A 144,179-nucleotide genomic window follows, 5' to 3' on the forward strand; every position below is an offset into this window, starting at 1 on the left:
TTCATATGGAACCAAGAAAGAGCCCGCATCGCCAAGTCAATCCTAAACCAAAAGAACAAAGCTGGAGGCATCATGCTACCTACTTCAAACTATACTACAAGGCTGCAGTAACCAAAACAGCATGGTACTGGTACCAAAACAGAGATATAGACCAATGGAACAGAACAGAGCCCTCAGAAATAATGCCACATATCTACAACTATCTGATCTTTGACACACCTGACAAAAGCAAGAAATGGGGAAAGGATTTCCTATTTAACAAATGGTGCTGGGAAACTGGCTAGCCATATGTAGAAAGCTGAAAGTGGATCCCTTCCTTACACCTTATACAAAAATTAATTCAAGATGGATTAAAGACTTAAATGTTAGACCTAAAACCATAAAAACCCTAGAAGAAAACCTAGGCAATACCATTCAGGACATAGGCCTAGACAAGGACTTCATGACTCAAACACCAAAAGCAATGGCAGCAAAAGCCAAAATTGACAAATGGGATCTAATTAAACTAAAGGGCTTCTGCACAGCAAAAGAAACTACCATCAGAGTGATCAGGCAACCTACAGAATGGGAAATATTTTTGCAATCTACTTATCTGGCAAAGGGCTAATATCCAGAATCTATAAAGAACTCAAACAAATTTACAAGAAAAAAACCCCATCAACAAGTGGGTGCAGGATATGAACAGACACTTCTCAAAAGAAGACATTTATGCAGCTAACAGACACAGGAAAAAATGTTCATCATCACTGCCCATCAGAGAAATGCAAATCAAACCACAATGAGATACTATCTCATCGCAGTTAGAATGGCCGTCATTAAAAAGTCAGGAAACAACAGGTGCTGGAGAAGATGTGGAGAAATAGGAATACTTGTACACTGTTGGTGGGACTGTAAACTAGTTCAACCATTGTGGAAGACAGTGTGGTGGTTCCTTAAGGATCTAGAACTAGAAATACCATTTGACCCAGCCATCCCATTACTGGGTATATACCCAAAGGATTATAAATCATGCTGCTATAAAGACACATGCACACGTATGTTTATTGCAGCACTACTTACAATAGCAAAGGCTTGGAACCAACCCAAATGTCCAACAATGATAGCCTGGATTAAGAAAATGTGGCACATATACACCGTGGAGTTCTATGCAGCCATAAAAAATGATGAATTCATGTCCTTTGTAGGGACACGGATGAAGCTGGAAACCATCATTCACAGCAAACTATTGCAAGGGCATAAAACCAAATACCACATGTTCTCACTCATAGGTGGGAATCGAACAGTGAGAACACTTGGACACAGGGTGGGGAACATCACACACCAGGGCCTGTTGTGGGGTGGGGGATGGGGGAGGGATAGCATTAGGAGATATACCTAATGTAAATGACAAGTTAATGGGTGCAGCACAGCAGCATGGCTCATGTATACATATGTAACAAACCTGCGTGTTGTGCACATGTACCCTAGAACTTAAAGTATAATAAAAAATACTTATATATATAAATCAAATCCGCTGCAAATAATCAAATCCATTATTCGATTAGAAATTAAATCCATTGCAAAATGAAAAAAACAAAAAAAATTACTGCATAGTGACTATAGTTGACAATACTTGTACCCTCATAGCAAATTTTTATGTTAAGTGCTCTTATTACAAAGTCAGGAGGGTAAAAAGAAGCTTTTGGAGGTGATACATATGTTTATGGCATTGATTATGGTGATGACTTTATGAGTGCATTTGCAAACTAATGTTGTATACATTAAACATGTACAGTTTTTTGTCAATCATAACTCAAGTGGTTTTTAAAAAAATTGTGATACAAGAAGGCAGTGTCAATAAAATGATACAAGTATTTTGAACTTCTGTTTTCTTCCTGTTTGCTTAGAGTACCAACCAGAAGAGACTGGGTACTGTGCCATGACAAAGTAATCTGTAAATCTTAGTCACTCAGTACCACAGTTACTTCTCTGTCATGTCCAATGCAAGTTGACTTGGGCTTTGCTCTAGGACCTAGACTGAAAGAGACTCCACTATTTGAGATGTCACCAATCCTCAGAGAAACAGAAGAAAGCAAGGGGTCACAAAACAGTTTTCAAATACTGGGAAGTACTGTCTTTCCTGTGATTAACAAGTATAGGAGAACTTGGTATTGATGAATACTAGTATATCTTTTATGAGCAAATTGAATGTAAAGCAGAGACCTCAATGTCTATTGTTTCTTTCATCTTATTTTCCAGTAACAAATTGTCATGGCTTTAATCTGAAATCTTTATAAAACTCTAAAACCCAGGACCTTGGAGAACAAATGATACACACTGACACATTGTAGGGGTTCAAATATTATATCCCTCGTTAACATGGGTAGATTATGTGCTATCATTCCAATATTCTCAGAATCTATCAGTAGGTCAAAAAGATTCAGCACTTACTTTGTACCTGAAATCTCTATCAGCAAAGGGAAATAACAGTCATGGATTCTGCCCTTAAGGCACAATAATCCAGAAGGTAATGGGTATAGAGTAGAGAATAACAATTATAGATGCAGTTGAAAGCTTAATTGTCATAGACACTATAAAATGGGGTCAAAAATGACTGTCATGCAATAGCAGCAGGGCTAATAGTAATATTTACAGTAGCTAAGGCTAATGTTGTGCCTAATACATGTCAAGTAATGTTCTCCTTTATAAATACTACTTCATTGAAAGCCTTATCAACCTTGTGAGCTCATTGCCATAAATGATGGCTACATAATGGAGAAGCAATGACTTGATTTCTTTCTCTGAAACATGGTGACATTGAACAGGAAGGAGGGGATGGAAGCAGCTGATGGGGAAGGGAGTTGCATGCATTAAGTTATAGAGGCCTGAACAAAGAATGTGGTCAGGCAGGAAGGAGGCTGCTTTAAATCAAGGTCTAGGAGGCAAAGAAGTTGGGTAAAGATGGCATGATCAGACAACAGGGACCTTGGGAGCTGTAGAAGGACTCAGTTTTCAAACTTTTTCTTTGCTTTTGTATAAATGATAGAGGCCCAGTTGATATGGAATATATAATTTTAATGTTGTAAAGCATGTCTGTGACAAAGGATGGAAGGGCAGATGCGTATTAATAAAACATTGATATGAACAATCTCTAACCTTGCCTGACTTTTTATTAAAAATGGCTGGCAGAACATTAGCAAACTCAGACTGTGCCCTGTATGAGAAGTTTGGGCCAACTACAAAGCTTACAGGATGCAGCCCCCTGGACTGCCCTTACTTCAGAAACCAAATACAAGTTTGAGGGGTTCTCAGCAATCATTCCCCAATTTGATAATTCACTAGAAAGACTCACAGAAAGCTGTTATAATCATGGTTATGGTTTACCACAGAAAAAAGGATACAGATTAAAATCAGTCCACTGAAGAGATACATAGAGCAGAGTCTGGGAGAGTACCAAATGAGTTCCTGTTACCTTCTACTGATGGTACATCACCTTCCAGCATCCATGTGCGATAATACATATGGGTGTTGCCAACTAGGGAAGCTCACTGAACCTCAGTGTTCAGACTTTGTATTGGGACTCCATTGCATAGGCATGATTGATTGTCCATGTAGTTGACTTCAGTCTCCAGGTTACCTGATACAGTATATAGAAAGCAACCACCCTGTTGTATTGTTGGTCTTTCTGGTGTGACCAGGCCCCACTCTAAGACCTCATGGGTGTAGCCAGCCCTCACCCTAAGTCATACAGTTGGATTATCTAGGATGACTCAATGTTCCCAGGCAAACAAAGACACTCCTATGAGGCGTAACATTCCAAGGGCTCAGAAATTACCTCCCGGAAGTCCAGGACAAAGTCCATATCTCTTCTTTGGTCAGGGTCGTTCTTTACTACATACTCTGATACCAAAATATTTTTAGTTAATATCTACTGTCTCCCAAACAACTATGCAATGCAAAACAAAAACTAAAAACCCCAAAGCCAACTCTTTATTTAATTTTTTTGGTGATTGGCAATAAGTTGCCTTCTTTATGTATATTTTACAAAAAAAATGCCATTGAACAACTTTTAAGGAATTTTCCGCTCAAATTTATTTGGAATTTCTTTGTAACAGCTCAGTAAAAAGTTCTGTATAGTATTCTCTATGTTTCTAGAGTTTCACGCTGTAGATTCTGTGGCCAAAGTGGGAGACAGATAGGTCTATCTCCCTAGTTGACATTTTTGTGATTCTAGTGGGTCCAGGCAATGGGAGATGGAGAATAGCACTGGCTGAGCTTCTGAGGTATGAGTGTGGCCAGAGTGAGTTTCCAGGGCAGGGCTGCAACTAAAGCTTTGATTAGAGCCAGGAGTTACAGTGAGGCTGCTTAAAATATGGGTATAAGTGGTAGTTGTAGAGTGGGCTTAGATCAGGAGCAGTTATAGAGCAGGCTGGCACCTGGTGAGTCATCAATAGTCAGGGCCAGAGCAGTAGAGGCAGAATCTCACACTAAGCTGGAGAGAGCGTTGGTGGTGGCTCCAATAGTGTACAGTGGAATATTGCTTAGCTGTGCTGCTGAAAACCCGGTTGGGTCTTTCTGTGAGTCTGTTCAGATAACCACTGAAAGTATACATTCTGGTATCAGACTACTGGGATTTAAGTCATAGTGCTGCCCGTTGCTAATAATGCAGTCTGGGCAATTTACTTCTCTCTGCCTGAGTTTCCACATTTGTTAAAGATAATATCTGTTTTCTGTATTTTCTCCTATTTTTGTTTCATCTTTCTTCTTTGGGTTTTAATTTGCTATTTTCTAGCTTTTTAAAATGAAAACTCAGATTTTGATTTTCCATCTTTTATGGGAATTTAAAGCTATAAATTTCCCCATAACCAGATCCTTAATTACATCCCACTTTGACATGTCATATCTTTATTAGGTTCCATTCAACATATTTTTAAACTTGCATTATGATTTCTTATTTGAGGCATGGATTTTTTGGAAGTGCGTTTTATTTCTAGTTAGCCTTCTGTATGTTTTTCCTAGTTGCAGTCCATGATAGAGAACAGAACTTAGTATTATTTCAGTCCTTTGAAATTTGTTGAGACTTGCTCTATGGATTAGCATATGGATTATTTTGATAAATGTTTTGTAAGAACTCTAAGCTGTCTTTCATAGTTATCAACTAGGTCAATTTGGTTTACACACGTTGTTTAAATCTTCAATATCCTTGCTTTTTTTTTTTTTTTTTTTGGTCTGTGTGTTCTTTCAGTTACTGAGCAAGGTGTGTTAAATTCTCCAACTATGATCAGTGCTTTGTCTATTTCTCCTTTAAGTTCTTTAGAAGTTTAGAGTTTCTTTAAGACCTTTAGATACATTTTTGCTGTATATATTTTGTGGCTATTTTATTATACATTTAGGATTGTTATGTTTTCCTGTTGAAATTACTCTTTATCTACATAGTTATATTTTAGCCTTGAAGTCTATTGTGTCTTCTGATACTAATGTCACTATACTAGCTATCTGTTGTTTTTTGTCTGCCTGGTAAATCTTTCTCAATCCTTTCTTACAATTAAAATGTGTGTCTTTTACTCAGTTACATATTTTTCAATGTAGCCTGAAAATCATTGTCTTTTTTTTTTTTTTTTTTTTTTTTTTTTTTTTTTTTTTTTTAAACAGGGTCTGCCTTTGTCGCCCAGGCTGGAGTGTGGTGGTATGATCACAGCTCACTGCAGCCTGGACTTCCAGGGCTCAGATGATCCTCCCACCTCAGCCTCCCGGGTAGCTGGGACTACAGGCATGTACCACCAGGCTGGTTTCTTTTCATTGAAGTATTTAGCCTACTATTGTTGCTTAGGCATATGTCTACCATTTTACCAGTTGTTTTCGCTTTAATCCTGTCTTTATGTATTCTTTCTTTCCTGCCTTTTCTTGTCCTAATCATGTCTTCTAATTCCATTTTACCTTCTCTTTTAATTTTTTGAGTCATAGACTTTTTTTTTTTCCTTTAGAATAGGGATCTGCAAACTTTTTCTGAAAATATTTTGTTGTTGGGAGCTGTGTGATCTCTGTGAAACTACTCAACCCTGCAATTGTAATGTGAAAGCTAACACAGATAACAGGTAAACAAATAGCTGTGGTTGTGTGCCAATAGAACTTTATAAAACTAAGTTGCTAGCCAGATTTGTTCAGAGGCTGTGATTTGCAGACAACTGCTTTAGAGATTAAAGTATATTTGATTAATTAGGGTCTACCTTATTAGTATTTTTTTACCATTTCCTTTCCAAAATGCAAGAACCTTGAACAGTTTAAATATGGTTACCCCTTTCTATCCTTTGCATATTATTGTTATGTATTTTACTTCTACCTATGTTAAAACTCCACAAGACACTCTAAATATTGCTGATTTAAAGAGCATTATTTTATATTTACCCAAATATTTATTTTTTAGTGTTCTTAATAATGCTTTTATCTGGGTTCATTTTACCTCTGGGGAATTTGTTGATATATTATACTGTTAGTCTGCTGAATATGACTTCTTTACTTTTTTTTGGGGGGGGGTGGAGTCTGTCTGAAAATATATCTACATTTGAGGAATATTTTCACTGGAGTTAGAATTCTAAGGTGGTAGATTTTTTCCGCCTAGAACCTTAAAGGTATCATTTTATTGTCTTGTTTCCTTGATTTTGTTTAAAAAAAAAAGTTGCAAAATTATTTTTATATCTGAGTGTGTTGCATCTAGTTTTCTTATTGTCTGCAATTATATGAGGATGTGCCTAGAATGTGATTCCTTTATATTTATACTACTTGGGGTTACCAACACATCTGAAATCTGTTGATTTGATATTTATTTTTATCAGTTTTGGGAAATTTTTAGCCATCATCTCTACAAATATTATTTCAGCTTGATTTTCTTTTTTCTCTCCTGGGACTTCAATTACATGAATGTCTGACCATTTCACTATGTCTTGCCTGTCTCTTAGTCTCTGTTCTATTATACATTTTTGGTCTGTGTTTCAATTACATATATTTTTATTGACCTATCTTTGAGTTTGTTTTCTGCTTTGCCAAACCTGCTAATGTGTCTAATAAATTTTTAATTTTATTGATTGTATTTCTTAGTTCTGGAATGTTTATTTGTATTTTTTATTGATTCCAATTATTTGTTGAAATTGTCTTTTCCTTCATTTTTATCTCTTGTTTTAACATTCATATTATTTAAAGTCTTAACTCAGTGTATCACCTGTGGATCTGCTTGTAGTGTGTTTTTTCTCTTGACTATTTGTCATATTTCTTATCTTTTCACATGTCTAATATATATGTATTTACTATGCACAGGATTTGTGTATAAAATAATAAATGTTGAAGTTGATTTTATTTTTCTCCAGAGAGTAATGGGTAAATAAGTTTAATTAGGCCTGTGTTAAGGCTGTCTTGAGCTTATACTTCATTTTCTTTTGGTTCCAAATGTCTCAAAGATGAAACTTGTTGAATGTTTGTTGTAGGTTCCTCCCCAAAGCCAGACTTTGTTTCTTAAGCACCAGAAATTGTGGGTGACTTTAGGTTGCGTTTTCTTCTTAGCCGTCTAGCCTCTCATCCTACTCCTGGACTCAGTAAATTTCTTATTCAGAAAACTGGGATATGACCTTGGTGATCCTCTAGATTCCAATTCACATTCTAGCCCTTATGGAATTATCAAAAACTCCACTTGTTTCTCTTTTCCCAAAAGATATTTTCTCCTATAGCAAGTTCAATTTTAAATCGATACTCACCAGATGCCTCCAAGGTAGAAAAGAAGCATTCATATAAGCTCACCTAAGACTTTATCCTCTGTTGTATTAAATTAACTTAGTCATCTTTGCTTTAATAGATATTCAATGCCATTAACAATATGACTATTACGGTGGTGTTGATTACTTACTTTGATTTTTTTTTCCATAATTGTTGTGTGAGCTTTTTTCTACCTACTACATCCTACCCAGATCCAGAAGGTGGAAAAATAAAGCAGGATACATAGAGTAATTTTTTATCTTGCTAGATTGCTTTGGATTATATTCTCAGACTCTGAGGATTCATCTACCTCTGACTTCAGTGATTTTTGTCATAAAATTTTGAGAATAATTGCCTCATTTAATTATTCAGCTGCAGTTTTTTATACGCAGTTTGGGTATAATTAGGCCTGTCTTGGTGTATTGTGTTGTAGGCATTTCAAAACCAGGAAACAGAAACATAAGAAATGGTGAGAAATTATAATAGGTTAGTGAAAGCCCTTTGTAAATTATAAAGCATCATAAAAATGTTAAGTGGTATAATTATCTTTGAAGCTATAAATAGTATCCTACAATTTCTTTTCTTTTTAAACTATTACTACAAACGTAATTTGCTGGGTGAAGACTGAGATCAGATATATTTGGATTAAAGATTATAGAAGCTTAGGAAAATCTTCAGAGTCCCAAATATATATCAAATATATCTTACAGCCTTCCAAAAACCTATATATTTTATAAATAATCAAAGTGAAATGTATTTTAATGTTACATCTTAGGCAACAATGTAACTTTGCATTACTAAGTGATGAAACTCTAACTCTGCTAGAACATTGACTGCTTGGGGAGAGCAAATTGAATCCGACAAAATTTTGATTGCAATACAAATACACAACATTTATTGAGAACCTGTTATGATTTCATCACTGTTCTGGGCCTCTTAGGTGCCCAGACACTTTCAGTCAACCCTGAACAATCATTTTAGCCTCTTTCTGCTTTGCCAACTGTTACCCTTCCAATTATTCTTTTAAAGTGTCTCTTAGACTATATCTTTGCCTGCATCAAGTTTGGCTGCTCCATTTATTTAGTCAAACAACTTTTGTGTTTCAGATCGACTTGAGTGAGTTGAACAATAACTTTTCTACAATGTCCACTTTTAGGTTTCTTGATGTCATCTCCTAATTTTTGATTCCACTCAGTCATTTCTGTGTATTTTCTACTTTGCGTACTTCTTCTATACACTGTGTGTATCCATGTGTGTACATATGTATGTGTTCCTGTGTGTGTTGAGTAGAGGGGCTAATAAAATCCCAATAGCACAGCTGAATAAGTAATAACATTCTTTGTCCTTCAGGTTGAGTGTTAAGAGTCCCCAGCTGTTTCACATTATTTCCTCATTCTATCCTCACAACAGTTCCTTGTACAAAATTGGTTAGGAATAGACACACTTTTAGATAGCAATTATTTGCTCATTGAAGATTAAAATAAAAAAAAATCTCAAAGTGTTTTTTTCATATTCATTGTCCAAGCTAACATAGTTGAGACCCTAAGAATATTGTCTTCTATAGATTCTAAAAGGTGAGAACCTATGATAGACTATTTGACTTTTTGTGCTCAATTCAACAAATGATGGTAGCTGGTAAAAATGATAATGTCCATTACTCAATTTTTTTCCATGAATGCAAATGGAGGTAGAGAAAACATCATTTGTAAGATAACTATGGTTTAGCACACCATCTCATACTAAGATATTTCCATCAATGTGCCCATTGCCCTACCATTCCCAAGACATTTACATTCTAAGTTACACAGTGTAGTACTATGCAAACATCAGCATTAAAATAAATGCTCTAGTGCGCTATTTCAATTAGTTGTGGTCTCTAAGCTACTGCTGTTTAGATATTCTTGATTCTTTATTGCATTGATAACTAATGTCTGGATGGTGCTTATTTTTATTTTGTGTTTCAGTTCATACAGGGACACAGGGTGAGGGAGGCCAGAAGCACCAGTATATTTGGAAGCACTTGGCTGGGATGACAGGGAACCCTGAGGGAATGGAATGGGGATGCTTCAGACAAAGCTGGCCATCCTTGAATTTCGTGATTTTCTTGGGTAGTCTGTCTCTTTTTCTGACTCTCCTGTCCATGATCAGACACCTGTTCCTCAGAGATGGCTGTTGGCCGCAGGTTGTGAACTCATCACTGCTCTTCGCTCAAGGTAGGAGGAAGTCCTATAGTGCTAGAAATGTTCATTTCTGAGCTCTACTGGGCCTAGAGCTTCTCCTTGACCTGACTTCCCTTCCATGCATGCATTCTGTACCCATGCCTCAGTTACTTCTCTAAGATTAGACCAGCAAGTGTCATGCTTTCCTGTGTTTTAATGTCTCGACTGTGAGTGAAGATGGCTCCATTTTTAGGCAGTGTTGGAATCTGTGGAAGGATGACTCTGACTTGGATTTTAACAAATCTTTCCAGTTCTTTTTTTTCCTTCTAGTAGGAAGCCACTAAATACATACCTTACCCTCTTTCTTAATTTACCTTTTGGAGAACTCTTTTCCTTTGATGAAAACTGTCATCTTGCTCATAAGGGTTTCTGCTAATTAGAGTCCTGATATCTAAGGCTTCAGGCCCAAAATATCCAGGAAAAGAAAATAGTCCAACTGAAGAGGGAGACAGGGCCTTAGGAGACCAGAGGATGGAGAACACTGAGCAGAAGATGTGAGGGGAGGGCATCCCACCCTAGAGGAAAGTGCCAACCTGCCATGGATAGAGAATTAACAGAAACCCTTGTGAATGAGATGGTCCGTTTATTCTTTTAGTTCTGAGACCTTTTTTACGTTACATATTTTGGGGCTATGCTATTAGATGTAAGTTTTGAATTGTTATGCCTTCCTGTTGAAATGACTTTCTCAAGTAATACTCTTGTCTTGAAGTCTGCGATATCAGATACTGTATCTGATTCCGAATCTATGCAATTTACCTTAAACCTTGGCTCTCCATAGGCTATTGGTGTGGTCTGGACCTCCTCTGTGAAGCAGAAAAAATCGACTTTGATAATTTATGGGTGAGCCATTTGCAGAAACTTATAAATTCCAGGTCAAATTTAATTTGACTTCTAGCACACCACTAGCTGGCTTTCCACACGAGCCAATTGAGAAGAATAAAAACTCATTCTGAAAAGCCAAATTATAATTAGAAAGTTAATTTGCTCACCCTCAAAATCACATAATGAATACTAAAGCCAAATATAAATTACTTTTGTATTATCCTTAATTTTGAACTCTTATCCCCTTGATTCCTCTATTAATGTGGATAATTAAGAGGTGAGTACATAAGAATGCCAAAGTAATCTTAATCTTCACCTTGTCAAGATAGAGCCATTTGTTAGAACCCATCTTTGAGGCAGCATTCATATATTTGGAACCAGACTTCTCTGTGGTGAATACAGTGACGAATGTACTGAACATTTGCAATAGGTGGGATTGGACCACCTTTGAGGATCAAAATCATTTGTGAAGATGGAAGAAGTGGCTTGTGATGAGTACTATCTTGTTGCTAAGAGTTTACACTCTGTCTCCATTGCTACTAATTCTCATTACACAGGTTTTCTGGGCTGGGTGTTCCCAACCTGCCTAAAGGTCAAACTACTACACAAACAGTTAACAAAGAAACTTAGCTTATGGAATCTCCAAATAGCAGGTCAGTGGGAGTTAACATTTTATTTGGCATAATTTCAAGCCAATTGTACTAGTCAAGCCATCAGTGACCAGAGAGGATGACAGAAAAAATGACAGTATCTTTCCTTGCCCTGATGTGTTCAAATACTAAAGCCTTACGTTTATCTTTACTCAGATTTCATTTTCTGTGTTTTTTCTCCAGACATAAATCATGAAGTCCTCTACCTTAAAAATCTTAAGGCCATAGGGAAAATAGCTCCTATTAACATAAATGTTAGGGAACTCCAGCCTAGATGATGATGGGGGAAACGCTACAAGAGAGATCACCTCTCAGTTGATATTGGGCGAAATTTACCCCCGATATTTCACGTAGGTTCTTTTCTATTTTCGCTAAGTGTCGGCTAGTCTGAGAAATAAAGGGACAGAGTACAAAAGAGAGAAATTTTAAATCTAGGTGTCCAGGGGAGACATCACATGTTGGCAGGTTCCGTGATGCCCCCTAAGCCGCAAAACCAAGTTTTTATTAGTGATTTTCAAAAGGGGAGGGAGTGTACGAATAGGGTGTGAGTCACAGAGATCACATGCTTCACAAGGTAATAAGATATCACAAGGTAAATGGAGGCAGGGCGAGATCACAGGACCACAGGACCAGGGTGAAATTAAAATTGCTAATGAAGTTTCGGGCATGCATTGTCATTGATAACTTCTTATCAGGAGACAGGGTTTGAGAGCGGACAACCAGCCCGACCAAAATTTATTAGGTGGGAATTTCCTCATCCTAATAAGCCCTGGAGCGCTACAGGAGGCTGGGGCTTATTTCATCCCTACAGCTGTGACCATAAAAGACGGCTGCCCCCAAAGTGGCCATTTCAGAGGCCTACCCTCAAGGATGCATCCTCTTTCTCAGGGATGTTCCTTGCTGAGAAAAAGAATTCAGTGATATTTCTCCCATTTGCTTTTGAAAGAAGAGAAATATGGCTCTTTTCCACCCAGCTCACCGGCAGTCAGAGTTTAAGGTTAACTCTTTTGTTCCCTGAACATTGCTGTTATCCTGTTCTTTTTTCAAGGTGCCCAGATTTCATATTGTTCAAACACACATGCTCTACAAATAATTTGTGCAGTTAACACAATCATCACAGGGTCTTGAGGCGGCATACATCCTCCTCAGCTTATGAAGGTGATGGGATTAAGAGATTAAAGCAAAGACAGGCATAGGAAATCACAAGGGTATTGATTGGGGAAGTGATAAGTGTCCATGAAATCTTTACAATTTATGTTCAGAGATTGCAGTAAAGACAGGTGTAAGAAATCATAAAAGTATTAATTTGGGAAACTAATAAATGTCCATGAAATCTTCATAATTTATGTTTGTCTGCCATGGCTTCAGCCGATCCCTCTGTTCGGGGTCCCTGACTTCCTGCAACAAGTTAAAAGGTTCATTGAATGCTGTTTCCCTGATTCCACTATTTTTGTTTTCACTTCTGAAAAATTCAGAGACTTTTGAGTACTTAGCCTTATTGATGAGCCTGTCTTTAAACCAATAATCCTCATTAACGGCAACTTTGGATGGAAAGTACTACTGGGAGAATGAAGCCTCCATGTAACGCATCCACTTTCTTAAAAAAAAAAAAAAGGTTTCAAAATATACAGCAAGTGTGATTATTGAATTAACTTTCCATTTAAGAGCAAATCAAAGGTAATAAAGACCAAGATTTTTTCAATGCATTAACGAATCTAGAAGTAAGACTGAATCTCCCTTATGTATGCATTAATTTGCACTTTTATTAATGGAACAGAATCTTATGAACATTTTTAGTACATGATTAGGTTGGAAAACATAGAGCTTGTCCTGTTTCCGTCATACATACGCTGTTGTGCATGCAGTGATATCAAAGTGAATTATTTGAGTGTATAAGGGGACAATTTCCATAGAGATTTATTAAAAATCTGAGGTTAGACTCCAGTGGTCATGGCTGTGACAGAGACAAGAAACTGCAGTCTTATTCCCACACCAATGGTTAGTTTTCTAAAATTTCCACACAGCAACCTGCTTTTATGGACTTTAAAACAGAGGCACTTTCTAAGCTGTATGATTGTGGGACTGCTGAGAGGTACACAAGCCTGGTTATGAAAGTTATGTTTGTATTCCACCACATCTTCCTCCAAAATCGTTGTTTTGTCATGTTCCATGGAAATTACACAATCACAGAATGTTAACATTAAACAAAAGTGAAAAGCACTCTCCTTGTTCTATCAGGCTTTCTGCTCCTTGTAATTCACTACCTTGTTTTCACTTTATAGAAATTGTGGAAGTCGAACCAGATCCTTAAGCACCCTCTCCCCCAGTTCAGGGTCAAAGCAACTCAAATTCTCCTCTCACACATTACTGTTTTTATTAACCTGTTTCTACCTCTGCAGCTTTTGTACATCACATTCTTTCAGCAATTTTACTTATATAAAATTCTTTGACAATTTATGTTTAGCCATTATTTGTCACACGGTTCATTATTCATTCAACAAATGTTTGTTGAACACCGACGATGTGGCAGGCATTGTTCTCTATATTGGCAGATGGTGAAAAACGCAATATTTTACAGCATCCTGTTGATTATCCCAACTGAATATTACTTGAATATTACATGTTCATCTCTTTTTTCACCACCCTCTTCTAGTTATTTATCTTACTAAACCATGGCAATGACCTTTAAGCTGGTCTCCATCATCCATTATGGTCCTCTGCAAATCTATTTTTCATGTTGCATGCATGATGAACTTGTCAGAATTCAAATCTGATTATGTTGCACACCTCCCAGATTAAAATTGTTTACTGACTTCCCATTGCTCCAAAGTAAAAGAAAAAAGATATTTTACAACATAGCTGTAAGACCTGCCTGAGTTTTCCTTGCCTATCCCTCCAGCCTCCAGAATGAGCTTGCTTCCTCATTCTCACTGTCTGTGTTTGGGCACTCTTTCGTGTATACCATGTTCCCTCTCCCTCAAAGACTTTGAACTTGATGTCCTTATTCCCTCAAGTGTTCTTTCCATCTCTCTACCTACTAACTCTGACCTCAGCTCTGTTGTCATAACCTCAGAGAAGTCTTCAAAAACCTTCCTGATCAGGCCAGATGCTCATTTGTTGGCTCTCTCAGCACTCTGTCCTCCTTTTTGTACTTCTTAAACGATTCCTATTCTCCATTTGTTGGTATGATTAATTTAATATCTGTTTCTTCCATGAGATAATGAGGCCTATGAGGACAGAGACCAGGTCTAACCATTCTCTATTGTACTCCCAGGGTCTAGCACAATCTTTGGCACATAGTAGACACTTCATACATACTTACCAATTAATGAGTATTTATACCTTAAGAGTTGGAATCTGACCTTACCGTAAGGTCAGATTCCACATAATAATAAAAACACATAATGTTGAGTGCGGGGATTCAAGGAGGGCGGGTTGATATGGTCATCAGTAGGTATACAAGTCTTCTGAATGTGTATGTAACCTTTTTTGTAATTATATATTTTGAAGGAAGGAGTCCATAGCTTTCATCAGATTCTAAAAGGAGAAAGTGATTTTAAATGTTAATAAGCACTTGAGGGAGAATTTGAGTTTTTTTGTTTGTTTGTTTTATCACCCTTCAAGATCGAGATACTCTAAAACCTTTATTTTGTCAGTAACATAGCATGATATTTATGGAGGCCCAGAAGCACTGTGATTAGTGTGATACATTAAGCAAATTCAGAAACACCAGAAGTTGCTATGAATTTGAATGAGAATTCAACTCGAGTTATTTGCCTTAATTTTTTTCTTTAAAGAGCAGAGACCTGGCCACAAACAAGTGAAGATTAAATTTTAGAGACAGGATGATGGATATAGCCTTATTGCTTAGGTTCAGTGGTCCAGTGGGAATTTGTGGCTGTTGGAAGTTAATGCAGAGTGCCAGATTCATGCTTCAAGTGGATTTTTTTTTTCTTTCTCACACAAACAAGTCTCTAATTAAAGCATTTTATGTTTATATAGTTGTTACATCCCATAATTTAAAATTATCCTAATTTAAAACAGCATTTAAGAAACTCTAATTAGACTGTTAATATTATGAATCTTCAAGTACTTATGTTCTCTTTCTCTGATTAAAGTACGAAGAAAAAATTTCTCCACATCACCCTGCTGGCGCCTGATCCTAGAGGTGAGAGTTAACTTGAGGTGAGCAAATGGTATAAACGTTCTGTAGATGGGGGAAAACCCTACATTCCTTAATTTCTCTTTCAAGTCAGGGAGCAATTTATTTCCTCAAGTAGTAGTTTTGCTTGTATTATAAAATATGAGAAGGGTTCATTTGAAGAGATTGACAAATGTTGGTAGTGTCCCAAGAGTTACTCATTTTAAAATCTGTCCTCTTCAAAAGAAAAGCAGGGGGAAACTATAAGTACAACATTGAATATATCAGAATAAATTTGTGTCAATATTCTGCTTAAAATGAAAATGGGAATAGATTTCATTTCTGTGTGGATTGAGAAGAAGTTCGCATCTTTTTTCTTGATTACAGCATAGAAAAGAAATGCAGATAGTTAGCAGTCAGTTTAATTTCTATCACTTTGTCCGCAAAAGTGGTGCCAATTAAAGATGCCTGGAGCTCTCCAAGCTCAGAGTGATTCCACTAGTACTTTTTCTTCAATTATTCTGAAGCACTAAATGTGAAAACAAACGTCTTCGATTACCCCAGGGCTGGAAAAATTAGTGCTGGTAGAAAGAGCAGCAACAAACCATGATAGACAAAGCATAGGACTATCACCTTCATGGGATAGACATAAGGCTTGTGTTTTGGCAGGAAAGGTTTTTCAGATGGAAAGTGAATGGGAGGCATCACTGTCTTGTATCTCCTATCACTCAGCGGTTTCCTCCTGCAACGCATACAAGAGAAACTCATGCTTGCACAACCGGAGACATATACAAGATGGTTTATAACAGTTCTGACCAGTACAACCCTAGGAACAATGCAAATGCCCATCAGAGACTGGATGAATAAGTGGAAAAAAATCACACAATGACATATTCAGTAGGCAGAAAAAATAAGCTACACAGTGACCCAAAAATATGGATGAATCTTGGTGATGTGCTGCTATGTGAAAAAAAAATAAGTCCCAACATATTATGCCATATCTTTTGTATTAATTTGTAAACAAGCAAAATGAATGCAAGTGAACAGTCTAAAAAGGAAAGCAAGGAAATAATGGATATGGAATTTAGGAGGATGGTTACTTTGAGCAGGTAGAGGAGGAGGCAGGAATTTGATATAAGGAGAGATGCATGATTATTTGTAGATTATTTGCAAGGTCTTGGCTATTGTTTTGGGTTATGAGTTTGCAGGTCCTGAGTTATAAAAATAACTAAGAAATGTGGGCCATGCATGAGCCAATGATGAGTGTGTGTCTTGAAGTAAGAGAACCAGTTCAGGAGGGAAAACCCCAAATAGGATACTTTATGTGCATCCTGCTGCCGAAGCTGTGGATGAGTTGGGAAAAGGACTGGAAATATGCTGTCAAGTTGCTATTGATTTTCCTTCATGAGAAAACAAATTGGTTCACTGAAATAAAAAAAACAAAACTTTCCCAAATTCAGAGACTTATGAATGAGACAAGTTAAAAACATAAGATTATGTTTTTTCCCTAGTAGAATAATAGACAATGGAAACTGGAGGATTTTTATCTAATTATTTGGGGCTCAGTGTCACTTTTATGCAGTCTGACCAGCTTTTAACTCTTAATTATGAAGAACTTTAAACATACACAAAAGTAGAACAGTATAATAAAGCCCTTTATGTACATATCTCTGGGATTCAACAGTTACCAACTTATGAGCATATTATAACTTTCCCATTACTCTGTGCCCCTTCCCTGGATTTTTGGAGCAAATTCCAGATATCATTATTTTTACAGGCAAATATTTTAGGATGTATCTCTAAAAGATAAGGACTCTTCTTAAATATAACCACAATGTCAGCATTACACAATTCAAAAAAACCCCACGATTTCTTAATAGCATTGAATAACTAGTCAATACTTAACTCTTCGAGGTTTGTTTGAATCAGGATCCAAATAAAGTCTTTTAAGTCTTTTTTTTTTAAATCTGTTTTTTTCTCTTTTTTCTTTTTATTGATATTTTGTTGAAGAAGCTAAGTCCTTCGTTATGTAGAGTTTTCCAACAATGTGTCTATTGCGTCGATGTTGTGTAGTGTAACAGGTTCGTTTGTCCTCTTTACTTCCTGAAAATTGGTAGTTCAACCTAGTGGGCTAATCAGATTCAAGTTTGATGTCTTTTGGCAAGACTGCTTCATAAATGGTACCTTTTATCAGGCGGAACATAATGTTTAGTTTTATCTCCTTTTGTAATATTAGTAACCATTGATGATCATTAGTTTATTAAGTAATGTAAAATCTAATTTGGTCATCTTTTGCTTTTTAATTAGAATGAATTCTATAATGAGAAAATTTTCCTCATCAATTATGGTTACCTTGAGGTACATTTTGTATAACAAAATGGGGTACCTGCTTAATTTTCCCCACTCTGCTTTTATTACCTGTTATCAATATTTTGGGTTGGTTTCTGAACATTCACTAAATACAATTAATGAGGTGTTTAGTAGTAGCATGAATTCATAGATTGAAACATTACTGATGTGTTTCAATCCATCAGAATTACTACTCATATTGTCATTTAAATTGTCCCATCTTTGGCCAGTAGGAGCTGTAAGAATAAGTAATTCAAAATCAAACCTGTTGCAACTTTAATTTATTTTGGGACTTAAAGGTGATTATGGGATCCCAGTCACATGACAGGCAGCTGTAACCTTTGTTTCTCTGATTATAGATTAGCCTCTTCCTTACCTATATTGTTTTGTAAAATGTTGTAAAAGACTAAAAGGCATCAGAGAAGAACCCCTCCCCTCTTCACTGTTTATCTCCATTATAGATGACCTTTCCTCTTCTTTTACACAAAGACCTCATGACTGTCACATTATCTGGGATAGAAACTGCTGATTCCTAAAGATTAGCCATAATTAAACATTCTACTTTAAATTTTTTAATTTTTTGCTAATATAAACAATGCTGCCATGTGCATATTTGTACAGGTATCATTGCACAGGTGTCAAGTATTTGTCAGATTCCTAATAGAATTGTTGTCGGAAACATGCACTTTTAACATTTTGATAAACATTAAAATTTTTTCTAGCATATGAATTTAAATCTATAAATTTACCTTTGAGTGTTGTATTGGCCACATCCCATTGGTTGTGAAAAGCAGTGATTTTACTGTTCATTTTAAGCAAAGTGAAACTTCATTAAAATTAAGTTCCATGAAGGCCGACATTTTTTGGCCACTGTTCATGGAGAATTCCCAGCATCTAGAAGGGAGACAAGCACTTAATGGGAGTTCAGTAAATATTTATAGAGTGAATTTCAGTTCATGGTTCATTTCCTTTTTAATCGAGAAGTTATTTACAAGAGCATGTTTACATTTATAGGACAATAGTTTTTTTTTTTTTTAAAGTCTTATTTTTTTAAAAATACTTCAATAGTTTTTAGGATACAGGTGGTTTTTGGTTACATGCCTAAGTTCTTTAATGGCGGTTTCTGAGATTTTAGTGTACCTGTCACCTAAGCAGTATACACTGTACCCAGTATGTAGTCCTTTATCCCTTATCCCCTAGCAACCTTGCCCCTCAAGTCCATTATTTTTCTTATGACTGCATCCTCATAGGTTAGCTCCCACTTATAAGTGAGAACATAGGATATTTAAATATTTTCCATTCCTGAGTTACTTAGAATAATGATCTCCAGCTCCATCTAACTTGCTGCAAAAGACATTATTTCATTCCCTTTTATGGCTGAGTAATATTACATGCTCTCTATATACCCCATTTTCTTTATCCACTTGTTAGCTAACGGGCCCTTCGGTTCCGTATCTTTATAATTACAAATTTTGCTGCTATAAACATGCATGTGCATGTGATTTTTTCATATAATGACTTCTTTTCCTCAGGATAGATACCCAGTAGTGGGACTGTTGGATTGCATTGTCGTTCTACTTCTAGTTCTTTAAGGAACCTCCATACTGTTTTCCATAGTGATTGTACTAATTTACATTCCCGCCAGCAGTGTTAAGTGTTCTCCTTTCACTGAATCCATACCAACATCTATTGTTTTTTGACTTCTTACTTATGGCCATTCTGGTAGGAGTGAGGCGGTATCTCATTGTGGTTTTAATTTGCATTTCCCTGATTGGTGACGTTTTTTTCTTTTTTCTTTCGGCCTTTTCTTGATTTTTTTCTAGCTGATTTGAGTTCCTTGTAGAACTCAAGCAAATTCCTTTCTGGATATGAATCCTTTGTTGGATGCATAGTTCGTGAATATTTTCTCCCACTCTTTGGGTTGTCCGTTTACTCCGCTGATTATTTCTTTTGCTGTCTGTAAGCTTTTTAGTTAAGTCCCATTTATTTATTTTTTTATATTTGCTTTTAGTGTCTTAGTTATGAATTCTTTCCTTAAGCTAATGTCCAGAGGAGTTTTTCCAAAGCTATCTTCTAGAATTTTTATAGTTTCAGGTCTTAAAGTCTTTAATCCATCTTGAATTGACCTTTATATAAGGCAAGAGATGGAGATCCAGCTTCATTCTTCTACATATGGCTTGCCAGTTTTCTCAGCACCATTTATTGAATAGGGTGTCCTTTCCACAATTTGTTATTTTTTTAATGTTTTGTTGAAGATCAGTTGGCTGTAAGTATATGGCTTTATTCCTGCGTTCTCTATTCTGTTCCATTGGCTTACATGCCTGTTTTTATACAAGTATCATGCTGTTTTAATAACGCTAACCTTGTAGTATAATTTGAAGTCAGGTAATGTGATTCCTATATGTTTGTTCTTTTTACTTAGTATTGCTTTGGCTATGTGGGCTCTTTTTGGCTCTATATGAATTTTAGGATTTTTTTCTAGTTCTGTGAATGATGATGGTATTTCGATGGGAATTGCATTGAATCTGTAGGTTACTTTGGGCAGTATGCTCATTTTCACAATATTGATTCTGCCCATCCATGAGCGTGGGCAGTGTTTCCATTTCTTTGTGTCATTTATGATTTCTGTCAGCAGTGTGTTACAGTTTTCCTTATAAAGATCTTTCACCTCCTTGGTTAAGTATATTCCTGTTTTTTTTTTTTTTTTTTTTTTTTTTTTTTTTTTTTTTTTTTTTTTTTTTTGCAATTGTTATAAAAAGGATTGAGCTCTTGATTTGATTCTCAGTGTGGTTGCTGTTGGTCTATAGCAGTGCTACTGATTTGTGTACATTGATTTTGTATCCTGAGATTTTATTGAATTTATCAGAACTAGGAGCTTTTTGGAGAGGTCTTTAGGATTTTCTAGGTATATGATATCATTGGCAAACAGTTTGACTTCCTCTTTTCCAATTTGGATGTTCTTTATTTCTTTCTTATCTGATTGCTTGGGATAGGATGTCTAGTACTATGCTGAAGTGATGAAAGTAGGCATCTTTGTCTTGTTCCAGTTCTCAAGGGGGAATGCTTTCAACTTTTTGCCATTCAGTATGATGTTGGCTGTGGGTTTGTCACAGATGGCTTTTATTACTTTGAGGTAAGTCCCTTCTCTGCCTATTTTGTTGAGAGTTTTTATCATAAAGGGATGCTGGATTTTATCAAATGCTTTTTCTGCATCTATTGAGATGTTCATGTGGTTTTCTGTTTTTAATTCTGTTTATGTAGTTTATCACATTTACTGACTTGTGTATGTTAAACTATCCCTGTACCCCTGGGATGAAACCTACTTGATCATGGTGTACATGATCTTTTTGATGTGCTTATTGGATTTGGTTAGCTAGTATTCTGTTGAGGATTTTTGCACCTATGTTCATCAGGGATATTGGTCTGTAATATTTTTTTTGTTACGTTGTTTCCTGGTTTTGGTATTAGGGTGATACTGGCTTCATAGAATGATATAGGGAGGATTCTTTCTTTATCTTTTGGGATAGTTTTAGTAGGATTGGTACTAATTCTTCTTTGAATATCTGGTAGAATTCAGCTGTGACTCCACCTGGTCCTGGACTTTTTTTTTGTTGGCTATTTTTTTTTTTAATTACTGATTCAACCTTAGTGCTTGTTATTGGTCTGTTAAGGATTTCTATTTCTTCCTGATTTAATCTAGGAAGGTTGGATATTTCTAGGAATTTACCCATTTCCTCTAGATTTTTAGCTTGTGTGCATAAAGCTGTTTATAGTAGCCTTGAATAATCTTTTGTGTTTCTTTGGTATTGGTTGTAATATCTCCAGTTTCACTTCTAATTGAGTTCATTTGAAGCCTCTCTCTTTTCTTGGTTAATGTCACTAATGGTGTATCAATTTAGTTTCTTTTCAAAGAACTAGCTTTTTGTTTCATTTATTTCTTGCAATTTTTTCTTTCAGTTTCATCTAGTTCTGCTCTGCTTTTTGTTACTTCTTTTCTTCTGCTGGGTTTGGGTTAGTCTATTCTTGTTTCTCTAGTTCCTTGAGATGTGACTTTACATTGGGCTCTTTCAGACTTTTTGATGTAGGCATAATAATAGTCTTCTGTTACTTTTTTTTTCTTTCTTGTTCTCCCCTGCCCCCAATTTGGTTGGAGAATGTTGCTATATATGTTTTTTTTTTCATTTTGGACTAATCTATGGACTACTTTTTATTTATCACCCACTATGTATGGCCTTCCATCTATGGCTTCAGTAATTATAAAGAAAGAGTTCGGTGACCAAAGAAGCAAAGTCTCATTCCAAGTGGCATTTACTTAGGGAAGCCACATTCCTCAGACTATGGTAGTATCCTTTCTTACCTAATCATTACCCCGCTACCTATAGGATTTTGTTTCCCTCCACAACTTGCTATCCTCCATTCTGTCCTCAGTAACTACTATGTTAATCTGTAGTCTTCCAAATTCTTATAACGAAGTGTCAAATATATCTATTTGTGTACCCATTAATTGTCTCCCACTGAAATGTAAGCATAATGAGACAGGGAATTTCGCCTATCTTGTACTCCGTTGTATTCCCTATGCCCAGATTAATGCTTGGCAGTTAGAGCCCTTGATAAATGAATATAGGGCTAGTGGGAGGATCTGGAGGCCCAGCACCAGCTGTTCCCTGAGAGACCCTCATATAAAATATGCATAGGTGATGGTGGCGTGGATTTGGGAGGTATCTATTACCTGTCAGTGTTCTTGTGGGTAAGTGGAAGCTATCCTAAGGCACTTACTTTAAGGAGGAAGAATGACACCTGCGGTCAGCCACGGACCCTTGAAAAGTGTCCTGCCTGCTATCATGATCTGTCTTTTCATTCACTGTGCTATGCTTTCTGTGTATTAAAGTGGGGCTTACTACTGCAGGAATGGGTTTTATATATATCAGTGGCATGGTGATGACAGGGAACATTCCATACCTGTCTTTGATTACTTGGGTTAGCTTAACCTCAGTTAAGGAAATGGAGCATTCACCTGATGAATTCAAGGTGGGCAGATGGAGCTCACATAGCTGTCTGGGATGCCAGGTGGAGGGAGGAAATTTAGACTCAAGTGAGAGCAACATCATTTTGGTTAGCAAATGTGCCATCTGCTGCTCTATGACTGTTTAAAGGAGGCATCTTAACCCTTTCAGGGAATGGCTTTAGAAGACAGCCATACATATTTGAGGAATGTGAAAGAGTATGAACAGATTTACAGGGAGCAGTTTACTCCCTACCCACAGACAAGAGCAGGAAAAGAACATAGAGTGGCACATGCGTATGGGACATAGCAAGGCTAACTTGACACCTGTGATGAGGCCAGCAAGAGTTGTCCCATTTTCAGATGGGAAGCTCCAGCAGCCAAGCCAAAGACTTAGTGTATGTGAATTAAAGCCGAATGCTGTGGAGGGAGGGAAGAAAAATCACCAGGTGGTGGCCGGGCGCGGTGGCTCATGCCTGTAATCCTGGCACTTTGGGAGGCCGAGGTGGGCGGATCGTGAGGTCAGGAGATGGAGCCCATCCTAGCTAACACAGTGAAACTCCATCTCTACTAAAAATACAAAAAGAAAATTAGCCAGGCATGGTGGCAGGCACCTGTAGTCCCAGCTACTTGGGAGGCTGAGGCAGGAGAATGGCGTGAACCCGGGAGGCAGAGCTTGCAGTGAGCTGAGATAGTGCCACTGTAGTCCGGCCTGGGTAAAAGAGCGAGACTCCCTCTCAAAAAAAAAAGAAAAATCACCAGGTGGTTTCAGTTAACTCTGGAGACTCTTAATACACAAATAAATGGTAGTCCAATTTTCATTTTTCTCTGTTGCTATGTGTTGCTGCTCAGCCATTTAGAGTGGAATTTCCTACCTCAGCCAATAGATCAGCACATGTTTATTCAGTTAATCTATTTTGCTTTGTTGTATCATCTGCTATTCTATTCAGCATACCGTTTGAGTATCTGAACAAAACTTTGTGCTAGGTACTATTAAGAACACAAAGACAAATAAGATAAAGTTTCTGTTTATCACATATTTAGTGAAGGAATAAGACACATGCATAAATAATTCTAACACACAGTCGGATTGTGGTAAATCCTATGAGAGGCCGTTCTCTTTGCATGCTTTGGGATTGTCTGAATCTAAGGTGAAGAGTGAGGTGCAAACTCCATCTTTTTGTGATTTGACTTTATTCCTGGCACCCCATGTTAAATTCTTTACCAAACCTCAACTTATCAAAGTCTTAATTTCCCTGATTTTAGATGAGGAATCTAAACAATGAATTCATCAGCTCTCCACTGTTGTAGGTTAGGGTAGGAGGGCTGATCTTTGTGATTCATGTCTAAAGTTCTAAAAGCAAATTAGTCTCTTTCAATGTGTAGTCTCAGGCCTGCTCTGATGCCTATTACAGGTAAGAACTGAGCAACCTGGTTCACTAGAGGGAGCTGCTGGATATTGGTATCTAAGGGACTTTAAAAATACAGTCTCTTTGACCTCCTGATCAGAATAGATTTAATTCTGCTTTGACGTTTGTTTTGAAAATGTGAATTTGTTCCGATGAAATTGGAACATAATTGGAGCATAATGCAAATTTCATGTTTGCACGGACTATTTTTGTCCATGGGAAATAGGAGGAAAATGTAGGAATCTATACCTAGCCAACTAAGCCTTGTAGGTAGATGACAACACATGCACACACACACACACACACACACACACACACACACACACCCCTCAATCAGGTACCAGCTACCTCCATTCACTGAATGTGTTATGAGCTGCTCTCATTCCTGCTTGGTCTTGCAACTTTTTGTGCAATTCCAGATAACCCGCCTTCTACCACTTCACTATAATTCATAAGCTGCAACCCTTTGGATGAAAGCAAAGTTCAGGTCTTCTTCAAGGTTAATTGCTATATTTATTAGAGTATTTATGTGTTTCTTGACCATATAACAAGTAAAAAGCTGCACTACTGGCTTTTATTAAGGTCTTACTTTATTTTTATGTGTTACTGGTTTTTATCTGCCCTTCACCTTGTTTCTCCATAAGCCTCATAGTTTCTGATGCATAATTTAGCACAGCATGGTGGATTTAGGAATGTGTATGTCACATTATAGCAGAACTGACTGTATCTTTAATGAATTCTGGGAAACTCCCCAGCTGATATCAGTATACTGGGTCAAAGTGTTTAGGAACCACTGAAGTCCACACTACTTCCCTAGTCACTTTCTTTTTGCTAGAAACTCTAGATTTATACTTCTTGCTCCTTCTACACCAAGAAACATCAATTTAACCATCTGGTCATTCTGGGATTTTCTGTTACAGCAATTAGATGTATTGTTGGCTACTCAGTACCACAGGTATACTGCCCTCATGATCTTTCCTTGAACATGACTTTTCTGCTTCATGCATACCTGAAAGTCCATCTTCTTACTCATATAGAATATATAAGCCCCTCGTGTTTGCTCATCTAGAATGTGTGGTTTGTGAAGAAACACATCTTTCAGCCAAATGACTTCAGTAAAATAACTGAGGGCATTTAAGCACATAGAAGCTCAAGGAGAGGATTGGGCAGGAATAGTCCGTGGTAACAGGTGTGGAGGGTGCGTAAAAGCATCTCCTGCTAGCACTAGACACAGGGAGCACTATCTATCTTTCCAAATGACCATTGGTACCTATTGGAAGTAGGCTATTTTCGTATGGGTTTTGCTCTTGTGATTGACCATAGCACTTTGTCAGTTGCTTTCTGAGGTCCAGGCTGACTCATGCACTCTCCCATGGTTCTAATACTCCTGGAAGGCACTTACCCACCACATCAGTCTCCAGTAGTCCCAGTCTCAATGTACCTAAATGCTTCCTTCATTTCCTTGCCATCTGTTTTTATTTTAAAAAGCTGTAATTTAGACTATAAAATTCACCAAAGTATATACTTCAATAGAATTTATTGTATTTACAGAGCTCAGCAATGATCACAGAATCTAATTTTAGAACATTTCATCAACCCCCAAAGAAGCCTCATTCATTAGCACTCACTCCCCATTTCCCTACTTTTCCAACCTAGGCAACCACAGACTTACTTTCTGACTATAGAGTTGCTTATTCTGGACAACAATTTATATAAATCAAATTATGTTAATATGTGGTATTTTGTGATTGGCATAATATCTTTAAGATTCAAGTATAATCCATGTTGCATCAATTTTCCCTCGCTACATGTTTCATATAACAGAGGACTTTTAACAAATTAGTAGACCAAGAAATCTAAGCATATATAATAAGCTCATGATTTTACCAAGAGCTTTTCCCACCAGAAAACAAATTTGGTTTTGTCTTTGATGAACACATAGAAAGAAACTGATCTCAGTTGTAACTAAGACCTGAAGTTCCACATGTAATATGAAGTCTACCCAGACAGAAAGACAGTGATTAGTTGGGAAGAACACTAAGTCTGTGTACTCTAAAATCCAGATTCATGACTGCAATTATCAGTGGTTTAGTTACTACCTGCTTAGATACAAGTCTTTAATAGCCCTTGAAGATAATATTTTTTACTTTAATTTTATGAAGGAACTAACAAATGCTTAATGGAAAAATACTGAATCCTCAGTATTGGAAGAACTTTGTGTGGAGATTGCGATAAAATTAGTTACAAGCGGCCGGGCACGGTGGCTCACGCTTGTAATCCCAGCACTTTGGGAGGCTGAGGCGGGCGGATCACGAGGTCAGGAGATCGAGACCATGGTGAAACCCCGTCTCTACTAAAAATACAAAATATTAGCCGGGCGTGGTGGCGGGTGCCTGTAGTCCCAGCTACTCGGAGAGGCTGAGGCAGGAGAATGGCGTGAACCCGGGAGGCGGAGCTTGCAGTGAGCCGAGATCGCGCCACTGCACTCCAGCCTGGGTGACAGAGCGAGACTCCGTCTCCAAAAAAAAAAAAAAAAAAAAAAAATTAGTTACAAACTTACAAACTATAAACTAGTAACTGATGGTTGTAGAAATAATGTCCAGTTCCTTCTCAACAACAAACTGGTGAAAAGCAATAGGAAGTATAATCAAAGAAAAGCTATATTATTTTCTCTTCTACAGTATTCAGGCTCTGATCTTTTTTCCTGTTTATCCCATTCTGGGTCTGAACTGGAATATCTTTTCTATGGATTAGATTTATTATTATGTTTTTGTTTCAATATGGAGTTTCACTGTTGTCACCCTTGCTGGAGTGCTATGGCGCGATCTCGGCTCACTGCAACCTCTGCCTCCCGGGTTCAAGCAATTCTCCTGCCTCAGCCTCCCAAGTAGCTGGGATTACAGGTGCCCACCACCACACCCAGCTAATTTTTGTATTTTTGGTAGAGATGGGGTTTTGCCACATTGGCCAGGCTGGTCTTGAACTCCTGACCTCTAGTGATCTGCCTCAGCCTCCAAAAGTGCTGGGATTATAGGCATGAGCCACTGCGCCCAGCCTATTATTCCTTTTTTGGAAAATTAATTGTAAGCGTCTCATCCTTGTTTATGGTACTACTTACAATTTGTTATGCAACACATGGCCTTGTAAGGATTCTGTTCGTGCTCCCTGACATAAGAGGAGGAAGCTCAATTTCCCTCTGTTTTTAACCCTCAAGCTTGTTAGAGATTGTAGCTATTATACAAAGCTTCCAGCCACTCTAATGGCTACAACAGAAAATAGGTAAGCTCTGGGGGAAAGGAATATAGGTGGCTTTATTGGTGGGGAAAGGAGGACAACCTTGGGAAGGGGAACATGGAAAACTGCTCATATAGAAAGACTGATTAATATACAGTAAGGAAAGAGAACTTACAGCTATGTAGTCCCCACGCTGATTCTGGGAAACAAAGGGGGTCACACTGTGAGAGAGACACACAGGGTGAGCCACAGGCATGTGGCCCAGAGGATATGGAATCACAGGGAGGAGGAGTGGGATACTGATCAGCTCTCTGACTTGGGACTGGGACCTGGCTAATGAATAGCTCTGTCTACTGGCAAAGTATTCAAAGTAGTGTGGCACTGACCTATATATGCATTCCAGCCTGATGAGTGTTCTTTAGAAATTTTGGAATGCTTTGGCAAGCTGATGAAAGGGTGTGGGTGAGGAGGGTCCTGTTCCCTGGGGACCAGTACCTGTGGAAAGTTGAGGAACACAGTATACCATGAAGATCTCCACTGCCAGCCTTCATCCCTGGGAATAATTTTCTGTTCTGTTTGCACAGGCTTTGGTTCTCTTTGTTTACCTTTCTGTTTCCATGTCAGTTATTACCTGTTCTTTGGTCATGGAGGTAGTTCTTAAAAACTTCTTACTGTTGTCAGACTGAGGTCTGAGCTAAAAATGAATCTCCTTTTAGGCAGAAATATGGATGCCGTGTTTTCTTTTTATGTAACACTTTTAAATCATCCTCCGGTCCACAACAGATCCAGAGTTCATTATTTGTCCTATTTTCTTCCCATTTACGTCTGAGCTACATTTTAAAAGTCAAAATTTTCATAGATACAGGAGAAAGGCTTAGACTCACTTTTCCCAATTGTTATTCCTATGCCTTGTCCTCAGTGTTCTGATATGGAAAGCTCTGGAGAGCAATGACAACATGGACACATGTGTCTGGTTAAGCTGTAACATACAAGAGTGTATGAGCATCTCAGGGCTACGTTTCTTGAAACATAACACCTTGTCACCAGGATGTGGCTGATTGATTGCTCTGAACTGCACGTCTGACCAAAGCTGAGGAAATAGGACTCTTTCTCTTAGAAACCAGAGTTCATAAACTAAGAGAGAATGATTATTAATAGATGAGTAATTCTTACAGTTCTTGGGAAAAGTGAGGAACTCCTGCTCCTGAGGTTGCATAGTGGAAAGCTGAGTGAGCAGATGGATGATGGGGAATGGAGAAGAAGACAAGAGAAAAGGCAAAGGGGAAAGACATTTCAGCTTCTGTTCTATTTTTTCCCTCTTTTTTTCTCGCCTTTCTTGCCCTTTTTATGCAGTCTCCTTTCCCCTCCCACCTCTTCCCTTCTGGATGACTTCATCATCTTTCATTGTATCCAGTCATGAACTGCATAATGCCATTTTGGCCAATGGTGGACCACATGTATGATGGTGGCCCCATAAGATTATGTTGGAACTGATAAATTCCTAACTGCCTAGTGATGTCATAGCTATAATAACACCACAGCACAACACAATAATTATATGATTGTGGTGATACTGGTATAAACAAACTTACTGTGTTGACAGTTGTATAAAAGTATAGCACAATTACATACAGTATATAGTACTTGATAAATTACTATGTTACTGGTTTATGTATTTACCATACTTTTAAATTATTATTTTAGTGTATAATCCTACTTATATAAGAAGTTAACTGTAAGCAGCCTCAGGCAGGTCCTTCAGGGGGATTCCAGAAGAAGGCATTATTACCATAGGAGATGACAGCTCCATAACTGTTACTGCCCCTGAAGACTTTTCAGTGGGAGAAAAGGTAGAGGTGGAAGACAGTGAGTGATATTAATGATCCTGACCCTGTTTAGGCCTAGGATAATGTGTGTGTTTGTGTCTTAGGTTTTAGCAAAAACATAAAGTAAAAAATTTAAAAAATGAATAGAAAAAAACTTACAGAATAAGAATATTAAAAAGTATTTTTGTTCAGCTATACAATGTGTTTTAAGCTGTTATTACAGGAGTCAAAAAGTTTAAAAATTTATGAAGTAAAAAAGTTTCAATAAGCTAATTAATTTATTATTGAAGAAAGAAAAATATACTTTTAAATTTCGGTGTAGCCTAAGTGTACAGTGTTTGTAAAGTCTACAGTAGTGAAAGTAATGTCATAGACTTCATATTCACTTGCTATTCACTCACTGAAACACTCAGAACAACTTCCAATCCTGCAAGCTCCGTTCATGGTAAGATCCCCAGACAAGTGAGCATTTAAAAAACCTTCTATATGGTATTTTTATTGTTGCTTTTCTATGTTTAGCTATGTTTAGATACACAAATACCATTGTTACAATTGCCTGCAGTATTCAGTACAGTAACATGGTATACAGGTTAGTAGCCTAGGAGCAGCATAAGTGCTGCCATACTACATAGCCTAAGTGTGTAGTAAGCTATTCCATCAAAGCTTGTGTAAGACACTGTGATGTTGACATAGAGATAAAATCATTTCAGTGATGCATTTCTCAAAGTATCCTCTTCCTTAAGCAAAATATGATCGTACACAAATCTGGTCTCCCTTGGCTTTTCCAGTTCTCCACTTCTACCCATTATCACCAGTCAGTCCAATTGACGTAGATTGTTATCTCAGTGGGCGTTCCTAGTCTTCTTTGTCTGGTTATTTTGTGGAGGGTTGGGGAGCTATCAATTATTGAAACTTACCTATCCAATGGGCTGATCAATCAGAGCAATCCATTCTTCTGGCCAGAGTGATTGGCTTTAGGGATGGATGTGTGACCATTTAGTCCAAGTACAGTGTAAGGGAGATGGCTGCACTTTAGTCAGGAGTAGGCCAACGTGGCTTTCCAGTGCAGTGTGACTCAGTGGGTTTGGAGCGCAGGTGCACAACTCCACATGTTATGGAACCATGCCATGTGAGGCACATTATATAACCACGCCACGTGAGGTGCATTAGGTGATCACCCATGTGAGTTCGTGCTTGGCTTGGAGCCACTATTGTCCATAAAAGGTATAACCACCCTGCTGATGCTGTACATGGGGCTTGTGCTCGGGTCAGCATGCACCTAGGCTCAGGTCCATGGCTTGTGCCCATGGCTCATGCCCAGAGAGAAACTAAAAGCCATGTCAAAACTGTCTAGGATTCCTCAAGTATTTTTTCTAGCTACCTGCCACTGGTCCACCCACTACCCTTGGTCCTCAGCTTGGGCTGGAACCTGACACTTGGCATAACAATTGGCATCACGAGCAGGATCCTAAGCTGTGCTACTCGGATGGGCTCTGGTGGAGACCTGGGTGGTAGTAGATGGGTCCTCTAAGAGCATGGAGAAGGCGTTGAAGCAGCTGGGAGCACAGAACACTGAGGAGTGAGCTTTTGCCGGCAGAGTTAAATGGGTATTTTTGACTGTGCTATGAGAAGTACACACCCAGTCCCTGAGGGATGCAGCACAGGTAAGAGCCCTCTAGATGCAGGTAGGGTGCCTGGATGCCTGGTTACACAGCTCAGCAAAAGAATTAGAGACTGCCGTGAATGGGGACCTCCAGGTGCAGGTGGGGCACCTAGAACTTGGAAAAAGAATCAGAGGCTGCTGTGAATGAAGGCCTGGTTCCATTGTCTCAGCTGGAGAACCCCACTCAGTCTGATACCAAGGAGGCCATTGGCAGGATCCGGGTGTTCACGAAGTAAAGAAGGGGAAGATGATACCCCACCCACAGGGCCCCCCTCCATGGGAGAAAAAGGGGCCCCAATGAGTGACACACTCACAGAGGTGCATAGATTTGATTTTGGCTGGGGTTGACCAAGAGAGAATTGATAAGCAGCCCAATGAAGTATTCTTAACTTTGTGGAGACAGTTGTCTCCAGAGAAGCAATTCCAGAAAATGCCCAAAGGGGAGAAGGACATCGCTGAGTGACCTGGTCCTCCCTGGGCATTTCAGTTCAAAGACTAGGTGCTGCAGCCAGGCAGGAGGTGTAAAGCCTTTCCTGTTTGATGAGGGAACTGGCCAAGGTTCCCAACTTGGGAGGACACGGGATGACTGGAGGCCACATGTGGACTTGGCAATCCACTGGTCCCTGCACCCAGATAAGTTTCCAGGCAAGGCTGCATAGATGGTTATGAAGACCAGTCAGTGAAAGTGAAACATGTATCTCTGTACTTCAGCGTCAGCTCCTTGGCTCCCCACTTGTACACTGTGTATGTCTCTCCCATACCTGAATACATTCTGGGGTAGGTGTTTTATACCGCTTGGCAGCTATTCCATCTATCACAGATTTGATGGACTGCTTGATGACAGAATTGGACAGTACCACCACATGGTGAACTTGGCTAATGCATTCTTTTCCAGAGAGTCAGGAACAGTTTGCCTTTGTGGGAGGGCTACAGTGGACTTCCACAGGGTTGCTGAAGGGCTATGTGTATAGCCCCACCATATGTCATGGTCTTGTTAATGATATTATGTTAACCTCTGATTCTCTTGCAGATTTGGAAGTGGCAGTGCTCCCCTTGCCTAGAATTAAGATGATGAGGTTGAGACAGACTTTCTAGCAGCCAAGCGGGCTATTCAGAAGGCACAAGCCCTATGGGTAATTAACCAGGGGCACCATTTAAACTTGATGTGCATGTGACCACAGGTAGTTTTGGACCAGCACATGGACCACTTGAGAATGCCAGTAGGCTTCTGGTCCCAACTATGCAAGGGAGCTGAGCTCCAGTATTCATTGATAGGGAAGCAGTTAGTAACTGCGTATGCTGCCCTTCAGGCTTATGAAAGTGTGGCAGGACGGGCTACAGTCGTCATATGGACAATGTACCTTATAGTGGGATGGGTGTGTTCATGGGTAATAGGCCCCCACACTGGGACAGTGCAGACATCCACTTTGGCAAAGTGGGGAACCTATTTGGAGCAGTGGAGAATGCTGAGTACAAGTCTCTTAGCAGCAGAGTTGCAGGAGGTCTTGGGGCCCTAATGCAGGATAAGGCCATGGGGCCTAATGCCATGGGGCCTGAGTCATTCCTAGACCCTGAGCCTTCACCATTTAAGGAAGGGCATACCTCCATTCCTGAAAGGCCACGGTACACAGATGGGTCTAGCCGAGGTGCTACTGTTGCCTGACCACTGTTACAGTCCAATGTAGTACTGACACCATATGTTTTGAAACTGGGTGTGGACAAAGTAGCCAATGGGTTGACCTCAGAGCAGTATGGATGGTGATCACCAAGGAGGTGACACCTATGATAATGTGTACTAATAGCTGGGCAGTCTATCAAGGCTTAACCTTGTGGTTAACTACCTAGAAGTTACAGAAGTGACCAGTTGGTCACTGTCCCATGTGGGGCCAAGCCATATGGCACAACCTATGGGAGGAAGGATGACCTCCTCTGACCAGGTATGGGGATGAATGGTAACCTGTTATTACTTGCCCCAATACCCCTGAAGGCAGGGGAGTGGAAAACCTGGCTTAATGTATAAAGCAACATTTGGATAACATCACCATGGGGTGGTTGCCTGCCATAACCTGGAGCTTTTGCTGTCTGTATTGTTGTGGGTTATTAATTCAGGGCTCCGCCCTGTGGGCATGTGTCCCTGTCCGGAGGACACCCTCAGCCTAGGGGGTGGAGTGTAAGGGAGATGGCTTCACTTAGGAGTAGGCCAAGGCGGCTTTCTGGCACAGCATGACTCAGCAGGTTTGGAGTGAGGGCACACAACTCTGCCCATTATGTAACCACGCCACTTGAGACACATTAGGTGATCATCCACGTGAGCTCGTGCTCGCTCCCCTCGGTCCTCAGCTTGAGCTGGAACCTGACACTAGGCATAAAACAGAGCAATCGCATTCCTCTCTGGGAGTGACTTTAAAGAGAGAAGTTTTTGTTCTTTTTCTTTTGAGGTTGCCAAACTTGGATAGGTGAGAGCCTGCGGTCCCCATCTTGTCTGCCACATAAAGAATTGCTCTGGAATGTAAAACCGAGAATTAAAAACAGAGCTATGAGATGCAAAAAGGAAACACAGCCCCAATACCCTGATACCGTCTCCTGAATTCCTGGATCTCTAGTCAGGTCTAAAGCCTGCTCTACACCTGAATTTCTTACATATAGGAGCCAAGAAATTGCCTTTTTGTTTAAACTAATCTGAGTTGGTTTTCTGTTATGAACTGATTAACACAAGAAAAACCAAATGGCCAACAGTAAAGAGAACTTTCTCTAGACATTCCCTCTGGTTAACCAGAGTTGATTTTTGTCAGTTGCCACCAATACTCTGGGAAAGCAATCAATATATTTGAAGGCAACCACCTCAACTGCCATAGCAGGCTTCACTTGGGCACGTGTCCAAGATGTCAACACAGCCCCAAGAGTAGTTTTATAAAGAAGGTTTAACTAGCTTCGTGTCCACTGTGGTCTTTTTCATTTATATAACTCATTTTGAGTCAGATTTTTGTCTGTTAATAAACACTGTTCCTACTCTTCTTTTTTTTCTATTGTACTTTGGGAGCTAGAAACACCGAAATTAAATTTTTCAAATTCCTAATCAGCCAGGTTTCAGTTACTTTGTGCAAATGAGAGTCACTTTGGTAAAGTCTGGAAGGTGTATGGGAGGGACAAGCCATTCTTCTCCAGCTGTGGAAAGGTATGTGGGCATTGATAGATGGCAGATGTAGAGTTTTGTGAGTGGTTTCTGGGGTCTTCCTGTACTGTGGGCAACTGATATCATCATGGCAGCTTCAGCTGCTTCTATGCATCTGAGGATCCACAACTGGGGCTGCAAGGAGCTGAAATTATTAGTGAGACTACCCTCTGATTCCCAATTTCCTGAAATCCAGCAGCACTCCTGACCATGGCTCCTGCAGCCCTCCCATGATTTGTGTAAGCCTCCAATTTCCTGTTGTAATCTCCTAATCAGGATACCTAGAGTGGCTTGTTTTTCTGAGCAACCCTGACTGAATCATATTATCTAGTATTATGGTATAGAGACTCAGGTACTTAGAAAAAGACTGTGGAAGATCATGCAGGAATGGCCAAAATTATCATCCTTCAACTCTTGATTGTGAAGCCGCCGCTGTTTCTTTTGCTGCCAGAGTGGAAATATTTATCAAATCCAATTCACTCAGAGGGCTTGAGGACAAATGACCTGTTCCATGATGCACTTAGAAGACTAAGTCTTTTTAGGAGGGAATACTCTGAGTGTTACTTATCTGAACTGGAAGAACCCACCATACATGTCTATTGAATTTCAGTTGTAAGAGAAGGGGCAAAAAGAGTCCACTGGCCAAAATTGCAAATTAAAAAGACAATCCTCTGGCTCTGAGAATTTGATTCAACTGCTTAGAACAGTAGAATCTTTTGGCTTCTCCTTGTCTTTGATGAATTTTTCCCTTGAATGTCACAAACATGCTGTGACATCCCTTGGTTATTTCTGTGTTTTAGTAAGAGTACGTTAGGCTAATGTTGTGGTAACAACTCCAAAATCTCAGAAACTTAACACAAGGTTTGTTTTTTACACCTGTTCCTGGTCTACTCCTGCATGGGTGGCTCTCCTGGGTTGTGTTCCTTAGGCAGTGATACAAGGATCTAGGCTTCTTCTATGGTGTGATAATCCCACTCTCAAACCTGGAGTTTCCACTGTCATGAGGGATGGGAAAAGAGGGTCACAAAATCACATGGAGATGTGCTTTTCAGGCCTAGGTGGGGTAAATATCACAGGCAAGTGACATCATGTTGGCTAGAATCCAGTCATCAGCTCTCCTCTAACCACAGGGGAGGCTTGGAAGTGTGGTCTCCTGTGTTATGAGTATGCATCTAGCTAGTGTCAGCTGGATTTTGCCAGAGAATCTTTTTATGTTCTATTTTGCTGTCCACCTCAAAACCTGACCATACTTTAGCATTTTCTGCTGCCCAAAAAATTCTTTCACCCATGTTATTTTATCTAGAACAATTGCACCCTCATTTTTCTTATGTAAATGATGTCAGCATGAGTACAGACCAAGTTTGTTTAATCATTCTGATTATAACAATCTGCACTTTAGGTCCTTTCATCATCATAATTGTGTTGTGGGAGTAAGTAGCCTGACTCTGAACAAGCAGCTTCATTAAGTACCTCCTTAATGAAGCATTTTCTGGTCATTCTGGCCTCAGTAATTTCCTTTGCTGCTCCAGAACAACTAGCTTCTATAGGCTATGCCGGTGGTTATCAAACTGTAGTGCACATCAGATTCACCTGAAGGATTTATTAAAACAGTGATGCTTGGTTCCACCCCAGAGTTTCAGATTCAATTTGGTCTGAGGTAGAGGGAGGGGTTTCATCCGGCAGTGCTCATGCTGTTGGTCTGATTACCCTGTGATAATTGCCAGTGTCTACCAAATAGTTTAGCATGAAATTTTGTATAATCTTGAATTATTGCTATTATGTCACATTCAAATCAGTGTATTTTGAGTACCTACTCCGTGTAAGGCCTGTGCTACCCGACATTAGAGATCATTAGCTGTATTTTAAGGACATACTTCTTATTTTTTATATCCTTTATCATGTTAGTAGATAATCAGTTCATACTTATTAACTAGTGTTAATCAGTACAACTGACTTCTGTTTTGTCTTCCCTTAAAACAATGAAGGATTGTTAGAATTAACATAGATCATATGCAAACATGGGGATTTAGGCTGATTATGAAAATCTGTGATGGAGTCTTTTGACCTCTTTGATTGTCTTGTGGGAATAGACAATCTTACTCTGAAGTGATTTAATAAACATGGCATGTGAATTGTTCAGTTTCATGTCCTTGGATACCCTCTGTCAAAGATATTGCAAAAGCATTAGAGGTGATTAGACTTGGCTCTTAATTAAAAGACTTTTTGACTTTCCATATATATTAATGGAAATGAACTGAAAATCCTCTAGACTACATTTAAATAACTAGATAAAGAGGCTCTGAGATTTTAATTTGCTTTGATGCTTTCTGGCCAAAGGTGAATTTTATGCAAGTGTATTGATCCTATATTATTTTATTGTTCAGTATGTTTGCCATGTACTATTTCGGCTCCACAAAGGGCCAATGAGTTGGAAGTCATGTAATGTTCTGTGATAATATTAGCTACCTAGAAGTGATTTTTATTAACATTTATGGTTTAGATTTAGCTTCATGAAATATTTTATAACTAATTTTCTCTTATCTGAAATTTGGGCTAATTTCATTTTGGTATCATAAATCAAATTTTATTTGCACTGCAAATAGAAATTGTACATACTCTGAATTTTGTTGGTCTAAAAACTTAAGTTTCTTTGAAAACATTTTTAAAGATGAAGCACAACACTTCATATTTACAAAATATTCTACTCCTTTTTTCCCCCACCAAATTCTTTTTTCATATTTAACATGTTTAAACATATTTCTGGCCCAAATTCCAAGAGACTATCCAAAGTTGTTGGAAATACCCCATGAGAGAAAGTTTTCTATTTAATTTTATTCCATTTTAGTTCAAGCTCTGTGGAAGAACAGCCTCTGGCTCTTTCTTTAGCACTGTTATTTTTCCTCTCAAATTGGGACAGCTTTTTGATCTTCTAGAGTTGTACAAGGGAATAAATATGCATGTAGATAAAAGGGAACATAAGAATAAAATATATTTAGACTTTCTAAAACCTTTGACAATATTTGCATAAAAAGTATTAAAAGTCACTGTAGCATTGCCTGTATTTTATCAAGGGTGGCAACTAGTTTAAAGCATAGAAAAAGTAATAGGGAGATATTTTTCTGAGAGAAAAAATAATTTATAGGAATTCTAGGATAAATTAGAGGTAATCTCTAAAGTCAGTGGGTAAGCTTTGAAGAAAATACCTTGCTCTTCCAAATTCCAAGTTGGTTTGGTATTTTGAGGCTACATGAATGCTCAGAAAATTAGCAGAATATGTGTGCGTACTTACATGGGAATATATTTTGGAATGAATTTCCATATCTCAATTTGAGGAAATCCTTGGTTGAACAAAATTAAACTGGGGTATACATTGTGGACCATTGTGAATATGTGAGAAAAGGATAGAGTATATAGTGTTTCTCAAATTTATTTGATCATGGAACCCTCTTGCCTCTGAGTACTTTCAACAGTTCATGAAACACTAGCATTTTTGGAGTCACAGTTTTAAAATGCTGATCTAAGTTATTAGAGGGGCTATCATAATTTTTAAGTGTCACTACAGTATGTTAACTAAAATTATAGTCCTGAACATTGTATGACAAACTAGTGTTAAGAAATACCAGAAAAAAATTAAAAGCAAAAAATTGTTATCCATTGTTTATAACTAAAAAATCATGGTCTTTCCCTCCCTATAATATAAAGTGAGAGTTCTAATACCAATTCTCTCTAGATTTAATCTGTTTTTTCCCTAAGAACTTTGGTCTTTCAGTTTTTTCTTTCCTTTGTTATCTTGTGCTCACAGGAAGATCATTTTTATCATCGTATACTTCGAACATACCGAAAAAGTCCTTCCTTGACACTGGAGCATCTTCTAGCTCTCTCTTTTTTGTTTTCTTTCATAGTTAAGACTTGTCTGCACAAGCTGATGCAGCTTTCTTGCTTCCTGTTTACATCCTACTTTGACTTCCACCACAACCACTCTGTTGAAACTACTCTTTTCAAAGTCACCAGTGACCAAGGGGATCATGTGGTTTATTGCCAATGAACTGTTGAGAATGAAAATAATCACTACTAATGATCCTGCATGGAAAGCAGATATTACCTGCACTACTCCAAGCATAACCAGGTTAAGTATGGTACCCTACCAATGACTTCCATGGTTCTAGAGCCCATAGACAATTTTCAGCCCTCATTTAACTTTATCATGCATCAGCATGAAATGTGGTTGACATTTATTTTATTGGCGTGACTTTCTACACTTAATTCTGTGACAAGATGCTCTTCTTGATTTCCACCTATCTCTGGCCACTCTTGCTTATCTGCTGTGCCTACTTCTCCTCCTCCATCTGATCTAAATGCTGGTGTACCTCAGGTCTTTATCCTACATTCTCTTTTCTTCTCTTCCTTTCTTTAGAAGAGTTCATTGAATCCCATGGTCACACATTTTCTAGATGATTAAACTCCAGTTACATCTCAAGTCCAGCTGTTACCTTTGAGACCCAGACTTGTATGTCCAGCAGCCTTTCTGACATCTCCATTTAGCCTTTCTGTATCTTGTACTAGGTATGCCCTGAACTCTGAATTTTTATGCCAAAAACATTCATCACTAAGTTTTCACCTCTTAAAAGAGATTATATTTGCTATTTCTTGAGCTAGAAATCACTCTTGATTTTTCCCTTTCCTTAAATCCCCTGCCTTCATATCCTATAATTTCTTATGCATTTGGATGTTCTAATATAGAAACAAACCTATAACTCCAAATATATATTGCTAGAATTCATCTGCTTCTCTTCATCTCTATTATCACCTTCACCCAAGTCCCTACTCTGGAGTCCTCTCCTGATTTGGCTTCTGATTCTATTTTGTCACTTTCCTTCCTATTGTCCATATAGTAGTCAGAATGACTATTAAAAAATGAATTCAACTGTGTTCTCTCTTGCCTCGCTCAGGGATGTCCCACTCCACTTTAATTAAATCCCTTAGCATGGATATGAGGCCCAGAGTAATCTGAATTTTGGCATCATCTTCAGTTTCGTGTTTAGCCATTTTTTCTTTGGCTAACCAAATTCTTCTTTCTGGAAAAACAGAAAAAAGCCTGAAGGAATGAGTCACCATATAGGGCTAGAGCGAAACTCTAAGAATGACAATGTTGGATGAAGCAGACTCATCAGAGAAACTTCAAAGACTGGGAAATCACCCTATTTTAGGTTGGGTTTTTCAAAGTAGATTCTACAGACAAGATTGTCAGTGCTAGTAGATTACTTGTAAAATGACACCAAGAAGCATTAGAAAAGGAGTAGAGAAGGAAGAAGAGACACAGAAGGAAGGAAGACAATGAATACATTATCAACCAGTGTTGCTGTGGAAAACTGGGCCTATATCCCAAAAAGAGCCTTTGAAAGCCAGTGTAGAATACATCATTATCCCAACTAAGAGGCAAGGGAGATGAGTTTACCCACGCATGCCCATCAATCGTTGGTTGAGGGCTACATTCAGGGCTGTTTATTCCCATAAACATCTGGTCTGCCTTGCAAAAAGCCCACGTGCCTGTGGAAGCCTACGTTAGGTATACACAGGGCAGTGAGGGCAGAGGGAGAATGAATCGGCAACATCTGCTATAGCCAGACATCAGGGTAATCAGCCAGGCATCTGGATAATTTTCTGGTATGAATGATTTTGAACGTCTTGTTTTAGTCAACTGGTCTGCTCAGAAATCAAGCTATTAATACATCTATGTCTGAACATGATCTGACCAAGGAGGCTTAGTGAATACATCTAAAAAAGGATTTGAAAAATCCTAAAATTCTTAAACTTGTGTGGAGGTCATCGAATGAGGCACCTGACCACAGTGTGGTAAACCCTGGCAGTGAGAGAAGTTTATGTGAGGTTTGAGATACAATGGTGACAACAGTACTGGAATCTGACTGGTTGGTTATAATGAGAGATTTAATGCATAGGTTGGCAGCAGTGCCAAAGGACTGGAAAACTGCAGCTGTTGTTAGCTCCTGCTCAGCAAGCTGGATATGCTTCAGTCCAGAATCACCAACTGTCCTTTGCTACAAGTTATTTTGCAAATGGCTGCTCAAAGGGCCCTGAAACTTGTGAGATCAGTCATGCCACTTTGGCTTCCTAGCTCAGTATGCTATTTTCTACCTCTTCCAGTTTTCCAGCCTTGACCTATCTAGTATTCCAAATTGCTAATATGGCCTGCTGTAAGAAGAAACACTTTGGATGTTTAGCCTTGATCTTCTCTTTCCTGTCTAGACACACAGAGAGACATCATGTCTGTACTGCGTTTTACCCAGAGGTATCTTGTCGACCATGCCATTGTCAGAGGCTGCTGCCTAATATGTTGCAGTCTTAGGAGGAGAGGAATGACTGTTAGGGAGGTGTAGTGGAAAAAAGCCTGAACTTTAGGGTTAGAGAGAGTGGGTTTAAATCCGTTCTACTTTATCACCTTCCCAGTCAGGATAACTTCACTCTCTGCATCTCAAATTTGTATACGTACTGCAGACATACTAAGATGCACCTCACAGGAATGTATTAATAACAAAAGTAATCAGTAAGAGTGACACATTTTACCTAATGAGTGCTTTGTGCCTTCAGTTCTGTCTTTCTAGGTCACCAAACCAGAGAGAGAAGAAAGACTCCTGTTTGTTTTTTTTTTTTTGAGACAAAAAACTAAAAGTTTCTCTGAGGTCGGGAGAAATAAGGATGACCAATCCAGAACTATCTCCACTACATTTTTCTTTAGATAAGGGGATTCATCCTTCTATTGTAGCTTAATATACTTACAAAGAAGGATTATATAGGCTTTAATTTTTCCTGTTAAACTATAATTCCCTTCCAAAAGTTGCTGTGAATAAAAAAGCAAACAAGTGAAATTTCCTTCTCATTATGGATTTCTTATGTTTGAAAACTTACAGTCTTGTAATTATTTAATTTAACTGCCTGGTAGATAGGGCTTGTTTGCCAGATGGCCCAATATGATGTCTGGTGATTGAATTTTGCATATAGTATGCCAAACAAAACTTTAGAATTTAGTCTATCAAAGGAATTGGGAGCTAAATTAAGTCAAGGTGGTTTCCATCCTGGAAGCATCTTATCAGTGCTGTTAGGCTTCTAAAACTTGCTGTGTGGTTTTACTTTTAACTTATCCTCTCTAGACTTCAGTTTCCGAGGAAATTTGGTAATGTTGATTTTCTTTTCCAGCTCCGACATTTTAAGTTTATGAAACTTGTAGTAAGGTGAAACAGAATTCACAATTATTTAACTACTATGATAATTCCTCTTATGTGTCAACTTGACTGGATTAGAGGATGCCCAGATATCTGGTTCAACATTATCTCTAGGTTTCTGAGTATACCTGTGAAGATGTTTCTTTGAGATTAGCATTTGAGTCTGTGGACTCAGTAAAGTAAATCACTCTCCTCAATGTAGGTGGGCATCATCCAGTGTATTGAGGGCCTAAATAGAACAGACCGCAGAGGAAGAAGGAGTTTACCCTCTTTTCTTCCTACCTGCCTGTTTGAGCTGCAACATTGGTCTCCTCCTGCCCTTGGAGTGGGATTTATAACATTGGCTCCTTGGTTCTCAGGCATTCAGAATCAGACTGAATTAAACCATCAGCTTTCCTGGGTTTCTGGCTTGCAGAAGACAGGTCATAGGACTTCTCAGCCTTCATAATCTTAATAATAAATCTCCATGTATGTGTAGATATATCTATTCTATTAGTTTGGTTTCTCTGGAGACCCTGAGTAATACAGGTACTAAATGGGACTGTTACCAGACCAATTTCTCCAGAGAACTTTCGATTTTTGGAGATCCCACTGGCATCTCTTGGTTGATCAGCTGCCAGCTGTGTCATCCTGGATGTCATTGTGCCATTCTATGCTAGAATTCATTTCCTCAACAGTATTGATTGTCCACAGTCATGCCTGACTAAGCCCTGATAGCTGGGAATGAGGTTACCCCAAAACATGAAAAGTGAATCTGATTGAGTAGCAATAAAGTATATTTAATGCGATGCATACGATTGTGAAATCAGCTTTTTTCATCACTTAATATTCTCATATCTTTTGTCTTACCTTCCAAAGAAAAACCCCCCAGTTGAAGTGTAGATGGATATTTTCCTTCTCTGCATGATACAAGATATACTTTCAGGTGCTTTTAAAGCACAGAGCTCTCAGGAACACTTTCTCAAGGTTCTAGTCAGAAGTTACAAAAATCCACTATGGATTTTTTTAAGCAGCAAGGGGTTCAGTAAAGTAAAACTGGGGAGCTGAAATAATTGTTGGGTTAGCTACAGAATCAGACTCAGGGCTATATGCCTGAGACAGTGGCCCCACATTGCTGGTCTAGTGAAGACCCCCTTAATGTCACTGCTGAGCACTGGTTCCTGCAGCTTGCCCTGCTGATGGCATGCTCTGAGGTACTGGATGTAGCCACTGCAGGCCCTGATACCTGGATGTGGTTGCCACCATTGCCTCTTCCTATTTTCAGAAAAGATTCTGCATGGTCACTTGTTTCTAATTAATGACCTGGAGCAAGTCTCTGCCTGGGGGAGCCTAGGTCATCTGCTCATGTCCTAACTGCAAAGGTGTCTGGAAAAGTGACATCTTGTCACTTCAGCTTCTGAAAGGGGAGGTGGGCTTTGTCTTCTATCAAGACTCATTAGGTACAAAATTTTCCAAACCTAGGAAGGCACCAAGATGCTATAAAAATGATAGAATGTTCTGAACGCCCAGAAAAATGTTCAGAAAGAATGACACATACACACCTCAGTCAGTTTTGAGGGTGCCTCCCATTCCATATCACGCCAGCAGCCACTTTCAATGAAGCAGGGGGCCTTCATTGTACCATCACATTTTATCCCCTTGCAACACAGTCATTGGAATGTCAGAAGTATGTTTTGAGAAGAAAATAATTTTCTATTTTGTCTATTTAAAAAATGTTAGGTAAGTCAAAATAAGAACATACATTTTACTTATAAAACTGGAATCCAAAGTGAACTAAGATGTATTCTTTGCATCATGACCTCAAATATTGTATTCATTAAGGGGAAATTTTGAATGATTAAGCAATTATATCCCTTAAAACTTGACAAGGAAAATTATTTTTTGTGCTTATGTGATTTGGGATCCGTGAGAAAATATTATCACCAACACTATGCTTTGGCAAAATTGTGGAGCAGGGACAGTTTTAGGGCCATCATTTTCCATTTCCTCCATTGCTATGATAATTATTCTCAGGAAATGATTTCATAAAACCTAATTTATACTAGGCAGTCATTTATATAAATGACTGTTAAAGCCTAATGAGTACCTCTCTGTCTTTTATTTCTGATTCTGTCCTTAAAGGACCACCTGATGTTATGAGGACCCATTCTTGGATCTTGCCAGTTACGGCTGTGGGAAGTAGATTGTGCTGAGTAGGAAAAGAGAGGTAACATTATTTGTAGATGCTTAAGGAAGTGAGCTCAGTGTCAGTCAAAAATCACCTGTGATTTAAAAAAAATCCTTATTTCAGCTGTATTTCACAGTAATTTAATCTACATCTTAAAAAACTTTTAGGTACAGGGGTACATGTGCAGGTGTGTTAATACAGGCAAACTCATGACACGGGAGTTTGGTGTACAGACCATTTTATCACCCAGGTAGTAAGCCTCATACCCAACACTTATTTTTCCTGATCCTCTCCTTCCTCACACCCTCCTCTTTCAAGTAGTCCCCAGGGTCTGTTGTTCCCCTCTTTGTGCCCATTTGTTCTCATTATTTAGCTCCTACTTTTAGGTGAGAACTTGCAGTATTTGGCTTTCTGGTTCCAGTGTGAGTTTGCTAAGGATATTGGCCTCCAGCTCCATCCATGTTCCTTCAAAGGACATGATCTTGTTTGTTTATGGCTGCATCATATTCCACGGTGTATATGTACTACATTTCTTCATCCAGTCTACCACTGACGGGAGGATGAGTCCATGTGTTTGCTATGGTTTAATCTCCATTTTACAGATGAAGAAATCAAGTGTCAGTGAGATTGAAAATCTTGTTCAAGGCCACTGTGCTAGATTGAATAATGAACTCTCAAAGATGTCCATGTCTAATTCCTAGAATCTATGAATATGTTACATTCCATGGCAAAGGGGGAATTAAGGTTGCAGATGGAAGGGAGGTCACTAATCAGCCGACCTTAAAAGGAGATTATCTTGGGTTATCTGATTGGGTCCAATATGGTCGCAAGGGTCTCTTAATGAGGAAGAGGGAGGCAGAAGAGGTCAGAGACAGGGAGATTTAAAGATGCTATATGGCTGACTTTAAAGATAGAGGAAGCAGCCATGGCCTCTGCACCAGAGAATGCAGGCAGCCTCTAGGATCTGGAAAAGGCAAGGAAATCAATTCATCCCTAGAACCTCCAGAAGGAGCTAAGCCTGCCAATAACTTCATTCTAGTCCAGTGAGATCCACTTTGGACTTCTGACCTCCAGAACTGAAAGATAGTAAACATGTGTTGTCTGAAGCCTCTAAATGTATGGTAATTTTTAGGTACAGGGCCTAAAATTTATAGAGGCCATAGGAAACTAATACAACCATCCAGCAAATGGTAGAGTCAAAATTCAAAGTCTAAATCCTGAAATTTTTCAGTGTGGTTCAAAGGCAAATAACTAAAGATACGGTAAGAAGAGGCTCTCCTGTAGCTAAGAAGTCAGCACAAGAGGCCAAGAACAAAGCAGAAGGGATCTTAAGAGATAGAGAGTGAAAATCATAATGAGATTTTTAGGACATTATTAGAAGGTGGTATGAAAGATATCATTTGGCTCAGAAACCCTGGAGTAACTGAACCCTGCTTTTGGCCTCTTCCCAGACAGGGAACCAAGGCAAAACAAGTAGACATGTACCATAATCACAATGTAAGCTCCATGAGGGCAGGACTTCTGCTTTGTTCACCACTGTATCCCCCTCACCAACAATGTGTCTTGCAACAAAATGTGTATTGATGAATAAACGAGATGTGTTTTGGCCTCAAGCCTTAGGATCCAGTGAGTTCATCTGGATGACCTGGAGGATTCCTGGTTTTTTTTTTTCCAATGCTAGGAAAGCCCTAAGCCTCTTTACATCCTATTAGACCGGAAGGGCTGCTCTGCTTTCATCTTAAAGACAAAGCCTGAATTTCACATCTCATAACAGTGTTGATAGCTAACACTTAAATAGCGTTTGATACATATTGCCTCAGGTTTAAGTGATTCACATATTTTATTTCATATTACACATTTACATATTCACAGCAATCATATGATTTAAGTTCTACATTATGCCCATTCTACAGATGAGGAAAGTTTAGGCACAGAAAGTTTAGGAGTGCCACCCATACTCACACAGCTTGTTCATCGTGGAGCTGGCTTTGAACCAAGGTAGTCTGGCTCCAGATTTCACACTCTTACCTATTATCAGTAATGAAACAAAAGAGAGCTTGCTGGCCATTGGGCTTAGATAGGTAAGAGTTCAGCTCTCATATGTCTCCTGGTATATTTTACCTGGCTGTGTGGAGGACAGAAATCAAGAATGTGGAGTGTGTGCAAGTGGCACCACTTAGAATTGTGCAAGGGATGTTCTCCCACCATTTTTTTAAAACAGGATCTTGCTCTGTCACCGAGGCTGAAGTGCAGTTGTATGATCATGGTTTCCGGTAACCTCAACCTTCTGGGCTCATGCAATCCTCCTATCTCAGCCTCTTGTGGTCATGGGACCACGGATGGGACGATGCCCAGCTAATTTTTAAATTTTTATTTTTATTTTTTGTAGATATGGGGTCTCTCTATGTTGCCCAGGGTACTCTCAGACTGCTGGCCTCAAGTAAGCCACTGTGCCTGGCCTGGCTTCTACCACTTGGTCACTAGGTATACAGAGCAGGAGTGGGGTAAGAATAGAAGTGGGCTGCGGGTCACATCTTCTCTTGCCTATTTGTGTGTGTGTGTGTGTGTGTGTGTGTGTGTGTGTGTGTGTGTGTGTCAGGAGAGTAGTAATAGAATTACCTACAAAGGAGCTGAGGAAAAGGACAGAACGCTGGCTGTGGGAGGCTGGCTGGTGAGCAAGCTTTCCATGCCTAGGGCAGAATCTGCCTGCCTTTTAAATATTCTTGGCCCAGGAAAGAAAGAGAGAAGCAAAAGACCAAAACCTTAGGATCTTGACCTTTGGACATACCATGAATGCTCCAGTCATCCCATAAAAGTGTCTCCAAACTTGGCACTTGTTGGGGAATCAGATAAAATGTGTGAGGAAAGAGAGGGATCCACAGTTACCCTTCTCCTATGGGCAAACCATAGAAACCAGGCAGACCTTTATTTAAAGCTCTGGGGAAAGGGTACAAATGAAGACCCCTCTCCTTTTCTTTTTTTTTTTTTTGTACCTTCTAGCCCCATCCTGCACTACACATGGACTCCTGCTTATGCCATGGACTGTGCAGCTCCCGAGTCCTCCCTCTACTCCGACTTTTCTCAAAAAGTTACCCACTAGTCATTTGTCTGGTGGTCTTCTTAGCCTCAGAAGGATGAGCTGAGGAAGAGGTCTGTGCTGGCCCTAGAAGTAGTCTCCTTTGGTCACAGATTTCCTTTGTCTCAGGAATGGGAGTAGTTTCTGGGAGCTTGACTTAGAAGGGGGACACAGGCACTAGGTGGGTGCTTCCCCTTACCTGTGTGGACCTGTCATTTTGTGGGGAGAGGCATGGCCACAGTAGGGCCAGAGCCTCCTAAAGTGATGCTTCCCAAATTTGCATACGCATACACATCACCTGGAGTTTGTCTAAAAAAAGAAAAAAAGATTCCTGGGCTTAACTCTAGACATTCTGATTCAGAATATATGACAAGTGCCCAGGTGCTGCTGATGTTGTTGGTGAACCACACTTACAGTCTAGGAACAAAGCTACAACAGGAACCCTGGATGCCCATATCTAGTGGCTATACCACACAGAAATACACTGCACAGAAATTACACTAAAATATAGTCACAGAGTGCTCCTTCATCTAATGTCAGGATTCCAGCTATAATTTTAGCAAAGAATCTGGGGAAGCTGATGGATTGTTAGAAAAGAGCCTTGGGGTAGAAACCCATCTGTAAGTACTGGGCAAAAGGCCTGTTGGAACCAGCAACCCAGAAAACCTGATGCTGAATTTCAAAGTAAAGGGAACATGGTGAGGAAACAGAATATGCTCCTGGTCACTGCTTGTGTTGGAGAAGAAAATGAGGCAAGGCAGAGACTAAAGTTGACCTGACCTCAGTTTTGTGTAGGAGAAATGGAGACATCAAGAATAACACTAGGCCTGATATTTAGAGCTACTTCTATATTGTAATGAAGAGAGATATGTTTAACAAAAGAAAACAGAATAAAGCATTAAATGTTAACTTTGAGGCTTTATCAAGATAAAAAGAGAAAGGTTTAGGAAAAGTTGAGATTAGGTGCAGTCCTAGATGATTGTCTTCCGTTTCCATGTGGTTGGATCTAGTTATTCTGAACACTTTATGATGTTGTCAAAAAGATTTCCTTGTTTGCCTAACAAGTGACATATAACTAAAACTGCCACATGGAAGGACTTGTATTGGCAGTTACATACTTTATTCTCTTTAGAAAATATTAAAAATAAGCAACTTCTTCTTCCCAAAGGACTCTCCACTTAAATTTTGGATGAAATAGGTTTCCTAGGAAACAGATCTCATGGATAATTCTAGAGTTTAGTCACTATGTCCTGAAAATCAATCAGTGGAGCTTTTCATAATATCAACTCTTCCATCCATTTCAAGCATTTGAAAGAAACACTTATTACTTGACTGCAACTTAGAAAGTCTTTGATTTTTAGGGATCTAGTCATAATTGTGAGGCTAGGATAACTATTTTTCAAGCTTTTTTTTTTTTTTTTTTTTTTTTGACCAAATTTCCCTCTGTTGCCCAAGCGGGAGTGCAGTGCTGCAATCTTGGCTCACTGCAACCTTCGCCTCCTGGGTTCAAGCAATTCTCCTGCCTCAGCCTCCCAAGCAGCTGGGATTATAGGAATGTGCCACCATGCATGGCTAATTTTTTTTTTTTTTTTGTATTTTTAGTAGAGATGGGTTTTTGCCACGTTGGCCAGGCTGGTCTTGAACCCCTAACCTCAGGTGATCCACCTGCCTTGGCCCCCAAAGTGCTAGGATTATAGGCATGAGCCACCACACTGGGCCTTTTCATGCTTTTTTGGTAATACCAGATAGCACTTTGTAAAGCCTATTGATTCACTTTTGGGGAAATTGAAACTATGATATCGCTGGATCTCTTAAACTTTTAAAATTGTATTGTGATACGTCTCTATAAAAAGATACATTTAAAACGAATTTTGCTCTGAGATTACTTGGAGGATTTTGGATATCTCTTGATGGAGAGAGAGTTCTCCTTCCTACCTGTGTCATCTTTTTAATTTTTAAAATGCACAAACCGTAAATGTACACATTGAATTGTAAAATGAACATCTATGTTCCTGCCACAAGTCAACAGCATAACCAGAACCACAGAGCCCTGTATTCACCACCAGCAGTAGCCATTATGCTGACTCTTATGGTCTTCGTTCCTTTTTTGTTTTTGGTCAGCATTATTAAGGTATTATTGAGATGCAATAATATTGGCCCATTTTAAGTATGCAATTCAGTGAGTTTTGACAAGTATACACATTTGAGCAACCACATCACACTCATGAGATAGAACATACTCTCCATTGCAAAATGTTCCCTTTTCCTGAAGGATGTTTTCACTACATACAGAATTCTGGCTTGACATCTTTCCAGTTCTTGAAAAATATTGGGCCACTTTCTTCTGTCATCATGGTTTCTAATCAGAAATCCACTGTCATTTGAATTGCTTTTCCTCTGTCAGTAAGGTTTCACTTCTACCTGGCTGCCTTCAAGATGGTTTTTTCTTATGATGGATCTTAAGAGATATTTCTTTGAATTTATCCTCTTTGGGGTTCACTTAGCCAGCTGATTCTGTAGGTTCATGTCTTCTGCCAAATTCAGAAAGTTTTCAGCTATTATTTCTTTGATAGTGTTTTCAATCCTGCTCTTTTTCTTCTTTACTTTTGAACTTGGTGACACAAATGTTAGATTTTGTTAGGAAAGGTGCTTGGGGTTATGTTCATTTATTTTCTAGTCTATTTCTCTCTTTTTCAGATTGGATAAATATCTATGGTTCTATTTTCAAGTTCACTTACTCCTTCCTCTGTGCCTTCAGTTCTGCTGTTGAGCTTATCTATTGGGTTTTTTTTTGTTACTGTATTTTTCAGCTCTAAAATTTCCAATTGGTTCTTCTTTACGTATTGTATCGCTTGCTAAGATGATCTGTTTTTTTCATTTGTTTCAAATGTGTTTGAAATTGCTCATTGAAGCATTTTTATGATGGCTAATTGAAGACTTTTGTCAGATAATTCTAAGATAGCTGTTATCTTGGTGCTGGCGTCTTCCCTTTTTTTTTTTTTGGATGAGATTTTTCTGGCTCTGGCATAACAAGTGATTTTCATTGAAAATCTGGACATGTGGAATACTATATTTTGAGACCCTGGATCTTATTTAAACCTTTTGTTTTACTTAGTTTCTTCTGACATTGCTCTGGAGGGGGGAAACTCCCTTATCAATTGCCAAAAGAAGGGTATTAAAATCTCCAGTTATAATTTTGGATTTATTTCTCCCTTTGTTTTTAATACATTTTTACTTTGTATACCTTAAAGTTCTATTAAGTGCATACATGTTAAAGATTGTTATGTCCTCTTAAGATAGACTCCTTTATCCTTGCACAACAATCTTAAGTGTCTCTGGCAATACTCCTTGTTCTGAAGTCTACTGTGTCTGTTACTACTAATGCCACCCCAGCTTTCTTCGATTAAGGTTTGTGTGCTATATCTGTTTCCTATTATTTAATTTTAACCTATCTGTGCCTTCATATTTAAAGGGTGTTTCTTGGAGGAAGCATGTGTTTAGGTCTTACCTTTTATCCAGCGATAAGCTCTGCCATCAAATTAGAGGAGCTTAGAAGGCTCATTCTTTCACTTCATTGCTATTGTTTTTGTATATTATACACATATTTAATATAAAAATGTGTCATTTAAACATGATATACTACTATTATTTTATTCATCCAAAATACATTTGATTTATCCATATATTTACTATACTCATTGCTTTCAATTCTTCTAGAATCTTGGAGGCTGCATCTGTTTTCTTGTTTTTGTTCTTTTCTTTCAGCCTGGAGTAGAAATTAATCCAAGAATGGTCATTAACTGATCATTGGTTTTAGATATGTCTGCAAGTGGCAAATTAGCTCAGATATTGTTTGTCTGACAGTGTCTTCATTTTGTCTCCATTATGGATTAAATTTTTCATAGAAAATTGGTAGTTTTCCTTCAGTATCTCATAGGTATTTCTCACTGCTTTCCAGTTTTCATTATTGCTGTTAAGAATTCAACTATTTGTAATTCTTTTTTTAATTGCTAAAAATTTTTTATTTTTCAAAAGTTTTAAGTTCAGAGGTACATGTGCAGGTTTTTACATAGGTAAATCTGTGTCATGGGTCTTTGTGCAGATTATTTCATCACCCAGGTATTAAGCCTAGTACTCATTAGTTATTTTTCCTGATTCTCTCTCCACTGCCACCCTCCACATTCCAACAGGCCCCAGTGTGTGTGGTTTCCCTCTATGTGTCCATGTGTTCTCATCATTTAGCTCCCACTGTCTCTGATTCTTGTTCCAATGAGGGTACTTTTTTATTCTGATTGCCTTAATATTTTTTGTCTTTAATTTTTCTGTAGTTTCACTGTATAGGATAAGGGATTGCTGGACTTCTTGAATCACTGGATTGATGTAGTTTATCAGTTTAGAGAAATTCTCAGTCACCATTTCTTCAAATATTGCCCCCTTCTTGCCTCTTATTCTGCAACCTCAATTAAACTATGGGTATATCTTTTCATTACATCCCCTATATCTTCACCATCTCTTAGAATTTTACTTTTTTTTTAGTCTTTATGGCTTTTATCACGGATAGTTTCCTTTGACCTATCTTAAAGTTCACTAGTATTCTTTTTTGTATGTCTGATCTGATGTTAATCCCATCTAGTGAGTTGTTTATTTTGGCTATTGATCCTTTCCATTCTGAAAATTCAAACAGATTCTTTCACAACTCTGCAATGTTACTTATATAGCTTCCCAGTTTTTGACATTTTTAGGTTTGTACTTTTATATCCTTGAGCCTAACAAGCACAGCAGTGTTTAGAGTTTGAATCAGATGATTCCAATCTTTAGATTTTCAGCAGATGATTTATTTTGTCTCTTGTTTCTGTTGATGCTGGTTCATCTGGTTTTGTCCAGAGGAGAGGAATCCTATGATTGTTTCCTTGACATATATTTGAGAAATTATTAATGTAAACTTAATACCTAGAGTGTTGACTTTCTTCAGAGAGAAATTTTCATTGCCTCTGCCAGGGATCTGAGGTTTATGGTCCAGGAACAAGGTAGTCTTTCTGTGGGTCGCTTAGGCAATCCTCTGAATCTTCTAAATCCGTAATTCCCTATCAGACTGGAGACTCTGAGGGAACTAATCCCACACAAAAGATTTTGTATTAGGATTTCCTCCTTGGCAGGAGTTGAACATTTGTTCTTCCCTAGAGTCAGTCAACTGGCTTACCTTTCAGCTGCCTTCCAAAGCTTCAAGGCACAAGCAAGAGATCCTTAAGTTAGGAAAAGAGGCTCCAGCAGTGATACACATGAGAATATTAGGACTTCAGCACTGTCTCCTTTACCTCTCACCATTTGACAAATATCATTCCATGTATTAGCTTCTCTTTCTGCATGGGCATGTGTCCTGGGCCAGAAATGGTTCAGGCTTTCCTCTTTGAGCATTAATCTTCTCCTGTTTTAAATTAGTCATTTCATCTCTACCTATCTGATATTTTTCAGCATAGCCTTTTGAATTTTACCTAGTTTTAAAAAAAGCTTCATTTTTTAATTGTAATAAAATACACATGAAATTTACTATCCTAGCAACTTTTAAGTGTACCGTGTAGTAGTGTTAAATACATTTACATTGTTATGCAATCAATCTCCAGAACTCTTTTTAGTCTTTTTTTTTTTGGAGACGGAGTCTCATTCTGTCGCCCAGGCTGGAGTGCAGTGGCGCGACCTCGGCTCACTGCAAGCTCCGCCTCCGGGGTTCACGTCATTCTCCTGCCTCAGCCTCCGGAGTAGCTGGGACTACAGGCGCCTGCCACTGCGCCTGGCTAATTTTTTGTATTTTTAGTAGAGACGGGGTTTCACCGTGTTTTTTTTTTTTTTTTTTTTTTTTTTTTTTTTTTAAGAGATGGGAGCTCGCTATGTTACCAAGGCCAGATTCAAACTGCTGGGCTCAAGCGATGCTTCTGCTTCAGCCTCCCGAGGACCTGGGTCTATAAGATCATGCCACTGCACCTTTTAGTCTTACAAAACTGAACTTCTACACCTACTAAAGAACAAGTTTTCTCTTTCCATTCTCCCTAGCCCCTGGCAACGATTCAGCTCTGTCTCTGTGATTGACCACGCTAGGTACCTCATCTATGTGGAATCATGCAGTATTTGTCTTTTTGCAATTGGTTTATTTCACTTAGCATAATGTCCCGAAGGTTCATCCATGCTGGAGCATGTGTCAGAAATTCTCTCCTCATGGCTGAATAATATTCCATTGCATATATATATCATCTTTTGTTTATCCATTTACCCATCAGTGGGGACTTGAGTTGCTTCTGTGTTTTGGCTATGATGAGTAATGCTGCCATAAACACGGGTTTACAAATATCTGTGGAGACCTTCCTTTCAATCATTTCAGGTATACAACCAGAAGTGAAATAGGGTAATTTTTTATATTTTTGAAAAACTGCCACAGAAGCTGTACTAACAGTGTACAAGGACCCTTATTTTTTTTTAGTAGGATGGTTGAATTTAGTCGCCCAGTCAGCTGTCACTAGAAACCATTATAGAATTGATATTTTTCCAAATGACACACAAAAGTTACTAATGTAAGAATGATGTTGGTTCAGTTGACTTATGAAACAACAAGGGCACTTTTGAATTTTTTCAGATGTTTTCTAAAGACATAGAATCTTATACTCAAAGGACAAAAAGGACTCCAGGCTTCATTTATTTTAACTTCTCCATTTTAAAGATGAGAAAACAAATGTCATGAAGAAAGTGATGAGAAAAAGAAGCTTTATGAAGGAGATTAGACTTTAAGTGGTTACCAATTCACTCTATTACAAGTAATGCAAGTGAAGTTGGCTTAAGGTTTTCATTTGCTGGCTCTATTTGTTAGTCTTAGCAAGTCCAAGGGAACATAACCCATAATCAAAACATTCTGACTGCTAATGTGATAAAAAGTTATTGAAGTTCATGGACAAGACCAAGCCTGAGATGAAATATTTCCACCTCCAAAACAAAAGCTCTAAAACAAAGTCTCTATCCTTTAAAACGTTTTGATACACTTTTGTATATCAAATTTTGTATATACTTATGTAGATAAAATCTTTAAAAGAGACTAACAATTCTACCTTGATGTTCCTTTCTAGTGGATACTTTAGTCAACTTTCTAACATGTTTAGACATGTTAAGTGTCTTTATTTAACATGAATCTTAAAATCAGGAAGACATTATTCCTGTCTATTCTAGATGGGATCCAAGTCGCATTTAATTCACACATCTAATATTACAGATAAACGAATTAAGATCCTGTGAGGCCTGAAAGCATTACAGTGGAGTTATGCTTTGAATGATCTGGCTTTGAATTATCTATATTTTATAATCCTTATTTTATTCTTAAATTTTCTGGAGCTTAGTGTGTGTTTGCTACCTGGAGCTTTTCAGTATGTTCTCCCCATGGGTAAAAGCAGCAACGATAACATTTGGAAAGCTCTCCTTCTACTCCATTTTTCCCCCTAAACAGAATGCTTCCTTTTCTTCACTTTTTCAAAACAGCACTAACTATTATTAAAGAACATATTTTTGATCACATTCTCATGTCATTTACAAATGGAAAAGATCCCATTACTTTCTAGTGTAGTTTCTCACAGACTGTGTGAATAAAAGTCATTTTATAGAACTGCCAAGTTCTGATGTTGCTGCACGTGTGTGCGCACACACACTGACACGCACACACAAGCGTGCACTGACATGCCCCCATGCACACACACATGCACCCACATACACACACCCCCACACCCACGCACATACACATACATGCACGCATAAACGCACATGCATACACATACATACATGCCCCACACCCACACATACACGCACACACATACGCACACGCACCACCCACATACCGACATGCATACACAAACGCACGTGCATACACGCACACATGTGCACACACATATACATGCGCACACGTGCACCCACACCCCTGCACGCACCTGCGCATGCCCCCCACGCACACGCACCCCCACACGCCCACTGCCCATGCACACACACACATACATGCACACACACATCCCAGCCCCCCACACCCACATGCATACACGCACACACATGCACACACATACAGGTGCACACACATACACATATAATCACACATGTGCACCCACACCCCTGCACACACCCGCCCCCCAGGCACACACACACACACATACACACATACACACATACATGCACGCACACATACACATACATACATACACATACCCAGCCCCCCACACCACACCCACACACATACACGCACACACGTGCACACACACTCACATACACACATGTGCACACCCAGAGGCACACTCACACCGATGCACACACACGCACACACACACGTACACACACCCATATGCACACACGTGCACACACACGTGTTTACATATGTGATTAAAAGAACCCAAAACTTGAGGAAAGCTTAACATTTGTATCTTTCTATGAGAAACGAGAGATAGATTACTCTAATAACTTCAACCTGATAAAGCTTCCATATGTATTTACAAAGCTGTAATATGAAGGGGGAATTTCTACACAACATGAAAGCAGCACGGTGCATTTATATGCAGTGTAATGTGGTGCCATATTTGCTCTGAGGCTGAGGGGAGAGCTACAGGCAGCTACTACCTGTTCAGGGCACTTAGCCAGAGCACTGGAGTTTCACACAGGTCCTAGGAAGTCAACTTTCGACTGAGACATCAAAGTGTATCACCTGCTTTTTATAGGGGTCAGTGCATATACTGCCCAGCTGGCTCCCAGCAGAACCTAACAACTACATGCCATTTTAAGAGCCAGACAGAGAAGGCATTTGCTGGAATAAATAGAAATGCTCCACAGTCTGAACAAAATGATCCATGATTAATTTCAGTTCCATTCCCACACAAAAATTCAAACCTTAAGGAAGGAGCATAAATAGTTCAGTATGAAAGTATTCAGTTTCTTTAGGTCATGGTTGGGGAATCTGCACAGGCTCTCTAATGGTGTGTTAAAAGAAAAATGCCAGAGTTTGTTTCCCAGGATATTTTCTTTAGAGTAAAAGAAAATAGAATTGAAAATATATCATGGGTCTATAATAATGTACGCTATCCTTATGGGAAATAGAAAAGTGCAGTGCTTCCCAATTCCCTTTTGCATCTTGACTCACATGGAAGTTTAAAATTATTTTAATGACACACCTGGTTGCATTTGGCCAGAGGTGATTGGCCTGGTTCCCTGCTGGTCACCTCAAAAGCTAAGAGATCAATATTTCAGGTATTACTGCACCTCCTTCCCAGTCTACCAGAGTTCCACGGCTCTGGTATGGTCTATTGAATAGGTCCTATCAGAGTTAAAATTGTGTGCCAAGTGTTCTCCTAGGAGCTTTATGTATATTAACTCATTTAATTTTCACAAAATCTGCGACAGACAAGATTATCATTCCTATTTTATATAATATGTTAACAGAGATAGAAACATTAAACAACTTGCTCAAATTGCTTGTAAGTGGGATAGTTGGAATTTGAACTAAAACAGAGTTCATATCCCAGCTACACCAGTGCTTGTGTTCTTAGCCACCATTCTGGATCCAGAAGTACAAGCAATTGAAAAAGACCACACTAAATCTAATTCGGGTCTCATCAGTCACAAGGGGCCTTATACTTGTGAAGCCCAATAGTACTTGGGTATTTGTGTGCCTCGTGGTAAACTACACATCTGAACTCATTGTTCAGAGTAGATGTCAGGTCTCTGGAAAAAGAATGCCTCAGGGGAGATATCCAACAAGATAGGAATGCTAAAGTAAGGATTGGAAAGAGAAAAGAAAGATTAACCAATTTAGGAAAAGTTTACCATAAAATTTGTTGCCACTGAAATAGGTTTAAAAATTTAAAACATAGTTTCTAGAAATTGGACACTTTCTACCAGGTAGGATGCTGATATTTGTGATAGCTGCTCACTTGAGTCTGCCCAGCACAGGACAGCTTCTTCTGTTCCACCATCCTGGCTTAAATCATTCAGAGCTGAGACTGAAAATAACAAAACATACTTCTTGCTTCTACTCTGGCAGGTAAGAAGCTTAGAAATTGCCACTCCATCCTAACAATAAGTGAAAAGCTGAACAAGTGGAAAAATCAGCAGCCCTTCTTAGATCTGTCAGAGAAAGGAGGTCCCAGGACAAACTGCTGTCTTCAACATTGGATAGACAGGAAGATACAGGGAATCACAATTCAACAGAGCAAATAACATGACAGGAACCCGTGACAGGGTAGGGAAATCACAACTGTATATGAATTGCTGGGTGCTCAAAGCGAACAATTCAGGGTTAAAAACTCCATGGGGACCCTGTCATAGGGGGAGCCCCACACTTTTATGAGTTTTACCCCTAGAGGTACCAGGTTCTCACAGCAGATATTAGAGAAAAATCTCCTCCTCTTTCTGACAAGAGGAGAGAAAAAAGGAATCATTTTGAAAAATACTAGAACATTCGATTCTTCTTAGCAAAGCCTTTTCTCAGGAGAAGCTATTTTACATGAACCTAACCTACCTGAAGAAGAAATACCTCCAGCTCTCTCTAACTGTTCTGTCCTACCTAAGAAGGACAAAAAAACTAAGAATCTCTAGTGAAGTTCACAGACTCACTAAAAGACTGAAAACTATTATAGAACTGTGGAATGCTTCTTTCTTTCTCATACCTTACCACTACATTACCATGTTACCATGGGCCTGTTTACTGCAGTTCTTTCTACCTAGTTCATAATGTTCATTTTTTTTTAAAATTATTATACTTTAGGTTTTAGGGTACATGTGCACAATGTGCAGGTTTGTTAAATATGTATCCATGTGCCATGTTGTTTTGCTGCACCCATTAACTCGTCTTTTAACAAAAATCATAAGGCATACTAAGGGCAAAAACACAGTTTGAAGAGCCTCAGAAAGAATCAACTAGGGTCAGATATAGAAGGAATGTTGGAATTATCAGGCCAGGAGTTTTAAAAAGAACCTAAGTGCCTTCTTGAGAAGTAGAAAACATGCAAGAACAGATGGACAATGTAAGCAGAGAAACAAAAATTCTAAGAATGGAAAAGAAATACTAGAAATCAATGGCACTGTAACAGAAATGAGGAATGCTTTTGACTGGCTTATTAGACTGGACACAGCTGAGGAAGGAATCACTGAGCTCAGGGATATGACAATAAACTTCAAACACTAAAAAGCAAAGTAAGAAAAGACTAACAAAACCCAGAACAGAATGTCGAAGAACTGTGGGACAACTAGAAATGGTGTAACACATGTAATGAAGAGAAACAATATTTGAAGCAGTGACAACTGAGGATTTCCCCAAATTAACATCGAACACTAAACTTCACATCCAGGAGATGCAGAGAACACCAAGTAGGATGAATGCCAGAACAAAACATGTAGGCATTTTATCTTTGAACTATAGAGAATAGAAGATCAAAAACCTTGAAAGAAGCCAGAGGAAAAAACCCCTGCCCTTAAAGGAGGAAAAATAAGAATTACATCTGATTTCTACTCAGAAACCATTTGTATTAGTCTGTTCTTATACTGCTAATAAAGACATACCTGAGACTGGGTAATTTATAAAGGAAAGGAATTTTAATGGACTCACAGTTCCACATGGTTGGGGAGGCCTCACAACCATGGTGGAAGGCAAAGGAAGATCAAAGTCACATCATATTTGGAGGCAGGCAAGAGAATGTGTGTAGGGGAACTCCCCTTTATAAAACCATTTTATAAATGAGAGTTACTCACTATCACAAGAACAGCATGGAAAAGACCCAGACCCATGATTCAGTTACCTCCCACTGGGTCTCTCCCATGACATGGGAATTATGAGAGCTATGATTCAAGAAGATTTTGGTGGGAACACAGCCAAACCATATCACCATTCAAGCAAGAAGAGGGTGGCATGAAGTACTTAAAGTGTTGAGGGAAGGCCAGGCATGGTGGCTCAGGTCTGTAACCCTAGCACTTTGGAAAGCCAAGGCAGGCGGATTGCTTGAGCTCAGAATTTCGAGACCAGCCTGGACAACAGGACGAAACCACATCGCTACTAAAAAAAAAAAAAAAAAAAAAAAATTAGCTATGTGTGGCTGCATGTGTCTGTAAGTCTCCAGCTACTTGAGGGGCTGAGGCAAGAGGACTGCTTGAACCTAGAAGGTCAAGGCTGCGGTGAGCTGAGATGGTGCCACTGCACTCCAGCCTGGCTGACAAAGTGAGACTCTGTCTCAAAAAAAAAAAAAAAAAAAAAAAAAAAATATTGAGAGAAAAGAATCCCACCAATGAGAATTCCGTACCCTGCAAAGTTAGGCTTCAAAAGTAAAGTAAAAATATTTTCTAAAACACAAATCAAAGGAAATTTGTTGGCAGTAGATATGCCTTGTAAAAAATGCTAACAGAGGCTGGGCGTGGTGGCTCACACCTGTAATCCCAGCACTTTTAGGGGGCTGAGGTGGGAGGATCACGAGGTCAGGAGATCGAGACCATCCTGGCTAACACGGTGAAACCCCGTCTCTACTAAAAATACAAAAAATTAGCCAGGCGAGGTGGCGGGCGCCTGTAGTCCCAGCTACTCGGGAGGCTGAGGCAGGAGAATGGCGAGAACCCCAGGGAGAGGAGCCTGCAGTGAGCTGAGATCGTGCCGCTGCACTCCAGCCTGGGTGACAGCAAGACTGCGTCTCAAAAAAAAAAAAAAAAAAAAATACTGACAGAAATTCCTCAGACAGAAGGAAAATGATAAAGGTCAGACACATAGCTCTACATAAAGTAAGGAAGAGCATCAGTGGATCTTAAACTATTAAGAACAATTATACACTGACAAATTGGATAACTTAGAAGCAATGTATTCTCTGGCATACTTTAAGATTGAATCATGAAGAAATAGACAATCTGAATAGACCAATAATAAGTAAGAAGATTGAATCAGTAACAAAAATCTCCCATCAAAGAAAAGCCCAGGACCTGATGATTTTACTGTGGAATTCTACCAAACATTTAAATAACTGATAACAATTCTACTCGAACAATTCTAGTTGAACTATTCTGAACTTCCAAACTCTGCTTACTAGGACAGCATCATCTTGATACCAAAGACAGAGAAGGACACGACAAAACAAAAAAGACTACAGGCCAATATCCCTGATGAACATAAATACAAAAGTCTTCAACAAAATACTAGCAAACCAAATTTAATGGCATATTAAAAAGCTCATTTGCTGTGATCAAGTGGGATTTATCTCAGGGATGCAAAGATTGTTCAGCAAAATCAATAACAGAATGATGCACAAGAAGCTTATGATCATTTCAATTGTTGCAGAAAAACAGTGAGACAAAATTCAATATCCTTTCATGATAAACTCTTAACAAGTTGGGTATGTATAGAAGAAATGGTCCTCAACATAATAAAAGCCACATGTGATAAGCCTATAGCTAACATACCACTTCTATTCAACATAGTATTGGAAGCCCTAGCCAGTGTAATTAGTTAAGAGAAACAAATAAAATATATCCATCTTGGAAAGGAAGAAGTTATATTTTCCTTGTTTATAGAGGACAAGATCTTATATACAAAAAAACCCCAAAGACTCCACCAAAAACTGTTAGAACCTAAATAAATTCAATAAACTTGCAGGATACAAAATCAACATATAAAAGTCAGTAGGGTTTTTATACATTAACAGCGAGCTATCTATCTAAAAAAGAAATCAAGAAAATAATCAAATTTACAATAGATACAAAAATACTTAGAAATCCATTTAACCAAAGAGGTGAAAGATTTGTACACTGAAAAGTATAAAACACTGATAAAAGAAATTGAAGACACAAATAAATGGAAAGATCTCCCGTGTTAATGATAATGGAAGAATTAATGTTGCAAAAATGTCCATACTACCCAAAGTGATCTATAGATTGAATGCAATCCTTATCAAGATACCAGTGACATTCATTATAGAAATAGGAAAAACAATGCTAAAATTTGTATGGAACCACAAAAGACCCTGAATAGCCAAAGCAATTTTAAATGATAAGAACAAAGCTGGAGGCATCACAGTATCTGATTTCATAATATACTATAAAGCTATCAGAACAAAAACAACATGGCACCAGCATAGAAATAGACATACAGATCAATGGAACAGAATAGAGAGCCCAGAAATTAATCCACATGCTTATACCCAACTGATTTTTTGACAAAGATGCCAAGAACACACAATGGAGAAAAGACAGCCTCTTTGATATATGATGTTAGGAAAACTGGATATTCACATGAAAAAGATTGAAATTAGATTCTTATCACATGCAAACATCAACTCTAAATGGATTAAAGACTTAAGTGTAAGACCTGAAACTATGCAACTACTAAAAGAAAATATGGGGAAAAACCTTTATGACATTGGTCTAGGCAATGATTTTTTGAATATGCCCCCAAAAACACAGACTACAAAAGCTAAAATAGACAAGTGGGATTATATCAAACTACAAATCTGCACAGCAAAAGCTCAACACCACTAATCATCAGGGAAATGCAAATTAAAACCACAATGAGATTTCACCTGATACCTATTGGGATATCTGTAATCCAAAACAACAACAAAACAAAAAAACCCCAAAAGACAAGTGTTGGTGAGGATGTTGAAAAAAGGAACCCACACACACTTTTGGTGAGAATGTAAATTAGTATAGCCATTATGGAAAACAGTATGATGGTTCCCTCTAAAACTAAAACTAGAATTTTCATATGACACAGCAATCCTACTAGTGAATACATATCGGAAGAAAACAAAATCAGTATTTTATTTTTTTGAGACAGGGTCTCTCTCTGTTACCCAGGCTGGAGTGCAGTGGCATGATCAGGGCTCACTGCAGACTCGACTTCCTGGGCTCAAGTGATTCTCCTACCTCAGTACCCCAAGTAGCTGGGACTATAGGTGTGTGCCACCATGCCTGGCTAATTTTTTTGAATTTCAGTAGAGGCAAGCTCTTTCTATGTTGCCCAAGCTGGTCTTGAGCTCCTGAGCTCAAACAATCCTCCCACCTCAGCCTCCCAAAGTGCTGGGATCACAGGTATGAGCCACTATGCCTGACCGAAGTCAGTATTTTGTAGAGATAACTGCACTTCCCATGTTTATTGCAGAATTATTCATAACAGCCAAGACATGAAATCAATATAAGTGTCCATCAATGGATGAATGGGTAAAGATGTGGTATATATACACAATGGGATATTAGTCAGCCATAAAAACAGATCCTATCCATGACAACGTAGGTGAACCTAGACAACATTTTGTTAAAGTGACATAAGCCAGGGACAGAAAGGCAAATACTGCGTGATATCACTCGTATGTGCAAGCTGAAATAATTGATCTCATAGAAGTAGACAGTAGCATGATGTTTACCAGAGGCTAGGAGGTGATTGGAGGGGGGATGCCAGGGGGTGAAACTGGGGAGATGTTGGTCAAGGGATGCAAAATTTCAGTTAGAAATAAGTTCAAGGGATCTGCTGGTGATACAACACAGTTAACAATATATTGTATTCTTGGAAAAACGCTGAGGGTGAATGTACATTGTTCTCACTACAAAGAAAAAAACTGAGGTCATGCAGATGTTAATTAGCTAGATGTACTCATTCCACAATGTGTATATACTTCCAAACGTCATGTTGTACATGAGAAATATATACAATTTGATCTTTCAATTAACAAAATTAAAAACTAAAAAACTGAAGAGCATTGAGAATAAGTGAAAGCAAAATAAAAACTTTAACAGGTAACTGTTCAAAATAGCAACAATGTATTCAATTATGAATGCTTGTGTACACATAGGCTTATGTATGAGTGAAGCAAATGACAGTAATACAGGGGACAGGAACAAGGAATTAGAAATATTTGTTATTATAAGGTACTTGCAGTATCTATGAAGCAGCATTGTGTTACTGAAAGCAGACTTAGATTAGTTGTAAGTGTAAAGATGCTCCTTGACTTATGATGGGGTCATCTCCCAGTAAACCCATCATAAATGGAAAATTTCATAAGTCAAAAATCCATTTAATACATTTAACCTACTGAACATCATAGCTTAGCCTGGTCTATCTTAAATATCCTCAGAACGCTTACATTAGCTTATAGTTGGGCAAAATTAACACAAAGCCTAATTTATAATAAAATGCTGAATAGCTCATGTAATTAATGAAGTTATACAAATTCAATACATACTGAATGTATATATTTACTATTGTAAAGTTGAAAAACTAAGTCAAATGCATATCATCTGTATATTACAAACTTTAGGGCAACCACTAGAAGAGTAAAAAGTATTGATATGCCAAGAAAGGACAGAAAATTAAAACACAAAATACTCGAAACCACAGAAGGCAGAAAAAGTATAGAAGACAAAAGTAGAAATGAAGAACAAGGAATAGAATACCGTAACAAATATGGTAGATATTATTCCAACTATATCAATAATCATTTTCAATGTCAATAATCTAAATACACAACTAAAAGAGGTTGTCAGTGGATCAAAAAAACAAGACCCAACTATATGTTCTCTACAAGAAATCCACTTTATATTTAAAAACACATATAGATTAAAAGTAAAGGGATAGGGAAAGATATACCAAGCTAATACTAATCACAGAAAGCAGGAGAGTACTATATTAATTTCAGATAGAGCAGACTTCAGAGCAAAAAATGTTATCAGAAAGGAAAAAGGGCATTACATAATGACAGAAGGGTCCATACTAAGAGAAAGACGCAACAGTCCTTAATGTGTGTGTACCTGACAACAGAGTGTCAAAATACATTGGGCAAAAACTGATAGAATTGTAAGAAGAAAGAAAATGAATCCACTATTACACTTGGCTAATACTCCTCTATCAGAAATAGACTGAGGCACTATTCGTAGCCACTCTTGAGTCTGGACTAGAGTATGTCTTGCCAATCTAAACTCCTTTGTGCTGTGCCAGTGGCTCCAGAGTTTAGGGTAACACGTAAAATATTTCTTTCTGGCCGGGCGCGGTGGCTGACGCCTGTAATCCCAGCACTTTAGGAGGCTGAGGCGGGCGGATCACGAGGTCAGCAGATCAAGACCATCCTGGCTAACATGGTGAAATCCCGTCTCTACTAAAAAATACAAAAAAATAGCTGGGCATGGTGCGGGTGCCTGTAGTCCCAGCTACTCGGGAGGCTGAGGCAGGAGAATGGCGTGAACCCGGGAGGTGGAGCTTGCAGTGAGCCGAGATCACAACCCTGCACTCCAGCCTGGGCGAGAGAGCGAGACTCCGTCTCAAAAAAAAAAAAAAAAAAACATGTATATATATATTTATATTTTATAAATATATATATAAATAATGTATATAAAAATATATATTCTATTTGCCATATTAGAAAAAATGCATCTATATTGCTTCACAGTTTGAATTATATTTCCAAAAATCTCGACTTTCACATTTCAACCTGATTTCTAAATAGCACCTTTTATCGTAGCCTTATCCTTTTATTTAAGTTAGAATAAAGGTTATGGGAAAATCCACACTGGATACATTCCTTCTAGACCTCCTCGTAATATTAAGCCCATGATTGTGTTTTCCAATCAGGGTTTCATCAGCCGGCTTTCTCTTGACTCTACTGCTTAGCAAACTATCTCTAAATCTCAGTGTCTTACAAACAAAGGTTTATCTCCAGCTTGCCTTGTGAGTGGGTGAGCTCTGGCCTGCTATGCAGGCCTGCTCACTCTGGCACTTGTGCTGAAGGAGCCATTCTTCCTCCTACAGGGAGAGCAACAGAAAAATGATAGAGCAAAACCTGCCTCCCTCATTGACTGTGTTGTTAGTCCTTAGCCCTGTTCTCCCCTTTGTGCTCATTTCCATGAAAACTATTTAGAACCTAAAACAATTTAACTGATTCGTCTTTGAACTTTAGCAGGTTTTCTCAAACCTAGATTCATAAATGTCTCTGTTCCTTTCCTTTTTCTAAACTATATATGTGTATATATAATTTTGCTGTTATCCTGATTTTATTACCAGTTTTTCTCTTGACTGTTGTCCCTCCCAAAGGGGGAGGAAACAAATGCTGCTGTGCCTTTGATGTAGTAAAGAGTAAAAGTGTTGAACAGCCTTCTTACAGATGGTGCAGAACATTTTATCTTGTTTCTAGGGTGCTAAATTTTGGTTTCATTAAGTTCCTTTTTTTATATCTGTACCATCTTTAGTAACTCAGAAATCCATTATAGAAATGCTCTATAGAAATAAATTAATATAAATATAGTAGATAACGTCCATTTTCAGCCATAATCTTAGCAATTGGCTTTGCTTTAAATGCTCATTTAAAAATATATTATTACTTTTTATTCAACCACAGACACTTAGAACAAGATTTTGATTGTAGGTTCTTTACCCAAACCACCTGAGCTTCACAATCCCCTCAGGATAAAAGCAGGAGAATTTCAAGTTGTGACAAGCCTGCTACAGCCCTTCTGTGTGGCACATCATAGGAGAGTATCAGTGAAGAATGTGCAAGGCATCTGTGATACGTATAAGTACATAGAAATGTTCTTCAAGGGTCTTGTCTAGGGTGTTTGCAGAGTCTTAGTAGGGTTACACACTTTCTGCCTTTGTATTATCTTCACCTTTCATTGAATATCTTTTAAAAAGTTCTCCTGAATTCACTCTTAGCCTAATAAACAGCTTGGCTGCCAGTGTGTGCACAGTTGCTCTCTGATGGGTTTTTCTGGGAAAGCAACAATTTTCAATGCTCTGCAGGATCAAAACAAACACAAAACTTTAGGATATGAAACATTTTAATTATATAATTTAGACAGTAAATTTATATATAGCCTATGCATTTTATATTTATAGATGCATGTATATGTATATAAAAATACAAATGTATATATAATATCTATTTTAAGTTTTGTGACTCAAATAGATTCATAGACTGTAATTCAGGGTGATCTGTTCCAATGCATTTCTCTCAATCTAAACCAGGACATGAAAGTAATGCTGAGTTATAATAGATTTTTGGATAACAAGTATAGAGTTTACCCTATTCTGTTTTAACCAAGGTTCTATTCTGATGGTCTATTTTAAAGTCAGTATATTACCATAAATAATTATTTGTGAAACTTTGTTTTGTAAATTACATCGTGTGTGATTTCAAACGCATTTTGGCTGGACAAAAAGCTGATATTCTGATTGGTAGGAATATGTAAGTGGCCAATACTGCCACCTAGGGGTCATCTATCTTATCTGGGTGGATCAACTACCTACCTCAGATCTTATTCTGGGAACCCCGGGGGGGAATTGAAACAAGTCCCCAGTAACATCCTCTGATTTGAAGAGATGCAGGACGCTAGTTGGGATCACTACTAAGATTTGGTTCTAAGATACTACTAACACTACTAAGATTGGTTCTTATCTATTAAGATAAGGTTCAAGATTTGGAACGTCCAAATCTTGATTCCTTATCCTCTGACTGCACAGAATGCCCTGTTTTTACCTGGTACATTGTTCTTAACTGTTCAAAATGAAGAGCAGAAGCACCACAGGGTATTGAAATCTTTTAAATGCTGACAAATAACATAGCCATGGTTCTGTAACAATTGGAAGCCCATATTCAGAATTTTAAGGAAATTAGGCATTTTGTTACTTAAACATCATTTTTCCCTCTTCTTTCCAGATAATGGATGGAGAAAAAAATAGTTGTATCAACATATATCAACATCACAACTGTAATGTATCTGATGGTTGTGACAAATTATAGAATAAGAATGCAAATAATTTATATGCAATGGTAAATTTAATGTGTCAACTTGATGGGCCACGGGGTGCCCAGACATTTTGTCAAACATTATTCTAGGTATGTATATGGGGCTGTTTCTGGATGAGATTAACATCTGAATCAGTAGACTGGGCAAAGCAGATTGCCCTCCCTCATGTGGATGGGCCTCATCCAATCAACTGGATACCTCAATAAGGTTAAGTGGGAACTCCGCCTGCCTGACTACCTTAAGCTGAGATATTGGTGATTTCCTGTCTTTGGACTCAAACTGAAAAATTGGCTCTTTCTTTGTCTCAAGCCTGTTAGCTTTCAGACTGGAAATTACACTATCAGCTCTTCTGGTTCTCAGGCTTTCATACTCAGACTGGAACTGTACCATTGGCTCTTCTGGGTGTCCAGCTTGCTGATTGCAGATCTTGGATCATTTCAGCCTCCATAATTGTATGAGCTAATTTCTTATGGTAAATCTCTCTCCATATTTATACATCCTGTTGGTTCTATTTCTCTGGGAGACCCTTGCTAATATATCATACTACTCAGAATCTCTTTTCTCTATTTATCTGTGTCTCTGTCTCTATCTCTTCTATGTCTTTGACATATATAAACCGTTCTCCACTATACTGCCTCTCAGCTGCTTGTTCTTTTGTCTGGCTAATACTATACATTAATTCAGATTTCAGCTTTGATATCACTCCTTGATAACTGTCTCAGGCAACTCATCTTGGATAGGAATGGGTGCCCCTTCTAGTGGTTCCCATGGTCTCTTCTGTCTTGGTGCTTATTCCACTTCATTGTAATTCTCAGTTTATTTATATGTATTCTTTCATTAGACTATTAGCTCCTTCAGACCAGACAACAACTTGCTTACTGTTTTATCTCACAAATCCAGCATAGTGCTTGACATATACTCGCTGCTTAACACATATTTATTCAATGAATGAATGAACAAATGAATGAAGAATCTGGTTTCTATGAGGACCAACATAATTTCTTTTATCCTATTATCAAATTAATGGTGCAGATGGCATAGTTTACTTTAGGAATGCAAGCTAACTAATTTATAATCAGTTGATTTTATCCAAGTAGATTTTGAGATGATTGAAAATTTTATCTGTTATTTTTGCCTATTGATATGAATGTGTGTCATTTTCATGAAAACCTGAAAGACAATGTACTAATATTTGCAATTACTACTCCTATCTGTTCTCAAAACCATATGCCTTGATATCACAGTTATGGTCTCTCCCATCTGTTCAGCAGGCAAGGCTATTTCTGATGAAGGGAGAACAAAATCATTTCTGGGGGCTGAGCCTGCCCTGAACCTAAATTAGGTGGACTAGAATGCCCTGTTCAGGGACAAGCACCTGACAATGTTGATGATGGAATTGTGGCAGCTGTGAGTCACCTTCCCATACCATGTCATATTTATTCCTATAATCCAGCTTGTTTCTCAAAGACTAGGTTCATGTTTAATTTGAAAAGTATTTTATTCATTTAGCTACAACTGCTTCCTCAAGAGAAAAAGAAGTTTGATGAAACTACACATTGTTTTTTGCTTTTTAATGAGCAAATTGGTAAATGTGAGAAAATATTGTTCCATCAGTGTGATTCCCCAAGATGTGACCCAAAACATTTGTCCACAAATGTGGACAGAGGTAATGATCAGGAATGTTGAATCACTTAAGCAGTAACAGTAAGTCACTTTGCTCCAATGATTCAATGATACTAAAGGCTTGAGGGAGTTAGGACAATAAAAATGCTACCTGGGACAAGAAGTATTTAATAAAAGAGGAGGATGTGGTTGGTCATACAGCTTGGCTGAGTGTAGCTTATTAACAGCGAGGTTTTGTTGTCCCATATAGTGCCCTCCTGCAATGGAACGTTGAATGTGTAGGTTTGGATTGAGTGGAGAAGGTGCAGTGAAGGAGGCTAATAGTTCCTGGGGTTCTGAGATGTGGGTGCTTAGAAAGGGTATGAAGGTTAGAGACTGCCATTAAAGGCAGATGTGGGAACCAGGGTGTTAAATAGACAATGAATGAGGAACTCCTGTTCATGCCACTATGCCTTGGGATTGGATAGGCCAACTCATGTGCTTAAGATAATATCCTACAGCCCAATATGATGAAGTTTTAGTCTCTTGGCAACAAGCACAAAGATCCCTGTAAGCATTTCTATTATTTTAAACCATCTCTGGGCATCATCATTAAAATGGAAAAAAAGAAAACACTGACCTTTTGCATTGCACCCTATATAAGCTTGAAGCAAAAATAATGTTTTGGATTTTCTTTTTCTGATTAGATCCCAGTTTTGTGAAAATGCTTTCCAGTTTTTTGTATAGGGTTGCCTTTTCTGAAGCATGTAGGCTGGAATTAAAGTTAGTGATATCTCACAGCCTACTTCTCCATAGTTAAAAAAGTGTGACCACACAGAATAGATGTGCAGACATTCTGAAGTGCACAGATTCTATCCTGTCAAAGTTCCAACTTTCCCAAGGCTCCTGCCAAGAAAATGCATTTAAGCAGGCAGGATGGACCCACATGCCAGCTATGTGCTGTCACTAGTCCAGTTTAATCAGACAGCTCCCTACTAATTTACATTTGGAGATTTTTTTTAACTCATTAACAAATTTGAATAAAAACCTGGCTTGCCAGTTCTTCCATTCTGTGTTTCTGCGTAACTCCTTGAAGTAAAACATAGCTTTGGAAACAAAGACTATTTAAGTTTGATTATTACAAGTGTGTATGTACGTGTTTTTAATGGATTATTTTAGTTAACTTGGTTTCCTGTCATTTCTATTCTCCCGAGCCAGGGCTGTGGGTATGTTTGGGGTGTGTGTGTGGTAGGTGCTAGTTGTGTGTGTTCAAGTGATGATATCAGGATATGAAATGGGCCAGGAAAATGAGCTTTCTAAGAGACTGCTTGGAGAAATTTGTGTCCATTGGCCCTGGGTGAAGTGGTGGGCTCATGTCTGATCTACACTTGAATTTCTAAAAGGGTTGACGGCTATGGCAGGAGCACAAGGAGAGCTCACTGCCTTGGGAGTGGACCTCCTGCTCATGGGCTTTGCTGGGCTAGATGTGGTCCCTAGTGTACAGAGCCTCCTGTTGGGGTGAGCAGACCACAGCAGAACAGATTTGGAAGGTCTGGGTAGAGTCAGGAATGAGCTGGAATACAGCTGCAACCCCCGTCCCCAAGGGAACATTGGGTATTAGAACCCCAGCAGTGGGGGTGTGAGAAGTGCCTCTGAAGATTCCCCATGAGGCCGCTACCGCTGTAGGGCCAACAGGTTTAGCAAATAAAAATCAAGGATACCCAGTTAAATTTGAGTTTCAGATTAGTAACAAATACTTTTTATTTATATGAAAATGTTATTTGATGTTTTTCTGAAGTTCAAACTTAACTGGTTGTTTTGCATTTTATATGGCAACTCTACCAATCAGAGAAGGTTGGATTTCAACATTGGCCAGGCCAGTGGATCACAATGCTAGCTCAAGATGGTATTTTTTCTGAGGAAGAAATTTGCTGCCGTGTTCCTGCCCTTTTCGATCTGGAAGGGTCAGAAACTGAATTAGAAAGAACAGTGAGGCAGAAGTACAAAGAAAAATGGAAGCAGCCAATCCCCAATCCCTTCCCCCTCCAACCCATCCTAAAGCAGCACATTTGAGCTGGGAGAGGGGAGGCAACTCTGAGTAGTTGTGACTGCTTCCCTGTGATAGCTTGATTAATGACAGCCTTGAGGATCTTCTATTTCTGAAGAAAAACGGAAATGTCATGAAACTGCTTGAATTTTTACCACAGGGCCAGGGCGAGCCAGGGACCCCACAGGACACTTTTAATGGGACCATAGGAGAAAAAAACGTTTTGTGATTATTATCTCATGAGTCCTTCATGCTGATGACAGTGGTTACATCATTATTGTAATTTTTGATGCCCATGGAACAGGATGTTAAATGTACCATTTTTACACTTGTAGGGCTTCTGAGCACTGGAGCCCCAAAAGTAAGAATGATAATAACACGTTTTACCACATTCTGAAAAGAGGGGCAGCATATGGGAGGTGGCCACAAACCATCACCCACCTCCAGGACATATCGAATACCAAGGAGCGATTCAGAGGCAGAGTGAGGATTCCTCTGAAAAGCATCGTGACAGTGCTGTTTCTGCTTCCCCGGACTCAGAGCAAGAGAGAGGTCTTCCAGAGAACCATCCACAGGGTGTTTTTGTGTGGGGAAAGGGGAGACTAACATCTCCCTGACTAGCTTCCTTTTGGACTGGATGTTGCTGAGCTGCGGAAACCCGGGGGTCTAGTGCCACCACGGGTCTAGAGCAAGGTGTGCTGAGTCCTTCAGGAAAATGTAAGAGGCATCTTCTGGAGTTTTGGGGATAAGGGTGGGGTATGAGGATCAGTGTCTGACCCTCATATTTAAAAGACGTCATGGTGAAGGGCTGGCCAGATCTGTTCCTTCTGACAATATAAGAGGGTACTCCGGGAGAGTAGTCTGTTTCCAGAGTTTGGCAGAACAAGAGTATTGAGCTCCCCTCTGGGCCAGAATAGATTAGATTTAGAAGGACATTAACAACCTGCCCAAGAGGTGTGCCTTCCTCCGGGGGACTTGGTAACCCCAGCAGAAAAGGCTGTGAATGCTGTACCATTGGACACGAGGGCTGAGGGGACGCCACAGGGAAGCAGCTTAAGAGGACATCATTTGGCTCGGGAAGAGGGACCACAGGGGTCTCTCATGGAAAGGGACTCTGAGAGCCCATAAGCCAAGGAATTTACATCTGGGCACCAGTCACAATGAGGTCATCAAGACAAGATTATAGTCAAGATAGTTCTTGCCGCCTTCTTTCCCAACTCTAGAGGAATGTGGAAGCATGGGCCAGACATCTGAGAGAGAAGCCTCTAGTTGATCCCAGCCCCCAATCTTTAGAATCATCCAATTTGGGGTTGCCCTGGATGGTTCCACATAGAAGAAATTAATAAGCAAAATAAGTGACTGTTATGATAAACATTTAAATTTGGAGTGATTTGTTACATAGCAATCTCCAGAGTAGGAAGCCAGAAGCAGCAGAGAGTGAGGCTGAACAGGGAGAGAAAGGAACCAGCCCCTGTACTGCTGCAGGCTTCTCAGCTCTGAGCTGTGTGTAATGGGAGGCTGTTAAGATGTGAGATGAATGTTTTGATTGAAATCCCACTGTTCTTTTTAAAACCTGAAAGGATACTGCTCCAAATCCCAAAAGTGACAGGAGAAGCCACTGCATTGACTTGACAGACCTTCTTCAGTGGTTGAGAAAGATCTGGTGTACTTACTTGAAAAACAGTGGTAAAAAAAGAAGAGTGATTTTTTTTGTGCCCTACTAAAACCATCTGCTCAATAAACTGGACACATGAGACTGGGTGCAGTGGCTCATGTCTATAATCCCAGCACTTGGGGAGGCTGAGACAGGAGGATCACTTGAGCCCAGAAGTTTAAGACCAGCCTGGGCAATAAAGTGAGACCCCATCTCTACAAAATATAAAAAGATTACCCAGGGCTGGTGGCCATGCACCTGTAGTCCCAGCTACCCAGGAGGCTGAGGCAGAAGGATGGTTTGTGCTCAGGAGTTCAAGGCTGTAGTGAGCTATGATCACTCCACTGCACTCTAGGCTGGGTGACGGAGGAATAATTTGTCTCAACAAACAGGACACATGTTTATCTTAAACAATCTAGCTGTCTTAAGCAAAGGCAAAAGAAAGAAAAAGATTGGGGAACTTTTTTGGGGGACTTTCTATTCAAATGTATAACTAAGAACTAAGGCAATCATATTTTCTAGGTTTAAAAAAGAAGTGATTCATCAAAGACCAATACCATGTATTCTGAGGGTAAAATGTTACTGTGGGATAAACATGAGAAAGATTCTGATCGTTTTCTCTTTCAAAGTGATTAAAAAGGCGGCTCCTTGGCTAAGGTCTTATTAGAAGTGACTGACAAAACTCTGTAGAAGTTGAGATTATTTAGCATGAGCAGGGTGACTTTCTGCTTTCTACTAAATATTTATAATAACTAGCTGTAATATGAGAATAAATGATATTATTTTTCTCAATGCAGTAGCATATTTATGGGAATCAGACATAATTGATGTTACATTTTAACTGAGTCTTAATTCTGCATTATATTTGAAGAGTGCAGGGTGAAATTTCTTTCACTATATTTTCTCAATTCTTCACAGCAAGCTTACAAGACAGGCAGAGCAGAAATCATGATACTTACTTGAAAGACGCAGAAATTGAGGATCAGGGTGAGTTAAGTGATTTGTACAATTTCATACAGCTGAGAAATAGTGGGATTTGGACAAGATCATTTGCCTTTTGATCAGGTTAATGTTCTTTCTATCATGTCATATGGTTACAGAATATCTCTAAATAGAAGATTATATGATAAACTGGGGAAGTTATCTGAATATTTAAAGAACAAACCATCAAGTTTTTACTACCTATTTCTAACACCTAAATTATCTCCTTGATATTATAGTTTGGGCTTTGAGAACAATAAGGGACTTTAAAGGTTATAAAAGACAATTCCATTATTTAATGAATGAATTAGTAAATGACATTTAAAGAGCACTGTTATATGACAGGTTGTGGTACAAAGAATAACAAGCCAAGGTCACTACCCTTTGAAAGCTGGTGGAGCACAGAGGAGGAGCTCTTAATATGGTTGGGGCCAAGGTGACTTCTTGGCAGAGAGGACTCTTGAGTTTTCAGTGATGAGTCTGGGTGAGCTAGCGGAGGACAGGTGGGAAGGGCATCCCAGGTGGAGAGAACTGTGAAGGCTAATATCCAGAGCCCAGAGTGATTAAATAACTTTCCAAAGATCATACATTTATGATGCATCAAGACCTGAATTTATCCTGGCTTTCCAGGTTAAATAATATAACTCTTCTTCAATTCAATTTGAAAATGTACAAATAATTACATTCATATCAAAACTGTCTCTGCAGATATTATAAGGATATTAGAGGCCTGTTCTTTAATATTATGCTGAAAGTTGTAGCAAGTATAGTAAGACTAGATAAAAAAAAAATAACCAGTACAGGGAACTCCTATCAAACAAGTATTTAAATTACATGAATTCAGCCAGGTGCGGTGGCTCACACCTGTAATCCCAGCAGTTTGGGAGGCTGAGGCAGGTGGATCATGAATCAGGAGTTCAAGACCAGCCTGGCCAAAATGGTGAAACTCCATCTCTACTAAAAACTACAAAAAAATTAGCCGGGCGTGGTGGCAGGCGTCTGTAATCCCAGCTACTCAGGAGGCTGAAGCAGGAGAATCGCTTGAACCTGGGAAGCAGAGGTTGCAGTGAGCCGAGATTGCACCACTGCACTCTAGCCTGGGTGACAGAGTGAGACTCCATCTCAAAAAACAAACCATGAATTCAGTTGCATGTGCTCAATGAAGAGAGAGAGAGAATAACAATTAAAATATTATCTGTTTCATCCATTGCCAAGTGTATGGATTGAGGAACAGAACTCACTGTCCTACTAAAGCAAGAACATCCTACTGACTGTGATTCTAGAGTTTAAAGATATATACTGTCTAAATAGTGGAACCACACAGCTTACATGGGCTTTGATGCATGGGAAGAAAATTATTTTCAAAATTACTTTTGAATATATGTAATTAAATATTACTCTTTTGAATATATGTAATTAAATATTACTCTTTTGAATATATTTAATATATATAACATGCTCTTACAGTATCTTAGGAAGAAAGCAAGTTTGAGATGAATATATAGGGTGACTTTCAATATGTTCAACATGGTCAGACCTTTCTTCAGTGTTGGAACTATTGTCACTTCCAAATGAAACAATTATCTTGCTTATAGTGGCCAGTTGTGAAATTCATCTGGACAAAAATGGTTTGGAATGGTTAAGAAAATATTTACGAAGAATGATAAAGTGGGAATACTTGCATGGCTTGATATAGAAGAGTCATGCCAATAAATGGAATAAAGACACACATACATACAAATATTTACATATAAAATTATCATTTTAAATAAGTGGAATAGATATTTCAAAAAAATGATTAAACGTGAAAATACTAAATTATTTTGATCAGCTAAAAAAAAACCAATAGGTATGATCACATCAAAATTTAAAACTTCCTATTGAAATGAACTAAGAAAAATATTTGCAGCATACACAAGAACCATAGGAGTGTGTAGGATATTTATCAGTTGATTTGTGTGGCTGTCCACATTTTCTTCTTTGAAAATGAATTAAATAGGCAGGGGACATCTGAACTTCTACCATACCCCTACTCTTGGCACCCCCCTTCCGAACTCTATAGTTATGTCTGATTGGACAAGGGATGTGAACATAGTTCCAAGCAGGATGATCCAGGAATCAAGCTCTCAACCTCACACGTTGGAACGTGGAAACACAGATATGTAGCTGGCTATCGCACCTCCAAGAATGAATATTCACACTTCAGTTCCTTTTAGACCGAGGCTCAGAGTTGGTTTCATAGCAACCCCAAGCCTTGTGGACATAAAATCTCATGAATATACAAACAGTCTTATCAAGAAAACTGGTCTATGGAAAGAAGAAAGGAACAGATATGAAAGGAGAAACAGAAGAGGCCAATGGCCTCAGAGAGAGCAGAAATACCTGCTTGCCAACTTTCTAGGTCTTGGGAGGCCTTGTTCCCTTTCCAGTTTTGGGTTCCTTTAGGTTCCCCTTTTCCTAGCGATAAATTCCCTGATTCCTAAAATAGATTAAAGAGGTTTCTGTTCACAACAACTACATGACCCCTATGACACAGAGCTAATAAGTACAATGTTTCTTTATGTGAGTAATATTTTAATTTTAAAATGGGCAAAAGGCATGAACAGCAATTTTTTTTCGAAGAAAAGCAAGTGACCAATAAACATATTGAAAAAATTTAACTTCACTAGGATGAAAACATAGAGTTATTAAAACAATGGGATACTGGGTTTTGGCCTGTAAAGTTAACCAAAACTTGTTTTTAAGGCTTAAGGTTGAAGAGTAGGAAAAAATAGGTGTTCATGTGCTACTTGGAAGAGTATACACTGGCTACACTTTTCTAGAAATAAGTCTTACCTACTATCTGATAGAGCCAGGCTCTTCTAGACACTAAGACTAAGCACTGATTAAGTTACAAGGATATAGGTATAACAATATAGAACTTTTGTAGAATTCTTATGATTAAAAATATATACACACAAATCTGTACTTTCTTTTTAAATAGTAATTAGTGATATCATGGGTGTATTAGTCTGTTTTCACACTGCTACAAAGAGCTACCTGAGACTGGGTAATTTATGAAGGAAAAAGGTTTAATTGATTCATAGTTCTCTATGGCTGGGGAGGCCTCAGGAAACTTACAATCATGACGGGAGGCAAAAGGGAAGGAGGCATCTTCTTCACAAGGCAGCAGGAAAGAGTGATGGAAGGGGGAAGTGCCACACTTTGAAACCATCAGCTCTCATGAGAACTCACTCACTATCACAAGAACAGCAAAGGAGGAATCCATCCCCATGATTCAATCATCTCCCACCATGCCCCTCCTCCAACACGTGGGGATTATTACAATTCGAGATGAGATTTGGGTGGGGACACAGAACCAAACCCTATCAATGGGTGATTGTGCAAAGGTAGGAAAAGTTCAAAATATAAGAAAGCAAAAATAGATAAAAATATAATTGTACCATATATATTTCTTCTCCTGATATCTAAGTCTGGAAATAGGTCAGGTTATTGAAGTGGCCATCTAGCAGCTAAGTCTAAGGACCTTTTTTCTGCAGTGTTATCCTGATCTTGATCCTTCAGCTCTGTGTGGCATAATGACCAAGTTCTTGGCTGCTATGCCCCACCCCTTTTCTAGATTTGTTCTAAATTTCAAATTTGTTTTTATTCTCCTGAAAACCAACTCTTCCTCTAACATCTTTTTATCCTCCTTGTCTCTTTTGTTAAATAGCTTCCTTTATAATTTTTTTTCTGATTCTCTCTTCTCTCGTCAGTTCTAGGCTCAATCCCCATTGAACTTTATCCTCTTCATTGGACATGTTGTGATTTCAGTCTCCTTGGGAACTTTCATGTCTTCTTCCTGTTTTGGGAACTTTCATGTCTTCTTTCATGTTTCTCTTCCTGGACCCCTTTCCTACTCTTCTTCCTTTTTCATCCTTAACCTGACTGTGGAAGATTATTGCAATAATGGTAAGTCAAGCCTGTTTTTATACTCTTTTGCAATATAACACCACTGTTCCTCCCATTAACAAATGATATCCTTATCTTCAGCCCCTTGAATCTTGGCTGGTCTTGTGGTTGGTCCTGACCTATAGAGTGTGGTGGAAATGAAATTGTGTGAGCTGTAGAGCCTAGAACTTAGAGGATTGCAAACTCTGTTCTCAGCTTCTTTAAACATTCAGGCTACCATGCTGTGAAGAAGGCCCATCTGACCTTCTGGAGAATGTGAGGCCGTAGGGAGAACTGAGGCCAAGCCAGTGTCAATTGCCAGACACATCAGTGAGGCCATCTGCTTTTTTTTGTTGTTGTTGTTGAGGGTGGGGGTCTTATTCTGTCACCCAGGCTGGAGTGTAGTGGCACAATCTTGGCTCACTGCAACCTCAGCCTCCCAGGCTTGAGCAATCCTCCCACCTCAGCCTCCCTAGGAGCTGGGACCACAAATGTGTGCCACCATGCCTGGCTAATTTTTTGTAGAGACAGGGTTTTTCTGTTTTTCCCAGGCTGTTCTCAAACTCCTGGGCTCAAGTAATCTGCCCACCTCAGCCTCCCAAAGTGCTGGGATTACAGGCATCCCAGCATGAGCCACCAAACCTGGCTGGCCAGCTGCTTTTATATTAAACAGTAAAGCATCTTTCAGCTTCACTGAGGAGACTGGGTTTCCACAGTTACACGTGTGATCCCAGGATAGACCAGCAGAAGGACTGCTGAGATTGCCAATCCACTACAAAATAAATCACAGTTGTTGTGAGCCACAGAATTTTGGGATGGCTCCTTAGGGAGCAATAGGTAATTGATACAATTACTCTATTCAGGACAAGCATCCTGGGGCATTATACCCCATTCCCTAACTTCTGACTCCCTGTCCCCTCCATCCCCTATAATCTGTGTTGTTAATTCATTTTGCTTCCTGATATTTCAACAAATCTTAAACTATATAGTTATTGCATGTTTACTGGTCTGTGTCCTGACTAAAAGAATCCCCAGGAAAGATAAAAATCTCTATCCTATTCACTGTTGTGTCCCTAACACCTGGTAGGATACCTAACAGATAACAGACACTCGAAAAGGGTTTTGTTTGTTTTTGAAATTTATAAGCATATACACTTGAATTGTATTTTGTAACCTTTTATATTAAACAGTGGAGCATGAACATAACTCTGAGGCAATCAGTAGTCTTCTGCGACATTATTTTTAAAGGGCTATGCCTTTGTTGGGATGTATCATAATTCATTAAAACTTACACCCTATTTTTGACATGTAAGTTGTTATCATTTCTTCACTGTTATAAAAAATACTGCCATGAATATCTTGTAAACAAATCTTTGTACACGACCTTAATTATTTTCTTACAATAAATTACTAAAAGTGAAATTGCCTTGTCAAAGGTTGTATGAAATATTCCTAGCCATTTTGATTATTATAAAAGAAAGAAAAAAATTAGATGAGCAGAAAGAAAATACAAATTGCCAGAAATACTGGTAATTTTATTGACTTATTCATATATTCTTTTTCTAAAATAAACGTGCTACTTACGAAATGTTTAAATGTTAAAAACAAAAAACCCTTTTCTTGTCACTTGTGTTTTCTTTTCCGGCAAAGAAGGAGAAGTATCTGAGAGTGAACTTCGGTTTAAAGCCTCTAAGGGGCACACTGAAAGCATTTAATGAATTGCTCAGTCAAAAATCAAGTTGACATTAGAGAAATTATACTTTTTTTCTTAGTACAAAAGGATCTTAAATTTACTTTCCGATGGAATTCTATATTTTAGCATTAATTATAATTGTTTGAAAAGTATGCCATAAACTGGAGTAGATATCATCTTGCTGGCATATGCAGTTAGAATTTGTGCACTATAGATCTCAATGAAATACACTTGGCCCTATCACCATTTATTTATTTCAACAATAGCTCTTCTATACATATTATATGATAATAGGCCTTAATATTTAATACAACAAATAGTGGTTTAATAGATTTAATGGATTTTGAGGCAGAAAGGTACACAAGGAGAATTTTCTTTTTTCTTTTTTATCAGAAAAGAAGAGAACTTAAAATAATCCAACTGATTTAGCTCTGTTACATTGTTTTGTTTCTAGGATAAAGAAATTGCTGAGGCAGTCCCAAACCAGCTTTGAGAATTTACTGGCAAACTAGTTAGGCTGAGTTCAGTAAAAGAAAACATTCTGTCAAAAGTAAAAACAACCTTTCAATTTACATGATACAATCTTACAGCTTTACTGTTTCTCCCCACACTTTTTTACTTTTTAAGTCAATTAACCAGGTGATGAGAATAAACCCACGTGTGGAATGTTGCCACAGACCAGTTGTTTTTTTACAACCTAACCCATTCAGTTCTACCCTTTGCTAAATTTTATTTTTGGTGAAATTTTCCATGATGCAATCTCAGTCAGTTCATAATTGCCTAATGCCTCGCAATCGACTGTGGAGGATAGTCAGAAATTGCATTTGAAGTTTCCTGTAAAAATTGAGGTGAAAAGGAAGTAACACATGAAAATTACAAAAAACAACTTTCCTTTCCTGTGAAAATACTCCAATTGGATGATGATTTTGAGTCATTTTGTAAGAACAATGGTGCTCTGGTTTCATACTTTCTGACTTGGAATGAGTTTTCCACTAAAATATAAAATATCTGAAAAGAACTTTATGTCAAGTTTCAAGACAATGCTAATTTTTTACATGTATTTTTGTTCTTTTAATTATTTGGCTTAATTTTTATTAATTGAAAACAATGAGCACAGTAAACTGCTTTTTAAATATGAAAGGATAGAAGGCAAAAACAAAAAAAAACAAAAAAACACAATTATTTTTATTCCTTCTAATTCCTCTCTCTCCAGGTATTCAGTATGAGGTGTTTCTTGTTTACTGAGATATTCTACGCACATATAAGTGTATATGCGTATTCAATCTTCCCCTCTTTCCTGTCTCTCTCTTCCTCTTTCTGCCTCTTTCTCACCCTCCTTCCTTTATTCTTCACAAATAGAAACATTTTATACACATTTTTCTACATATTTTTTCCACTGACATCTTGGGAGATCGTTTTCTATCAATATATGGTGAACAGATTTATTATTTTTCCTTAACCAAGTTTGATTTATTACCCTGTATAATCCTGCATATATTCTTTTTGTTTTGTTTTGTTTTGTGTTTAAAGAACATTGTACATTCCTATGTACTATTTTAACAATTAAAATGCTACGAAAAGGATGTGAATGAATAATCTTGCCCCTATTCCTATTTCTCCATCACCTCCTGAAGGTCAGACTCACATTGTACCCTTGTGTACCCTTCCCCAATATTTCTTTATGTAAATGGAAGCAAACACTAGTCAATTATTTTTCTTTCATTCTTATGTAAAAGATAGTGTGTCACATAAATCAGAGCCCCAGCAAGAAACAGAATTCAACTAAGATAGTTCTACTGAGCAGATTTAATGAAATGAATTTTTATAGAGGTTAACAGTATTAAGGAAACAGAAAGCTGAGACACCCAGAGATTAGTTGGAAAATTTACTTCCCCTAGACCTGGGAGGGTGTCCGATAAAGGGGATTAGATAGTTACCAGAGCCATGGGACAGCTGGAGTCCTGGAGGAAGGCTGCCTCCAAGGAAGGGGTTGTAGTTGTTGTTAGGTGAAATCATTGCCAGATATTTGGCAGTACGGTGGAGAGGTATGGAAAAGAAATACTCCGACTTCCCTCTTTTCCCACACACCTACATATGACCCCCATTTACCAAACCCACTGCAAGTGAGATGGCAAGCAAGCCCTGTTGATGCAATTCAGATCGGTCATGCTTTCAGCACAGAGAGCAAGACACATGGAAGGGTTGGGGGTGGGGGGTGAATTATCAATCTGGTTAGAGATAAACGGAGAATAGCCAGATACACACTATATGCACTATTCTGAACCCTGCTCATTCCCATTTCTTACAGCTTAAAGATCTTTCTATATCAGGACTAAAGGAGCTTTCTCGTTCCTTTTGTCCATTGCAGATTATTCCGGCTTTATTTAACATAATTTATTCATGCTGCCTAATTACCACAAACACTTAGATTTTTGCCAATCTTTTGGAATGTTGTGGTGGAAAACCTCCTGCACACATTATTTTGTTTATGTTTAGCCGTCTCTGAAGGATGCCTTCTCAGAGTGTGATTGTGGAGTCTAGTTTTGGTAGCTGTTGCCGGATTCCCCTCCCCCAGGGGTTGTATCACAACATAGTATATGAGTGCCTTTTTTCCAAACCCTCACAGATAGTGTGTTGTTGATCTTTGAAGTGTTTGCTAAAATGATGTGATAATGTAATCTTGAAATAATTTTTTTGGCATTTCTCTATTCTGAATAAAATTGAGCATCTTCTTGTACATTTAAGCAACAATGTGTTTCTCTTCCTATGAACTGTCTGGTTTTGTGGTTTGCTCATTTTCCCAGCAGATAGTAATTTTCTTTCTGATTTGAGAAGTTCTTTATCAACTAAGGACATTAGTCCTAGGTAGTTTTAGTTGAAGATATTTTGTCTCAAGTGTTATTATTGTAATTTCGCTTCTCTTATTTCTTATGATTCTTTTTTAGATGGAGTCTTGCTCTGTTGCCTAGGCTGGAGTGCAGTGACATGGTCTTGGCTCACTGCAACCTCCATCTCCTGGATTCAAGCAATTCTCCTGTCTCAGCCTCCCAAGTAGCTGGGATTACAGGTGCCTGCCACCACCCCTGGCTAATTTTTTATGTTTTTAGTAGAGATGGGGGTTTCACCATTTTGGCCAGGCTGGTCTCGAACTCCTGACCTCATGATCCGCTTGCCTAGGCCTCCCAAAGCACTCGGATCACAGGTGTGAGCCACCACACCCGGCTGCTTCTCCTTTTTAAAATGCAGGTTTATTTCTTGTTTTTATTTTTAGCATCACGTTTATCAACTTTGTGGCTTCTAGATTTTTGAATCATACTTAAAAGTCTTCCTCTACAAGATTATATATGAATTTGCTCAAGCTTTTTGCCAAGTGTTTTTTAAAATTCTATTAATTTATAGTTTTAATCTATTTATAGTTTATATTTCTCCCCTCCTTTCCCAGCCCTGATTGTTCTTTCAAAGCAACTTAATTGTTCCAAGAGCCTATATTAGATAACCTGTGTTTACCTGATGGATTTGAGATGCCACTTTAATCTTCACTAATTCTTTTATTTTAAAAAACCTATTTCCGGACCTTCGTACTAGTACCACTGGTTTATCCACTCATAGACCAGAACCACACTGTTTTAGTTATTTAATGGAGACTTCACTATATGTTTTAGAAGATGATAAGGCAGGTCTCACATCCTTGCTCTTCTTTTTTCACAATTTTCCTCGGCTGTCCGTAATTTCTTTGAGAATTTAGTAATCTCTTTTCTGTTTTTTTTTTTCCAGAAAAAAACAAAACCCACCTTTGTGGCATATATATAGGATGATGTTAAATTTATTAACGAGCTTATGAGACATGGACATTTTGATTTTTTTATAGATTGGGGGTGGTGAATTAAAATTCCCAGTGACAAGTTACTTCTTATTGTAGCTTCTGTGATGTCTCTTGTAGGAAGTTGCTGATTACATTATTTGGTGTATTTGTATCCATAACTGTAAATTTCATTATGAGTTATATCCATTATTCTTACATAATGCCCATTTTTGTTCTTTTCACCTGAATCTCATCGTGTCTGAAATTCATATAACCCCTGATTCTTTTCGTTTTAGATTTTCCTCAAACATCATTTTTTTTTTTTTCCATTTCAGAATCACTTCGTTCTGGGTATGCCTCTTGGATACAGCATAGAGTTGGTTTTCAATTGTGATCTAATTTGAAAATCTGATTTGCTTGAAAGGTGAATTATGTTTATTTGTATTAATATGGCAGAGTCCCTATTCAATGTGCTTACTTCTATAAATGTGAAGGTTTTACACAATGCAGTCTGTTTTATTTGCTTTCGAAATGTGATTTTTCTGATGTTTAGAGCAGCATTTTTTGTTCCACATATAAATATTTGTAGAATATCTCACTATCATGGCCTTAGTTACTTCTTTCTTTTAACAGATTAAGTTAGTTACTTACTGTGAGCAATAATTCAACTGGCTTACATTATCTGTATTTGTCCATACTCTCTTTTCTTATAGCATCTAATTTTTGTCAACAAGATGGTTTAAGTTTAGCATTTACTTTTATATTTTGAAATATGCATATTCTTCCATTCTTGATTTCTTACTTCTGACGGATATACTTCAGCTGCCATCTCATGGAGAGGAGGCAAGCAATGAGCTTAGTTTTGCATTTAAATGTACTCAATTTCACTGTCGTGCTTCTTGCCAAAGTTTTGTCCATGATCTTTTGGTTGGTTGGTGTTTAAAACCATCTAGTGGTAGTTTTCTCAGAAAATACTGTAAACAGTATCCTCTGACTTGTTAGATATCCAAAACTGTCTGCAGCCTTTATGTTTGATGAGCTAGAAGTTGCAAATAAAATCAGTGTCTCATACTTTGAAGGCTATAAAATCCTTGGCTCTATATAAATTCCTTCATTTTATTTCTGAAGTAGGTTTTGCTCCCATCTTGTGGTATTAAATGTTGCTGGATAGAAGCCCTAATGCCAGCCTAATTTTCCTTTTCTTTTCTTATTTAAGTGGCTTGAAATGTTTGTTTGGCTGTTCAAATAATTTTTCCTTATAATTAAAGTCCTTTACTCGATAAATATCTTTATTAGATATGTTTTATACTGAATGACCTGAGTCAATTTTCACTGATACACAGTATGCATTTTTAATATATTGATTGTCTTTTTGAATTCCAGATTTTTTTCTTGTATTCTAAAGTGTATGTTCTATAGTATTAAGTTAATTTTAATCTTTCAGGAACTCCAAATATGCTTGTTTTAGAACTCTATTTCTTGTCTATCATGTTCTTTTCTTTCTAATAATTTATACAAATTTTGTTTCATTCTATTTTCTAATTGCCATCTTGTATGTGTCTATGCTTACCACAGCAACACTTTTGCTTTGTTTACTTTCTAATTTTGTCTAAATCTGTAATGATTTTCCCTTTTCTTATTTTTCCTGTTTATTCCTATTTCGTTTCCTCCTATTATCTGTCACCTCCTATTATGATCTTTCTTCATAGTTACTTCATTGAAATTGTACAAATGTATATATAATGTACATTTTGTTACAATATTTTGTTACAATTTTCTGTTTTATGGGAGCATTTTTTTCTGGTAAGTTCTTATCTATAGGAAATTTTTGATGCTCCTTTTCATATATTTTTCTTTCTATGTGAATTTTATGCGTATTTGATGTTTGTCACCCATATCCAAATAATTTGAAATTTCCTGGACAGATATTTACAGGAAATTTTTTATGGTGATAGTAGAGAAAAAGGGAAAAGAGAGGGTAGCCCTTCTAGTCCTTAATGACAGGATCTCTTTTTTGTTGCTATTTCTTTCATATGGTGCCTCTGTTAGATATGTCATCTTGATCTCTCCAAACCTGACTTAATTCATGAGGATTTTTTACCACCTGTCTGACAAATCCACCTCTATCTTTTCCTGGCCACTACCACCAAGAGACACAGATATGGAATTCCAAGGGGATCCTCTCACTTCTAAGGGTGTATTTGTGCTGAGGCTGTCTGGGATCTTTCATCCCTTCATTCTGCCATCATTTATTTGCAGCTGACCACAGCCAGGTCCCCAGGACTCCTCGTTTTCTGTGTCTTTCCTGTTACCGCTTGCTCTGAGGCTTCATGCATTGGAAAGCCACAGCTGCTTTTGGCAGCACTTATTCTAATTTGGGGCCTAGGGTTTTCTCTGACTACTTGTCCTGCTGAAAATGATTATTTTCATTTTCATTCTTCTGAATGGCTTTTGGAAGTCAACATGGAAAAAGACAGAAGCAAGTATTCATCACTAAGGATTTAACTCTTTAAAAATCATCCTATCAAACTTGGCATTTGAGAACCTGGTATCAATAATGCAGAAACACAGATAACTAGAAAGACCATTTAACATAAATAACACAGAAAATCATGGAGGCAATTCACAAAATGTAACTGAGCAGGCAGAATGGATGGGGGAATGAGTAGAAGCTGGTTTTCCTTGATTACAGAGGCTTCTTGATGATTTCATGAGGAAAACAAACGTGTGTGTGTCCAGAAAAGAATGGAGATTCTACAAGAGAAATCTGTGGTTTGTTGTTTACATTCAATGTGAAAAGAAAATAGTCCAAAAGACATATCACGTTGAAGCCAAGCTTTACTGAAAGGAGCAGTATTTGTATCAAACCACTCCAGATCTCTGCCCACTTTCTTATGGAAATTCAACCATATAAGTTAAAGAGCTACATGAATTACATGTTTACTATTTCATTTAAAGTGAATAAGTACATCATCAAAAAAGACTGATCATATATAGTAGATCCCTTTCAAATCATTTTACCCATACAACCTGCTTATCAGTTTATGGATGGAGACTGATGTGGTTTGGCTGTGTTCCCACCCAAATCTCATCTTGCATTGTAGTTCCCATAATCCCCATGTGTCATGGAAAGGGCCAGGTGGAGATAATTTAATTACAGGGGAGGTTTCCCCCATCCCATTGTCAAGACAGTGAGTTAGTTGTCATGAGATCTGACAGTTTTATAAGGGGTTTCCCCTTTTGCTGGGCACTGATTGTTCTCTTGCCTGCCACCATGTAAGACGTGCCTCTGCTCCTCCTTTGCCTTATGCCATGATTGTGAGGCCTCCCTAGCCATGTGGAAGTGTGAGTCCACTTAAACCTCTTTTTCTTTATAAATTACCCAGTCTCAGGTATGTCTTTTTTTAGCAGCATGAGAATGAACTAATATAGAGACACTCAGAATTTCACATCATTGTCCTTATTGCAGAAAGTTGCTTGTTTCAGTAGCAGAGATGGCTTTACATGAAGCTAATGCAGAAACCCTCACATTCATGGGACTATTCCCAGGCCCAGGGAAGAGCCTTAGCAATGTGTATCCATGGTGATAATGGCTCTGTAAAGTTTGTAATAGGAAGCTATTTTGACTTCAATATATTAAGTCCAAGAGTTTTCCCAGTCCAACTTCCCTTTTTGACTTACTGGAATATTGTGTAGTTAGCCAAGAATTTCATGTATCCAGTTAAATTATTGCTGTGTAATATGACAGTGTAAAAATGACATCCAGTGTAAAAATGACACCCAGTGTAAAAATGACACCCAGTAATAATTCCACCAACTTTCTCCCTCTTTGCCAATTCAACCAGTGTCATGAAAACATAGACTTATTGTATCACAATTTCAATAGAAATATATGGATCGTTAAAGAGAATGAAAGGTTGAATGTATGAAGCCAGAAGCTAGTCATCAGACATATAAAATTATGATAAATGGATAATTAGGTTCTCATCAACACCTTGTCAATTCAGAAGTTTATTCTGCGAGAAGTAATTGAAAATGCAGTATATATAATGAGATACACATTGTACTCTTTTTTATGGAGGCCACACAAAATAAAATTTCCACAGTTCTTGTGTTTGTAGGAAATAAACTCACAGTAGTGCTATAAATACCAAGTATGCTTATGTACAAAATTTTATGTTGGCTTTTAAAATTTGTCATTTGTTGTGACTTTCCTCATTATAAATAAATATTTACATTTGTACTTAATTTTGTATTTTAGTTTTTTTCATCCTTTTTCCTAAAGAAGGCTCTCAAAGTTGTGTGAACCTCAAGCCCCACAGAAGCTGAAATAGCTTCTGTTCAACAGAATAAAATCAGAATCTCCCATACCAATGCCTGTGGCTTCCAACTGGGATGAAGGGGAAGGAATTCCAGCTGCCAGTTCTCAATAGTTTTTGTATTCTGGATTAGTTTGCAAGATGAAAACCAATCTTCAATTTACTTGGGGAATAGTGGAGGAAAAGGAAAAGGGGTGCCCTGCTCTTTGTGACATTCCTGTTTTCCTTTCATAGATTACATTGAATACGAATGGTTTGAGACTTGATCAAATTCAGCATGACTTAATGCTTACCTTGAATTATATGAAGTGCTGTGGAGGTTAATTTTGCCCTTAGATTTGAGCTAGTGAGGTCTCTGCCTCAGACTACAGGGTTCAATGGGTCCCTTGTATTGGAGAGCCTCGTTAATATGTCCTCCATTTCTTGGGATGGGCTGCAGCCAGAGCTGCCATTCAGACAGGGGCTTTGAGCATAGACCATAGATCTTGTCATGCATGGCGTGGGTCTTGATCATGAAAAGCACCTATCTCCACTTTTTTTTTTTTTTTGGAGACAGAGTCTTGCTCTGTTGCCCAGGCAGCAGGAGTGCAGTGGCACAATTTCGGCTCACTGCAGTCTCCGTCGCCTAGGTTCAAGCAATTCTCCTGCCTCAGCCTCTCTTGTGGCTGGGATTCCAGGTGTTCTTCACTATGCCCAGCTAAATTATTTGTAGAGATGGGATTTTGCCAGGCTGGTCTTGAACTGCTGACCTCAGGTGATACACCCGCCTAGGCCTCCCAAAGAGTTGGGATTACAGTTGTGAGCCACTGCACCTGGCCACACATGTCTCAATCTTCTGTGAGTCTCACTCTTGTGGCCAGGACTGGCCATAACTGGCAATGCCATCTGGAGTGGTCATTCTGAGCCTGGACCTGGACCTACATGGTCCTTGGTCTCCCCTTCTCTGTAGACGTGCTCTCTCACTCTCTATCCTACAATCCAATGGGATCTCCCTGGGGCTCTGTGAATAAGCCCCAGTTCCAGAAGGGTGGTGTGGCAGCAAGATGATTGCTTCTGCTAGTCTGTGTAAAATAGCTTTCACAGAATTGCATGAGACTGGACAACCAGAATTTGTTGACATGCTTATTTGGGATAACTCTCACTTATACTAGATAACAGATGGGTTTAGGGTTCTGGACTACCAGTGGTCTGTTGATGACCCATGGATTTGAGCCATGTGTTGTGTTGGCCTCTGCCCATCAATGTTCCCACTGCAGTGTTCCCTTTGGTCCCTAGTGCCTAAGAGTGGTGGGAGTGGCAGGAGGTATTCTTTATCATGTGTGTTCCCCAAAGCTGGCACCCAGGGCAGTTACCTCATCCCCTCTGCCAGCTCTATGCTGGTGTCAGGCAGTCCTCCCGGCGTGGCTGTTCTTATTTCCTTCTGGCTTTTGAGACTGTTGCTCCCCAATACTGACAGGTCCTTTGGGTAGATGTTCTCTCTGAATTGGCTCCTATTGATGTGACATTGAGCTTTCTTGGTTCAGTATTATGCAGTGATAAATAAAAAACAATCATTCCTATGTGAATGGGAATCCTTTTTTTCCCTTCTGCTCACAGGTGTGATGATGGTATTTGGAAGGCAGGAGTGCAGTTAACTTGAAAGAGATCACATTCTAGGAATGCAGTGATTATGGTACAATGAATTCAAGAAAAGACATGGTTGGAAAATGTGTTCTTCATTTGTACTTGAAGATTTTGAACTGTATGCTCAACAATGAATTATTCACATTTCCTGCATACTTTAGATAAGACTTGAATTTGTGCCCATCATCAACTAAGCACAGCAATAACCTGAGAATTGTACAAAGCCAGTATTTATAGATAATGCGGCACCATAGTAATGATGTAACCAGCATTAAATAAGGTTTTATGCAAATTCTAAGGCAAGAAAATCAATATTGTTTCCATATAAACAGGTTCTAAAGAATTTTGAGTAATAATGACGTTTCTGACTTTTTCTTAAGTGGTAGAAAGTAGCCAAGAATGGTACATCTGACAAAAACCACAAAGGGATAGTTCCTGGATCTGAACAAGAAGGGTTGGTTCCTGGACACTGTAAAGGATCTTCTCATGCAGATTGGGCACTAAACAAATATGCAGGTATCTCTTTTCTATCCAGTATTCCAAAGCTTCATCAGTATGTCACTATACATCAGAAAGGCTCACACATTTTTAGTACAGTTTTAAAACATGTTGTTTATTTAGATCAGGGCTCCACAAAAAATAGCCTGTGGACTCACACACCCATATGGGTGACCCTGTGGGAGGTAGGACATATGACTAATAAGACCTGGTCTCTGGTATACATATGCAACACAAACTTTTGAAATTGTTATATCTTGCTCAGGGAGTCCTTTCCTTTTTTCTGATGAAATATTAGCTGCTTGATCATTCCTATCTTAATTTCACTATATCATACAATGAGAAGCTTATTCATAATGACATAAATTTTATTCTCTAATTGCCTCCACTTAGGATTTTACTATGTGTTAATTGGTACTGTTTCATATAGCTTAGTACTTGCTTATTTATAAATTATTTCACACATATTTACTTGCTGTCTCCAAATAAATTATAAAATCCTTAAATCAGATATTTTAAGTCTTTGTTTTTCAGTGTGAGCAAAAGAAGAATTTGATACATAATATAAGAAATACATAATTGTCAGAATTGGACTATAAATATAAATTGATGTAAAGAATAATGCATGAGAATACATCTTGAGCTTTTAATTAAATACAGAGTCTAATTGCCATTATAGTTTGGTTCAGTTTGAATGTACTATTGGATAACATGGGGTAAAGTACCTCATTATATGCTGATGCTAGTGAAAAAGAAGATAAGCCTCATTGCATTAAAATATATTAATTTTATCCTGTGCTCCTGACTTTGAAAGTCTTGATGGAAGATAGATCCATACCCCCTCCAGTTCAGAAAAGCCATCATCACTTATGCAGCTGATTTCTATTCTGGTGCAATCAATATAGTTAATGTCAAGTACCACCGACAAGAGTGTTCATGACTCAGTCATCTGGGGAGGCATTTGAAGGGTTGGTGCAATGACTTGGATTGAAAAATAAATAGAAATAAGAAGTCTTCTAGCCTGAACTTTCCTGCAATTTGAGTGGTTTCCCTAGAGCCATAACTCAGAGACACAGACAGTGAGGTCCTTTCCTTCTGAAGATGACATTATCAACTCACCTACACGAAATGGGTAGAAATAGTCCATGCCTGGCTGGAGGTGGGTCCTCTGCTTTCAGCTTCAGCACAAGAACGGTAGACTTGGCCTAAAGTGGCTAGTTATTTGTTTACTGTACAACTTCACTGTCCCCTGGAACATCTTGCCCCATCTCATTGGACCAAATTTCCCACCAGGGCAGGCATCATGTTTGTCTTCACTGATGTTTCCCTTGCACCTAGCACATGGATGTCTGGCTTGTAGAGGACCTCACTCTATATTTAATGACAGTCTACTGATACGTGGCTGAATTCTTGAAGGGGCTAACTTGAAAGTTTGCTATGAGATTTCACTGCATTAAAGTCTTCTAATGATATCACGGCCCCTGAGAAGAAAAGTACAGTATCACTTTGATATACATGGATCAGTGGAAATGAGATTCATTTATAGCTGTTCCCTGGCTTCACATGAATAAGAAAAGATTTTACAAAAGATTATGGGAGTATAAAAGGACATAATTTCCCTTTTTACTTTATTGTCTATTTTTGTTTTACAGTTCTGATCACTCTTTCCTCGATCTTTTCTCTCTCTCATCTTATCTTTTGGTGCTATTTATGAAGTTTTTTTGGCTGGGTCATGCTACCATTCCAATTTTGCTTTGTCTAGGTAAGTTACCATTTTTTAGGTACAAAAACCATTACCCAGGGTGAGAGGAGAAAAATAAGAAGGCAAATGTCGATTGCTCAGGATTTAGTTTAACACTCTTTTTGTCCCCATCACTGGGGTCCTCTCTTTCTCCCCCACCCCATCTCTTTCTCCCCCACCCCATCTCTTTCTCCCCCGCCCCATCCCTCTTTCTCCCCCGCCCCATCCCTCTCTCTCTCTCCACTTCTCTCTCTCTCTCTCTCTCTCTCTCTCTCTGTGTGTATATATATATATATATATATACACATAAAATTTATCCAACAGCAGGTTGGATATATATACATATATATGTATATATATATATACACATATATGTGTATATATATATATACACATATATATATATGTGTATATATATATATATATACTTATGACAGGAATACTAAGAACCTCACTTGGGCATCAGTAACCTCTAAATCTTATAACTACTCAATGATTGAATGAAGGGATACATGCATTGAGCAGGGTGTAGTATACCCTTAGATACCCTTTGGCTTCACATTTCCTCAGTATTCTGTCAAGAATATTTAGCAACAAATCCATTGTTGTGTGAAATGGCATTTTTAAACTCCCCTACTTGAAAGACTGTGTACCTGACACATTTTGAGCAATTACTGATGCTTTTCTTCACTGGGCTGTGCTGAGGAAGCTTCTGGACAGAGCACATCTTGTAATTAGATGAATTTGAGTGGATTTGTCTGAAAGCAGCCTAATAAATGACACTCTGCTTGTCATTGTGAAGTCTCCTTTAAGTGAGGGGTGTAGGGGGGCATGTATTTACTTGTCCCGTTATTCAGAAGCAGTGTGGATATGCTTAATTTGACCTTTAAGCAGACATAGCTCAGGTGCAACTGTCTTTCTTTATACAACTATTTGGCAAACTTTTCCTCTCTCTCTTGGATAGCACTAATTCCTGATTTCCTAAATGCCTCAGTCATTAAACAATGGTAGGTTACAAGAGTGCCAAAGAAAATGTGACATTTAATAAATGCCAGTCATGCAGCAGGAATATGGTCAATTTGAGGTACAATTTTTTTCTAGAACCTTATTTTTTACTCCAGGCAAGTCATTTCACAGGTGGATCTGTGCACTGTGTGCATGGTGTGATTTCATGGCCTTCTTGGGAGAGCCCTGACTTAGCTCTCCTCTTGCAGGACACCTTTCCCACAACCTGCTGTTGGATAAATTTTATTTCAATTGTTGACACAAGTATTTCTAGGAGGGATCGTACAAAGATATTCTCACGTGCTTGACTTTTAAAGGGTCAGAAAGCAGATTCTAGGAGGTGTGGGAGAAAAAGCCTATGGGAGCAGCAATATGAGAAAGCTGAGCGAGGCATCTAAAGTGGTGAAAATGAAGCAGAAATGGAATTATGGGAATAATTTCTGTGACAGCCAGTCCTGGCAAACACAAAGTAGAATCTAGAATTTCTGTCTGCCTCCATGGGACAGTGATGATGAGGCTCTTAGTCACAGAAAGCCTCACCAGTGTCGTTCATTCAGGTAGAACAAATGTGCATGAGATCTAGACAGAAATGATCTCAGTGAACATAGTGTTCTGAATGGCACTGATAGCATGCCTTTGCTTCTTTTGGTGTCCAGAGTATTGAGTACATTGCAGTATTTAGGTAGAGCAAATTCTGTCTAGAATACCTACTAACAATATCCAAAGAGTTAACCTATATTATTGTTTGGGGTGCGTTCTTCTCCTTTATGAAAAATGTTCTTGGGAATGCTTGTGTTGATGGAGTGTTCCACCGTTCTAACTATTCTGAGGAAAAAAGTGTTTTTTAAAATTGGGATACAAGGAGAAAATTGATGCTACACTGAGCAGAATGAATGAGGCAGTGACACGTCTTGTGACGTTAAACATCTCTCTGTAGGAATAGTTCGGAGTGTTATTAATTAATCATTCACTATCCAGAATCTGTTCTTTTTAAGTGTAGATTATCTCTGTGATTTGGGTAATAAAGAAGAATAGGAAAGATATTACATAAATTTTTATTTAATGTTGATTATGGATATTAGGAGTTGAGCTCTCATGATCCCAAAAGGATCATGACAATTTACAATAGAGTCTGCTTTATGATACTTGGAACAATGGGTTAAAATTTGCACACAAATATTTTCCCCTATAGTATTCAATATTAATCAGAAAAGTTTATTTGTGATTAACATTGAAAACTATGGGGAAAACATATTAATCACAAATAATATTGGGGGGTGGGGCCAAGATGACCGACTTAGAAGCAGCCTGATCAGAGGCTCCCATCAAAAAGAAACATAATAGCATGTGAATCCTTCAGTGGCAACCGAGGTATCCGGGTTCCGTCACCAGAACTGACTAGGCAGCTGGTGTGACCCATGTAGAGGAAGAAAGAGCAGTGTGGTGGGCAGCCCACCTGAGAGCCACATGAGGCAGGGGAGCCCCCACCCCCCAGTCAAGGGAGATGGTGAGTGAGTGTGCTACCCAGGCTGGGAAACCGTGCTTTTGCCATGGAACTCTGCAACCCATGGATTGGAAGATCCCACTCGTGAACCCACACCACTGGGGCCTAGGAGCCACGCATATTCTTAACCAGCCACTCAGCTAAAGCTTAAGCCTGCTGAGTTCCTCGGGGAAGAGGTAACCAGCACCACAGCTGCAGCTGCCTGCTCTCTAAGCCATTTGAGGTCCTTGTGGGGAGGGGCAGCAGCCAGCACTGGGACTGATATCTGCTGAACACACCAAGCTCCCAAAGTGGGGCAAGGGCGGCAGCCATCTCTATAGCTCCAGACTGTGCTTTTCCCCTGCTGGAGCCAGGGAGGCTGGACCACTTGGTCCTAAGAGGTGTCCCCCACAGCTCAACACACCAACTGTGGCAGACTGCAACCAGAGTGCCTCTTGAGGCGTGACCCTGACCTATCTCTCCTCACTGGGCGGGACCTTCCTACAGGAACTCCAGTAACTCCGGTCAGGGGCTCAGGGATAGAATTCAGATCTCCCTGGGCCTGAGCGTCTAGGGGAGGGGTGGCCACAGTCTCTGTGGACCAGCAGACTTAGTTTTTTCTCCTGCTAGTTCTGGGGAATCTGGGCAGCCCAGATGAGTGGGTTTCCCCCCAGCATGGCATACCTCTTCCACCCAGGGACAGTCAAAGTGCTTCATTAAATGGGTCCTCCTCCCCGTGTCACTCAATTGGGTTGGCAGACACCCTCTACAGGAGGAATCCTACTGGCATCAGGTCGGTACCCCTTGAGGTCAGAGATCCTAGAGGAAGAAGCAGGCCCCCATCTTTGCTGTTCTCCAGCCTCCTTGAGTGACATCTCCAGGTGCAGAAGTGAACCAGTTGAAAAGGGCCTGAAATGAACCCCCAGCAAACTGCAGTAGCCCTACAGGAGAGGGACCTGATCATTGAAAAAAAACAAAGCAACAACAGCATCAACAACAAAATTCCCCACTAAAACCCCATCCAAAGGTCAGCAGCCTCAAAGATCAAAACTAGACAAACTCATGAAGATGATAAAGAATCAACGAAAAAATGATGAAAACCTAAAAGGCCAGGATGCCTCTCCTCCTTCAAATGATCTCAACCCCTCTCCAGCAAGGGTGCAGAACTGGATGGAGGATGAGATGGACGAATTGCTAGAAGGTAGGATTCAGAAGATGGGTAATAACAAACTCTGCTGAGCTAAAGGAGCATGTTCTAACCCAACACAAAGAAGCTAAGAACATAGATAAAAAGTTAAAGGAGATGTTTACTAGAATAACCAGTTTAGAGGGGAACATAAATAACCTGATGGAGCTGAAAAACTCAGCACGAGAACTTCGTGAAGCATACACAAGTATCAATAGCCAAATCAACAAAGCGGAAGAAAGGATATCTGAGTTTGAAGTCCACCTTGCTGGAATAAGGCATGTAGACAAGATTAGATAAAAAAGATTGAAAAGGAATGAGCAAAGCCTCTGAGAAATATGGGACTATGTAAAAATACTGAACCTATGATTAATTGGAGTACCTGAGGAGACAGGGAAAATGGAGAGAAGCCGGAAAATATACTTCAGAATGTTATCCAGGAGAACTTCCCCAACCTAGCAAGACAGGCCAACATGCAAATTTAGGAAATACAGAGAACACCACTAAGATATTCTATGAGAAGATCAATCCCAAAACACAATCATCAGATTCTCCAAGGTCAAAATGAAGGAAAAAATGTTAAGGGCAGCCAGAGAGAAAGGCCAAGTCACCTACAAAGGGAAGTCCATAAGACTAACTGTGGACCTCTCAGCAGAAACCCTACAAGCAAGAAGAGAGCAGGAGCCAATGTTCAACATTCTTAAAGAAAAGAATTTTCAATCCAGCATTTCATATCCAGACAAACTAAACTTCATAAGCAAAGGAGAAATAAAATCCTTTCCAGGCAAGCAAATGCTGAGGGAATTCATCACCACCAGGCCTACCTTGCAAGAGCTCTTGAAGGAAGCAATAAATATGGAAAGAAAAAACCGGTACTAGCCACTGCAAAAACACACCAAAATATAAGCACCAATGACACTATGAAGAAACTGCATCAACTAGTGTGCAAAATAACCAGATAGCATCATTATGACAGGATCAAATTCACACATAACAATACTAACCTTAAATGTAAATAGGCTAAATGCCCCAATTAAAAGACACAGACTAGCACATTGGATAAAGAGTCAAGACCCATCAGTGTGCTGTGTTCACAAGACCCATTTCATGTGCAAACACACACATAGGCTCAAAATAAAGGGATGGAGGAAAATTTAGCAAGCAAATAGAAAGTGGAAAAAAAGCCGGGGTTGCAATCCTAGTCTCTGACAAAACAGACTTTAAGTCAACAAAGATCAAAAAAGACAAAGAAGGGCATTACATAATAGTAAAGGGATCAATTCAACAAGAAGAGCTAACTATCATAAATATATGTGCATCCAATACAGGAGCACCAAGATTCATAAAATAAGTCCTTAGAGACCTTCAAAGAGGCTTAGACTCACACAGTAATAGTGGGAGACTTTAACACCCCACTGTCAATATTAGATCAACAAGACAGAAAATTAATGAGGATATTCAGGACTTGAACCCAGCCCTGGATCAGGTGGACCTGATAGACATCTACAGGACTCTCCACCCCAAATCAACAGAATATACATTCTTTTCAGTGCCACATGACCCTTATTCTAAAATCACATAATTGGAAGTAAAACACTCCTCAGTAAATGAAAAATAATGGAAATCCTAACAGTCTCTCAGACCACAGTGCAATCACATTAGAAGTCATGATTAAGAAACTCAAAACCGCACAACTACATGGAAACTGAACAACCTGCTCCTGAATGACTCCTGGGTAAATAATGATATTAAGGCAGAAATCAAGAAGTTCTTTGAAACCAATGAGAATAAAGAGACAATGTACTAGAATCTCTGGGACACAGCTAAAGCAGTGTTGAGGGAAATTTATAGCACTAAATGCCCACATCGGAAGGCTAGAAAGATCTCAAATTGAGACCCTAACATGATTAAAAGAGCTAGAGAAGAAAGAGCAAACAAATTCAAAAACTAGCAGAAGACAAGAAATAACTAAGATCATTGCAGAACTGAAGGAGATAGAAACATGAAAAACCCTTTCAAAAATCAACCCAGGTGCTCGTTTTTTGAAAAAAAATGACAAAATATATAGACTGCTAACTAGACTAATGACAAAAGAATCAAATAGACACAATACCAAATGATAAAGGGGATATCAGCACTGACCCCACAGAAATACAAACTAACAGAATACTGTAAACAATCTACATAAATAAACTAGAAAATCTAGAAGAAATGGATAAGTTCCTGGACACATACACCATCCCAAGACTAAACCAGGAAGAAGTCAAATCCCTGAATAGACCAATAACACGTTCTGAAATTTAGGCAGTAATTGCCTACCAACCAGAAAAAGCTCAGGACCAGATGGATTCACTGCTGAATTCTACTAGTGGTACAAAGAGGAGCTGGTATCATTCCTTTTGAAACTATGCCAAACAATTGAAAAGGAAGGACTCCTTCCTATCTCATTGTATGAAGCCAGCATCATCTCGATACCAAAACCTCGAAGAGACACAACAAAAAAAGAAAATTTCAGGCCAATATCCCTGATGAACATCAATGTGAAAATCCTCAACAAAATACTGGCAAACTGAATCCAGCAGCACATCAAAAAACTTATCAACAACGATCAAATCTGCTTCATCCCTGGGATGCAAGGCTGGTTCAACATATGCAAATCAATAAACATAATCCATCACATAAACAGAACCAGTGACAAAAACCACATGATTATTTCAGTAGATGCAGAAAAGGCCTTTGATAAAATCCAACATTCCTTCATGTTAAAAACCATCAATAAACTAGGTACTGATGCAACATATCTCAAAATAAAACTATTTATGCCAAACAGACAGCCAATATCATATCGAATGGGCAAAAGCTGGAAGCATTCCCTTTGAAACAAATATATGAGAAAAAGCTCAACATCACTGATAATTAGAGAAATGCAAATCAAAACCACAATGAGATACCATCATATACCAGTCAGAATGGCGATTATTAAAAAGTTAAGAAACAATAGATGCTGGTGAGGCTGTGGAGAAATAGAAATGCTTTTACACTGTTGGTGGGAATGCAAATTAGTTCAACCATTGTAGAAGACAGTGTGGGAATTCCTCAAGGATCTAGAACCAGAAATACCTTTTGACTCAGCAATCCCATCACTGAGTATGTACTCAAAGGAATATAAATCATTCTACTATAAAGACACATGCACAAGTATGTTTACTGAAGCACTATTTACAATAGCAAAGACATGGAACCAACTCAAATGCCCATTTGAGTTGAAGGAGAGTGAAGAGTATTTCTTTTTTTGGAACTACTCCAGGTAAAAATCAAGATGGTTCTCTGTTAAGATGAAGCTTTGCAGAGATGAGTGAGACCAGTTAGTATACCATGGCAAAAAAAATCTTCAGAATCTCAAGAGGACTTAGAAGTCATTGCTTCGAATTCTTCAGGGAAGCGAATAATGATGGACTGTCAATTTTATAAAGAATATCTTGCCATTTGAGAAGTCTATATGTTATTTTATTCTATTGATATCACTTACCATTTTCATAATTTAACTTTGTGTCCTGGGGACACAAAGCAGTATACAAACCACTGCTTCTTTGACAGTGCTATGAACTTCTAGAAGACAATTGTTTTCCTTACACACTTTTGTAACTGTACCATGTAGTTCAGTGTCAGAGTTGTTGCTTAGTGAATGGTTGTCAAAGGCGTTAATGATTCAATAAGGTTATGATCTAGTTGTGAAATGACCTAATGTACATAAAATAATAAATTACCAATACAAGGAACATGGACAAATGCCTAATAAGATTCAGAGAATGAGAACATTAGATATTGTTTTCTTTCTGGGATGCTTAAAGAAGGACTTCATGGAGGAACGGCAATGAGCTGAGCCTTAAATATCAAAATAATTTAAAATACTAGAGGGTATGAGAAAAGGGAACCCTCATACACTGTTGGTGGGAATGTAAATTATTAGTATAGCCACTATGGAAAACAGTATGGTGATTCCTCAAAAAACTAAAAATAGAAATATATTATTTGCGATCCCACTACTAGGTATATATCTAAAAGAAATAAAATAAGCATGTTACAGACATCTGCTTTCCTGTGTTTATTGCAGCACCATTCACAATAGCTAAGGCATGGAATCAACCTAAGTATCCATTAGCAGATAAATGGATAAAGAATATGTGGTACATATACACAATAGAATATTATTTATCTATAAAAGAGAAGGAAATCTTTTCATTTGTAGTAAAATGGATGGAATTCGAGGACATTATGTCAAGTGAAATAAGCCAGGCACAGACAAATTCTGCATTTTCTTATGTGGGAATTAAAGATTATTGAACTCACTGAGATTGAGAGTAGAATGATCGTTAGCAGAGGTTGGGAAGCACAGTGGGAAGGGATGGATAAAGATGGGATGGCTAATGGGTATAAAAATGGGATATAAGGAATAATATCCATAGTAGAACAATATGCTAATTATAGTTAACAATTTGTTGTATATTTCAAAATAACAAAGAGTTCAATTGGAATGTTTCTAATGCAAAGAAATGATAAATGATTGAGGTGATGGATACACACTCCAGTCACCCTTATCTGATCACTAGACATTGCATGCATGTATCGAAATATCCCATGTATCTGATACATATGTACAGCTATGATGTATCCATAATAATTGGAAATTTAAAAGTTAAAAAACTAAAATAGTTGTGCATGGAACACACTATTCTTGCATCAGTTTTCCTACTTTTGTGGTATTCCCTTTTTGTGGGGGTAGTATTGATTTGATTGGGAATCCAAGAGGAAAATTTATGGTTTTGGAGGAAAGAATGATATTAAGGCTGGTGAACAGAAATTTTGCGTTAAGTAAACCCAAGGAAACATACAAAAGTCGCTAGTAATTTTTGGAGAGATCAATGGGAGAGAGAGAAATTGGCATTCTTTTGACTTAGTGATGAGAACCAAGAACACCATTAAGTTTGGCTAAGTTAGAATTTTAATAAAGGCTGAATTATGTATATTCCCCTCCAGGATGCCCTGGCAATAGGGTTTCCAACCTTATGATGATGACAATTTACTGGGATAAAACTCTACATGCTAATCAAATATATTGTAATCAGAGTCAGAGCAACGTGTGGTCTAATTAGCTCCATATTTGGAAATGATATAGGGAGCGGGTTGACAGTGATTCATGAGCTAAATAATTTATATTGGTACAAAGTGGTGACACTAAGCCTGCTTCATGAGATCATCTTTGACTTGCTGCAGACCTGGTTCCTCTCACTGGTTTAATCACATGCATTGTAAGTCTTCAGTCATATTGTTGTATGCCCACCAACATTGCTGTCTGGAAAAAACTTTAGACAGGTTAGAGCTAATTTTCCTGGTGATCAGAATAATTTGGTTTGGGTTCAGAGCACAGGGACAAGGATAAAGGATGTCTCTGCAGATTTCGGGTGTAAAGAAATGAATGGAATGCTAGAGAGCCCCAATAAATCTTTACTGAGTGTTGTCTCCCATGCCTGTTCTGATAGGAGTAAAATAGTGGCAGCTATCTTCTTCGAAATGAGGGCTGGACATTACCACGAGGAAGAGAGCAAAAGGAAAGAGCTTCTGCTATTTTTTTTTTTTTTTTTTTTGAGATGGAGTCTCACTCTCTCGCTCAGGCTGGAATGCGGTGGGCACGATCTCTGCTCACTGCAACCTCCACCTCCCAAGTTCAAACAATTCTCCTGTCTCAGCCTCCCAAGTAGCTGGGACTACAGGTGCCTGCCACCACGCCCGGCTAATTTTGTATTTTTAGTAGAGATGAGGTTTCACCATATTGGTCAGGCTCGTCTTGAACTCCTTACCTCAGGTGGTCTGCTCACCTTGGCCTCCCAAAGGAAAAGCAATTGTGAAAATATGGAATGTATGAAAACTGGAAACTTGATTTCTCTATCAATAAGTCATGGCCTCCCTGTACCTGTCTAATCATCTGCTTCAAGGTGAATAGCTGGGTGCTCTGAGAAAGGTGATAACCACTTGTTTTGGAAGGTATTTTGCCAACCCAAAGATCATAATCTCTGACAACTTTGGTGAGTTTGAGTTTCTGTGCTCCCATCTATTCTTGATTAGGAAGGTGGAGGAAGTAGGGAAGGTTAAAGAGGATAGAGTTAAGAAAATGGTCTGGCACTTTTGCAAGGTATTCTGCCCTCAGGTGAAAATGAGAGGGATCTCTGAAATGTCAGAGATATCACAAACTGGATAACTGTCAAGGATTTTAGACTTTATGCATGATAGTAAAGTTGGGATGGCTTTGAAAGCTATCATATAAGAAAATTCTATGAAGATGATACATTGGGCTGGTTGTAAGTTAAGTGTTTTAGCAACAAATACATTCGTTTCATTAATAAACATAAAATATTAAATCTATTTTCTTGTGGAGTAGGAAATCAAATGTAAATTTCTAAAGCAACCCACTACTGTGGAACATTTGGTTTCCACATTCTGGTTCCCAGGTCCAGCATCTCAGCAGCATCGTGGCTGCTGTTCAAGGTGCTCCCTCTGCCATTCCAGTCTGCCAGAGGGTTGGATGTGGCCAAATAGAGGTCGTGAGAGACGAACAGGGAATCAACGACTATGTTCTCCTCTCATCTACATAGGTATGGTTTCAGGAAAGGACCTGATATCAAGCTTTATACCACTCTGTGATTCGGATGATTGTGTTACAGTAATCCCCACTAATTACCAAGCAGTCGGCTAACAAATGACATCTGATCTCTTAAAAATTCCTGGAGAGAGTATTCTATACTTAATCTTTCCACCTACTCCTCCTCTATGTACTATGATCTAGCTTCTGATTCCACCACTGTATTGAAAATTTCCCCTTTATATCATCTATATCCTTCTTGTTTCCAAATATAATGGATATATTTTCTTCTCTCACTTAGACAATTATTACCTCCTTATTAATCTTTATTCTCTCCTGACTTGGTAATAAGAGGTTCTTCCATTCATCTTTGTTTCTGTCTTTTCTGTTGGTTTTTCTCTCACTACTTATTCTTTAGATGGTGGTGTTCTTCAGGATCCTATCATCAATATACAATATTCTCATCAACTTATTCTCCACAAGTAATTTCAACATTTTTTATCCGCTATCAACACCTTAAATCACTATCTCCAGCACAGATATCTCCTTCTAACTTGAGATGTGTATATCTAATAGCTAATGAGATACCTCTACCTGAATAATACATAAGCATCCAAATTCAGTATGACCCCAAATGAACTAACCCTCTTCTTCTAAAACCCCACTTAAGAAGAAAGATTTTGGTTGGTAGCACCACTATCCACTTGGCTATAAACCGGCAAGTTTTGTATAAACAGTGTGTTTCACATGACTCTTGCTAGTGAGTACAAAGATGTAAAATGTATAGTAATCCTCTAAGTATAATCATACCCCTCACCCCTGGCTGCTTCAAGCAGGGACATTATTCATTCTGGTTTTCTCCCTTCCCTCTAGAAGGCAGTGTGTGGTATGGTGATCAGGACTTACTCAACAGCTATGCAGATTCTATGTTCTGGTGCATATTGCTTTAGTCCCTATGGCTCTATGGATCATTCTCACCCTGCTGTTTATGGTTATAACCTTCTGTATTTCTCTGTTGTCATCCTTGGCCATTTTCAGATCTGCGATTTCCATGGGCCATTTCTTGGATAGGTACTATCTCACTCTTCCCTCCAAACACACAACTCATGTCCTGTGCCCGTTTTTTTCTTTTTTTTGGGGGGTGGGGCGGGGAAAGAGTCTCACTCTGTTGCCCAGGCTGGGGTGCAGTGGTGCGATCTCGGTTCACTGCAACCTCTGCTGCCCAGGTTCGAGCAATTCTCCTGACTCGCCTCCTGATTAGCTGGGATTACAGGTGCCTGCCACCACGCCCAGCTATTTTTTTTTTTTTTTTTTTTGTATTTTTGGTAGAGAAGGGGTTTCACCACCTTGGACAGGCTGGTCTCGAACTCCTGACCTCGTGATCCACCTGCCTCAGCCTCCCAAAGTGCTGGGATTTACAGGTGTGAGCCACCATGCCTGACCCTTTTTTCTACTTTAAACTCTGGATGACCACCTCATCGAGCTTTTTTAAAAAAAATTGTTGTCAGGGTTAATGATGTCTCGTCATGGGAAGAGACAGTGTCTGGCTCAGGAGATAGGCAAAGTCTCATTCTATCTGGAGCTGCTGCTGTTTCTGATTCAAGGTACCCAGCATGCAGTATGCATTATGCTAAGTTTGCTACTCAACCTGGCATATATTGACAGATTTTTTACGATCTCATGGTGATAATCTCTTAGGGACTTTATTCCCTGACTTCTAGGTGACACACTAAGATCATCAGAAATTCATAAAATCTAATAAGTAATTATGGCTGAGGTCAAGTGACTAGTTGGGACCCATAATAATCAGAAGATGTGGCTGGGTATCCATATTCCTGCTTCAGTTGATGGTAGTCAAGAAACTCCCTACTTTCAGAGACCATTGGAGAGGAACAATCAGAGGGTGACCCTGCCTAGATCATCCAGCACTCTCATCTCTACCCCAGAAAAATATGAATTCCACACTTCTAAAGTTAAAAGAACTCTGAAAACTAAGACGTTATCACCAAGCATTTGGCAATGAAATCTGACCTGGCTTCAATTCCTTTGAGGTAGAACTGGACTGGACTGAAATGAAGTTACCTCTTAATTGATGTCATTTGATACTAATACTCATACTTCATTGAAGAAATGTTAATATGTTTGACTGTGGCACTGGTGTAGACCCTCCTGCCTGTGCTGTGAAATACATTATATGTGTGTGTGTGTGTGTGTATGTATATATATATATGTATATGTATATATCATATTATTTGGTATTAAACCAGAAACTTTCCATATCCTGAAACACTTCTGAATATATGGATTTCAGATAAGAGACTGTGGGTATGCTCTTTTTTTCACTTTTATTTAAGTTCATGGTTGCATGTGCAGGTTTGTTATATAGGTAAACTTGTGTCATAGGGGTTTGATTACAGATTATTTTGTCACCCGGTTATTCAGGCTAGTGTCCATTAGTTATGCGGTTTAATATATATTCCTGATTTCTCATTTTGGGCATTTTTCACATGACCAACCATCACGTCCTGAAAATTTTAATTCTGTTTCTAGAATCATTCTCTTTGCCTGTATTCCTGCTGTCAATAATTTAGACAGTGATTGACTTCAATATGTGGGTAACCAGGGTAGGCTAATAATTTGGGCTACTTCAGACCAATATTATCTAATTAATAGGATGATCATTGTGTAAAACAAACAAAAACCCACAGAGACAGGGACTCCCGGTAGCTGTAGGATTAGTCTCTCCTGTGTTGTCTAGGGTAATTTAGCTCTACCCCAAATTTGTGTCCCCATCTAGTAAAATGAAAACCCTGCTCCTTACTGAACCTCCGCTTATATAGTATGATCCCTTGAGATGTGAGCAGTCTTCCTTTTTACTCCAGTTGTTTTATTAAATAATTCTTTCTAAATGCAGATACTTCTACTCCCAAAAGGAGGTTGGTAAATCCAAGGTGCTCCACCATGTTAAACTTCCAGCATTTTTTTCATGCCTATAATAGAGTGTGTCTGATGGACTCTCTTTCTTGGCATTGATCTTGTTCAGCTTTTCATTAAATCATTACAGAACTATTGAATGTTTCCGAACTGGCTTCTCTGCTTGTGTTTTCTCCTGTTCAAATCCATCCCTTCATAGCAACTAGACAGCACAAACTTGACAACACCACACCTGGGCATCAAGTTGCTAAATATCACCCCTTTTCCTACAAGTTGATATCTGAACTTTTTTTTTTTTTTTTTTTTTTTAACAACACAAAGGCCTTTGCTGATCCAGGCTTGGCCTATCTGCCTCTTCTCATTTCCTTCTTTGAATTTTATTCTTAAGCAACTAAAACTGCCTATATTATTTTCTACACTTGATGCTGTTTTTAGTTTTTATATATTTTTAAATTTTGTTTGAGATGGAGTTTTGCTCTTGTTGCCCAGGCTGGAGTGCAATGGCGTGATTTCGGCTCACTGCAACCTCCCTCTGCCTCCCAGTTTCAAGCAATTCTCCTGCCTCACCCTTCCAAATGGCTGGGATTACAGGCATGTGCCACCATGTCCGACTAATTTTGTATTTTTATTAGAGACGGGGTTTTGCCATGTTGGGCAGGATGGTTTCGAACTCCTGACCTCTGGTGATCCACCCACCTCGGCCTTTCAAAGTGCTCAGATTACAGGAATGAGCCACCGCGCCTAGCCGATACTGTTTTTATATCTGTTCTCTTGTATTTGCATTTCTTCCTGAAATGATGGATTTTCTCCACCCCCAGTCTTCTGCAACAAATGGGTATTATCTCCTTTAGGAACCTCTTCCATTCCTCCTCGAATAAGTTAGATAGACCCCCCGCCCCCTACCTTTGGCATGATATTAAAAATATTTTTGTGTATAGATTGGGCATTAAACTGTTGTTACAATTATCTGTTCGAATATTTCACATAAGCATATACAAGAAAACATTGTAGTTAAAACCAACTTTATATCCAGGTCCTAGATCAATACATAGCAAATAGTAACCCACATAGAGTAGGCACTTACAGAAATGCATATTGGATAAGGGCATTATTTTTATTTTATAGAGGAGAAAGCTGGGGCTCAGATTATACAACTTGTTGTAATGGTTATTTGTGTTGCTTTTCCCCGTATGGCAGAGGCTGGAAGCCTAGAAGGTACATTTTCCGGCTGAGGTTTTGTTTAGTTTCCTTCAATATGAGGCTCTTACTTGGGATTAGACTGGTAGGAAAAAGAAGGCAGAAGTTACTCTTTTGGCTTGGAACAGTGCAGAGTGCTACAAAAGTGATAGTGATGGAAGCAGGAAGTGTGGGTACCTGAAGCAGTGGAGAAGTGGAGGGGGCCCCTTTGTGGAAGCTTGGACTGGGGGGTTTCAGCAGCAGCTTGTGATGGCACAGAGTGTGCGACTGGGCAATGATGGCAGGCTTCCGACTTCCTGAGTTCTAGATAGCACCACCTTCCTTTGTCCTCTCTTTTCTACTACTCTAGCTCATTCAGGAATTTTGTAACCCAATTCCTTCCTACTTGAAAGGCTTAGAACTGGTTTTGGTTTTCCTGATTAAACTTTTGAAATTTTTGCTTTAAGTCACACAATAATTAAATTGCAAAGTTGTGATATAACTTAAGTCTGCCTGACTGCAAGGCTTATAGCCTTTGAGCACGCTGCCTTCTTGTAATTGCAGAAGAAAACTTTGAGTAGAAAATACCTTTTTTGTCATCTTTGTCAAGAACTTAGATTTCAGCTAAGAGTAGAAACATTACATTGTAGAAGGAAGGATCCTTCTTGCTGATGGCAGCCTAATCTCCATATGCATAAAGTCAGTCCCACGCAGATAGTTTCCTCATATTTTTGAGGGATAAACACTCAGCTTTTCTTTTCTAAATGTGAAAGACAAAATTCAGGCCTTTTCTGCCCAGCAAGGTGGCTGTAGGAAAACAAATCAGGTAAATGATCTCCTTGGGAAGCTGTTGATCAGAAAGCACCTCAAATGCATGTGGAGTGAGTTTTCCATGCTTTAACTTTTGACATTACTTTTATAGAGGCAAAGCTAAAGTCACAGAGAAACCATGCCATGCAACTTAAGCGATTTATCTTTATTTTCAGAGCTGCTTAACATTCACCCAGAGTCAGAGCAAGAAGGGAACTCATGGGGGAACACTTAGTAAATAGTAGGCGGCATAGCAGGTGCATCTGAGCTGTTTGCTATGGGTAGGAGAGTATATGCATGGGGAGGGGAAGGTGTTGACTGAATTTCTTATCTAACTTTTCGTAATTTGAATCTCTTTATCATAAAATACTGATATTAAAGGATTATGTTGAAAAATAAAATGCTCAGTCAGTGTGGGCTTATGGTAGATGATTAATGCTTAATTAACATTTCTCCACCTGGAGTCAGTCAAAATATTTATGGAGCATTTTCTAGTTGCCAAGCATTGTTCTAAGTGCTATGAGCAAGGTAGTGTGTCTGCTGCCAAGAACTGACATCTAGAATACACTGCTTTCATTTTTCATTTTAACACTCTCCCCCATTTTCCCCAGCTCTCTCAAGTCCCTGAATTGTCTTACATCTCTGAGCAAATTAAATAAGTCAATGGAATGGAGGAAAGTCAGATTAACTGTTATGATATCCGGCATAAAGTGCCTTTAAAACATCTGAGAAAGGAGGCTTTATCAAGGGGCCATTTGTGGCCTCTTTTGTGGAACTTGGAGAAAGCAAGCTAAGTGAATTGCTAAGTCAGAGTGTTAGATATGAGAAAAACATACCCTTCTCTTAAAAATGTCTCAGTTGTTTTGTTGTGGATGTGTCTTTTTCTTGGTCTCTTGTATGTGGGAACATCTTAAAAAATCAAAGATTGAAGAGTTCCTGTGATATCCGGGAAGTATTTCTGAACGCCCTGCTGTCGGAGTGGGTACAGTGGGAATTGCCTGGCTTTCTGATGCATTTAGACAGGGATTACTGTTGACATGTTTGAGTTCCTTGTTTTGGAAGAAAGCAAAGAAATCTTCAGCTCTTCTAAGCAGGATTCATTTTGTTTTGTTTTTGTACTTTGGCATAGTGGCAGTTATTTGCTAATGAACTGCCAGACTGGGTTGCACTTAACTTCCATGTCTTTTTATCTGATTATTATGAAATAGCATTTACTATTTTTTTTTTTGCCCCTACATTTCCAGGTTGAAATATGTCATATGGCCAATTTGCACAGATTCAGGGTAGTGAGAGGCCAAGTTGTCATGAAGACTTCTACCAAGCTCCTCAAATAAACTTGAACTTTTCCAAATTATGTAATTTTCAAGCTGGCCAGATATACATTTTTCTAACTTCTATATTTTGCAGAAAATGAAACATTTCTATAGAGATAAGAGGCTAGTTTCCTTTATAATTAACATGTCTATGCATTTAAAGATATTTAGATAGATCAGTCCTTGAGGTAGGTGTATGAAATTTGAATACCTTTTCTTTCTCCATTAAATACGGGCTTTCACTAAGTATATTTGAAATTCATAAATCTGTTCCCATGAATATCAACTAAACATTTGAGTCACCAAAATTATATATCCCAATGCTTTTCAAACAGTCTGTGGTAAAGATCCTATTTCCAATATTGCAAACTGATAATTTCATAAAATATAATAAAAATAAATCAATAGAAATGAAGTAAAAGGACACAAGGGCACGCAAAATACAAACCCACCTTAAAAAAAGATATTAGATGCAACAGATGTAGAATTACTGTCAAATTTTATAAAAGTTTCTAAAGATGTACCTTCAATTTAGTTGCTTTTGAGGGACCGGTGGCAGTCTGTAGGCTCATGTCATCCTGTGGATCACACTAAGAGTAGCACTAGGCAGCCAGTTTTACCCTTTAGCTTTTGCCTGGTTGTGTAGACCACATCAACAATTATATCTCCATAATTCTGTTTCTTCTTGGTTTACACTAACTGCATAGCTCCACCTATCCCAAGAATCCGGCAGAGCGGTGTTGTCCAATAAAAATATCTCATAAGTCTATATATGTAATTTTAAATTTTCTAGTAGTCACATTAAAAAATTAGAGGGCTGGGCATGGTGGTTCACACCTATAATCACAGCGTTTTAAGAGGCCGAGGAGGCCAGTAAAGATCCTTTGGGAGGATAGCTTCAGGCCAGGGGGTCAAGGCCAGCCTGGGCAACATGGCAAGATCCCATTTCTACAAAAAATTTAAAAAGATTAGCTGAGTATGGCAGTATGTACCTGTAGTCCCAGCTACTTGGAAGCTGGGGTGGAAGGATGGTTTTAGCCCAGGACTTTGAGACTGCAAAGAGCTATGATCATGCCACTGCACTCCAGCCCAGGCAAGGCTGTCACGTTTTTTTCTCCTCTCTCTAAAAAGGATATATATATATTAAAGGAACAGGTAAAATTAATTTTAATAATTTTTTGACCTGATTTGTCTAAAAATTAACATTTCAACATGTAATCAACATAAAGTATTATTAAGGAGATGTTTTACATTCTTTTTCTCATACTAAGTCTTTGAAATCTAGTGTGTAGTTTCACCTATAGCACAATTTGATTTGGACCATCCACACTTCAAGTGTTTAATATCTATGTGGGCTAGTGGCACCATATTGGATAGTGCAGCTGTAGAAGTTCCTCTGAGCTGCCCTAGAGCAACTAAGACACATCCACGTCTTTTGTCTTCCAAATAAACTACCTGCATGAAAAGGAAATTTCCAACTCTTTGTGGAAAGGGGAATGTGTGCTGGAAAAGTTTAGGGAGACATCCATGGCAAGGGATCTATGTCCCTTTTCTCATCTGTGTGTTGAAAAGTCATCTTGAAAAAGCTTCAGCTCAACACTTCTGGAATCTCAGTTTCAAATATTCTGATTTCTTATTGGTATTTTTAGCTATTACATTCAGCCTCTATGGGCCATCTTCCCACATTTTAAGTAGAGTTAATAGTTTTTATCTTACATAGCTTATAGTTATTTGCAAACCACAACTAGAAGAGCTCTGGGAAGTTATCAGTATATTTTTAAAGTATTATTGGGTTGGCCTTGTCTTTTGTCTTCTCCTTTCTCATTTTGTTCTATAGAGATGATGTCCTTAAAATCTGCCATGTCCATATCGATTGTTGTTGTTGTTTTGGGATAATGATGGCCAAGCTGTCTTATCTGGCAGTAAGTTACATGGGAGAACAGCTCTGCTGCCCAGTGGAATTGCACTCACGTGCACTTCATCTCCTTAATGACGTTCACAGCCACAGTTTCAGCTTGGTCCGCTCATCAACCTCATGGGCTCATCAATCCTCTTGATTCTGTTTCAAGTTATATCCATGGGGGAAGGAAATTACTTACAATTAGACACTCATAGAACTCTGAGCAGTCAAATATTTATAGTTAACCTTTTATTAACTTCTCCTGTACCATTATAAACAAGAACTCTGCATTATTCCTATTTAGTTACATTCTGGAGGAAAAGGAAGGCAAATCCGAGCTACACTTGGTCAGAGAGGAATAATAGGTTAGGTAGATGATCCGTCATTTAATGAGCTCAGAAAGAGCAAGGTAACTGGTACTACCTTGCTCTACAGTTGGGTTGTCTAAATCTTCTCTCTCTAAGTTGAGTCTATTTTGAATTTATCTCTGGATAATATCATGAAGATGGAGTCTTTAGTAGATAATACATTTTGCCAATGCTAAATCTGGAGTGTTTAATTTTAGGATTTTGGTGTTATAAGGATAGGGTTGAAGTGAGAACTCTAGCCCAAGACTGGTGAGGGCATGAAGAACTCGGGGCATATCAAGTTTTATTCTCTGAAGGAAGGCCAAAGTTCAAACATGGGAGGTATGTACCAAGTCTAAAGGCCAGAGGAAGATGGGTTTAGAGTGAGAGAAAATGGGGAAAAAGAAGGTGAAAGTGTGGTCTTAGGTGATTGCCACAGACACTGGATGGTGCTGTGGTTCACCTTTAGGAAGCGTGGTATACTGCAAGAAAAAGAAAACTTGAAGAGCTAAGAGCCAGAGATAGGGCTGATATCTCTCTATGGGCTTTCCTTCTAGGCAAAGTGGAAACAAAGCCACTTGGGATGCTCTGGTGAAGGGTTCTCACTTGTTGTGGTCTGTTACTTAGATTGGAGAAAAGTTTCCAAGATTATGCCTCTGTCTAGCACCCTATCCGCTGCATCAGAAATTGATACTAACATGGTGCCCATTGAAACATGGTACTTCCAACTTCCCATTTCAGGAGAAATACATAGCAAAACAAGATATAGCAAGAAGTATTAGGAGATTCTCTGTAGACTCAGGACCTAGGATACCTAGAGAGAGAATTTCATGAGGGCTTCTTTTAAGGATTTTATTTTATTAGACAGGAAAAAAACGGGGGTTAATATTGTAGGCAAACCATAAGTCATTATTATTGGTGTGTGCAGGGCATATTGCCAGAGTTTGGAGAAATAATGTAAGAAACACAGATTTATCTTTAAGCAACTTACAGACAAGAAAGGGGAGGAAAGAAACCACATAAACATTCGCATTTTTATCTGAAATAGGGGCCATTATAAAATATGCATTAGACATAGTAGAACACAAAGGATGATGATGGTTATTTTACCTGTGGCAGGAATTGATGCTAGAGTTCAGATCTGAGAGATGAGTAAATCTTCACTAGGTGGATGGAGCAGTGTGCTCATGGTGGTATGTGTGAACCAGCATATTCTGTTAGCAAATACCGTGTGTAGTTAATTATGTCTGGGCTGTAGAATTTAAGGCACAGGAAATGGTGAGATACTGTCTCCAAATTATCTCAAATGCACCTTCTGTTTATATCCAATGCCACCACTGTCGTTGAAGATACTCTTTACTCCAGTAGCTTCCGAGCTGATGGTCACGTATCTCCAGACTTTCTCTAGCAATTCTCCACACAGGAGCCAGGATGACTTTTTAAAAATTCACTTCCTATCCCCATTTCCCCCTTCCCCCCAACCTCCCCCCTTCTTTTTTTAAAGGATACAGTCTAAACTTCTTTAAAAGCCTGTACTCAAATTTATACCACTTTTCTATTGCAGGTCACATTGCCCTTTCTGGTTCTCAAATACTCCAAGCTCCTTCCTGCCTCAGGATATGTGCCTATGTTTTCCTTTTTCTGTGAACTTCTTTCCCCTGCCAGTGTACCCAGCTCCTAATCATTCCCACGACTCAGCGTAAATATCACTTCCTGAAGGATGCCTTTCATCACACCCAGATTAAGTTAGATTCCTATTTAATCTCCATGAGTGCCCCACAATTTTTCATCACAGCAATCATTAACCTTGATAATATTGTAGTCATATAATTTTTATGTCTTTAATGTCTTTCTCCCAAGCAGAAGGGTCACATTTGCCTATGGTGTTTCCAGTGACTTGCACATAGTTTTGCACAGTGGTTACTCAGTAAATAGTTGTTAAATAAGTTTATCTGGTTGAAGATAGCAAAATAAAGGCTTTCTTTTTAACCACACAGAAAAACAATGAACAGAGAATAAAAGCACCCTCCTCATTGAAACTTCCTTATGCTTCCTTAATGCTAAATTTCAAACTATGAAGACAGATTTATTAAATCTAGGCTATAAATGGTAAGAACTTTAAAATGATCACCAACTTGAAATGGTAAGGAGGGGTACATGGAAAAGCCATGGGAGAATTCCTTGCTCTGGGTCCATGTTGCAGAGTGGTGGGAGAGAGAGGCATACAGAAGATACACCAGAAGCATCTCCTTTACAGTCTGTTAGTGTGCTTCGGAAAAGGAGCCATGTTGGGTGGCAAGCAGCTTCCTAGCTGCTGATCATAGTTCAAGGCGAAACTAAATAAATAAATAAAAAATTAATTCACACACTCATCTGTAACATCTGGTGCTTCTTATCATAAAGGGGTAAAAACACGGATCTGGGTCAGGCCTTCGGTGTGGAACACCTGGGAGAGTTGTTGAGATGATGTTCTGATTTGTATACCTGAATGGAAGCTACCCAAGTCTTAGCTCACTCTCCTGCCTACTCCTAATTTCCATACCCTTCATAAACACTCTTTAGCAAATAGCTCTGTGAAAAGAGACAGTTACTACTAAAAGGTAAATAATTACTAGAATAGAACCAGCATCCTATACAGTCCAAAAAAGATGAAAGAAACATAAGAAGAAGCTGATGAGCAGAATGAAGAACGAAACCATATGATCATCTCAATTAATACGGAACAGGTACTCAACAAAATTCAGGATCATTTTATGAAAAAGCTCTAAAAAACGTAGGTATAGAAGGAATGTACCTCAACACAGTAAAAGCCGTATATGATAAGCCCACAGCTAACATCATACTGAATGGGGACAGGTTGAAAGCTTCTTCTTAAAGACCAGGAACAAGATAAGGTTACCCACTTTTGCCACTTCTATCAAACATAATATTGCAAGTTTAAGCTAGAGTATTTAGGCAAGGGAAAGAAATAAAAGGCATCCAAATCAGAAAAAAGTCAAGTTGTTTGTTTGCAGATGATATGACTTTATATACAGAAAACTCTAAAAACTCCATTCAAAACCTGTTAGAGCTACAAAACAAATTTAGTAAAGCTGCAGGATAGAAAACATAATAATCAGCGGTGTTTCTATATACTAGCAATAAACTATTCAAAAAAGTAAATCAAGAAAATAATCCCACTCACAATAGCTACAAAAAATTAGGAATAACTTATAACCAAGTGGGTGAAATATCTGTATACTGAAAACTGGAAAGCATTGATGAGAGCAATTGAAGAAGACACAAATAGAAAGATAACATGTTTTCATGAATTGGAAGAATTCATATTGTTAAAATGTCTACACTAACCCCAACTGTCTGCAGATTCAGTGAAACCCCAATAAAAATTCCACTGATATTTTCCACAGTAACAGAAAAAATCTTAAAAATCATATGAAACCACAAAAGATACCAAATAGCCAAAGCAATCTTGAGCAAACAAAACAAAACCAATCAAACAAAAACCAAAGATAAAGTTGAAAGCATCACAGTAAGTAATATGAAAAGCTGCTATAGAACTATAGTTATGAAAACAGTATACTACCAGCATTAAAACAGACACATAGAACAATGGAAGACAATAGAGAGCCCAGAAACAAATCTACACATCGATTTCTTTTTTTTTTTTTTGACAAAGATGCCAAGAACACAAGTGGGAAAGGCCAGTCTTTTCAATAAATGGTGCCGGGAAAATTGGATATCCATGTGCAGAAGAATGAAATTAGACCCTTGTCTCACACTATATATAAAAATCTACTCAAAATAGATTAAAGTTTTAAATGTAAGATCTGAAAGTGTAAAGCCACTAGAGGAAAACACAGGGGAAAAATTCCATGGCATTGTTCTGGGTAATGATTTTTTTGGATATGACCCCAAAAGCACAGACAACAAAAACAAACATAGGCAAATGGGATTACATCAAACTAAGAAGTTTCTGTACAGAAAAGGAAACCATCAACAGACTGAAGAGACAGACTGCAGAATGTAAAAAATATTTGCAAATTATAAATCTGATAAGGGGTTAACATCCAAAATACATAAGGGATTTAACAGTAAAAAAAAGACAACTGGATTAAAAATGACAACCTGAATAGACCTTTTTTTTCCAAAAAGAGACATACAAATGGGCAACAGGTATATTTAAAAAACTCAACATTCCTAATCATCAGGGAAATACAATTTGAAACCACAGTGAGATCTCATCTTACACCTAGTGGAATGACTATTATCAAAAAGAAGGAAGATAAGTATTGGCGAAGATGTGGAGAAAGGGGAACTCTTGTAAACTATTGGCAGGAATGTAAATTAGTACAGCCATTATGAAAAACAGTGCTGAGGTTCTTTAAAAAATTAAGAATAAAATTACTATATGATTCAGCAATCTCTCTACTGGGTATATACCCAATAAATATGAAATTTGTATGCTGAAGAGATATGTGCACTCCCAGTTTCATTGCAGCACTATTCACAATGGCCAAGATATGAAATCAACCTGTGTCCATCAATAGGTGAACGAATCAGGAAAATGGCATGCATACACCATGGAACACTATTCAGCCATAAAAGAGATATTCTGTCATTTGTGACAACATGGATGAACCTGCAGTACATTATGTTAAGTGAGATAAGCTAGGCACAGAAAGACATAAACCACATAATCTCACTAATATGCAAAATGTAGAAAAGTTGATCTCTTAGAAGGAGAGAGGAGAGAAGAGATGTTGGTCAAAGGATACAAAATTTCAATTAGGCAAGAGGAATAAATCCCAAAGCTCTACTGTATATAATGATGACTACTGTTTGCAATCATATGCTGTATACTTGAAAATTGCTATGAGAATAAGTTTTAGTGTCTTCACATATATATACAAATATAAGTAGATGGGGTGAGGGATATGTTCATTACCAATTTAATCATTCTACACTGTATAACTATAACAAAGCAGTGTGATGTACAGCATAGATATATGCAATTTTTACTTGTTAGTCAAAATAAATGCAGCAAATATTACAACAAATAATTTTTAAAGGAAATTATAGGCAAAGAGGTGATGAACCCAGAATTCAGGATAATAATTTCTGATGGTGTTGGGGAGCAAGGAGCATGGGATATGAGGAATCATATGGTAAACTGTTATTTGTTGTGAATGTTTTAACTTTTGGGTTTTGATTATTTCTACATCACTGAAACTAAATACCTAAATATAAGTCATTCATACATGGGAATGAAAGTATATCATGAAGGAAAAATTATGGTTAATTTAATTATCTGGCTCTGAAGTCCAAAGATGATAACGAAGTATTCAAAAGATAATAATTAAATATCTCAAAGATAATAATAAAAGTAGAACAAAAACAGTGGTATAAGAAAACAGTTATTTTTTCCATAGAGTGGGTAAGGAATACAGAAACCATAGAGGAAAAGTTGATAAACGTGACTAAATAAAGATTTAAACCTCCTGTTCAACAAAATAATACTGTACACAATGTCAAAAGACCTACCACAAACTAGAGGAAATGTTTTAACACGTTTGACAGAGAAAAGGCAAATTTTGTTAATATTTTAAAAAGTACTTATAAATCAATTAGAAATAATTAGACATCAGGGAGATACAAAATATCATATTTTACATTATCCAATTGGCTGAAATTTAAAAGTTTGAAAATACTGGGTAAAACATAAATCTTTCCAACCACTTTGGAAGGTAATTTAGTATCAAATATAAAAATTTAAAATGCATGTACTCTTGGCTAGGTGCGGTGGCTCACGCCTATAATCCCAGCACTTTGGGAGGCCGAGGTGGGTGGATCACGAGGTCAGGAGATCGAGACCATTCTGGCTAACACGGTGAAACCCTGTCTCTACTAAAAATACAAAAAATTAGCCGGGCGTGGTGGTGGGTGCCTGTAGTCCCAGCTACTTGGGAGGCTGAGGCAGGAGAATGGTGTGAACCCAGGAGGCGGAGCTTGCAGTGAGCCGAGATCGTGCCACTGCACTCCAGCCTGGGCGACGGAGCACGACTCCATCTCAGAACAAAACAAAAGAAAACAAAACAAAACAAAACAAAACAAAACAAAAAAATGTACTCTTAGACCAAGAAATTCACATAAATCTGTACTCTTACACATGTGAGAAATCATGTATTTTAGGGAATAATCATAGCAAAAGACAGCATACAAAATGCAGTTGTTAATAAACAATGAGTCATATCTTCATTTGCTAATATTGAAATTTTTATAATACCTTGTTAAAGCAGAGCACAGAACAATGTGTAAAGTTTATTCCCATACGTGTAAAAAATCAAGCACATTATATCTAGAACTGTATTATGTAATACAGTAGCCAATAACCACATGTGACTATTAAGTCCTTGAAATGTGGCTAGTCTGAACTGAGGTATGCTATAGAACAAAGAACCCACTGGATTGACAAGGCTTAGTATTAAAGGAATGTAAAATATCTTATTAATAAGTTATTATGATTACAAGTTGAAATGACATTGTGAATATACTGGATTAAATAAAGTAATGGAAATTTCACCTGTTTCTTTCAATTTTAAAATACTGCTACTAAAACACTTTAAATTACATACATGGCTTGGATGGCATTTCAATTTAGACAGTATCAATCTAACAAATACACAGGAAAATGTTAAATGTAGCTACATCTGAGGAGTGAAATTGGAGATTTAACATGAGATGAAGCTTCAGTTTTTATTGTCTACTCTTTTAAACGTTGTGATTTTTAAAAATTACATAAATGGACTATCTTTGTAATAAACATATTGTAAAACATGTCTGTTAAATAATTAGAAAAAAAGAACTAGTTACTGCTTGGGACTACGTTGGTTTCTGTGAGTTAGGTGGTTCCTGGTCTGTTAGTCCCTGGATCATTTGTATGAAGTACCTGTAGCTTTTTGAATTGTCGTCCTGTATTAGCCTGGTATCTTCAGTAGAGTTTGGAATAGTGGTCATTAGAATTGACTTGAGAGAGAACTGCTGTTCCGCACTTCCTCCTGCCCTATTCCTTACACTTCCATTTATTCTTGTCCAAATGACTAATGAGGAGAAAAATGAGGAAGACAGAGGAGTGGGAACTGACAGTAAAAAGAAAGACACTTTGGGAAGGAAGGTTAACAACCTGAGAAACGTATTTATCATCTCAAAAAATAAATATCCGGGTCTGTTCTTAATGCTCCTAAAATCTGAATGTAAGTTTGTCTCTGTGTATTTATCTATAAAAGGATTAACAAAGTATAGAAAGTATGAAAAACCATCATCTCCCCAGTTCCCTCACAGTCCACGTAATAGATCTTTCTGAAATTTGAAAAATGCCACACATCTATCATTTGAAAGTCACACCTAAATATGCTGCTACCTTCTAAGTAATCTTTTATTTTTAATTGTAATATTATTTATGAGTTTGCACTTACCAGGAATTCTGTGTTGCTTTAGAAGCGATGGTATGAAACCCAATACATCAAGAGAAAGACATGTGCTGTTGAAATATGGTCCTGAATGTCATCATTCCGATGATGTATATTAGAATAGGTGTGGAAGAGTGAAGTTGAAGAATGAGTCTCTGTGCTGTGCATTTTTGAATGATCCCTGCGAACACTGTGACAATTATTATCCCTGTGCAACGTGAGATAATCATAACGTGTTTGCCTGCAGAGGGAACCAGTCTGCAAGGTATCTAGTCATATACACCATCGACACTGGGCCACATCCACTGTAAAGGACTAAAAGCATAGGAAAAAAATAGATTGCATTTGAGTAAAATTGAACCAAATCCCATCCTTATGACTCCAGGAACTTCTCATTACCTAGATTTGTTGGACTGGTAAGGACAAACTGTGTATATAGTCCTAGTCCTTCAGGCAGCTCTGCAGGTACACATGTGCCTCTTGAATTTAAAATAAAAGTTGAAATTATTTTTAAAAATCAGCAAATGAAGACTTTTTTGTGAATAAGAAAGTTCTTCGGGTGAAGTCAAATTTCTTCTCAGCTCTGAGAATCCTGGTTATGTTTCTGTAATTATTCAGTAGATTTCTTGTACGTCTTCATATTCATAATTACCTGGTATTTAACTTTCCGTGATGACATTATTAAATCTAAGGTGACAGCTCTTCACTTGTGACATTTAATTTACTTTTCAATTTTCCTTCTTCCCTTGGTCCTTTAAATGGTTCTTAAAGGCAAACAACTGAGGAAGCACTGTCAAGCCCACAGAACATCAGCTATGATTATTTTTCTTGATAAATATCTTCAAAATAAATGTGCAAATTCAAGTTTCAGTAGAGTTATTTCAAAGTAGTGTCCTTTACGCACAGAATGGTGGTGCTCAGACGCTGAATATGTTTTTAGGATTTGCCTAAGAAAGAGTGCTTTAGGATATGTTTGCTGCTAGTTATGCTAAAGGCCATACATTGCGCAGCAAATTTCTTTGGTATCTGCTTTGTCCTGATGGAAAAGTCACAAAAGGTTGCCTTTTTACATGAAGGTGAACCAAAGAACAAATCTCATTTACTTATTTTCCTACAGATCAATGTTTTCCTCTGGTTCTTTTGCACACATTTAAGAATTAAAAAAGAAAAAATTATTTTTCATATAATGAAAATATTTTTAAAAGAAATATGTAAAATGAGTAAGAGAACATAATTTATGGGACTTTGGACCTTTCAAATCGGGGAGTTTTATTTTGGAAGTCCTTAAGTTTTTATGAAATCTAAGCTGGATACAGAAACCAATAAGCATATTCCCTTGATTTTATAAAATGTATAATGTACTTAATCATAAGCATTATTGATGATTGCTCAGCTACTGTCTTTTATACAAACACTATATCCACCATGATGTCCTCCAAAAATGAGGTTTTCTGTTTGCCACAAGGTTACAAATGCTCATGCACTCGGCACCACTCCTTTAATTATCATATTGCTCAATTTCTCTTTATAAGCCACCTATCTCCTATTATACAAAACTTGCTTTAAAAGTGGAAGGAGAATGTTACTTTCAGGACTTGATACCAGTGGTTTCTTTTTTTTTTTTAATTCTGCTTACTAATATAACAGAATATCGTTGCTGAAAGGACAAGTAGAGGGCACATCCCTAATATCAGGCATAAGGCAGGCATCTATTTTGCACTAAATAACCTGTAATTCACTGTGCTTCCAGGAAGTTATTTTTTCTGTTCTTTTACCCCATCTTTTTTGACCATTCCATCTTGTGAAAGAGGCTACTGCCCTGCCCATACTTCTTCAGGCATCATCAGTTCAGCGTGTTCAAGCCGATTTTCAACTATCCACCTTTGAGCTGCTTCTGGCCATTCAAGCACACTTTATCTACAAAAATGAGAATCTCTAAGTACCAAAGAATTATTGTCTCCTTGGAGCAGGTTCCAACTAAAGACTGATGGCAATTGGTTTCCTTTCTCTTTGGAAGGATCACTTCGAAGCATGCATTCTACAATGGTTTAGAGAGTTCCCCAGTGAAATTCAGCTCTGGTTGTACCCTTGATTGGCTGTTTTCCCTTTCCTGTCTCTAGTTCAGACTCTCCTACCAGGGTTTCCAGGAACCACCTCCAAAATAAACTATTTGTACTCAAATCCTTGCCTCAGGGTCTACTGCTGGGGAACCCAAATTAAGACACTTGTAATCACTTTTTCTGGGTTATCTTCTGGACGTGTTAGAATAACCCAGGGCTTAGTCCATGGACTTCTTTTCTTAATTAAATTTATTTTCTGGGTGATTTCATCTAAACCTAAGATTTCAAATATCCTTCAGAATTATACCAAAAGCTCTGTCTTCTTTTCAGAACATCAAATATCTCATTGATGTTTCCACTTGGATGTCTACATGGTATCTCAAGATTACATTTCCTAAACCAAACTCTTGAATTTCTTCCCTAAGTGGCTGGGAACTGAATATCCCACTTGGTATTTGGATTTTTATGTTGAGCGCATTGGTCCTAGCTTTGTCATCAAGAGGCATGCAAAACATGCTTCCTGCATCTTCAGTAGGTGAGAACTTCAAATATTTAAAGAAAATAGCCATGCGTCTTTTATTCCTGGATTCTCTGGGATGCAGTTTTAATAAGCCTGTTTTGCTCAAATGTTCTCATGTAGCAACAGTCAGATTTATCACACTCTTCTCTGTACATATCCCAGTTTTCACTATTCCTCTCAAAATATAACTAGAATTAAATCTGATATTTCTGATGTGCTCTGTCCAAGGTGGGATATATCACACATTGTCACACATTCGTCATATTCACAAGTATGTGCGTGCCCTCTTCCTCTGTCTCTCCCTCTTGTTTCTCCCTCTGTCTCTCCCTCTGTCTCTTTGTCTCTCTTTCACTCACACATATACACATTTTATCAGGTTGTATGCTTCCCTTTCAAGTCCTTGAATAGAACTTCTTTGTACATGTCAGCAATGTTACTGTTTTGTTATTTTTAATAAAACTAGACAATCATAACTAGTAAAAAAAACATCTTGACAGATTTTCACAGATCAGTCTTGTTTTTAAATGTAATTTAAAGATACTTTCTAGCTTCAGAAAAGGGCACTGTGAGAGGATAAAAAAGCAATATAAATCTGTATGAAAACAAAGCAGCAGTGTTTAGTTTGAGTAGTTTTTGCTTTGTGACCTTGATCTGGATGGCCTATTGGCCTATTCATCCTTTCTTTAGGGGAATCTGCAAGTCTGAGTGTGAAATTTGAAAAAAAACACAGACTACATTTTTTTTTTGTCAAATGGAGAAGCTTTATATTCTCTTGTCAACCAGGCCTAGGTTAGCAACAATTGTTCTTTGTACTTAAGAAGATGGATTTGTTTTGGTTTAGGAATTGTCAAGCCTTAACAAGGGAACAGTCCTACCAAGAAAGCAAGAGACGTGAGCATAAGGAGGACATGCTCTAAGAACTACTAATCCTTTAATAAGGAGATCAGCCACTTTCCTGGGTACTGATTAAAACAATAATCATAACATTATGCTCTTATATGTGCATAACATTTACAGACTTCAAAGCACCCCTCCTTCCCTCCCTTCCTGCCTCCCCTGCTTCCTCCCTCCCCTGCTTCCTCCCTCCCCCCCTTCCCTCCCCCCTCCCCCCTTCCCTCCCCCCCTTCCCTCCCCCCCTCCCCCTTCCCTCCCTCCCTCCCCCCTTCCCTCCTTCCCTCCCCTCCCCTCCCCCTCCCTCTTCCCCTCCCCCTCCCCCTCCCCTCCCCCTCCCTCTTCCCCTCCCCCTCCCTCTCCCCCCCCCCCCCCCCCCCCCCCCCCCCCCCCCCCCCCCCCCCCCCCCCCCCCCCCCCCCCCCCCCCCCCCCCCCCCTCCCCTCCCCCTCCCTTCCCTGCCTGCCTGCCTGCCTGCCTGCCTGCCTGCCTTCCTTCCTTCCTTCCTTCCTTCCTTCCTTCCTTCCTTCTGGTTAAGTACTTAATGTATGCTAGAGAACTGTGCTAGATACTGGAGATGCAAAATAAAATAAAACATTTTTTTCCTGTTAGGAAGAGAAGATCAAATTTACAGAGCCTGCCTTTATTATATAGTGTAATTTGTTCACCTGTAAGGTGACTTCTGTATACTCCATGAGAACTCACACTAATTGCACAACAAAGCTTACTTTCTTGACACTTCCCTGCAAGTCAATAGGTATATAGACAGTTTGATATGCATGTTAGACATACTTTAACTATTGCTAAATCGTCTAACAGAAGATGACCTAAAACGATTCTCATAAAAATTAAAATTGGAAGCACAGTATAAAAATTAAACTCAAAACACACAATACAGGAGCTTACATCCGTATTCCGAAGATTGAAATGGACATTTCAAACTAAATTAAGTTTCTCAATAAAAATTTAGCCAGAATAAACTTCTCATGTCAATGGCTTAACAGAAAAATATTACCCAGTCTAGAGTCTGCCTAGCAATGAGAAATTGGTTTATAAAATTAGCTTTATAATTCAGAGTTTTAATATGATGATATTGACAGAATATAAGTGTTGGTTATAAGTTCAAATGGGGTCTAAAAGTACTAATGATGCCTGAACTTAGAAATCCATGCAATTTACTGAGTAATTCTATGATGTGGGTAGTTTAAAATTGGACTGTCACCATTATTAATTTTTAAACACTGTAGAAGAATGTGATTTTTCATGTATATTTGAGGACTTTAACATTGACGTGGCAAGAACTAATATAACTTAATTTCAAAATTAATAAATGAAGCTATATTTAAATGAAGCTTTTTAGATTGAGTTGTGAACCCAGCTGATTCAGATAAGTTATTTTTATCTCAGGTTGATAGAAAAAAGTATAGAGGGAAAATATCAATAACAGAAGACAAAGGTGGAAGTCCTCTACAGTAGTATATACTGGGGTTTGCATTTATTTGGGATTTATAGGTGACTTAATAAAAAAGTGGCCATTATTTTCAAATTTTAAGACCAATGAAATCTTTGAGTCTCTGAGGCTTTTTTTTTTCATGTGAACATTTGTAGTCTCTGAGGAAATATAGGACTTAGCAGAATCAGCATCATTTTAAGGATATCAGCCAAGCATTAGTGTCCAGATTTATTTTCCTCATCTAATGATGTGAGAATAGAAATGGGTTTTAATATCCTATTTCAGTGCTAACCTATTGTATTACCTGTTTCTGTGGGAGATGTAGGAGAGCACATCATGTTTATTTGATATACGATCAGTGTCTCGAAGAGCTTGGTTTATTAATTACTTGACACCGAAGATGTAGAAATAATTGAAATGGGATGTGCTTCTATGTTTTTTCTGTAGACAATCCCTATTGAGTCAGGCTTTCTGATGTCTTAAACTTGAAATAAATGGGAAGGGATTTGGCCCATTCATTATGTCTTTCTGTTTTTAGAGGTTGTTTCCAAAACTATCAGACTATTTGCATTTGTAGAGAGAAACATTGTTTAAAGTATCTCATATAATTCAGCAAATATTTTCTTTTCTCTTTTCTTTATTTTTTTTTGACACAGTCTTGCTCTGTCACCAGGCTGGAGTGCAGTGGCGTGATCTTGGCTTACTGCAACCTCCGCTTCCTGGGTTCAAGTGATTCCCCTGCCTCAGCCTCCCGAGTAGCTGAAACTACAGGTGCGCACCACCATGCCTGGCTAATTTTTTTGTATTTTAGTAGAGATAGGGTTTCACCATGTTAGCCAGGATGGTCTCGATCTCCTGACCTCGTGATCCACCTGCCTCGGCCTCCCAAAGTTCTGGGATTACAGGCTTGAGCCACTGCGCCCGCCTTCAGCAGATATTTTCTTTTCTTTTTTTTTTTTTTTTGGAGACGGAGTCTCGCTCTGTCACCCAGGCTGGAGTGCAGTGGCAGGATCTCGGCTCACTGCAAGCTCCGCCTCCCGGGTTCACGCCATTCTCCTGCCTCAGCCTCTCCCAGTAGCTGGGACTACAGGTGCCCGCCACCACGCCCGGCTAATTTTTTGGTATTTTTAGTAGAGACGGGGTTTCACCATGGTTTCGATCTCCTGACCTTGTGATCCGCCCGTCTCGGCCTCCCAAAGTGCTGGGATTACAAGCGTGAGCCACCGTGCCCGGCTGCAAATATTTTCTAAGCCCCAACTTTGTGCCATTTCCCATAGTAGCTATTCAGCATTGTGTAAATGAAAACTGTGAGTTCCTGATTTTAAGAATTCCATTGACTTCAACTGGCAATTTGGAAATAGTGAAAAAATATGAATATGTATTTAAAGGCTTGCTACCAGAATCATAATGTAGGAAATATTCTACTGAAGTGGACACGTCTAATCAGAGAATTGGTTATGACATACAGCCCCCTTCTGGGTATGGGCAATCTGATGTAGTTTTTAGAGCCCAGGCACTGAAGTGTGACATCTTGGGCTTAAATCTCTGATCTACATTCTCCAATTCTGTGGCTTTTGCCAAGTGCAAAGATGTTGGACTGCAACATTGGGACTGCAACATGAATTAAATAGTTGAATTTGTTCGAAGTACTTACAGTAGTGTCCACTAAGTGTTACTGACCTTTGTTATATCCCATTCTGTGATGTCGCCATTACAAATGGCTTGGTCGTCTTTATCCACCCTACTGTTGCAAAATATATCAAACTGCCATCTCTGGCAGATAATATATGAGATCAAGTTTTGCTTTTCTGGGTACTGAGATGAAGGGGCCTGATCTAAGAGCTTTGAAAGATACTGTTGGTATTTCTTTTCATACATTTTTGAATGTAAAAGTACTATTTATTATTGAAAATACTCAATATAGAAATGTCCCAGGGCAGAGTTTTCTTTGTGGATTTAAATATAGCTGCATATCCACATGTTATTACTATACTGATCAGTATATTGCTTTTCTTACAAAAATGGCTTCATTGAGGTATAATTTATATACCATGAAATTTACAAAGAAAATTCAATAATTTTTAGTAAATTGACAGAGTTAACTGTTTCACCATCACTACAATCCAGTTTTAAAACATTCTCATCACCTCAGAGAGGTCTCTCATGGCCATTTGCAGGCAAACCCCGTTTCCATCCCAGCCCCAAGCAACCATTCATCTGTTTCTGTCTCTCAAGATTTCCTTTTTCTGGACATTTCATAGAAATAGAATCACACAACATGTGGTTTTTCACAGCTATCTTTTAAAACTTAGCCTCATGTATTTGAAGTTTAAACATGTAGTATGTTTCAGTAATTTGCTTTTATAACTTAGTATGTCATTGACATCTTCCCATGCTGGTATATAGAGATTTATCTCATTCTTCTTAGTGACTATAGGCTATTTTATTTTATGACTATACCATAATTTTAAATACTTTCTTAATGGAATATACTTTAAAAATATAGTTTTTTTGCAGTAACATAGCGAATTATTACTGCTATCAAATACTACATACCATACATAATTGTATTACTATGCTCTTTTAAAAATAATTTCAACTTTTGTTTAGATTCAGGGGGCACATGTGCAGTGTTGTGTGGGTTAATTGTATGATGCTAAGATTTGGGATATGAATGTTCCTCTTACTCAAGTAGTGGGCAGAATAACCAATAGTTGCTTTTCAACCCTTGCCCTTCTCCCCTCTAGTCATCCCTTGTGTCTATTGTTGCCATCTTTATTTCTATAAGTACCCAGTATTTAGTTCCCACTTATAAGCGAGAATGTTTGGTATTTGGTTTTCTGTTTCTGTATTAATTTGCTTAGGATAATGGCCTCCAACTGTATCTGTGGTGCTGCAAAGGACATGATTTCATTCTTTTTTATGGCTGCATGGTACTCTATGGTGTATATGTACCACATTTACTTTATCCAATTCATTTATTGATGGGCACCTAGGTTGATTCCGTATCTTTGCTATTGTGAATAATGCTGTGAGGAACATATGCATGAATGTGTCTTTTTGGTAGTACAATATATTTTCTTCTGGATATGTACTCAGTCACTGGGTCAAATTGTAGTTCTGTTATAGGTTCCTTGAGAAATCTTCAAACTGTTATCCACAGTGGCTGAACTAATTTACATTACTACACAACAGCGTATGAGTTCCCTTTTCTCTGCAGCTTCACCAACATCTATTGTTTTTTGATTTTTTAATAGTAGCCATTTTGACTCGTGTGATATAGTATCTCATTGTGGTTTTGGTTTGTATTTCTCTGATGATTAGTGATGTTGAACATTTTTTCATTTTTTTGGTTGCTTGTATATCTTCTTTTGAGAATTTTCTGTTTATGTTTTTTTGCCCACTTTTTATTGGGGTCATAAATGGTGCTAGGATAACTGGCTACCTATATGCAGAAAAATGGAACTGAACACTTACCTTTCTCCATATAAAAAATTAACTCAAGATGGATGAAAGATTTAAATGTAAGACCTCAAACTATAAGATACCTAGAAGAAAACCTAGGAAATACCAGACATCAGGCTCAGGAAAGATTTTATGACTAAGTCCTCAAAAGCAATTGCAACAAAAACAAAAATTGACAAGTGGGACCTAATGAAATGAAAGAGCTTCTGCGCAGCAAAAGAAATTATCATTAAACAGACAAGCTACAGAATGGAAAAAATATTTGCAATCTATGCATCTGACAAAGGCCTAATATCCAGAGTCTATAAAGTACTTCATTTAACAAGCTTAATGAAACATTTTTAAGTTGTTATTTTTTTCATTTTTTGTTGTGTGTAATTCTACATAAACATTCTTGTGTAGATATCTTGGTGAACTTTCATTAGTACTCCTAAGGATAAATTCCTTAAAGGAGAATTTCTGGGTCAAGGAGTATAATACATTTTAAATTTTGATGCACATTCCAAATTGCTTTATAAAATATTGCACCAATTTATACTCGCATCAATAATATGAGGACCTGCTCCTCATTGTTTTCACGTATACTGTTATTATTTTGAAATCTTTGCTAGTATGATAGGTAAAAGATGATAGCTCTTAATTTTAACTTAACATTCATTTGGTTATTTAGTGAAGCTAGGTATTTTTTCATATTTGAATTGGCCAAATGCTTTTATGTTTTGGTGGATTACCTACTTATGTTTTTTAATGATGTTTTCTTTTTTATATGTTCCTTGTTAATGTGTAGGAAGTTTTATGTATTGAAACCCATTTTTTCTACCATTTATGTTGTTTTTCTACTGACTTTTTCTGTCATACATTGTGTTTTTCAAGCTTTGGAGTTTTGTTTTGCTTTTTTAATGCTGATAAACCTATTAATCATTTCTATTACAATTTCTCGTATTGATGACGTGTTGCTTTTTCCCAGCCTAATGGTTTATAATATACTTACTTATATTTTATTTTATTTTTGCATTTAAATATATAATTTGTATGGAATTTGGTAGCTTTAAATTTTTTTTCTTATTCAATTTTCTTATTCTAGGTGAAATAATCTGTTTTTCTTTTTTTTCCTTTTTCTCTCTGGTTGTTTGGAAGATTTGTATCTTTTTCTATCCTTCTACATTTACTTTGAAAAACCATTTTAATACATAGATAATTTTACAGTTTCTACACAATTCTCTCCAAAGAAGATGAAACCTTTAGCTTTGTTTTACTTCATTTCCCCCTGCTTTTTTCTTACACAACCTAACCCTATTCTTAAATTTCGGGTTTTGCTTAAATCATTTGGAATTTTAGGTTACTAGTTTTCTTACCACTATTTTCTGATGGTTGTATCTCTCCTATTCTGGTGTTCATTTCTGTTTTTCTGGTTTATTTGTATTTTGGCTAGAGGTGTTCCCTGAGTATTTTTCCCCTGGAAACCGATTCTTAAATCGTTTCTGAGTACTTGATGATCCAAAATGTCATCTGTATTCTTTTGTATGGAGAAAAACAGTCTGAAGTCCTTGAGGTGAAAACTTCTTCCTCTGAAGGAAGAGAAGGGATTGCAAGACAGGTCTATAGTGAGAGAATGTGGGAGAAGAGCGATGGTAGAAGAGGTGGCAGAGGCAAAAATGGACAATCATGTTTGGTACGGAGGCCCTTACGAGAGAGTTTGGGGTATTTTTTTGTATTCTCTTTGGCACTAGAAAGCCACTTAAAGTAAGCAGTATCAAAGCTACCATATTTACCTTGGATTCCGTGATTATTTTGTGCTCTTCCACTCCAAACAGCCAGCACCAGTGTCTGTAGTTAGGGACTGTTCACCTCTTGAGTCTGCTTTGGTTTCCCATAAAACAGGAAGGGTCTTGGAATGTTTGTTTCCCTGAAACAATCCTTAACCAATGGCTGACAGTGCAGGGGCATAAATACCCCAGCTCCCATGTCCCTAGTGCGAGTGACTCTGAGGGACAACCAACACTGTCTCCAACTTCCTTGTGGGACTGAGCTAAAATTCCCATTCATGGGGCTTACTTGATAGTGCAGCCCCGTTTGGTTTTGTGTTCTTCTCTGGTCCACTTTCCCACTCTCCCCAGATTTTCCTGAGAATATTTCCAAATAAATCAATTTCCCATGAATTTTCATCACAGAGTCTCAGGAACATAACTCAGCACCTGCTGGAAGGATCGATCTCCCTCTCTCTTTTCTTTCCTACAGTGGCTCTCTTCAGTAGTACTGCGTGAGATAACAATTTACCTCATCTCTGACAAACTAAAAATTTCATACTGTAGTAATTCCCCATTACCAAAAATTCTATCTTCACTGAAAACTAGAAATGCTGCCCTCATCCCTCCTTAACTGAGTTTTCTCAGAGCTGATATTTTACCATTGGGGTATAAATCTTAACAGAACTGACAGACACCAGGTTGTAGTGTCACTCTTCTACCCATTGTGTGTGCTCCATGGTGTAAGAGTTCCACAGAAGCCATGCTTAGGAGTTTAATAAGAAAGCTCTTCTAGTTCCCGAATACAGGCCTTTTCTCCTACTGTTTTCACATTCAGGCAAGGGAAAGGGGTCCGGGAGGCTTTCAAACCTCAAAAACCATGACTTTGACTATTTTGTTGAATCTGGTTACTTGAGCCAGACTTCTTCTTTCATAGTGGACTACCTTCAAGGTTTCAAATTCCCTCTTGGAATCTAGTCTCTAGTCATCCTCCCCTTGCCTCCAGTTGCTTGACTTATCTATATTTGACTAGTTCCTGTCTTTGGACATTAAAAAGTATATCCATATGGCTAATAAATATTTGGGAAGGTTCCTAAATATATTAGCCACCATGACACAAATCTACAATGAGATATCACTACATACCCAGAAAAATCTCAAAAGTTAAAAAATATTACACTAATTACAAGTGTTGGTGAGGTTTTAGAGTAACTAGAACTCTCATAAACTTCTGGCAGGAGTAAAAATCGATGCAGTCACTTGGAAAAACTGTTTAGTATTTTCTGCTAAAACTGAACATACACTCAATCTATGACCCCCCAAATTCAACTCTTATAGACCCAATAGAAATGCATGCAGCTGTGTACCAAGAGCCATGCACTACATTTTTTGTCGTAGCCTTATCTGTGATAGCTAAAGCTTGGAAACAACCCATGTGCCCATCAACAGCATATTAAATAAATAATTTTTAACACTCGTATCATGAATTACTACATTGCAATAAGTGAACTTCTGCTGCACACAACATGAATGGTTGTCACGAGCACGATAATAAGCAAAAGAGCCCAGATATCAAAGAATACATAATGTGTAGTTTGGCTTGCATAAAGTCTTAAAGGTACACAACACATTTATAGTGTTGCAGAAAAGGGTAATTGTTACTTTTGGGAACAAGAGAGAAAGTGTTGATTGAGCAGTGGTATGAAGGATTCATCTGGGGGGCTAGCAAAATTTTTCATTACCTGGTTGTGAGTTCATAGATCTTTGTTTTCTGAAAATTATTGAGTTGCGCACACATGTTGCACCTTGTGTATGTGTGTTATATTCCATTATGATTTTAAAGTAAAAGGAGAGAGAGAGACCATCCTGGCAGCTGGGGGATGGGGGCAAAAAGAGGATAGTTAAGAAAATTAGATTGGAAGTTATTATAGTAATTACAGTAATCTTGACAAACAGCACTCATTAAGGATGTGTTGTGTGCTGTACACAGCAGCCCCATAAGGAAGCATTTGTCTGCATTTTGTAACTGAGAAAACTAAGATACGGGCTTACTAAGGGCAATGCTCAAGGTCACACAGGTATTTAGTGGTAAAGATGGAATTTGAAACTAAGCCAGTCAGTTGGACTCTAGAACATGTACGCTTACACATCAGATTATAAACTCTTGGGATACTGGTATTTGGAAAAGATAATTTTGGTATTGATGAGATGAATTGGTGAGAAGTGGTTAGATTAAGAATACATTTTGCATTTGCTGCTGAATCTGCTATTTGGTGTTAGGGAGCAACAGGAATTACAGATAACTTCTATATTCTTTTCTTAACAATTAAGTGGATGATGTTACTGACTTGTGACAAAACAAATATATTACAAGGGTATTAAGGGTAAAACAAATAAGAGTTCTAGTTGGGCCTTGCAAGTTTGAGATGTATATTAGACAATCAAGTACGTAGGTCAAATAGGCAACTGGATCTATAGGTCTTTAGAATCTATAGATCTGGAGGGAGAGCCGGCTGGAAGTATAAATTCAGGAGTTATCAAATTATGGATAAATTTTAGGCCATAGGAGGTGATGAAATTATCCAGGGAGAGGCTGCAAGGAAAAGGAATATAGAGGCAGGACTGAGTCCTAAATTTAGGGGAAAGAAAGAGACTAGGATCCAGCAAATTAATGGAAGAGAAGAAATCAGAAGAAAATTTCCCAGAATTGAAAAAGAACACAAATGTTCAGACTAAAATACAAATTTTCAGACAGTACTAACCATAGTGACTGTTAAAGACACCTAAACCCATTTTTATGAAATTTCAAAGCACAAAAAATGAGAAGAATGTCCCCAAAAATGGGCCATGGAGAAGTTTAAACAAAAGTTGCCTACAACGTAGTGAAATTAGACTTCTTACCAACAACACATTGTACTCACAGAAAATAGCCAATACAGCAAATGTGATGGTAGAATGAAAACATTTTCAGATTCATCAAAATGCCTAGGTACCTCTTCATAGAAAGTTCCTTGAGGATATACTCCAGAAAAATAGCAAATAAATAATAAAGACATAGGATGCAGGAAACAGAAGATCCAAACCAGAGTGCAGTGAGGGAAAGTGTATATTAGCCTAGAAAGCAACTAATCCACATATGGAAAGAGAATTAAGACTCCAAAAGGAAGATCTTTGAAAGGGAAAGAAACGGAAAACAAAATGACACATAATATTATTGTGAATCTAGAAATATTTGAGAATATGCTAAAGGAAATTGGTAAACTGTAAAGAAAAAAAAAAGAACGCAGTTGAATTAATTCTAAGTCCATTCTACTTTGGGTGGAGAACATGCCACTGGAGGAAGAAATGGAGTCATAGCTTATTACCTAACTCGTTATTAACATGGCATAGTAAATTAATTTAGAATCAGCTGATAGATGAAACTTGGAAGACTGTGCTAAGATTATAGAACAAATTATAAACAGTATCAACTGGCCATTATTAAAAGTGTGGACAGAGATGACAGATGGAAGGAGGAGGAAAGAGAGAAGGAAAGGGCGGGGGCTTTAGTGTCCTGTTGACTTAAAAAGAATAAAACCAAGATATATTCTCTATGATTTATAGACCAAGAAATGAAATTTTAACTAGTGGTGGTGTTATTGCAGAGGTGTTCAGAGGGAAAGCTATAGTGATAAAACTAGAGAGAAAGGTTTGAGTAAGTGGGGAGTGGTGTGAGTAAAATCCCTCATAGCAGGAGGCCAACAGATAAATAGTGGAATAAATGTGCTAATTAAGTATTTGAAGGCAAGGCTCAGGAAAACAAAAAGCAAGCAGTTAAAAGTGTGCCTCTGGGGATTAAGACTCTGTGGGTCGGGAGGCATGGAAAAGAGAATTATTGATTTTCTCTATAAGCCCTTCTGTTCTTTTGGCTTCCTAAACAATATTCACTTTTCTTAATGAAGCAAAGAAAATTAAATGAAAAATTAAATTATAAATAGGAAATTGTTATAAAATAAGGACATTAATTAAGAAGATACCGACAAAGAACCCACACAGGACACCTGGAGTTTGCATTTAAAAATACCACAATTGGAAGCCTAGACCTAGACCAGTTCTTTGAACTGAAATCCTATAAGACTGATTTGCAAAAGACAATTTTAAGAAAAAAAAAAAAAAGGATTTTCTGGAAATGAAACGAGAAGGATAGAAACACTGCAAAGTCGCAGATCAGAAATCAGGCATATTGGCTGGCCGCTCTCCACCCCATTTTCACTGCCAAAGTTTACAAAGCCTGTTATAATGACTTCAGAACCAATATTAAAAAATAATTAAAACATGAAAGGCAAGAAAACACCTAAGAATTAATTGAACTAACTGAAGATTATGGATAAAAAGGAGATAATACATAGTAGGTTAAGTGTTTCTTAGGTCTTTACTGAAAAAACAATTAAAGAGATTCTCCCTCTTTTAATTGTTTTTTGAAGTAATTAGATGGAAAGAAATGGATCAAATAATGGCAAATAAGGAGGGAGAATTCAGAAAAAAAGATGAAATCATTTGGCACAAACACCACCAGTCTCTTCTCCTGTACCTATATGAAGATGATCTCAGAAAGTTCCTCTACAGTTTTCCAGGATAGCAGCTGGGATTGGTATGTGATATGAGGCCTGTGATACAAGCAAATCCAACTGAAAACAGAAGATAAATAAATCACTTAGCTCCTATTAAATTTCTTCAAGAATTAGACCAAAATGTAACAGGTTTAAGAGTAAGAACACTTCATTGCATTCTGTAGCACAAATAAAAAATATCTTCTAAAAGAGGCAAGAACTCAGAATTAGCGGAGCCAAAGATACTTTAGCCAAGGAAGTTATCCAGTGACCTAGTTTCATCTCAGTTTACAAGACCACGATCCGTGGCTTAGTTCAAGTCACACTTGAGATAGAGAAAGACATTAGTAATACATTACACAGAATTAAAGAATTGAGGTTAAATGTTAAGTGACATGTCCAAGATCAGAAATAAAATTAATAGAAAATCTGACTCGATTTTAGGTGCCTGGTGTCCTAGTCTAAACCCCTTACACTAAATAACACAACAGTAATGTCACAACATGTCAAATCCATTCAAGATCCTAACACTAGAGGCTTTAAGAATCTAGTTGTGATAACTGGAAAATGGCTGTACTGGGCACTGTTACCTTTATATACATCTTGGTCCCTAAAGAGCTGGTGTCTTTTATAGTTTTCCTTCAGATGGTAGATACTACAGAATTAAAAGGTGTGTCAGAGACTGGTAGGTATCCACCAGTGAACCTACGTCCTGAATTGTCCAGAAAAGTCCTATTTCACGTCTGTTGTCACAGCACAATCAGTGTTGGCATCATGTTTCTTTCTTAATAGCATTCTATGTTGGAAGATATTTCCTGCATTTCTGTACACACTATGAGGGAGGCAGTAAATGTCCTTTGCTCTGGACTATCTTTTCAAGAATATTTATATAGGGAACAGCCTTGGAAAATAGAGTTAGTTTTTCTCCAGAGCAAAAGGCAGGCATATACTGCTGTTATAAAAGATTTGGATCTCTAAATTAAAAGTTCCTTTCCCGTAATGCCACCAACTGTGTGCATAGGCATCTATCTGCATTGTGCCTGTGGGACTTGAGGGCAAAGTAAACTGGTGCAAATATGATGATGCTCACGCTGCTTGCAGAGCAATGAGTAATAAGCCCCCATTCTTCACATTACACATATCTAGTATTGCCATACAATTTAAATATACAAGCACACAAGTACAGGGCAGTAGGAGTACAGGGAAAATCTTTGCAGTGAGTAAAAGTAAATGTATAATACCTGATATCAGTTATCCAGCTCCAGATGAAGACATGCACATAGAGACACAATTTGAGCCATGCAAGCTAACAATCAAGGTAAGACTGAGAAATTGCAAGGGTGAAATGTACTCAGGGGAGGATGAATGATTTACACTAAAGCGATGTGGTCGGCAGCTTCTTTCAGTTCTCATTGTTATGTCCTAGTAAGTCCAATTCACTGCCTCATTGAAATGGCTTCATTAAGCAAGTAAAATTTGAAGAGGGATCTCAGAGAATTGAAATACTTTCCATGGCAAACGAGCAAGGGAAAACTGGCTAACAACTGACTTCATAAATCAAGCAGTATCTGTATGTAATACATTTCACAAAATGCTTATGGGTATAGTTGAGATACAGTGATTTCAAGGCGATGTTTTTTACCTAAAAAAACATGAAATTTTGTTTGTCTTCAATACCAACATTAAAAATACCAACTCAATTTTGTAGCAGGGAAGGGAGTAGTTAGGCAGTTTCATGGAGAATATGGGACTAGAGGTATGCCCTGAAAAATAGAATGCTGGGAAGTGGAAATCTTGTTAATAGTTGGATATGACCAAATGGTTCCTCATTTAATGGAAAGGTTTTAATAACAAGTGTTTTAATATTATTATTGTCTCCTTGGAATCTTCAGATCAATGCAAGGTTGCTCTTAGGGCATGAAACTTCCTGAAGATGAAATAGAAACTTTGATAGGGACTACTGGATTTGAGATAGATAGTATTCAGGATTCTTAGGTGCCATATATAATACTGAAAAGGGAAAGATTCCTTTGGGTTGAGATTCCTTAGACATGTTCTTTTGGAGCAAATGGGGGAGTTAGACAAGGTTTTAAAGGAATTGAGAATAAATGTGGCTCAAATAAACTCTCGGGCTAAGCTCTGTGATATGGTTTGTCCCTACCCAAATCTCATCTTGAATTGTGGTTCCCGTAATCCCCACATGTCATGGGAGGGACATGTGGGAGGTAACTGAATCATAGAGGCAGTTACCCTCATGCTGTTCTCATGATAGTGAGTGAGTTCTTAGGCGATCTGATGGTCTTATAATGGGTTTTTCCTTCTTTTACTCATTCTTCTCCTTCCTGCCTCCATGTGAAGAAGGATGAGTTTGCTTACCCTTTTGCCATGATTGTAAGTTTCCTGAGGCCTCCCCAGCTGTGTGGAACTGTGAGTAAATTAAATCTCTTTCCTTTTTAAAGCACCCAGTCTCAGGCAGTTCTTTACTGCAGTGTGAGAACAGACTAATACACTCTATCTTTGCTACTATTCATGTTTTTTAAAAAAAATGTAATTGTAGTAAAATACACCTAACATAAAATTTACCATCTTAACCACTTTTAAGTATACAGTTCAGTAGTATTGTGTTCACAGTGTTGCACAGCCAATATTCAAAACTTTTCTGTCTTGCAACATGTTACTGTATATCCTAAAACACAACTCCCTATTTTCCCCTCCTATAAGCCCCTGGCAACCACTTGAGAACTTTCTGTTTCTATGAATCTGACTATTCCAGATACCTCATGTAAGTGGAATAATGCAGTATTTGCATTTTTGTGACTGGCTTATTTCACATATTCTTAAGGTGCATCCATGTAGCGTGTGTCATAATTTCCTTTTTAAGGCTGAATAATATTCCATTGTATACATATACACCACAGTTTGCTTATTCATCCATTGGTGGACATGTGGGTTGCTTTTAACTCTGGCTGTTGTGAATAATGCTGCTATGTACATGGATGTATAAATATCTCTCTGGGACCTGACTTTCAATTCTTTTAAATATATACCTATAAGTAGAATTGCTAGATCATATGGTAATTATAGGTTTAAGTTTTTAGGTACTGCCATACTGTTTTTTATACAACTGTACCATTTTTGTTTCCACCAACAGTTTATACAGTATATAAGGATTTCAGTTTCTCCATATTCTTAGCAACACTTGTTATTTTCTGATATTTTTATAGTAGCCATTGTAATGAGTGTAAAGTGATATATCATTGCATCACTCTAATGATTAGTGATGTTGAGCATCTTTTCATATGCTTGCTGGCCTATTTGTGTATCTTTTTCAGATAAATGTCTATCAGAATCCCTTGGTCATTTTTTAATCAGTTTTTTTTGTTGTTGTTATTTTGTTGAGTTGTAGGAGTTCTTTATGTGTTCTGGACATTAACCTGTTCTCTTGTTTTTTTTTTTTTTTTTTTTTTTTTTGAGATGGAGTCTCGCTCTTTCACCCAGGCTGGAGTGCAGTGGCGCGATCTCAGCTCACTGCAGGCTCCGCCCCCCGGGGTTCACGCCATTCTCCTGCCTCAGCCTCCCACGTAGCTGGGACTACAGGCACCCGCCACCTCGCCTGGCTAATTTTTTTTGTATTTTTTAGTAGAGACGGAGTTTCACCGTGTTAGCCAGGATGGTCTCAATCTCCTGACCTCGTGATCCGCCCGCCTCGGCCTCCCAAAGTGCTGGGATTACAGGCGTGAGCTACTGCGCCCAGCCTAACCTGTTATCTTATATATTATTTGTAAATATTGTTTTCCATTTCACAGGTAGCCATTTGACTCTATTGATTATGTCCTTTGATGCACAGAAGATTTTAATTTTGATGTAGTACAGTTTATTAATACTTTTGATACCTTTTGCTTTTGGTTTCATAGCCAAGAAATCATTGCCAAATCCAATGTAATGAAATATTTCCCCTATGATTTGAGTTCTTTAGTTTTAGGTCTTGTTTAGATCTTTGATTCATTTTAAGTTGTTTTTTTTTTTTTTTAATACTGTATGAGGTAAGGATCCAACTTCATTCTTTCAGATGTGGATATCTGATTTTCACAACACCATTTGTTGAAGAAACTCTCCTTTCCCCATTGAATGGTCTTGGTACCCTTGCCAAAAGTCTTATGACAATATTTCTGACCTTTTCATTCTATTCCATTGTTCCACGTATCTGTCTTCATGGCAGTACCACACTATTTTTATTACAGTAGCTTTGTAATACGTTTTAAAATCAAAGCGTGAGACATACACCTTTTTTTTTTTTTTTTAAGATTGCTGTGGCTCTTTGGGGTCCCTTGAGATGCCATATGAATTTTAGAATGGGTTTTTCTATTTCTTCAAAAAATACCATTGGGATCTTGACAGGGATTGCATAAAATCTCTGGGTTACTTCAGGTAGCACTGACATCTTAACAAAATTAAATCTTCCAATCCATGAACAAAGAATGGTATTCCATTTGTTTGTATCTTCAATTTATTTTAACAACATTTTATAGTTTTCAGTGTCTTCTTGGTTTACTCCTAAGCACTTTACTTTTTCAATGGTATTAAAAATGAAGTTGTTTTTTTGTATTTTATTTTCAGATTGTTTGTTGCTGGTGTAACTAAACACAATTGATTTTTGCCTGTTGATTTTCTATTCTGCAACTTTGCTGAATTATTGTTTTTACGTGTGTGTGTGTGTGTGTGTGTAATCTTTTTTTTTTTTTTTTTTTTTTTTTTTTTTTGAGAATGAGTTTTGCTCTTGTTGGCCAGGCTTGGGTGCAATGGCACGATCTTGGCTCACTGCAACCTCCACTTCCTGGGTTCAAGCGATTCTCCTGCCTCAGCCTCCCGAGTAGCTGAGATGACATGCATGCACCACCATGCCTGGCTAATTTTTTTGTATTTTTAGTAGAGATGGGATTTCTCCATGTTGGTTAGGCTGGTCTTGAACTCCCGACCTCAAGTGATCCACTCGCCTTGGCCTCCCAAAGTGCTGGGATTACAGGCATGAGCCACTGCGCCCGGCCCCGTTTGTGCATAATCTTCAGAGTTCTGTATGTATCAGATCATGTTGTCTGCAACCAGAGATAATTTTACATCTTTCTTTCCAATTTTGAATGCCATTTCTTTTACTTGCCTAATTGTTCTGGCTGGAGCTCTAGTACTACAAGAATAGAAGGAGAAAAAGCAGATTTTCTTGATCATTCTTCATCTTTCCTGATCTTGGAGGAAAAGTTGTCAGCTTTTCACCATTGAGTGTGGTGTTTTGCCATTGAAGCTATTACTCACTTTTCCACTTGGCCTTATGTTATAAGACAGCCTACTCTGAAGTAAAATAGTCTTATCTCTTGAGACAGTTAAGAGTAATATTGTGATTTACTAAGTAAAATTTTATATTATTTTCTTCCATTTAGTCTACTAAATAAACAGTTTAAAAAAGGCCCAGAAGGCAGCCATGACTGTGTGTTAGTTAATGACACTGACGGCAATGGGAAGTGTACAGAGTTTCCTGACTCTTGGGACAGTGCTGCTTCAATGACACTAAAGTCTTTCAGTTCCAAGAATTTGTTGCAATTGTCAATTGAACTTTGTTGTAAGTAACTTTTATATTCACCTCTCCCCCTCATTTCTTGCAATGAATTCTTTCTTCTTTCAATCCAAATATGGTGATGCCCAGTGCCTACTGTTCCTATCTCCTCTTTAAAGCTTTTTCTGACTCAGATTCAAATAGGCACGTTTTCTAGTGCTGAAATTGTGTTATATCACAAAGGTTCTCAATAGCACGGCAACATTGCCTATAGTCTCCACAAGTAGATCTCTCATGTTAATAACTGTGCCTCTTTTTTTCAAATAGACAAAATGTGATGAATGAAATACAGCATTCACTTATTGGCAGTCTTCTGAAGTCAGAACATTGGGTAACATATCTAAATCAGAACTTTATTTACACCCAGTAGATTGGAAATCTGAGATAATTTCAAGAAAACCAAGTAGATTTGAGTTTTATTATCTAGGCACTTGTGTAAGCAAATGTAAGTTCATCATAGAATGTGGTAACTGAGAAACAATATATCTAGATAGTCTGAAATAGTATATACATATTCCACTCCATTCTTGAGTATTTTCTTAATCTCATGTATATTTAGGAATACATATAAATATATAGGAATATATATATTTAGAAATGAGCACTTATACATATACATATAATATGTCCATATATGGGCTTATTAAATATTTGGCTCTTGTAAAAGTTATAGCTGTTTCAGTGAGTGTGTTGTCCAAGTGAACACTGTTTTTCTCCTCAAACTTTAGCATTCATTGAAATGTCACTTGTCTTTTTACAGAAAAATACCACTCTTCTCCCTGCCCACCTCCCCAGAATAGGTAGTTATGGATGTTATGCATTACTTAAGGCAAGTCAGAATGTTAGGAGAAGTACATCAGCAAAATAATCTTCAATAAAAATAAGGATTTGAAAGAAAAACATGTCATTTTCATGCCCTAGGCTGCTTTTGATAAGGAAATAAATGACAATGATAACAAATGACATTTGGCACCCACTGCATAGTCAGCATCAGGGATCTCTGCTACAGGCTGATTTGTGTTAAAGAAGAGTAGTTCTGCTGAGTATGGACTTATGTAAATGTCAGAAGAAACTCCTAAACAGCTACTCCTGACAACTGAGATCATCTTTAGGCTACTCTTTCAGAATTTTCTTCTGCTCGAGATGGGAAAAATGGTAGTGAGGAAGATTTCTCTTCGATGGATTTCAAATTTATTATGAGTTGAAAACCATAAAACAAGGAGCTCTCTGATGTTACCTACTGGAGGGACAGAGCTGGAAGATGGAGGAGATTTATTAGCTAACTTGGTCATATTGTGAGGAGCTTGAAGGGATGTGGATTTCCAAGAGGCCCAGGTTTCTTTGCCTCAAACATACCGTCTGTGTTTTATATTCGGTAGTAAAATATGTGAGCAGAGTTCTGTGGAAGACACACAATTTCCTGTCCATCTGTGCTGTGCTACCAATCATCGGCCACAAGCTCAGAGTGTGTCACCCTCAAAGATAAATCGTTCTTCATTCGAGAAAGGCTGTTGGAGCAATATGGCATGTGATTATTTGAGTAAGAACAGAGCGATAAAATTGTAATTGGGAAAAAAGGGCTAGGGAAGCAGGTTTATAGACTCCAGAGGTAGAAAACAGAAGAGAACTCTCTGGGATTCCCAAATGATTTTAACCAGCAGCCCAATTTAATATATTGGGTCATCTGAATTGCCTATGAATCACCCAGCCCTCTTTATTTTACAGGCACTCTTTCTTGCTGTTAGTGACACTGTGTGTATTCTGGTATTATGTGGCTTAAGTTTCTGCCATTTCCAGAAGGGAAAGAAGGTGTTGCACTCCTCTGATATGTTGGAGAGAGCTGGCCCCCAGGAGCTGTAAGTGCACTGATGTGGGAACATTTCCTCTCAGTGTTGGCTGAGAGTCAGGTCTGATTGCTCCACATATTCTAAGATGAGACACCAGAGCACCCTGATGTGGGACTAGGCACTTGTCCCCTCAGTCAGTTAACATTAAAATTAACATTGCAGAGCCTGAGTGTGGTTGAAGATTGGAGAATTTTAGTTCTCTGTGCTTTTCCCTCACATCAAGGCTAATTAGAGGGGCTTTGAGGATAACACTTGGAGAGCTTTTGTGTGGCCTCTGCATTGGCAAGAGAGTAGACAATGATCTCACTCTTGCCTGAGAGCTCTAACAGACAATGTGAACTATAGCCACAGTGCACTATTTGTGTTTGGGACTGTGCTGCATTCCCACAAATTATGGGTTACACAAGTGTGTCTCCCAAGGCTAGTGGTGATCAGGGAGAGAGAAAGCCTGCTAGGGTCTATAGTCACCTTGCAGGGACTCTTGCAAGATGGCTTTCTGGAGGGAAATGGAGTCCCCAAGAAAGAGTCTGTGAAGAGGAGGACTACAGAGAACCAGGAGCCTAAAATGGTTAGCAGGTGCAACCAAGAAGTGTACCACTGTGGCAGGGGGAGAGGTCCATAGCAATGAGGGCTCTGCAAAAATGCACAAAGGTACCCATGGGAGACGCAGTTTCAAATCCATAGTGAGACAAACACAACTCCAGGAGGATTCTAATCTTAAAAGATGTTATCTACACTCTTATTTTTTTACCGTCTTCTCCACATGTCTGCTGTAGAGTCACTTTCAGATACTTCAGTTCAAAAGATTTCCAAACCCCATTCTACTGCTTTCTTCTGGTAATAGTCTTCAGACACACCTACCAAAGTTTGAAACTTTGGTATTGCATTGGAAGGAATTTTTTATTTTTTTAGGTGGAGTCTCGCTCTGTTGCCCAAGCTGGAGAGTGCAGTGGCACGATCTCAGCTCAATGCAACATCCGCCTCCCGGGTTCAAGCGATTCTCCTGCCTCAGCCTCTCAAGTAGCTGGGACTACAGTAATGCGCCACCATGCCCAGCTAATTATTGTACTTTTAGTAGAGACAGGGTTTCACTATGTTGGCCAGGCTGGTCTTGAACTCCTGACCTCATGATCCACCTGCCTTGGCCTCCCAAAGTGCTGGGATTGCAGGTGTGAGCCACCGCATCCGGCCAGGAAGGAATTTTTATGATTCAACTCTGACTGTTTTAGGGGCCAACATGACGGACAAGATTGAGTCAACTGAGTGTATGCATATACACTGCAGAACTTGTCCTGGTTTTCATTCAGGGGAAGAAAGAATAAAATCTGCAGACTGGGTTTGAGAAAGTAAAAGTAAAAAGAATAAAGGACCTAACTTGTTCAATTCATTAATCACGTAAGTGAAAACTGTTTGCTTCTATTCAATTGTCACTCTAAGATCAACTACCCAACTCTGCCCTCCTCATACTATGAGATGTCTGCCTTATTCTAAACTCGTCTTCACTGTGGAGACCAGATTGCAACAGGTGCTTTCCCATGTTCTTCCTGATTGCAGGCTAAATACTTAAAGGGAAGAATTCTTTGATCCTGAACCTATGAAGAGAAAGCCAATATTACTGCTATTTTGGAGGTTGCCAAGATATTCCTGTTTATAAGCTTTGGCTTCTTCCTCAGTCCCTGCTTTTAAGCTCTTCTTCTGGCCTTGAAAGCCTCTTATTCAATTCCATATCTGACTCTGATAATTCCATTAAGTTGATCCCTCACTCCAGCCTGTTAGCCACGAATAGAAGATCTCCTGAGAGCTAACCGTCTTTCTTCCTAGACTCATAAGAATCCCCATACTGAGGGATAAGAAACCTTCCCTAACTTCTAAGTCCAGTTGCTGTGATCCATTGCTGTTCTTGGGGACACTGGTTGCTGGAACTTGTCTGACCATGATGAGGGATTGCTCTTCTGCTTGGAGACTGTACTTCTCATAGCCAGGCTGAAACTATTGTCAGTGAGTCTACCAGCCCTAGAACTTGTTCCACCATAGGAGGCAGTTGCCAGCTTTTTCTCAGGCCTGAAATAGATAAACTTACGTGGAAAACTAAGTCCAAAGAATGTTCTGGGATTAGTGTAAATTTAGTCCAATATTCTATATCATTTTCATTTCTCAATGAAGATGGACTTTAAAATGGACCCTAACAATGATCTTGAGGCTGAAAGTAAAGTTTAATAGATTCCATTTGCTGATAATAAAAGAAACCGGTCTTTTAAAAATAGCTAATGTGCTCCAGACACTTTGCTAGTATTTTTATATGTTATGTTTCAGCTACCTTCAAAAGTAGCATTTTATGATCTACTTATTTACAGATAAGGAAACTGAACCCTGAGTGGGCTGATTCCAAAACCATGCATTTACCCCAATGTGTGCCACCATTATGTCACACTGGCTTCTTGGGGGTTGAGCAACACTAGAATTTTTGTTTGTTTGTTTTTCAATAAATCTGAGTTGGTTTTATTTAAAACAGTGTTTCTCAACCAGGGGTGATCTTTGCCTCCCAGGGGACATTTGGCAATGTCCAGAAACAATTTCAGTTGTCACAACGTTGGTGAGGGTGCTATTGGCATCCAGCGAGTAGAAGCCAGTGATGCTGCTAAACAGTGTACAGTAAACAGGACAACTCCCTACAGCAAAGAATTATGGAGTGCCAAATGTCAGTAGTGGTGAGGTGGAGATATTCTGGTTTAGAGAAATTTTGAAAAGCGGATTATGTGACTGAATAGACAGTTGGATTTGGCAGCTTTGGCTAAATACATTACTAAAACAATGGGTGGTTGGGATAGGATTTTATAAGAGAAAATACAAAATTAATCTTGTTGGTGATTACCCCAAGTCCCCAGAAGTGTTATAGATTTTCAAATGTTGGTATATATGGGCTGTCTGAGCACAAAATGTCCTCTGGGAGCCCCTCTTGCCTGGAATGAACCCAGTTAAGAATGTTCATTTCAGGTGGGCCTGGTTGATTCTGTCTTACACAGGATATTTGTGAATTAAAAACTGTATTTCGAGAAGCCTCGCAGATTATAAAGCAGAATGACCAAACTCTTTACTAGCTGCAACTGAGTTGCCATCAAGGAATCTTGCATTGCTTTCCAGAGTTTTTACCTCTTTGTCTTTCTTAATATCTTCTAAAATCCAAAACACACCTCATAGTAGAGTTCTGAAAATCCAGGTGAGTATCTTATTTCATTTATTTTCATAAGAAGAAAGTCATGCACGTTTGCTCACTGGAACAAATTACCCACTTATTGAATCAGGAAAGTACAATATTACTTACAGACTGTTCTCCACTGGTGCCCATAGCAGAGGAAAGATTGTTCTGGCACAGCGTAATGGCATCCAAAATATTATAGCGTTAATTCAAGAAACCAGATAGTAAGAAAAAAACTAGCAGGCTCTGAGCAGCAGTAATGTTCTACTCCTGGAGCTGGTTAGTTATTTGAAATACAAAACAGGAGAAACGAAGAGACTGGAGTGGGAAAAGAAATATAATAATGATTTGAGAAAAGAGCCTGGAAAGGGAGATGTAATCACCTATTGGCCAACTTAATGCTTGACTTCTAAAGTGAATTAGAAGTGGGAAGAAACACATTTCTTTTTAATGTAATAAAGTGAGTCCAAGTGTAATTCTTAATGATGCTGTCCAAACTGCATTCATATATAAATGAATGTAAACATCTGTGCATACCCCATGCATTTGTTGCACAACATGCTCATGCTATAAAGATCCCCATAAAACAAAGCAGCCTGGATATTACTCAGGCTTATTTTATAATGCTGCCTGTGTTAAAAAATGCATAGAGAGGGTTATTATGTACTCATAAATTCAGGCCAATTAGGCAGAGAAAGATTCCAAGCATAATGCCACATGTTCCAGCATTCTATCACCTCCTTTAGGTGCTATTCTGTGGGAAGAAGAAGCCTCAACAGAACTTCACGCACAACTTGTTTTCCTGGCAAGCGGAGAACACACGTTTCTAGGATTTGGGTTGTATAAATTTACTGTTTTATCTGGGATGGTGTCCAATAACTCCTAAATTAGCTGCATTTCAAAAGAATGGGAAATAATACAATGATAGCATGGGGAAAAGGGCATGCAGACAGAATTTAAGAGCGTTTGGTGGGGGCAGATTTTGCAAATGTAGAAAATCGTACACGTTAGAGTAAATGTGCTTATCTCATTGTTCTAGGATGTTAAGATTTATCTCTGAATATTTAAAAGTATAAAACTCATTTTAGGAAGTATCAATTCACAAGGAAGTAGTAAACATTTATTTTCCCACTATTTAATTATTAGGAGTATAACTCAATTTATTGTGTACCCGCTGAGTGCCGAGTATTATACAATATGCTCAGGACAAAAGAAGTTTCATGGGATGTCACTTTAATAGGGGTAAAAAAGAAACTTATAAACAAATATTATACAGCAATGACTTTTACACCACCCATTGCTTGTTTTAATATAATGCAAGATGATAAATGCAACTAATTAAGTGTAGGAAGAAGAGAAAAAGATTAGAGAAGTATTTAGAAATTAGTTTGGATAATCTCGTTAACTGATTCAGGTTGGAGACCAAAGGAGAGACACCCTAAAATGTGCTGATTAGCCTTCTAAAATGGGGAACAAGAAGAATAGAGGTTCTGCGCATCAAGATCATGGCGCATGAAAAAATACACTTTTAAGGGGAACTTGAAGAGTTTAGGAGACTGAATTATTGTTTCTGAATATTCAGGTAGAAATTTCCAGCAATAAGGAAGAAAAATGGGTTCTGGCTATTAGGAGAGCATTCTGAGATTAAAAAAAATAGATTTGCAATGCTTTTAGCTTTATTAAGGCCACCATGTTTTGCTACTACTTTATGAGCACTGAGAAGGCTTGTGGTTTTCTATGATTTTTCTTTTTTTTGGTGTTTCTTATTATTTATCCTTTTGTTTTCTTTCCAATGTTTATTTTAGGTTCAGGGGTACATTGCAGGTTTGTTACATGGGTAAATTGTGTGTTGCAGGGGTTTGATGTACAGATTATTTCATTACCCAAGTAATGAGCACAGTACCTGATATGTAGTTTTTCCATACTTACCTCCTCCCAACCTCCATCCTCAAGTAGGCTCCAGTGTCTGTTTTTCCTTCTTAGATTCCATGTGTGCTCAACCTTCAGCTTCCAATTATAAGTGAGAACACGCAGTATTTGCTTTTCTGTTTCTGTTAATTCGCTTAGGATAATGGCCTCCAGCTACATCCTTGTTGTTGCACAGGACATGATTTCATTCTTTTTTTATGGCTGCATAGTGTTCCATGGTGTTTCCTTACCCAGTTCATCACCAATGGGCATCTAGGTTGAATCCATGTCTTTACT

Source organism: Nomascus leucogenys, chromosome 4 (assembly GCF_006542625.1).
Source record: "Nomascus leucogenys isolate Asia chromosome 4, Asia_NLE_v1, whole genome shotgun sequence".
NCBI lineage: Eukaryota > Metazoa > Chordata > Mammalia > Primates > Hylobatidae > Nomascus > Nomascus leucogenys.